Genomic DNA, 144179 nt, shown 5'->3' on the forward strand with positions numbered 1-144179 from the left:
TCATTTATTTCATTAATCAATCAATTTTAAATTTTATAGAATTTATTTTCTATTTTTCTTATTTTTTTCCTCGTGGGTTCGAGGAGCCTTTATGAGGAGTTCAAAGAAGTTCCGTGGATTCAAAACAGTTATCCGCTTGAGGAAAACGGTGCTCGACCTCACATCCTCCCCTGCCTCACCAAGGCTCACCCTTGGTGGGTTAGACTCCATTGTTAGTTTTGCATCATTTAAGAAATGGTGGTGATTTATTATAGTTACATGTGACGCTGATGTAGCCATCATCTAGACTATCCAAAATGAGGGTCCCTACTCATCATGCCGCGACACCACATAAATCAATTTAAAGCACACCCAAAAACCTCTAAATACACGTTAAGTGTAAATCAATTTCTATGGTGATGCCCACCCATTGAACCGGCCTGTGTTCACATGTTAGAAGGGTTTGTATTTCATACACACACAACCTAGCCTCACAACACTCAACTCGAAAAAAATGAAAATAGCATTTTGGTCATTTCACCACCTTTTAGTAAAATATGGAAAAACTACCTTGATAAGTGGATTGGCTTGAGTTTGCACTTTGCAGGTGGCTGATAATTTTAGTAGGCTACATTCTTGGACAGGTTGGATTTCAAACATACACCACCATGTGGTCCCACAATACTCAAACTCCTACATCTTTTACTAAAATTATTAAAAGAGCGTTTTGGCCATATCACCACCTTTTACAACAAATATGGAAAAAACTGACTGTGGTGTTACTCATGACCTAAAGCTTGGATCAGCTTGCGTCACATACGATCATTATGGTAAGATATAATTGTTTAAATTAGATTTCATACACATATAACATGGACCACAAAAATAAAATAAAATAAAATAAAAAATCCCATGGACCCACAACACTTAAACTCTTGTGGAGACTTGTGTTTTTGGTACACATTCGCATGAGTCTTGTTACTGCGACTCTCTTTGTGACGAGGCACCCCTTTTATCGAAGTTACCGTGCTGTTTTGCCTAGTTCCTTAGAGAGTTGTTTCATGCTCCTTTGTATTCTCTCTACCCACTCATGTCGATTTTGGGTAACTGGGCATTCGCGCTCTTTTCTTTGAGGCATGGCATGTGACATTAAAAAAATATATAAAAAGAGCATTATGGTCATTTCACACTTTTTTACTGGATAAGTATAAAGAAATTGCTTTTCCCACCCAATGGTACGATTGGCTTGAGTTAGAAGGCTAGTAATGTATGCATGTGTGGTTTTACTAACTATTATTAATAGTTACATTGTGTGTGTGTATATATATATATATATATATATATATATATATATATGCTTGTATACATATCATATTTGTATATTGCTGTTTTCTATAAATTAATGAAAATAGGGAGAGGAAGATCATCCCTAAATTCTCTGAAATAACATGTTACACAGGTATATGATCATCATGGTAGGGTATGCATGATGGACGGCTTGGATTTCATACATGTACAACGTGACCTCACAATTCTTGACTCAGGCCACTTTTAAGGAAAGATATGGAAAGAGCACTTTGGTCATTTCACTATCTTTTAGGAAATATGTGAAAAGAGTATTTCGCTGTTGCCCACTTGATGATTTGATCAACTTGAGAGTACAGGCTTTTGATCATAACATATATATATATATATATATACACACACACACACACTCACATATTGGGCATGTTAGATATCATACGCACAACGTGGCCCCACAGTAATAGCCCACAGTAATAGACTCTGATACCTTTTAAGAAAGGTTGGTAAAGAGCATTTTGGTCATTTCACCATTTTTTAGGTAAAATATGGAAAAAGTGTTTTGATATTGGACACGAGATTATTAGATTAGCCTAAGTTTTCAGGCATTTAATAATTATGGTAGGACCCACATGCTGGATGGGTTGGATTTCATGGGCACTATGTGTGGCTCTAAAATACTTTGTTCCAACACTTCTTAAAATATGAAAAGAGCATTTTGGTTATTTCACCACTTTCTAAAGAAAATTTGGTGCTGCCCACCCAAGGAGTGGATCAGCATGAATTTCATATTAGGGTAGGTATGGTGGATGGACTGGGTTGGTACGGACAAAACATGGTTCCCCTCCAAGTCCCCATCATCTTTTAGGAGAAACAGGCAAAGCACTTTTCGCCCATTTTACTAAGAGAAGAGAATTTTTTTTTATGCCTAGCTTTATGACTAAGTGGTAGATAGATTATGTCGATCAAGAGCCCATGTGCCGTGGGTGGGTGTGTATTAAAAAAGAAAAGCACAATTTTTTACTTGTAATTATTAAAAAAATAATTGGTAAAATACGAATTCTTCAACTTAAGTTTTTCACCTCTAATGCTAGTTCGATGCAACATATATACATTTTAAGCTAACACATTGACAAAGGGTTAGACGTGATGAGGTCGATCACCATCTTCCTCGAGGGATAATTGCTCAGAATCTATAAAACTTCTCTAGAATCCTCATAGAGATTTCTCGAATCCACGAAGAAAAATTAAAAATAGAAATAAATTCTAATAAATTCTAAAATAAATTAATTGATGATGAAAAAAGAATTTACAAATTCTTTGAATAGTGATATCAAACCGAGGAAGAAGCTTTAGAATCAAACTCCAACTCAGACTCTCTAAAAAGCATGACTTACTATAAATAGTAAACTTACTATTTATAGACGATCATGATTTTGACTAGACATCATGATTTTCGGCCAAAAATACTAATTGTCCAATTTGGCCTAACCATGTTATTCTCTTAACTTTTTAAGTCATTTTCATGTTAGGCACAACTACTAAAGCTCAAAGGATCAAGAATTATGATCGAACTAAAACTCACTATAAATAGTAAAAACAAAATTAAAATGAACTTTCGACTGTCGATTAGATGGAATCTCACAAATCCAGCATGGGCAACCCAGCCTGACTAGGTTGGTTGGCTAAAGTAGCTTAATTCTTCTATCCCAAAATCATACATGGTACATCAAATAACTCACTCCGGTTTGTGAGATACGTCTGCTTTAGGGTTTTGATGGTCCTGATCACTTTCACCTTCGATCGGGCCTTCTCTAGTCCCTCTTGGCCATGACCGTGTCTGTGACCCTCTCTATATCACACATGCAAAAAATGGACCTCAATGTAGATACAACATGAAGGAAAGAAATAGTTTGGATAAATGTACATGCTAGTGTTGTGTTTTTATAAGAAAATTAAAATTTTACTTTAGAAAGAATAAATATATTATATGTGATTTTTTAAAAAAATATTTATATAGATTAGTGGTAGTGGAAGGGTTTTTGTTATGGGAAACATCTATTTAAATTTCATCAAGAATGTCATGCCAGCGATTTTTGGTGTAAGGAGCTTAAAAAACCTAAATCTTTTGACACTTGCTTCATACACACCAAACCATAGTGCAACTAGGAAGTGAAGTCGAGACATGGTGCAAGTAAGGAGTGAAGTAATTAGGTCTAGCTAAAGCATTGGTGACACATGTAGTATATGCAGGGAAATTGGGTTGTTTAGGATTTGGATGATAGTAACATGTATTGCCATGCAGTGACAACTTTTTTTCACCGGTGCTTAATTGTCCGTCTAAAAAATATAGAAATAACTACCATAAGAAAATTGTTATATCCATTCATAGTGAAATAATTGTTACTTATGAATGGGTGTGTAGATGTTTTGAAGACACACAAGTGTCTCTCTCTACCAAGAATACCATATTCTTATGGGTTTTATATATATCCTATACATAATTCAAAGATACACAAATAGTAAATGAAGTTATTCATAGCTTTGTACTTGCATCTCTAGTCCCTTATATTTATCCCCGTAAGTTTTTTTTTAAGGAATATTAGTTTTAACACTAAGAGATTTGTTTAATTAATACTTAAACGTGTAAATTTTCATATTAAATTGCAAATCTATAAGTTCACTGTATCCCGGAGATAGTTTGTCATCTCCCTTCTTTTGTACTTACTAAAATATCCAGAAAAATAACAACGAATCTATTTTGAAATATTTGACTATATTTTAAGTCAAGAATTAATTCCATAAATGCGAAATTTTCATTTCCTCCATTGTGTACTACCTACTAAGCAATAATTGACCAACTGCTTAACGGCCCATGGATGGTTAAAATAAAAATTCATGAGCATTTAATAAATAAATACCCATTAATTATGAGGTTAGGATCTTAAAATAAAGAAGATTTTTCATATTAAAACCTACCTACAGTGAGGCCCATGATTTGGACAGTTTACAATTGCTGACTTCAAAGCATGACTCCAATGCTTTGCCAACTTCCAGTTCCTCCCCTCCCTCGTTGAATGAGAATAAGGTAGTGGGACCATAATTTCAAAACCTAAAAACTTAAGTCGATGTTCAGCTGGGTCAGGTTGATTAGAAGACTTGCTTGGCTCAATATCTAATTATTATAAATTGAAAATATTAGAACTATAATGAATATTTAAAATAAGTAAATTGGGTATAAGTAATATAAAACATGGCCCGAATGAACATCAAGAGGTTTGAGCTTCAAATCCCATACTCCATTTTCTTTATTTTCAATAAAAACTCCACGGGCGAGGAGACTGGCCTGATTCATGCCGGGTTGTGTGAAGTCAACCAAGTCGATGAGCTTCTCTAAGACTCGGCCTGGTACCGAGCTTCCTAATGACTCGGGTTAAAATCTCACTAGGTTGAGTTGACTCAGCCGAGTTTGAGTCAAGTCAGCTAGTTATGGAACTATGGTGGGGGCCACCATAGTGTGTGGACGTCATTAATCCTGTCCATCAAGGTCGCTCGGACCAACCATCACGTGAACTATCATGTGAGTTGAATTGAAAGGAGATACTGTTTTCTATGATGTGGGTTAGGGGTGATTAGATAGCACTAATTCTAGTGGCATCCAATCATAATGATGGGGGGCATTTTACAAGGGGGGTTAGATGAAAGTGGGCCCCACACGGTGACTTATACACGGTAGTTGAATATGAATGGTAGAATAAAAGGTCAGCCTAAGAAGTTAGAGAGAGAGAGAGAGAGAGAGAGAGAGAGTCTTGGACGGCATTTGAGTAGCTAAAAAGCGTAGGAGATATTTTCAAAGCCATTTATTTGTCGTCCCGCCTACGGTAGGTGGGTACTAGTCCATTACTGTAATCTCTCTCTCTCTCTCTCCGTAGGCGGGTACTAGTCCATTACTGTAATCTCTCTCTCTCTCTCTCTCTCTAGGTTTGGTGGGAAAGAAGATAGATAGATGGGTTAGATAACAAACACGCGTTAGCCGCTCATCAGGTGGGACTCACCGCCGATGTGGCCTGTTCCAATGATCAAGCCTGCGGGACAGTTCTAGCCCATGGACATCCAAAAAGAAAAACGGACGGCTAAAAAGTGGTCCACATCATCATCATCATCCAACCTTATCCCAACAAGTGGAGAAAAAGTGGCCCATATCTAATATTCAAATTCAGTGGCTGTTGCTTGTCCGAGTCTGACCAACCTAGTTTTGGACCTGATGAAATACAGGGTGGGGCCCACTTGATGAGCTGCCGGGTCATGTATTCATGAATTCTGTAGTCTTTTTGTACAAACGGCCCGGACACTTCCTTGATCTCCCATTTTCTATTTCTTCTTTTACCCTCTTCTATTCATTTTTCTCAATTTTTGGATGGTAACTGCATGATAACCGCTCTGCTACTTTTTCACGATTAATGGGCCCACCATGTTGTTGTATGACATTTACTCCATCTACCAAATGAGATATTGGCTGCAAGGCTGACTCATCAACAACTCAGGTGGGCCACACCACGTGAAGAATTTGAAGATTACGCAAACCCTAATCATAGGTTTGTGTGGAGCTAATCACGGTATTTTTGTTCCATCGAGTATGTTTATTGATTGAGCCTCACTACAAAGAAGGCGACAATCCAAAAAATCAGCCTCATCCATAACTCAGTGGGCCACACCTGCCTCATGCACCGCGGTTCCTCTTGGACGAAATTTGAAAATGGATGGCTCTAATTCTACGATTTATGAACAATAGCAATTACGTGTGTTCCTCAACGTTTTAAAAACACATCGCAATAGGAATCCGTCTGCTGCTTGAAAAACTGACAAAAGAAAAATCTTAAAGATACGATTCGGATAGGATCAAAATGAAAAATCTTAAAGATACAATTCGGATAGGACTCGTGTTGCAGATTCTAGAACACAGCACGGACGTAGGTACTGCGTCTACAGGGAAAAGCTATGTGGGCCCACCATGATGTATGTATCCTATCCACGCCGTCCATCCATTTTTCCATATCATTTTAGGACATGAGCCGAAAAATGAGGCAGATCCAAAGTTCAAGTGGACCACACCATAGGAAATAGTAGGGATTGAATGTTTACGATTGAAAAACTTCCTGTGGGCCACAAGTTTTGGATCAAGCTGATATTTGTGTTTTCCCTTCATCCAGGTCTCTGTGATCTTATCAACAGCTTGAATGGAAAATAAACATAATGGTGGGCCCTAGGAAGGTTTCAACACTGGGAGTCATTATTACCACTGCCGCCTGTGGTGCGGTCCGCTTGAGCTTTGGATCCGCCTCATTTTTTTTCTAGCTCATGCCCTAAAATGATCTGGAAAAATGAATGGACAGTGGATAAAACACATACATCATGGTGGGCCCACAGAGCTTTTCCACGTATACACAGTAGTGACGTCGGTGCCGTGATCCACACTACGTAATCCAAATCCATTCGGATAGAGTGTCTGCCATGTGGACATGCATGAATGATCGACGCCTCAGTCAGCTCCACAACACATCACTGCCTACGCCTGAATGCACTAATGAACTAGCATGTGATTCAAACACTAGATCATAGCTCTTGGAATTCCAAGTTGATGCGGTGTATCGCTGCAATGGCATCCCACCATGGCATGCTTCAACTCACATACCAACACCATTCACCATATCATGCCCTGAGCACTTGCAGCTCTTGTCATGATGTTGGATGGTTACCCCACAGCATTCACAATGGCATGCAAGATGACGCAGGGGAGGACGTGAGGTCGAGCACCGTCTTCCTCAAGAGGATAACTACTCCGAATCCACGGAGCTTCTCTGGACTCCTCATAGAGACTTCTCGAATCCTTGAGGAAAGAAAGCAACAAAATAGAAATAAATTCTAATAAATTCGAAATTGATTAATCAATCCATAAAAACGAGTTCACAACCCTTTAAATAGGGGTACCAAGCAATGGGAAAGAAATCAGAATCAAACTACAACTAAAACTCTTAGAATTCGCAACTTACTATAAATAGTAAACTTACTATTTATAAAATGTCTACTAGTGCGCAAGGTTTTCAGCCAAAAATAGTAAGTGTCCTATTTGGCTTCACCAAACCGTTCTCCTAATTATTTTAAGCTCTTTTCACGTTGGGCGCAACTCCTAAAGCCCGACGAATGAAGAGTTATAATCAAACTAGAACTTACTATTTATGGTAAAAACGAAATTAAAATAGGGAAACAACCGTCGATCAAGGGGTTTTTCACAATTCCGGGCTGCGCAACCCGGCGTAGCAGGCTTGGTTGGCTAAAGTATCGTTCTACCCCAAAATCATATATTTTACATCAGATAACTCATTCCGGATTGTGAGATACGCCCAATCTAAGGTCCGACTGTCTGGATCACTTCTGTTGTCGACCGGGCCTTTTCTGATCCATCTTGGCCATGAAACTTTCCGCGACCCGCTCTACATCACAAGATTACTCATATTCATGGCACGAGTGCCCCTTGACGTGGCATGACACGACACAAGGTGCTTGCTGCATCTCAGCTACACAATACGCTACTATAGCGGTATGCATGTCTTGTATGATAAATATGGAAATAAATGAAATGACCCAACATGCTTTTTTTCACCCACAGTAACAACATTGTAGTTATTTCCTCAATCATATGGTAAAAGGATCACATACATCATACATGAACAATTCAAACATTTCATATCAACGTATTTGTTTGTTTTCATAAACAGTTCCGCTCATCCCGTATCTTATGTATATATTGTGATTTTGTGTGTTGTATGTATGTTTGTGAATGATACGCAGGGAAATTGATGCATGGCATTCATGCATACTGCAACAAGAACTTAGCCTGCTAAAAGATTGAAAGAACTTTTCAATCAAACCTCTTTCACCTCAGCTTCCTTTTCGCCTTCTGGAAATTGGGCTTGATAGGCTGGCTCAAGCTCAGCCCCTGGTCCATGGCACAGCCTGGCACAAAGGGCACTAAAGGCTTCTTCATGGGCCCACGCCCATCTCTTTTCACATTACTTACCACAACAGAAGGTGAAGATCCTTTATTTTTCTGCTCTCTTGGAGCTTCTAGTCTCTCCAAAATCCTCGACGTTTTCTCATCCAACGGCCTCTGACTGTCCGAAGCTGACGAGGCCAAGTTTTCAAACTTGGGTTTGGAAATGCAAGTAGGGGAGTAGTTTTGACTAACTTCATTGACTATCAGCTGCTCCCATTCCTCTGTAATGCAATCAGCTGTTTTATCTACATCTACTGCTGTTTGGACAGATTGTGTTTCAGCATTTACGGTAGCTTCTGTCTTTGTTGAGGTTGGTTGTGTTGATACATCTGAAGGCTGCTGTGGATTTGGGGAGTTGAATTTTAATTCTTTGGAGCGGGTCTTAGTTCTCTTTGGTGGTATTGATCTGGAAACACACAATTGATAAGATTAGATGTGTTCTGTCAAATGATGCTCACAACTCAGCTGAGTCAACTTAGTTTCATTGGAGTTACGATGCCAGGTTTGGTTCCTCAAGTTCAAAAATAGAGAACAAAAGAAAGAATAGAAAGTTGACCATTGAGTGGGGTGATTAGCAAACAGAGGAATTTTACAATGTCAATCCTAGGATGCATGGAACGCCTGGGTTTTCAGTTTGTATGAGTGGGATCCATGCTTCATTGATCCAGGACCACTTCACCACCACCACAGACTATGCCCTGAAAATCTCCTCTATAGATAATCTTAACCTTACAACTTAAGACCCTCAAATAGATAGCTAAGAGATAAGCAGCAGTGTCTGTGTTTCACATTCAGCCCAAAAAAAGGCTGAAGATACGTGGATGGTGGATTTAAATTCAAGAGATATTTAGAGCATGATCCAGCCACTTCGGAGCTGAACAAACCAGCATGCCAGATCAGTGAACCATAGACCCTACTTGTACAAACTGAAACCAAAAGCATAATGTGCATATGCTCAGCTCAAGAAGCACATAGTCACTCCAGCATACAACGAGGGTGCTTCCTATGACTCTGCCAAGAACATGGAAATTGAATGAAAATTGGCATCATTTTCGTAATGCTATAAAGAGAGATGCACTTGCTTTGCTAATGATGGCCACAATGAGTCCCTTCTTTCTGTTAGTTATTTCAGCCTTGAACTCAGGTTGACTCAGTAGCGACAAAACAGGGTCCAGTTGAATGGAAATTCGCAGAGTTGATTGAACCACTCAGCCAACTATTCATGGGATCACAAACCGAAAGAAACCCAGTATTTTAGGATTCTGGACTTAATTGTTACTTAGGCTGGACTAAACTCAGAAATCTTGACTCTGACCTAATTGATAAAAGATTTGACAACATAACTAAATAAAGTTAGGAAATCTGAGTCCAGACTCAGGTTTAGAGCTCAGTGAAACAGAGTCAACTAAACTGAGCTGGAAGTTAATTGGCTAGTATTCGGAAAGTTTTGCATTATTTTTGTGCCCAAAATTGCAAAAGCTGGTGAACCTAATCAACCTGGGCCTATCTTTTAAAGTGACTGAAACATCTCCGAACAATGTAGCTGAAACAAGGAAAAGTTGAGATGGATGAGTGGCAAGACAACGAAGGACAGAATTAGAAATGTATGCATTCGAGGGAATTTTGGAGTAGCACCACTAGGTAATAAGATTAGGGCCCGTTTGGCCGGTCAGATTGGAAGGGATTGGATGGTATTGGGAGGGATTGGAAGTTAAATCCCGGGATTGGCCGGGCGTGCCAAACAGAGTTGGTGATCCGATCCCAATCCCATGGATTTTAAGACAATCCACTGACAACACCATCATTACCTTTAAATCCCATCCAATCCACCCTAATCCGTTCAAATTTTCCTGGGACGTGTTTGGTTCGAGCTATTGGAAGGGATGGGAAGGTTCAATCCCAGGATTGGCCGGGCGTGCCAAACAGACTGGATATAGCAATCCAGGGATAGAGCAAGCCCATGGATGTCAAGACAATCCACTGACAACACCATCATTACCTAGAAATCCATGCCATCCACCCAAGTACCATTCAATCCCTTCCAATCCACCCGGCAAAACGGGCCCTTAGGGAAAGCAGACTTAGATGGTTTCATGTGCAACAAAGACGAAGAACTGCACTGGTTAGGAGTGAGTTGGTGCAAGTCGAAGGCTCTAGAAGGGCAAGGGGAAGGCTCAAAAGGACATGGATAGAGGTAGTAAGAAAAAACTTGATGAACTATGATCTAACTGAAGTTATGGCCCTTGATAGAGTGGAATGGCATAAAAGGAGTCATGTAGCCAACCCCAATTGGTTGGGAAAAGGCTATGAGGATAATGATGATGGATTAGCAAATAAAAATTTAAAACTATTTCATAGTGCTTTTGATGCAACAACTTATCCCTAGTATTAAGGAGTGTAGAATTCTCTAAAGAGAGATCCATCTGTAGCAGTCACTGGGCCCACTTTGGGTTGCACACAACCCATTGGATGAGGCCCAGTTTCTAAACTCTTGGACTGATAGATAAGCAAGCTGGATTCAGGTTTAGGTCTTGGAATTTGGAATGTTTTCTGCTAAGACCCATCAACGGCAGGTCCAGTCATGTTTATGGCTGTCACAGATGGGGCTTAGGCCTTAGTTTCAGGCAGCAGGCTGGCATAGGCCTGATTTCTGGCCTGTTCTGAGAAGTAGATGGGCCAGCTCAGCCAAACCAAGGCCCAGTACACAGCCATCACATGGAACTTGACAACTCTATCCATATGCCTACCATTATCAGAAAAGACTGCCACTACTTTCTAATGTATGTTAGGGAAGAAGCTTCAAGTGAAGTGAAAATAGGAAGTTACCCAAAATGCAGGCTCTCTTTTACAAGGCAGTTTAGCTTTGGGTGGAACCCTCTCTCATGAAGAAGAGGGTTGTAGTCTCTTAGCTCCACCTGGAAAGAAGTATGCAAAAATTCTGGTCTAGTTATTGATCACAGCTGCAGAAAGGAAAAGAAAACATTGACGTCCAATCTTTCGTAGTAGTTTTTACTAATGTTAAGAGTATACAGTCTTCAGTATACGTATGTTGCAGTATATTTGAGTGTGAGAGTACACATTCAGTTGTCATGTGGAGCACCATATCCTTAGAGGTGATGGTGTATCTTTTCTGATTTTATTTTGTTTAGGGAGGAGTTATCTCTTGTAGCCAATTATCATTATAGATAAAAGATTCTAGAGGAGAAAAGATACATCCCCTCTTATCTACAACTAATAATCATTGTACTTATTATTTAAAGACTAAACATAACCCAAGCACGGCACAGCAATACATGGTGCATGCCCTCGAATTGGACATGTGGGACAATGTCCAATGACCCAGACTGTTCATCAATTACATCTCACCTTGGTAAAAGAATCTCACTGACTAGACAATCTTAAGCATCCAATTGGTGGCTACTAAAATGGGCAGTAGGAAAGGGTATTCACAACAGTCATGCTGAACAAGATGTTGAACTAGATGGGTAGGATTTTCAGCGGTCTATCAGTTGGACCACCCAAAGAATGGTCCGGATCATGGTCAGTGTTGCCATGTGTCTAATTTGAGGACAGCACATTGGATTGGGGAATTGGTGTGCTGAACTCAGGTCAGATTTCTATTATTTATATACCAGTAATGGTCTGGGTCAACCCAGCTTGTCTTCCAAGAAAAGTGTTGATAGAGAACACCTAGAACAGATCCATCTGAATCTCCTAGATTTATGACTAGGTTCAATTAAATTTCTTATTTTTCTCAACGCAATTTTAAATAGTTGCTGCCTTTGTTTGTATGTGAGTGCAGATAAAGATAAATTAACTTCTCCGTTTCCGCTGTAGACAGTAAATTCTCAATTGGGCAGAATATATAGTATTATAGTGTGCGCGTGTGTGTAGAGAGAGAGAGAGAATATATAGTACTATTGTATTTATATTCCGGTGCCTTTTTTGAAAAGGTTTTCAATAGATTACCTCACTAATCCAAGCAATTGCCATTGGACTACCTTCCATTAGATTTTTAACGACGGCTTGGGTGGGCCGATACAAGAAAAGGAGTTAGTGACTCAGGTTGGCCCCACCATGATGTTTATGTGAAATCCACCCTAACCACTAGGTGAGTCAACCCATGTTAGGCCTAGGGCCCAATAATCAGCCCAATCCATTATTCATGTAGACCACATCATTGGAAACAGTATGCGAGGCAACACTCACCCTCCAAACTATTTCCATTGATGTGGCCCAGCTGAATCAAGGATGGGCCAATGTGGCATCTAATGGTTAGAGTGATTTCATATAATCATAATGGTGGGCCTTATAACAATCAACGTGGACATCTCTCCCAACTGTTTCCTTTGGTGCGGTCTGCCTGAATCCCGAGTCAACCTAATTTTTTGGCCGTGAGCCTAATGTGGGATTGCACTTCTAATGGACAGAGTGGATCTCATATAAACATCACGGAGGGCCCTCTAAAAAATCAAGAGTGGGCATCCCATAAAAATCCTTTTTTTAAATATATCAGTTGAAATCTCTATATATTTTTAAATAGTGGGGACATGGACACTAGCCCTTGATTTTTGACAGAGCCCAACATGATGTGTATGTGAGATCCACTCTGTTCATTAGATGTATAATCCCATGTTAGGTCCAAGGCCGGAAAAAAAAAAAAAAAAAAAAGTTGGCCTATGATTCAAGACCAAGTGGGTCATACCAAAGGAAACAATTAGAAGAGAGATGTCCACCCTTGATTTTACATGCCCGCCATGATGATTATATGAAATTTGCTCCAACCATTAGATGACACACCAAAATTTAGGTGTGAGTCCATGTGCACAATAGTTTAATAGTTTAGTGACATACATATTACATATGCAACTCTGGTAAGTATTTTAGATGCAATCCAAGCTCTCACCATGTATTTCAAACCCCATCTTTGAGGGGATTTGAAACCCCCAGTTACTTTATGGTGCTAAACAACCAGGGGGTTTGAAATCCCCTCAAATCCCCCCAAATCCATGGTGCCAAACGACCCCTTAGATTCTTAAGCACCCCTCTATAAATCTAGTTTTGTATTTATGCCCTACCTCGTCTTGTCAATCAAAACTATGTCATTTGTAAAAAAAAAAAAACACATAAACCATAGGATCTCTTCCTGCAAATGCCTCGTTTACTCATCTATAAAAAAAATAAAAATAAAATAATAAAATAATTGCAAAAATGTATAGGCTCAATGCCAACCCCTGGTGCAAGCCTATGGTAATTGGGAACTCACTTGTCTCTCCACTAGTGGTCCTCACATTGTTACGGCTCCCTCATGCACATCCTTCATCATTTTAATACATTCTCATGAAACTCCTTTCTTTCCCAACACCCACCAGATTAACTCTCTAGGACCCTATTGTAGAGAAGTGAGTCACTTGAAGAGGTGCTGAATATAAGTCGATTGCAACGGTTGAGAAACCATAATTTATCTGTTCTTATATTTTAGCAGTATTTAAGTACTTGAGTTCTTAGTTTGTTTTTAGCTATGTAGATCTATAAAGCTATATGTTATACATACATACATAAATAATACATTTTTTACGTCATTAGATATCTATAGGACAAGTCACTATTTCGGGTTTTTCAGGTTCCCCGTGTCTAACACCTAGTCTCTATACAACACTGAGAAATGTGGCCTTGATGTAGTTTCATAGGTCCTGATCATTATAATCAACTTCACAATTCTGTTTGGTTCAACTCCCATGTAGCTTCCATGATTCAAGCAATTCCCAGTAAATCCAATTCCGAGGGCTTTTAGCTTGCCATTAGTTCAATCTGTGCCATTTATTCTCTAAGTTAGTAGAGTTGATTTGTTCTATTCGTGAATTGGCTTGTTTAGGCTGCATTTGGATGTGCAAGTGCAATAAATTGTGAATATTCAGTTTTCATCAAGAGGAAATGAGGAGTAATAGTGTTTCTTAGAATTTTTATGATGAGTAGCCCACAGATTGCAGTCACCTTTCTTTCAAGTCCAACTTAAAAGTAACATAATTGCAGTATAGAGCTCAGACCATCATAGTTCTGCAAAAGGAAAGTCATTTCCACTTCTTAAACTAATAACTTCAAATCAATTAGATAGTGCCTCCAAACGCACCCTTAGTTACAAAACTGCTTAAAATCTTATAACATGTCATGTGTTCAAGTCTAGGTTTTGAATAGAGCTGTACACAAGTCGAGTTAGCTCGGTCAGCTCGCTTGACTCGACTCGGAAAAGCTCGACTCGCCTCGGCTTGAAACTGACTTCAGACCAAGTCAAGCTGGATTTTAGAGCTCGAAAAAATTTTGAGCCGAGTTCAAGCTTGCCGGTGCGCAACTTGACTCGGATCGAACCTCAACTCGAATCAGCTCAGTGACTCGGTTATTTTGATATTGACGCTGCTCACCAAGTGTTTGATGAAATGACTCAACGAAGTGTTGTTTCAGGTGCATGCATTCTCCGTGGGATCGGCTGGTGGCGAGGAAGGAATGGATACAAAACAAATCACTACAAAAATAAAAAATAAATAAAATAAAATAAAAACTTTATATTATAAAACTACCCTCATATCTTGATTTTGATGCTACCTGCCAAGTGTTTGATGAAATACCTGTAAACTGCTACTACTGTTTTGCATTTTGTGAGAAATTCTATGTGCTTGAGAAAATGTCGCACAGGCTCGAACTGGCCTGAGCTGCCAACCGAACCGAGCCGAGCCGGCCAGTCAGGCTCGAGGACCGAGCCGAGCCAAGTTCGAGTTGGGGTTAGCTACTGGCCGAGCCAAGCCGAGCTGTGCCAAGCTCGACTCAGTTCGACTCATGTACAGCTCTAGTTTTAAATGTAGTATTGGGAGGTGTATCAGACGGTCCCAAAAACGATGCTATACAAGGTGTATCAGACCGTATCGGGCTTGTTTTGGCTAAATTGTTTTTGTCCAAAATCTTGAAAATTTATTGGAAAAGCAGGGCGAAAATGTGAAACACCAGAATCTATCATTATTTTTGTTTTTAACGGGTATTCAATGGTGTATCGGATATTCTTTGATAAGAATGTTGTCGGTTAACTTGAACTACTTCAACCAAGTAGGCCCTAATTCAGCACAAATCATTAATCAAGCATTATTATGCATATTAGGGCCCTCTACATTGAAATACGATAAAAAGATGTAAAATAAAATAAAAAATAAAAAGTGAAGGTTTATCGCTCGTTCCAATTTTTTTTTCCAAAAATAGCCCATTCCACTTTGATTCGTCGAATCCCACTGTGATTATTGTTGCATGAAGTGTGAAGGGAAGGAGAAACAAGTTTGGTTGCAAGAGTGCAGAAGCATCTATTTCAACATTTTAGCCAGCATAAACAGCTAGGCAGAGGGAGCAGGAGTGCAAGTCTGAACTGCAAACCAGGAGTGGCACCTAGTTAGAAAGATCCTGCAACTAAAGTTTTGATCTCCAAAATAGGCCCAGATCTAGTCTATAATGTTTCTAAGCTTCCTCCATGCTTGAAATGAAGAAGTGAAAAAATGACAGAAAAATTAGAAATAAATGGGCAATTTATGGTTGTATCAGCTATTATTGACCTCGTATCAGCACCGAGATGGGCTATATCAGCCTGTATCAGCAGTTACAGGCTGATACAACCTATTTGTTGTAATGGACCGGTTCATCCCCGTGTGGCATTACTGGGGTGCCTGATACGATTACATACAGCTGATATGCCCATGTCATAGCCAATATTCAAAACCACCACACTCAGGGAGTTGCAAACCCATTCATCCATTTCAAAGAACATGGAGTAATTCAATGAATTTGGCACTGATGTCTTTAAGTTATGACAGGAGTTGCAAACCATAGAGTTGATCCATTCCAAAGCACATGGTGTAATTCAATGAATTTGGCACCGATGTCCTAAGTTCTTCTGACAGATATCACTTCAACAGATGTGACCGAAAAAGCAATGGAAAAACTGAAAACATATGGGAGCGAAAACTGGACAAATACACAAGCTACAAACAATGGAATCTTACCTTTGATAATGATGCTTGAATGGAGTCTTCTATCTCCTTGGGTGTCGAAGGATCCATCGATTCAATGGTATCAGGAATGGGCAAAATTTCCTCTGATGCTGCAAGCCTCTGAAAAATCCATGAAGTTGGTGAACGAACACACAAAACACATGAATGTGCACAGGCACATGTACAAAAAAAAAATCATGATGGCTTTTCATTTGGGATGAAAAGGAAAAACAAGTAAAGAGGCTTAAGGTCTACCTCAACAACATATGACAGAAGAAAAAGAAAAACCAAAAAGAAACATATAGAATGGGGATCAGCATGAAAGATGAAAAAGATTTACCCTCAGAAGCATTGGCCCCTTATCTGAAGGTTGAAGAATGTAGAAGCACTGGAAGGTTGCTTCACACATGGTTCCTGTGTTACAGTTTGACGAGCATACTAATCCCTGATCCAGAGAATGAAGTGTTTGACAAAGCCCATGGAATACTGCATTGAAAGAAAGAACATGATCAAAGAAATATGCACAGCCCAAATCAGAGATCCAAAGAGAGTAACAAACAGCCAATATGAAAGAAATATTCACAGTAAAGTTAGGAATTCAAAGCAAGGACATGCATCAACAAACTATTCATAGCCCACAACAGGAATTCAAGGTGTGTGTGCATTCAAGCTAAAGAAATCTTAAGAGCCCCAAATCCCAACTCAAAACAGTAAGGAAACATTGACGCATTTAGCAAATTCACACCCAAAATCAGGAACTTATCTGTAAGGTTTACCCACATTGAATATTCAGCTCTGACTTATCATATCCATCTGAAGCAGATTCCATCTCATGACAACTTGATGGAGTTACAACACAGGAAGTCCCCATTACGACACCTGTTTACAGTGACGAAAAGGAGGATTATAAAATAATTTAAAATTCTAAGATAGAGATGGAACAAGGCTATGATGATGATGACATTGTTCACACAGTTCAAAAGAATATGACTCACCCAAATCACGAATTTCACTTCTTGAGTCAAGCGTTTTTCTTGAGATTCCAATAAGACTGTCTAAAAGCAACAAAAGCAAGCCTGAGATTTACCTTCACTAAGAGAAACCAAGTTGGTGCGCTCCACGACATTGAAAGCAATGGGAGTCGAAACTCGTTGGAGCTTTGGACAGCTCTGGAAGGAGGGCAGGAACAGGATTGTTTGTTCTCCTACCCTCATTGCATTTTCGACCAAATCACATGCTCCAAGCTCATGGGCCGTAACCGGGCAAGAAGAAGGCCTCTTTGCCTGGTAACCAACTGGACCATCTACAGGCAAGCCATGACACCTGCATGCCTATAAAAATGCTCCTGTAAATATAATTATCTTCATGACAACCTCTCAAACATTAACTATTTTTTTTCAGGACAAGATCAAATACTTCTACTCAAATTTATTCTTTACTTCACCCAAATAAGAATACCATCCATCATGATCAGTATCTGTACTTGGAATACATGTGCCATCTCAGTCAATAGACTTTACAATTTTTACAAACAGATTTTGATCAAAAAACAAGACATTGCACGCAAGATTGAATCCCGTCTTAGTGGTTGGGAATGAACCCAACCATGGATATCATTGAGTATAACCCAGTGTTTTAAATAGTTGTAGCGTGTTGTGCAGCGTTCAACCCTCTGTAGCATATAGCATAAGTAGCGTAGCATGTAACGTAAGCTACATGATACTTTTATTTTTAAATTTTAAAAATACGAGAAATATGATAAATAGTAAATAAAAATAAAAATGCCTGAAAGATGATTCACTTTTCGAGTATAGGCAATGTTCAAACAAGTTACTAGTTATCATTTATCAAAAGCCAATTCACATATATAGACCAAATCAAATCATTATCACATGATTCACATCAACAACTTTCCAAACAAACTACTTAAATTAATAATGTCCAATTGAAACCAAAAGTCACAAGTATGAAAAGAAATTAAAATCTCACAGGTTAAGAGTATTAAGTAGAAAATACAATTATCATGAGTATTAAGTAGAAAATACAATTATCACTTATAAATAATAATAATAATAATAATAATAATAATAATAAGCATAGTGTACGCTACATATGCTACTCCTACGCTACATGCGCTACGCTTACGCTACAGGGGATTTACACTATTTGCTAACGTTGCATAACATTGTAGCTACGCTATGCTACATTATGGATGGTGCCGCTACACCACGAACACTATTCAAAACACTGTGTATAACCACACGTGCATACAAATATACATACCGGTAGATAGATATACACATAAATACATATATGTAAGGTTTTGCTAACGTCACCACCTTCATGGGTACGTTAGCAACGTCCCCAAACCTTTTAAATGGCACATAGGGTAACCTAACATCAATCTGAACCATTCATTCATTCATACAACTAGGAACAAGACATGGTGCAAGAATCATGACAATCAGATGATCATGATCTTAACCCTTCAAATGGGGCCAGTTACAACTGTTTGTTGTTTACAAGCCATAATCACGTGGTTAGAAAAATCAAATCAAAGTGGTACTTTAGAATCATAAGAAATACAAAGTGGGATCTATCTAGTAGATGTTTCAAGATTATTGGACCTACTTTGTTTCTCTAGTCAATCTTGATTGTCCATTTTCGTGCTATTAATCAGACGCGTAGGATAACCCAATTGGCATGATTTTTGCACCATGGCTTGCTCCTAGTTGTATGAATGAATGAACGGTTCAGGTCAATAATAGATCACCCCATGTGTCGTTTAAAAGATTTGGGGGGCATTGCTAACATCCCCATGAAGGTGGAAGTGTTAGCAAAACCCATATGTGTGAGTGTGTGCCCGTGCACACGCATGTTACAGGGAAGTATAAGCACTGACTAGAAAAGGGATGCAGAGGGTTCTTATTGGCCATGTGTAGCAAGGGCCAAGTGCCAACATAAGCAACTAAAACAACTGATGCCATTGGATGAAACCAATTGTACAGAGCCAACCGAAGCTTGCATCTCTCTACATCATTTAAACAAACACATTCATAGAGAATTAGCATCAGTCCACATTCAATGGGCAAAATTACATGGATTGGAGTCAACGGTTACCATTTTTGAGCTATATCATGTCTACAATGAGGTCCATCTTTTGTACAGTACAAATACTATAGAGAAGGCATGGAAAAGCAGTTCTCCGTCTTCTTTTCTGGACATAAAACGACCTTCAAATATGCATTTTATGTATGCAATTCTGCATTGCATTGCAGCACCATATTTAGGGGTTGTAGATATTGCATCATATCCCCATCGAGATCGAAGAATACAGGGCCCACCTGAAGGACCATTCACAATCTTAGGGTGATCAGGCTTTTATGTGGACTTCTGTTGCACCAATCTCCTCTTGATTATAAGATTGGACATAACTAGACAATATTTGTGGCATCTCACAAATTTGTCAATATATAATCATGGTTTTGAATGATGGTATTGGTCATTGTATTCGCCAGGCGGAAAAATGATACAATCACATATCAGTATCAGGGCTATATCAGCCTGTATCAATCAAAAAACAAAATTAAGCAAAAAAATGCAGAAATATATTAGAAAAATAGGAAAAATGAGATATTCAAGAATATATCTTTTTTGTGTTTTGACCATGTAGTCAATGATGTATTGGATCATTCTTTGGTAAGAATGTTATCCTGACGAGTTGACCTACTATAAGGTGTCGTGCTGAATTTATTTTTTTTATAAATTGTCGATATATGTCAAGAATTGATATCATATATTCCTAATATGATTAATAATCAACTAATATAATTTTTCTAAAATTATTTTTAAAACAGAAAATGCCCAAAAATTACCTCGAAAATAGAAAATTGTAGAAAATATTTTTTTTAATCAATGCATGTGCGAAATCATTAGATCCATAGTCTTCTAATACTCCTCAAGCATCATAGCAAGAATTTTTTATTTAAAAAAAAAAAAAAAGATTTTAAAACCTTTTTATAATTTTTTATAAGAAAATACATGCATAAATAAAAGAGAAATTTAAAATAATTAAAATTTAAAAAAAAAAAAAAAAAAAACACAACACAACACAAATCTTCAATAAATCAGTAGATCCATGTTCTAGTACTCCTTAAGAATCATAATAAGAATTAAAATAATAATAATAATAATAATAATAATAATAATAACTAACTTAAATTTTTTTCCCGAAATTGTTAGAAAATACCTACATAAATAATAAAAAAGAAAGAATAAAAATCCTCAAATCTTCAATAAATCAGTAGATCCATAGTCCTCTAATACTCATCAAGCATCATAACAAAAATCAGAAAAAATCTAACTTAAATTTTTTTTTCTGAAAATTTCAGAAAATACTTACATAAATCAAAAAAGTAAAAAATAAAAAAAAATTTAAAAAAATTTAAAATTAAAACCCAAATCTTCCACAAATCAGTAGATCCATAATCTTTTAATACTCCTCAAGCATCATAAAAAAAATTAGTAAAAATTTTCTAAAATTTTCAGAAAATACATGCGTAAATAAATAATTAATTTATAAAAAAAAAAAAAATACCCCAAATCCAAATCAAATCAACCAAGATCTGATCGAAATAGTTTATATTGTTGTTTCAATAGGATTCCAAATCGAAACAGCAAATATATATATTTGTTTACCCTTTTTTTATTTTTGTACAACCGGACCCAGGAGCTTCGATTCTTCAATTTGATACGAAAAAACAAGTTTTGATCTTCAAATCTGATCTAGATCTAGTCGGAAATGCCATTAAAACAATCTCTCTCTGCAAAGAAATTAAAAGAAGAGAAAAATGAAAAAAAAAAGTCTTTTTAAGTTGTATAAGATGAAACCGATACGACTATAAAATATAGGTGCCGATACAGTCCGATACGACCAATATGGACCAATATGGTACCAATTTTTCATAATGGGCTGATATGAACCCATATCGCATATCGTATCCGACCGATACAGATACGATATGGCCGTATCGGCCTATACGATACCAATATTCTAATCTATGTATACAATATCAACTTATATGCAGTTGCATGGTGAGTAGGGCTGGCATTGGATGTCCATTTACCCAATTACATGGCATATCCAACCCAAGAAAATGAGATTCAGATATGGGATCTTTTACCTAGTTACCCAACTTTTAAGCAAATCAGATACCAATATTACCATATCCGTATCTGCTTACACAATTACCCGAGGGCATTTTCATAATTTACCCAATTACTAGTATTTTTTACTAAAATGTTAAATAATCATAGTGATAGATCGGATAGAATCAACAAACATAGAAAGTGTTTGCTCATACTACATCTACAGTGAGGCCCGTCATATCAGCAGTCTAATGGGTCCCATTTTGGATGCATGAGGACCTTTTAAATCCTCCAGCCTACATGGTAAACACGTATCCTAATACAGATCATCCAAGCTCTTGGACCCATTTTGGATGGAGTCCTAAAATCACATTGATAGGGTGAATTTAACCAATCCAACTAGCAGCCACCAAATGGGCAGTTAGGGATAAATTCTGCCAGTGTAAATCAAACAAGAATTTTACAATGCTCAGGCCGAAAGCTTGTATATGGAGCTGGCAATGGATATCCATTTACCCGATTACCCATATCTGACCCGAGAAAATCAGATTCAGATAAAAGATTTTCCTGATTACCAGACTTCTAAGCAGGTCAGATATGAATATTGTCATATACAACACATTTATAGCCTTAGTGGTGAGCACGGAGGCAACAATGCTTTTGCCTTTTACAAAGGCTACCATGTGTTCACCACAACCAGCAAATACAGCTGTTTTTGGGGACTTTTCTCACTTTGAGATTAGTCCTAACAAATCAAAACAAAATGAGATTAAATGTACTGGCATCAGGCATATTCTTAACCATGCAATTATGTATTACATGCATGCTCCTAAGCATTTGAGTGAAAGACAGGCACAGAATGTGTAGTACCTGGCAGGGGCTGAAACCATCAATGATATGGGTGGCAGAAGCAAACAAGTTGCAGAAGATCTGCTTCACAGAGCCTATGAGACTGTTCTTGAAGAGAAAGAAAGCTTGCAATGGTTCCTCTATCTCATCCTTCAGCTCCTGTAGCCATCTCTTTACAAGTCCAGCCAAGACCCGTGTATCTACATGCAATTAATTTCTAACTTTTTCTTAGTAAACAGAACATAAATTGAAAATAAACTAACATTTCCTATCCATCAAGATGTGCCTATTGTCCATCACCGCTGTAATGTGGCTGCGAGGTAGGTAGGTCAGTTTCCGTACATTTGGTGTGCCCTCCCATGGACTGCCAACTGGAAATGTCCTCATTTCATGAGGATCATGGACTGTTTCCGCAAGTTACCATCCTTTCAAGGGTCATGGATCAGATGGTTGGGATTGACCAATCATGTAGATTTTCATACATTTAGGGCCCGTTTGGAACGCAAGATCAAATGTTATTGAATTGCATTAGGTGGAATTAACACCATTATTACACAATGATTATATATATGGAAATACCATGGTATTTTGATTGTCCAATCCCACATTTGGGATCATATTCTTCCTTTGGGAAATATGTTGTATGAAGTAAAACCTGCATTTGGTGGACCATGGAATTGTAATAAACAGACCAGAGTTCACAACTGATGTTGATCACCTGTATGCATATGCAACTCGATTGTCACATGTAAAAGGCGCGTGTGGATGGATGGCGTGCATAAAACACATGCATCAATGTGGGGCCACATATGTAGTGGATTTTGAAATCCACTAGAAATCCCGCCATATCTCCTGCTAAGACTGGATGATATGATAGCTGGATTAATCCAATCTTTCCCATCGTTTCCAAACGCTGCATGGAATTTACATTGGACCAAATGCAATTCCATACCACCTAATCCCATGTTCCAAACAGGCCCTTAGGCCATTCATAGTAATGCCCATAAGATGGATGATCGGATGCACCACCAATGTGTATAGTTGCCATGTGTAGGGTGGACTGATATTCTAAGAACAAGCTCTAAATAATATACATTGGCAAGGATAATTGAATGCAAAAAAATAATAATAAATAAGTAAATAAACTCATAAGCATGAAAGGACCATTTCATTTCAGCCCTTGAACAAGTACTCTACAATAAAATACCTCCATCATGTCAAAAGGAAAGCAATAAATGCAAGAAAGCCAAACAACCAGATATTCAATGAGGAATGCTTTCATATGACACCATTTCATTCTTTTTGAAAGAAAAAAAAAGTCATTGGTTAGTTAACATTATAGCGCCTTGTTTCTTCAGAACATGATCTAGGGTTGGACCCATACGTTAGGCATCCTCCATCTCTATGCACATGGCCTGCATGAATGAGATATGTACCATTCATCTGGTGGCCCTACCATGGATGGACCATACCAAAAATATAACGAAAGGACTTGAAATTTACAAAGTGATGGTTACAATAAAATCTAACCCATGGTCCACAATCAATGAGTAAAATTCCTCCAACCAGTGTATAGGATTGTCAGATGAGAGCGATTTTTGAGGTATGGACCATCCATAGCAGAGCCAGAAGATGAATGGTTCTTGTACATGTGTGCCATCTGTGTAGATAAGAGTGCTTTGCACATCAAAGAGAGCTGCAACTAATTTAGGGCTGAGTCAGGCCCATCTCAGCCTATCTCCACCCAAGCCTGACATCTGCCAGAATCATGTTGCCTGTCCAACCCATGGCATGAAATGGAGGCCCCAGCCCAGCCAAACCATCTCACTATGTTTGAGCTGGCCAGGATCCAAACTCAGCTCATACACAAAGGGTATTGACGGATTTGTTTTGTTTAAGATATCAATGATTTAAACATAGTATGTCATTTGTATGAGATCCAAGCTGCTCTGCTAGAAACCACAGAGCTTACAGTCTAGAAAACAATCACATGCATATAATTGATGTCTAGGCACGGCCGGGCTTTAAGGCCATGACAAGCAATGCCCAGAACTGGCCCCCAAATTAGTTATGGACCTGAATTTTAGGCCCAGGTCCAACTCGCAGGACTCAAGAGAGCCCAAACCCAAGTGCCCAACACTGGCGAGTTGGGCCCAGGCCATTGCAGTTGTGTCCCTAGTCAAATGGTGGCAATTCATCCACTCTACAAGTGGCATACATGGGCATCAATCCAAACAATCCCGTATTGTGGGCCCCATTATGAATGGAGCATAGCCCAAAATCATACCAACAATCCTAATTTTGCAATTGTCCATCTACCAGACATTACAAAGGCAGGCAAATGTCAGCATTCTAAATTTAATGGGCAAGATCAAATCATAACTTATGATTGTCCAATCAGTGATATTTCAAGCTATGCTCCACCATGATGGGGTCCACACTCCACAGTCTGACTAATGCATACCATATGTGCTGTAGATGAGACACCAGAACTAGTATATTTTGGAAGCCCAGCAATTATAACAGACTTACAACCATTTAAAACCATCTCTAGTTTCTAAAATAACTGTCACACAAAACAGAATAAGGTTTGCTTGGATGAATTAATAATAGGTAACTTACACCTTGTATGATTAATCATCATAAGTTCTGTTTAGCCGTGAAAGATAGACCGATGTTCATACCAGGATAATAACTTCTAAGCAAGCAGTTTTCAAGGTCGGAGATGCTGTTCATAAATTCTTTGGCATTTTCACACGTGTCATCGTTTTGGCATGCCTCCTGTTCCAAGACCACAAATTCCACTGAAACGCATTGCTCTGCTGCATCCTGTTGGGAAAAAACAGAATGTTCAAGTCAGAATTCTCAAATTCCTAGAGTAGTTGTTTTCAATCATGGAGTGTGGCGCATCCACCATACATGTAAATCAGTCCAGACATCCAATTTTTGGGACAGTTGTTGATGGAACATAGGCCGGAAATCACAAAGATTAAATGATCTTGATCAGTCAATTACTGGTCCTCAATCAATGTTTACAAAAGAAAGAGGACAGATATCTAAGTATATTGGGCAAAATCAGATTTGTAGGATCATCCAAAAATGTGATTTTCATGCTATGCTCCCATCCAAAAATGGGGCCTATGATTTGGACAGTCTGTATCAACATACATGTATGTGGAGGAAGAGTTTCCGGCGCCAAACACAAACCATAATCTACCCCTATTGAAAAAGGCAGTTAGTCATGGGTAACTAGGAGTACCCCGACATCTAGTTTGTGGAACCTCCACCATACATGGGGCCCACCCTAGGTGATTGGAACCATTCATCCAGCGGAACCATCTTGATGGTTGACAGTGCAAGAATCCCACTGACTGCATGAGGACACTGAAAAGGTCAACAGCCCACATCAAGTGACGAAAAGCTTATTAGTTTGATGGTTATGCTCACCTGCATAGACCCACATTTCAGTCATTACACAATGTGAGCCAACCAATTGGATCCAACTGGACTGACAAACACCTATAATTGGCAAGGACGGCCTATGTAAAGTGGAGGTCATGCAGACTACAATTTTATATAGTGCTTTGTAGTACCGCGAGAGTCTCCCTCAGAGTGTCCGTATTTTGTAGTAGGCAAGAGGTGATCAGTATCACTTTCCTTAGAATATCTTTACTACCCCATGAGAACAAAGCTTTGTTGCTCAGCAGCTTTGCGAGCTTTGCATCTGCATGCAATCAAGTGTCATTATCTCATGGGATTGGTGGAAAAGCTGGAATAAAAACACTCTCTAATAGGATTGTCAATAGGCAAGGCTACCTGTCAGGCTTCCAGGCCTACCCTGGTTAAGCTTGGGCCTCGATTTTAGACCCTAAGAGCAAGGCCACCAACTCATAAAGGCTGGACCCAAGCACAGTCGATCATCGGTAAGACTCAATTTTAAGGCTAATAAATAAACCAGGCTCAAGCTGGCCCTTTCCTGGCTCCAGTCCAGTCCATTGACAGCCCTGCTCTCAATTACTTAATGAAGCGATAGAGAGTGATTTAATACCTCGAGTACTGCTTCTAGTCATTCCTGACTCACACAATTCAGGTAAGAAGCCATCTGAAGGCAAGTTGTTAACAGCATGATGGAATTCACGGAGATTGAAATTCCCTCTTGGACTGTACACAATCTTTAGCTGATGAAATTCGATTCAGAATTAGTACGACTACTCACACAAAAGAGAAATGTATGAATCTATAGCTAATGAAACTCATTCGAAAATTAGTAGACTAATCATATCATCAAGAACCGAGCTCCAAGTTTGAAGAGCATACATGCAGCAGTGAATGTTTCCAATTTGAATATTGGCTGGCCTAGTAACTTGTAAGGCCCACTTGTTAAAGTCACCTGAGATTTAGTTACAGTCTGATCCGCTTTTTCAGAAATGCAGCCATAGTTCAGTGAGACATACCATTAATCAGTGCCGTCCACTTTCAGATGAGAAATACCTCAAAAATCTCCCACATTGGAGGATCCTAAAACTTTGAACAGTGTCTTGAGAACAGACAATCAAGAAGAAAATACAGTAACAGACAGCAAAAAAGTCAAAGATTCGAAAGATAAGAGCTTTGGCTGAAAGATTTTCAGTTACATTCAATCCACGGTGAGACACAACATATCAATGGTCTGGATGACTGAACCATGGGCCCCACTTGCATTATAAACAGGTACCCTGTGCATATCGTCAGGTCAAGGATCATATAATTAATTCCTCTATAGTGAATCCTACTATGAAACACAAATCATATGAAGCTGAGCAAGAGGACAAGCATAGCATTATGTATCCCAGTGTTTTAAATAGCGGTAGCATGATGCGTAGCACTCTGCCCACTATAGCATGTAGCGTAAATACATAGCGTGTAGCATAAGCTACACGATACTTCTATTTTTTTAATTTAAAAATAGGACAAATATAATAAATAGTGAAAAAAATGAAAAAAATATATATAAAAATGCCTAAAAGATGATTCATTTTATCAATTATAAGCATGTTCAAAAAAGTTATTAGTTATCATTTATCAAAAGTCAATCCACATATATAAGCCAAATCAAATAATTATCACATCAACAACTTTCTAAGCAAACCACTTTAATTAATAATGTCTAATTGAAACCACAAGTCACAACTATGAAAAGAAATAAAAATCTCATACGTTAAAAGTATCAAGTATAATATAAGTGTCACATTCCTCAACATTAGAAACAAAGAAACCGTGAAAAAAATAATAAAAAAATAAAATAGTAAAAAAATACATTGTAGCTGTAGTGTACGCTACAGGGGATTTATGCTATTTGGGATGCTACGTAGCGCTACGGCCACGCTACGCTACGTAGTATACACTACGGATGCTATTTGAAACACCAATGTATCCTCAAGCCAAGAGATTATATAAGTGGGGCCCGTGGTTTGGTTAGCCAAAACCATTGATCTGATGGACCCACCATGGACGGGGATGGCCCAAAATTCGTCATCGAACAGAAAGGCCAAACATAAAAAGTCCTCACTAGACAATCAAAGGCCAAAGATAAGGAGTTAGTATCACCCATCTGAATATTTTTGGGGAATACCCCCTTAAAGGTTGGGCTATATGATCAAAGAGGTCTGATCACTAAAAAACGCAATCTACATGCATCCATCTAGGAGCCTCAGCAAAATCATTACAGTTTGTTGAGGTTCAGGACCAGTCCTAAAACCCTTTATTATTTTCCGAAATAAGACCCATTAGAGGACTAGAAACAGATGCCTATGCCTAATTAGATCCCTCGGAAACTTCATTGGCAGTTCACTGCCATTTTCAAAATAGTGGTGACTGATACCCTTGCATGCAGAATGCATGCATGGGATGGAGAATCACGCTGATTGAGCAATCCTAACCACCCAATCAAAGGCTACCAAATGGATGGTTAAACATAAAATAGTGATCACTCCAAACACCAATGGGAAAAATCAGACGGTTGCCATCATCCGCTCGGTCTGATTTTCCGTCAATGCTCCAGAAACAATCATTTCATCATTTTGGATAGTCTAGACCGCCATAAAACTATTCCATATGTAATGTGGATGACTCATCACCATTCTAGAATTGGTGGTGAACCGTTAGGGGTCCAACCCAGGTTTCATTTTGGTGAATTCAGTGCCACACCATTAAAATTGTCAATTCCACCCGGTGGAAGCGTAATCCGGTTTCTATCTATTGTTACCATAGCAACCAATCTTGTTTTCACCAATTTCTCAGCCCGTAAATTTCTCAGGAGATTTTCAAATTTTGAGGTTTTTCTCAAAATATTATCGGGAAAGTCTCACCAAAAATAAAAATAAAAAATATTTATCATAATTTAATAATAAATACAGAACTCAAAATATGTAACTATATAACAAGTTCCTTAAGATGTTTACTATTTTTCGAGTTAACATCACGATTTAAAAAATGTGATATTTTAAAATCTTCCGAAATTTTGAAAATATCGTGATAATATCTTTTAGTGTATTTCTCGTGATATTATCACGAGAAATTCAAAATCTCTGCTACACTTGTCACACTGGTAGTGACCAGGACAAAATTTCAGGTAGGTGGAACTATCAATTTTCGGGGGTGGAAATAACATTTCCGTTCCTATTTCAGTTCCTTAAACATCAATATCAGCTGAAAATCTGCTCCCGAAGTCCAAGCAGCTTCTTCTTCTTCTTCACATAATCATAGAATTACAGAAAATAAACCCTAAAATAGTCGATTTGGGGGTTCGAATTAAAGATAATAGCTACCTCGTCATCGGAACAAGGAGAAGAGGAAGATCTGTCTCTATGGATGTAGCATAAACCGATCCGATCTTGAAGGATATCCGTTGATCCGCGTTCTCCATTTCCCGAGATTGCGTATAGATTTGCAAGCTGCAACAAGCACTGATCGAGAGAGAGGTATCATGAATTGAAGGGAATGGGACGGAGATTTTTGGAGAAAGAGAATGAATTAGGTTTTCTTCTGTACCTGCTTTAGCTCTCGGAGTAATTGAGGCGATAAGCTTCGAAGATCGAGTAAGAAACAGAGCAGAGTCATCGTCTCTCTCTCTCTCTCTCTCTCTCTCTCTCTGCGTTTTTTTCAATTTCGTGAACAAGCGCGGGAATGCAGAGGCCGTTTATAAAATGAGCTATACGATACTCAGGCCGCGTTTGACACTTGATACGCAGGCACTCAGAAATCGTGCACGTGGCAAATGCTAACTCAAGTAGACCGAATAGATTGTGCAGCTGACTGTCACAAAGTCAAAATTCTAATACCTTATTCTTTGAAGAATTCTGACCTCTGATTTGTGGACACTTGATTGTGGAAATATGATAGTTGGCTATTTTTCTTTTTTAACCGTACAATAAATGTCCACCAATCTGATATTTAGATAATCAAATAAGATTAATTTTTAGTTCGTGATATATCTACAGTAGTTAGTATAATTTGGACGGTTTAATTTTACTACTTGTTTCCCACATCTGTAATTTCTAAGTAATATCTATGTGCCTGCACATCATCAAAACACTGGCAGAGTATCAAAGTTTGAGAAATTTGCGAGTGTACGACCCATTTATGGCCCATTTAGGAAACTACGCCCACCCCCATTTTCCTTTGCGAGAATACGCCCGAGCTGTACGGAAGGCTTGCCAAAGGTTGAAAATGCCCCCTACTTGTTCCTTCAAGCGGATATGTGGCGCTCGAAGATAAGCGCTGACACTCCTCGAACTCCGAGTTGTACGAACGGTTCAAAAGATATCAGAGTTACATGGGCCCCACAGTTACGTATTTATTATATCCACAACGTTCATCCATAGTTCGAGATCATTTCGGAGCATTATCAAAAAGAAAAATTCCTATCCAAAGATCAACTGGACCACACCACAGAGCAACGGAAAAATTGATTTTAACCGTTAAAAATTTTGTAAGGCCCACCATAACATTTATTTTCCATCCAATATATTCATAATGTCACAAAGACCTGGATGAAGAGGAAAAACAAATTTCGTAATGATCCAAAACCTCTGGAGCCCCTAAAAGGGTTTCAATGGTAGACGTTCAATCTTCCACTGCCTTTTACAGTGTGGTCCACTTGATAGCTAAATCTGTCTTATTTTTCTTCCCAAGCGTTAGTACGAGTTCGCAAAATAGATGGACGGTTTGCATATAACACATACCTCATAAAAGGACCCACAAAGACGGTGGGGATTACAACAGGAAAAAAAAGAGCCGGTATCTTTGGCTACGGATTATAACCGTAGCGGTAACCGCAGCCAATGCTTTTTCAATATGTCCTCTACTATACATCGAAGGTCTTTCGATACATATTTCGATATATCGAATGTCTTTCGATTAATCGAAAAGGTCCAAAACTGTCCAGCAACTTTGCATAAAAAATCCTGCAATTTTCGATTAATCGAAGTGTATTCGATATGTATCGAAGATATAGCTACAGATTATAGCTGTAGCCATAACTGTAGTCCGTAAAAGTCTATGCAAATTTTTTTATTTTTTTATTTTTTATTTTTTACATGAAGAACTTTATTCTACCTACAATTTTCTCTAATACATATTTATATAAATACGTATATAAAAGCATATAAAAAAAAAATTTCTTTTTTTTTTTTCATTTATTTCTCTATTCATTCAACAAGAATATCTTATAAACCAAAATTAGTTACTTGATGTACCCTATATGATTTTGGGGTAGGAGAAGATACTTTAGCCAACTAACCTAGTTATTTTCTAAGATTCCATCAGGTTGATGGTCGAAAATCCATTTCATTCACTTTGCGGTCAATTTCAATCAATTCGTGGTCATTTCCATGCATTTCACCGTCAATTCCCTCCACTTCACGGACAGTTCCATGCATTTCACGGTCATCCCAAACTATTTCGTGTTGATTCACGGTCGTTTCGAGGCATTTCGCGATCAATTCCCTTCACTTCACGATCATTTGCATGCATTTCGCGCTCAAATCGCTTCAAACCATGATCATTCTCATGCACTTCAGGGTCATCCCAAACAATTCCGCGTTGATTCATGGTCGTTTCGAGGCATTTCGAGGTCAATTCCCTTCACTTCACGGTCAGTTGCATGCAACTGACCGCTGATCATGAATTGATGCGATTTGAGCGCGAAATGCATGCAAATGACCGTGAAGTGAAGGGAATTGACCGCGAAATGTCTCGAAACGACCGTGAATCAATACGAAATTGTTTGGGACGACCGCGAAATGCATGGGAATGATCATGGTTTGAAGCGATTTGAGCGCGAAATGCATGCAACTGACTGTGAAGTGAAGGGAATTGACCGCGAAATGCCTCGAAATAACGGTGAATCAACACGGAATTGTTTGGGACGACCGTGAAATGCATGGGAATGATCATGGTTTGAAGTGATTTGACCGTAAAATGCATGCAAATGATCGTCAAGTGAAGGGAATTAACCGCGAAATGCCTCGAAACGACCGTGAATCAACACGGAATTGTTTGGGACGACCGTGAAGTGCATGAGAATGATCATGGTTTGAAGCGAATTGACCGCGAAATGCATGCAAATGACCGTGAAGTGAAGGGAATTGACCGCGAAATGCCTCGAAACGACCGTGAATCAACACGGAATTGTTTGGGATGACCGCGAAATGCATAGGAATGATCATGGTTTGAAGCGATTTGACCACGAAATGCATGCAAATGACCGTGGAGTGAAGGGAATTGACCACGAAATGCCTCGAAACGACCGTGAATCAACACGGAATTGTTTGGAATGACCGCGAAATGCATGGGAATGATCATGGTTTGAAGCAAATTGACCGCGAAATGCATGCAACTGACCGTGGAGTGAAGGGAATTGACCGCGAAATGCCTCGAAACGACCGTGAATCAACACGGAATTGTTTGGAATGACCGCGAAATGCATGGAAATGATCATGGTTTGAAGCGAATTGACCGCGAAATGCATGTAAATGACCGTGGAGTGAAGAGAATTGACCGCGAAATGCCTTGAAACGACCGTGAATCAACACGGAATTGTTTAGGATGACCGCGAAATGCATGGGAATGATCATGGTTTGAAGCGATTTGACCGCGAAATGCATGCAAATGACCGTGAAGTGAAGGGAATTGACCGCGAAATGCCTCGAAACGACCGTGAATCAACACGGAATTGTTTGGGACGACCGTGAAGTGCATGGGAATGATCATGGTTTGAAGCGAATTGACCGCGAAATGCATGCAAATGACCGTGAAGTGAAGGGAATTGACCGCGAAATGTCTCGAAACTACCGTGAATCAACACGGAATTGTTTGGGATGACCGCGAAATGCATAGGAATGATCATGGTTTGAAGCGATTTGACCACGAAATGCATGCAAATGACCGTGGAGTGAAGGGAATTGATCGCGAAATGCCTCGAAATGACTGTGAATCAACACGGAATTGTTTAGAATGACCGCGAAATGCATGGGAATGATCATGGTTTGAAGCGAATTAACCGCGAAATGCATGTAAATGACCGTGGAGTGAAGCGAATTGATCGCGAAATGCCTCGAAACGACCGTGAATCAACACGGAATTGTTTGGGACGACCGTGAAGTGCATGGGAATGATCATGGTTTGAAGCGAATTGATCGCGAAATGCATGCAACTGACCGTGGAGTGAAGGGAATTGACCGCGAAATGCCTCGAAACGACCGTGAATCAACACGAAATTGTTTGAGATGACCGCGAAATGCATGGGAATGATCATGGTTTGAAGCGATTTGACCACGAAATGCATGCAAATGACTGTGAGGTGAAGGGTATTGACCGCGAAATGCCTCGAAACGACCGTGAATCAACACGGAATTGTTTGGGACGACCGTGAAGTGCTTGGGAATGATCATGGTTTGAAGCGATTTGACCGCGAAATGCATGCAAATGATCGTGAAGTGAAGGGAATTAACCGCGAAATGCCTCGAAACGACCGTGAATCAACACGGAATTGTTTGGTACAACCGTGAAATGCATGGGAATGGTCATGGTTTGAAGCGAATTGATTGCGAAATGCATGCAAATGACCGTGAAGTGAAGCGAATTGACCGCGAAATGCCTCGAAACGACCGTGAATCAACACGGAATTGTTTGGAATGACCGCGAAATGCATGGGAATGATCATGGTTTGAAGCGAATTGATCGTGAAATGCATGTAAATGACCGTGGAGTGAAGCGAATTGTCCGTGATGCCTCAAATCGACCGTGAATCAACACGGAATTGTTTGGGCGGACGTGAAGTGCATGGGAATGATCATGGTTTGAAGCGAATTGATCGCGAAATGCATGCAATGGACGTGGAGTGAAGGGAATTGATCGAAATTGACTAAACGACCGTGAATTAACACGAAATTGTTTGGGATGACCGTGAAATGCATGGGAATGATCATGGTTTAAAGCGATTTGACCGCGAAATGCATGCAAATGACCGTGAAGTGAAGGGTATTGACCGCGAAATGCCTCGAAACGATCGTGAATCAACACGGAATTGTTTGGGATGACTGTGAACTGCATGGGAATGATCATGGTTTGAAGCGATTTGACCGCAAAATGCATGTAAATGACCGCGAAGTGAAGGGTATTGACCGCGAAATGCCTCGAAACGACCGTGAATCAACACGGAATTGTTTGGGATGACTATGAAATGCATGGGAATAATCATGGTTTGAAGCGATTTGACCGCAAAATGCATGCAAATGACCATACAACTTAAGAGACTAGAAGAAGCACACTATGAACACAACTTGGAAAACATGGAGTGTGTACCGACACGGGTGTGTACTAACAAGCTAACTTGAAAAAGTAAAACAAAAAAAATATAAAAAAAAAATACATTAGAAAAAAAATAAAAAAATTGCACTAAAAAAGCAGTTCGACGCTGGACATTTTCTGACAATTACCTCGATATATCGACATCTACTCGATTATATCGATAATACAATTTAAAAAGTATTTTGTCGCTGGACAGTGTGTGACTATTTTCGATCAATCGAATAATAGTCGATATATCGGTCGGTTGTAAGGATGACTTACTAATATTATATCGACTAGATTTCGATATAATTGACAACTTACTCTACCATTAATCGATTAGGTTTCGATTATATCGAAGAGTTTCGATATATCGTGTTTTATTCGATATATCGAAGTGTAATTTTTCTGTTTTTTTTCTAATGTATTTTTTTTATATATTTTTTTTGTTTTACTTTTTTATGTTAGCTTGTTAGTACACACCCATGTCGGTACACACTCCATGTTTTTCAAGTTGTGTTCATAGTGTGCTTCTTCTAGTCTCTTAAGTTGCATGGTCATTTGCATGCATTTCGCGGTCAATTCGCTTCAAACCATGATCATTCCCATGCATTTTGCGGTCATCCCAAACAATTCCTTGTTGATTCACGGTCGTTTCGAGGCATTTCGAGGTCAATTCCCTTCACTTCACGGCCATTTGCATGCATTTCGCGGTCAATTCGCTTCAAACCATGATCATTCCCATGCACTTCACGGTCGTCCCAAACAATTTCGTTTTGATTCACGGTCGTTTCGAGACATTTCGCGGTCAATTCCCTTCACTCCACGGTCATTTGTATGCATTTCGTGGTCAAATCGCTTCAAACCATGATCATTCCCATGCATTTCGCGGTCATCCCAAACAATTCCGTGTTGATTCACGGTCGTTTCAAGGCATTTCGCGGTCAATACCCTTCACTCCACGGTCATTTACATGCATTTTGCGGTCAATTCGCTTCAAACCATGATCATTCCCATGCATTTCGCGGTCATTCCAAACAATTTCGTGTTGATTCACGGTCGTTTCGAGGCATTTCGCGGTCAATACCCTTCACTCCACGGTCATTTACATGCATTTCATGGTCAATTCGCTTCAAACCATGATCATTCCCATGCATTTCGCGGTCATTCCAAACAATTCCGTGTTGATTCACTGTCATTTCGAGGCATTTCGCGGTTAATTCCCTTCACCTCACGATCATTTGCATGCATTTCACGCTCAAATCGCTTCAAACCATGATCATTCCTATGCACTTCACGGTCCTCCCAAACAATTCCGTGTTGATTCACGGTCGTTTCGAGGCATTTCGGGGTGAATACCCTTCACTTCACAGTCATTTGCATGCATTTCGCGGTCAATTCGCTTCAAACCATGATCATTCCCATGCATTTCGCAGTCATCCCAAACAATTCCGTGTTGATTCACGGTCGTTTCGAGGCATTTCGCGGTCAATTCCCTTCACTTCACGGTCATTTGCATGCATTTCACGGTCAATTCGCTTCAAACCATGATCATTCCCATGCACTTCATGGTCGTCCCAAACAATTCCGTGTTGATTCACGGTCGTTTCGAGGCATTTCGCGGTTAATTCCCTTCACTCCACCGTCATTTGCATGCATTTCGCGGTCAAATCGCTTCAAACCATGATCATTCCCATACATTTCACGGTCATCCCAAACAATTTCGTGTTGATTCACGGTCGTTTCGAGGCATTTCACGGTCAATTCACTTCACTCCACGGTCATTTACATGCATTTTGTGGTCAATTCGCTTCAAACCATGACCATTCTTATGCATTTCGCGGTCATTCCAAACAATTCCGTGTTGATTCACGGTCGTTTCGAGGCATTTCGCGGTCAATTCCCTTCACTCCACGGTCAGTTGCTTGCATTTTGCGGTCAATTCGCTTCAAACCATGATCATTCCCATGCATTTTCCTGTCATCCCAAACAATTCCGTGTTGATTCACGGTCGTTTCGAGGCATTTCACGGTCAATTCGCTTCACTCCACGGTCAATTGCATGCATTTCGCGGTCAATTCGCTTCAAACCATGATCATTCCCTTGCATTTCACTGTCATCCCAAACAATTCCGTGTTGATTCACTGCCGTTTCGACATTTCGCCGTCAATTCGCCTCACTTCACGGCTTTGCATGCATTTCGCGTCAATTCGCTTCAAACCATGATCACCTCATGCACTTCACGGTCGTCCCATACAATTCCCAACACAATAATTCGTGTTGATTCACGGTCGTTTCGAGGCATTTCACGGTCAATTCGCTTCACTCCACGGTCATTTGCATGCATTTTGCGGTCAATTCGCTTCAAACCATGATCATTCCCATGCATTTCACGGTCATTCCAAACAATTCCGTGTTGATTCACGGTCGTTTCGAGGCATTTCGCGGTCAATTCCCTTCACTCCACTGTCAATTGCATGCATTTCGCAGTCAATTCGCTTCAAACCATGATCATTCCCAAGCATTTCCCTATCATCCCAAACAATTCCGTGTTGATTCACGGTCGTTTCGAGGCATTTCACGGTCAATTCCCTTCACTGCACGGTCAATTGCATGCATTTCGCGGTCAAATCGCTTCAAACCATGATCATTCCCATGCACTTCACGGTCGTCCCAAACAATTCCGTGTTGATTCACGGTCGTTTCGAGGCATTTTGCAGTCAATTCGCTTCACTTCACGGTCATTTGCATGCATTTCGCGATCAATTCGCTTCAAACCATGATCATTCCCATGCATTTCACGGTCGTCCCAAACAATTCCGTGTTGATTCACGGTCGTTTCGAGGCATTTCGCGGTTAATTCCCTTCACTTGACGATCATTTGCATGCATTTTACGGTCAAATCACTTCAAACCATGATCATTCCCATGCATTTCACGGTCGTCCCAAACAATTCCGTGTTGATTCACGGTCATTTCGAGGCATTTCGCGGTCAATTCCCTTCACTTCACGGTCAGTTGCATGCATTTCGCGCTCAAATCGCTTCAAACCATGATCATTCTCATGCATTTCACGGTCGTCCCAAACAATTTCGTGTTGATTCACGGTCGTTTCGAGGCATTTCGCGGTCAATTCCCTTCACGGTCATTTGCATGCATTTCGCGCTCAAATCGCATCAATTCATGATCAGCGGTCAGTTGCATGCAACTGACCGTGAAGTGAAGGGAATTGACCGCGAAATGCCTCGAAACGACCGTGATCAACACGGAATTGTTTGGGATGACCGTGAAGTGCATGGGAATGATCATGGTTTGAAGCGATTTGAGCGCGAAATGCATGCAAATGATCGTGAAGTGAAGGGAATTGACTGCGAAATGCCTCGAAACGACCATGAATCAACACGAAATAGTTTGGGATGACCGTGAAATGCATGGAACTGTCCATGAAGTGGAGGGAATTGACGGTGAAATGCATGGAAATGACCACGAATTGATTAAAATTGACCGCAAAGTGAATGAAATGGATTTTCGACCATCGACCTGATGGAATATTAGAAAATAACTAGGTTAGTTGGCTAAAGTATCTTCTCCTACCCTAAATTCATATAGGGTACATCAAGTAACTAATTTTGGTTTATAAGATATTCTTATTGAATGAATAGAGAAATAAATGAAAAAAAGAGAGAATTTTTTTTTTTATATGCTTATATATACATATTTATATAAATATGTATTAGAGAAAATTGTAGGTAGAATAAAGTTCTACATGTAAAAAATAAAAACTAAAAAATAAAAAATAATAAAATAATAAAATAATAAAATTTGCACAGACTTTTACGGACTACAGTTATGGCTACAGCTATAATCTGTAGCTATATCTTTGATACATATCGAATACACTTCGATTAATCGAAAATTGCAGGATTTTTTATGCAAAGTTGCTGGACAGTTTTGGACCTTTTCCGATTAATCGAAAGACATTCGATATATCGAAGTATATATCGAAAGACCTTCGATGTATAGTAGAGGACATATTGAAAAAGCATTGGCTGCGGTTACCGCTACGGTTATAATCCGTAGCCAAAGATATTGGCTCTTTTTTTTTCCCTGTTATAATCCCCACCGTCTTTGTGGGTCCTTTTATGAGGTATGTGTTATATCCAAACCGTCCATCTATTTTGCGAACTCGTACTAACGCTTGTAAAGAAAAATAAGACAGATTTAGCTATCAAGTGGACCACACTGTAAAAGGCAGTGGAAGATTGAACGTCTACCATTGAAACCCTTTTAGGGGCCCCAGAAGTTCTGGATCATTACAAAATTTGTTTTTCCTCTTCATTCAGGTCTTTGTGACATTATGAATATATTGGATGGAAAATAAATGTTATGGTGGGCCCTACAAAATTTTTAACGGTTAAAATCAATTTTTCCGTTGCTCTTTGTGGTGTGGTCCAGTTGATCTTTGGATAGGATTTCTTTTTTTTTTTTGATAATGCTCCGAAATGATCTCTATCTATGGATGAACGTTGTGGATATAATAAATAAGTAACTGTAGGGCCCATGTAACTCTGATATCTTTTGAACCGTTCGTACAACTCGGAGTTCGAGGAGTGTCAGCGCTTGTCTTCGAGCGCCACATATCCGCTTGAAGGAACAAGCAGGGGCATTTTCGACCTTTGGCAAGCCTTCCGTACAGCTCGGGCGTATTTTCGCAAAGGAAAATGAGGTGGGCGTAGTGTCCTAAATGGGCCATAAATGGGTCGTACAGTCGCTAATTTCTCATCAAAGTTTTCTCCTATACAATACGTGGCCTGCGTATTGCACAGTGTGCACGTGTTTTAGATTCTGGAAGGTGAGGCCCATGGTTCTACAATCCAGACGATTGGTCTGTTGTGCCCCACCATGGATGGGCCATTCCTGAAAAGATCTCTTCAGTAGGACAATCTCAACTCTTGATTTTTCGGCCTACAGATAAACGGTTAGGAAGGGATATAGAAAAGCAATCTACATCGATCTAAAAGAACTTCTAAATTTGATGGTGGGATCATCTGGTCTAGATTAGAACCGTTGGCCCCACTTATCCGAATTGGAAAGCTGTCTATGATGCGAAAAATAGGCCTCCATTGGCTGGGTGGGACTCCCATGTTAGTTTTACACCGTTTTAAAAATGGATGTCACTGTCGTCCTTGCACGTGGCACATGTAAAGCTATCCGGACCATCCAAAATTGTGCATCCCATTGTGGATGAAGCATATATCTGAAATCATGTTGATTAAGCGATTGTAACCGTCCAATCAATGGTTATCAAATGAATGTTTAAAAGTCAAATAGTGAGTGGTCCAAATTTGAAAGGAAAATAGCAGATGTATTATCTTCTCAAAGAAACTTTTTGCTTATGGTCCATCCCAGCAATTTTGATGGCCCCGGATTGCCAAACAGCTATGCTACGTGGATTTTCCAAATGTTGTGATGTGTAAAAATATTTACTTTGGGAGAGTGGAATATTTAAGTGCACCTTGGATGAACATGAAATTTGCGTACCAAAGCAATTTCGAATTCAACCAAACAAGATAAAACCAAACGCAAACAAAACATGGGGAATTCATGAATTTTATATGAAAAATGTTTGTGGGGAAAAATCATAACCCAAAACGATAAACAATCAGCTATGAAACTATATATCATAAGACGTGAATAAACTTATCAATTCAAACAACTCTTAAATCATTTTTAAAACCCTATTTTTGTTCTAAAAGCCCTTAAGAAGGTCTTAGCATTAATTTGGAATACCCCTAATTTCAATTATACCCGATATATATAATATCACAATCAGATTTAGAAATAAATTGAGCACTCACGCAGTTCCATATGTGTTGTTGATGGAACCTTTCATTGTATTGGCAGCCATCGAAAATCAGTCAATGATACGGGAGCTACCTTCCATGGCATTAAATAACAACTCTAAAACTATTCAACGAGTAATTGGATTTTATTTTTATTTTTTATTTTCTCAATGGCATTCAGTTATTTATCAATAGCATCAACACTCTTAATCTCAATCATATTGATGACATCCGATAACAATCTCTGCCACAAATCAATCTATAATAAAATGTCTAATTATTAGTCTAGTCACTCATCAAGTGATCCTGCTTGAGTTTACCATGTCATCAAGAGTTAATTTGATCAAGCTTCCTATCCGTCTAAGTAATTGTCTACAAAATGAATACTTTGATTGATTAGTCTAACCATTGATCCGGACCATTCACACTCATGTGGGAGCCGTATATATCCACAAGCAGGTGCATGTGTCGCATTGTTACCCATGTGTGAGATCTGAGCTTTCAATAGGCAAGCTACACTGTTTGGATCTCGACCCAAAAAAACAAAATAAATAAATAAATAAATAAAATCACCATTTCACACCTAAGGTGGGCCACAATATATCAAAACAAATGAATGGCTAGTACCAAATAATAATAATAATAATAATAATAAATTGTAACCTTATGACCACTTGAAGAGTAAAATTATTTGACTTTTTGTAAACTAGTTTTTTTTAATTTGCACGCGTGCATTCCGCCAAAGCATTTGAAGAAGCTTAGTTTTAATCATCAGCAAAGCAAGTTAATTCTCATGCTAATAAATACTTGAGATGTTTCTTATTAGGGAATATTATCCAACCTGAGGTTTGAACACCCCACAAACATATGGCACACGTGTAGGACATCTGTGCCCTACACGAGGTGGGTCCCAGCATGCAGATGACATGGGTGTGAACATTGAATGGAATATTTTTTAACCTTTCCTTGCCTTAGTGCAGGGGGAGGCCTCTATTTTCGTCATAGGTCAGGCATTCATCTTATCACAGTTTAAACGTTAGCAATGGTGTTTGATAAATGACAAGCAAACTCAAGAAATATTTTGTCCATTGATATGGTATATTTTTTAACCTTTCCTTGCCTTGGTGCAGGGGGAGGCCTCGATTTTCGTCATAGGTCAGTCATTCATCTTATCACAGCTTAAACGTTAGCAATGGTGTTTGATAAATGACAAGCAAACTCAAGAAATATTTTGTCCATTGATATGGTATATTTTTTAACCTTTCCTTGCCTTAGTGCAGGGGGAGGCCTCTATTTTCGTCATAGGTCAGGCATTCATCTTATCACAGCTTAAACGTTAGCAATGGTGTTTGATAAATGACAAGCAAACTCAAGAAATATTTTGTCCATTGATATGGTATATTTTTTAACCTTTCCTTTCCTTCGTGCAGGGGGAGGCCTCTATTTTCGTCATAGGTCAGGCATTCATCTTATCACAGCTTAAACGTTAGCAATGGTGTTTGATAAATGACAAGCAAACTCAAGAAATATTTTGTCCAATTGCTATGGTAATGGGCATGAATGATCACTCAAGTGGAAGGGCTCCCAGATGCTGGGAAAGGCTCTCGCAGGAAGTTCCTATGCTAGGAAGCTAGGTGGGACCACCGTAATGTTTGCGATAAATCCACCATGTCCATCGGTTTTGCCAGCTCAATTCGAAGCTCAAGAAGGCCACGCGAGAAGGAAAAGTGAGGAAAGGAATGCCTACCATTGAAACTTAGCCTGATACAAAACTTCTGTACTTATACAAATGTTTCAACGGTGGTTGTTCAATCCCCAATGTTTCCTCTCGTGAGCAGGCAATCCGAATTTGGATTGATGGAATCTCAAAGGTAAATTTGAAAAGGACGATGACAACATCATATATTAGAAAACCATGGATAAGTGAAAAAAGTTGCTTCTTTAGCATATGTGATTTCATAAAGTTGGGAAAGGCTAATGATCAAAAAGTAAAACCTTAAAATAAAAAAATTTTAAAAAAAAAAAAAAAAAAAATTTAAAAAAAAAGTGAAAAACAGAATTATTAGGTTTTTGGGTTGAATGGGAAATCTCTCTTTTTTTTAAAAAGGAAAATCATGAAAAAGAAAACCATTTTTCACAAGTTACTTTATTATCACAATCTACAAAAGATGTGAAAAACACTCTCTCATCTTTACATTTTGAGAGCAGAAGCAATCTTCAAAAGTCTGGTACAATGGAAAGCTGACACATCGAATTAATGGCTGAATACATGAGCTAACACCAGAAACTTGTATAAGTGGACTGTTCATCATGCGGTCACCAATCGAAAATTTCATTAAAAAAATAATAAATAAAATAAAACGAATTGCATACTTCTATAAGAATTAAGAACAGAAGATAAATATGCAGACACCACGCATAACCACTCCCACATTACATGTGTGGCCCACTTGATAAGTTGGCCAGCCAGATTTTTAGGCTTCAATACATCCAAATAGGGACTGCTGGAAAATGCATCAGATAACACACAGGTGGGCCACTTGTGTTTAGTGCATCTGTACATGCACATGCATGACTGCAAACACTATTCCTCTTCTGATGTAATTCAATGCAAAGGAATAGAAATCATAAAAATTCAAAACCATATATATGGAATAAAAATTTAGTCAAAGGTGAATACACATTATTAGTCCAACCATACTTAAAACAGCAACATGCTAGTCAGGATCAACCGAACTGTCGCCTGTCCATGGTACATTTCACCAAACCAGCCCTGATGTAAATGCTCCCCTCAAAGAGTAAGTATGAGGTCCTGATGCATCAGGCAATCATGCTGTTCAGATGCATTCATTTTGCAAAAGAGGGGACCATGGTTCAGTGATCCAGACCGTTGATATGATGGACCTTAGAGTATAAAGAATATGCTGCAATGATGCAAAACTTACCCAGAACAGATTATTATATCCAGCATCTAGGACTGTTATTTCAGACCAGTGTTGTGTTCTTCCCTGACTGATTGTTTGTAGGTCACTAATCGAAGGGTTCAATCATCTAATCATAGTCTTTTTTGGCATCGCCATCCATTGTGGTTCCTTCAAATCAATGATCAGGATACCTTAATTATGGGCCCTAGGGACCATTCATGTTCCATTGCATCAGGACCCCATAGTTCCTCTCTTCACAATGATATGGGACCCATTGCTGCACTAAACTGCATCTCTTTTGTGCATAAAAATGCAGAAGCCTCTGGCAGGTTCGATCCCAACTCAATGGCCAGAAAAGCGCTGCAAATACCATGGATAATCCAAGTCCAATCAAGACAGAGAAGTCCAATCCACCTGTCAGCAACAATGCTGGGCCCAAATCCATCATACATTTTCGTTCAGTTGAGTTCACTGAATCAACAGCAGTAACTGATTCTGTATGGGTAGAAATCAATAACCCAAGCAGAAGAAAGCCGGCTTTCTGAAACCTCAAGACCCATGCTTCCTTTTCTTCTGTCCCCTTCCAACAGAGTAATAACCCGTCAAGTACCTCGAATTCACAAGCTCACGTGGGACAGCAGCCCCCGCTGACCTCAGATTCTCAACCAGCTCTCTAAACAGATTCTTGTCCTCCTCATTCACGAACACGATCGCCGTCCCTTCCTCTCCCAATCTCGAAGCCCTCCCTATCTGATGAACATACTCCTTCATCGAATTCGGCATGTCAAAGATGATGACCTGCCTTACTCTCAAGAGATCCACGCCACGCCCCAAAACGCCTGTTGCCACCATCACTGGAACCTCCCCTGTCAAAAATAGCTGCAAGCTCTCCCTCCTCTCCTTCATTGCCTTCTCCCCGTGGATCGATTGGGCCTTCAATCCGGTCATGGTCGTGATCGCCTCAGACAAAAGATCAGCCCCGAGCCTAGACCCCACGAATACGACAACGGGTGGCTTGAAATGCTGCTTGCTCGTCAGTATCTCAAAGAGCTTCTGCTTCTTCTGCTTAGATTCCACCCATATCACCACCTGCTTCACTGACTCATTTGCCCTACTCGGCTTCCCAATGGAGATGAAAACCACATCTTTAGCCATTGAATTCGCCATCTTCTCCACCTCTTGAGGAATCGTTGCAGAGAACATCAATATCTGAGGCTGAGAGAGGGCCAGGAAGATCTGCATCACCTGATCGTGGAAGCCTTTTTGAAGCATGCAGTCCACCTCATCCAAAACTAGAGTCGAAACCTCTTCCAATTCAAAATCATTTTTGGTTAGGAGATCAATGAGCCTTCCAGGGGTCCCAACAATCAATTCCACCCCCTGTTGGATACGGTACACCTGGCACGCCATTGCATCACCGCCCACGACAAGTGCGGTTTTAAAAGGCAGACCCTTCCCCAGCATCTTGGCCTGTTGCTCAACCTGCACACAAAGCTCTCTAGTCGGTGCTAGAACCATCGCCAAAGGCCTTTTGCGATCAGATGGATGCTGTAATCTTATGCTGGTACAGCGAGAAACTATAGGAATTAGAAAGGAAGCTGTTTTGCCTGACCCGGTTTCGGCAGAAACAAGCATGTTCTTGCCATTCAAAGCAACTGGGATGGCTTGCATTTGGACCGGTGTGGGTATTTCGTATCCAGAAGTTTCTAGATTTTCCTGGAGCTTCTGGGGAAGATTGCAAGATGAGAATGACAAGATAGGAGGTGGGACAGACTCTCCCTTGACTCGGATGTCAATCTTTTTCCTCAGGGATTCAATCTGGTGTATGGTTAAGCAATTCTGCTGCAAAGTATCATCGTCCCTAACATAAAAGCATTCATCACTGATGGGTAATTTTACGGATGGGGTGAGATGTACTGGTTTCCATGAGTTGGCGAGCCTGTTAAGGAGAATTTGTTTACACTCACTGCTGCAAATATCGTCATCCGTCTCATCGCAGATATACTCACCATAGCGGCCGCAGATGACACAGCGGGGCTCACTGGGGAGGGCTTCTCTCTGGTCCTGACAATTCTCCTTCACAGGACTTGCTGCCTCTGAGACCACAAATGACAAGTGAGTTATATCAGTTGAAATATTTTTATTCCCAACAGATTGCAAGCTGAAAATGCGAGATGAAATCTGTGATCAATGCTGATCAGGTCTTTTTGTTGATATTCAAGAGCAACTATATGATCCTCCAGAATGCAATGTCCTCGGGTCTCGAGTTTGTTAGGTGGGGACAATGTTTCTGTTATCTATAAGTCTAATGGCACCCACCGCAGATGGATCATGCCCCATGGCACAATCCTAGACCCTAGCAGCCTGTAAATAGATGGTTAGGAAAAAATGCAGCAATTGCCACATTCAGTATAAAAAGAGGACCGCTAGCATGCAGCAAGTGCTGCATAAAACTTCCATGCAGATCCCTCCTCAAGGTGCATGTCGCAAACATTTGGCCGATCAGTACTGTTGACCTATTGGGCTTCCATGCATATAGTCTATAGACCAAAAAATCACAGTAACTGTACAACTCCAACCATCCAGTCGTTGCAAGTTATGATGGTGAGTGGGGATAACCATGACAGTCCATGCCCAATTAAACAATAAGGTTACCTACATTCTTTCAGTATTTGACTACTGAAGTGGATAAGTTTGAAATCAATTGGATTTGCAAATGGTCTAGGAACATTTGGAAATTCTCAGCTCCCAAGGCCAATACGATAGGCTAGGCAAAATTGAAAGTGAGAGATATATTGGGGACCTTCCCGTGCATATTAGTTCTGTTATTTGGGGATGAAAAAGAAGGAAAACAGAAGCCGGCTTAATATAGGTTCCCATTTTACATTCTGCCAGAGACGCAAACCCCAACTTTTCGGGCGTGAAGTCTGCCACTTACAACTCAGCGTACATTCGAATGCACCCGCATGCTCCAAAAAAGCATACACATCAAAACATTGAAATATGACATAAAAAAAAGAAGAAACAATAATATAGATGTACTCCCATGTTCTTACCTCCATTTTCATCACCATTTGAGGCTGAAGACGGATGTTCCCACCGATAGTCCTTGTTCTCCTCCATCCACACTGACAGGTATTACAAGACTGACAAATTAAAAATGAGCCAATTGAATGGCATCAAAAGGAACACTTTAGAAGAGTTACCAAGAAGGAATACATATCATGTGGTCATTTCTACTTCTGCAAAGATTACAATGAAGAAATTAAACTAGAATGACTCCAGCTCATCAGGATAGCTGATCAGTTTGAACTCCTACTAGAGGGGAGACTCAGGATCGACCGATCAAGTCCTGATGATGTACTGTTTCAGTCTTAATGAAATGATTATAATGTAATCTAGAAGATCAGAATGCCAAGATTGCCTTAGGTTACTACACAAGTTCATTGAATGGATGATAGACTCACATAACAAGAACCAAGTTAAGATTTTCTTCTTTTCTTTTCAGATATGATCTTGGTGGCAGTTTACAAAGCATTTCCTGGTACATACATTATGCACCATCTCATATATTGCAAGATTCCTAGGGGAGAGATTCCGGCATTAGTCCGCTAGAAATTTGCCCATCATGAACATGTCAGTCTGCTAAATTGGCAGTATGGTGACTATGGTCATTCCATATCATGTGCCATATGCTGCCACCAACAATGAAGAGATGTACAATTCTCAACCCAAAAACATACATTGTATCCTCAGCTTTTCAATTTTACAAGTGAGGCCCTAGGTATAAGAGTGATCCGGACAATTGATCTGTGGATCCCCCAGTGGATATTTTTTTTTCCCTTTTTCATTGAATATGAATGAGAAATCTCCTCAATGGGTGATGTAATGCCTGATTGCTTGGTATAACAGTGATCCGGACAATTGATCTGTAGACCCCAAAGTAGATCGAAGACAAACGAGAACTCTCCTCAATGATCAATCTAATCATCCGATTGCTGTACCATCGATGGATGGTGAAGAAAAGAAACACAGAAACAGTTCAAATTCAAGTAAAAGAAAAAATGATTGAAAATCTAGAATCTTCCAGTCTGGGAGATATCTAAGGAGTAGTTCATCCATAGTAGGGCCCATCAGATAAATGGTCTAGATTACTAAACATGGGCCCACTTGCACAAACTATAAAACTGAGGATGCTATGCATATCCTCTGTTCAAGGATCATGCACTTTTCTCAAGACATGCGCCTAAGCCATTAATGCATTCTCATTTGTTCTCCCCTATTCTTGGTTTAAAGGCAATCATGCCTCTTCTAACCAATTGTCAAAACTGAAAATCCGAGGATACCGTGCAAACCTTTGTGTCATGGATCCTCTAATTGGATGCTAAAAAATCCAATTAGCTGACATGCACGTGCATGCAGGCTTAGGGTAGCTCTATAAGTATATGACCAACATACAAAAATATCTTTAGAGAAGGTTATCATCTGATACTGTAAACTTTTCACTTGGTAATAGAGGATGTTGTCTGCAACAACATGGGGGATGGTACTGCAGCATCATCAAAGTTGACTTAAATGACATTGGCCTTGAAAGCAAGAGGTGGCTTCCCTCGGAGTATACTTCAACAGTTTGATGTTGACAAGTTATTCAATGAACCAAAAGAGTAGCACGCAGATGTGTTATAAAAGAAAGACGAACTCCAACATAGATGACTGGCAGTGACGCTAAAATTTTCTGTGGTGGCACAAAAATTCAGGATCTCACACGTTTGTCAATAATGGGTTGAGTGAATGGCATTGGGATATGCATGGAATATAATGAAACAGAGCCATGTTGAGGTTCCCTATGAAATGAGGCATAGAACAAAGCCACTATGAAAAAGTTACGGGAGGTAAGGAGCTTTCAGCTCATATTGGTCAAGGATTGAAAACAGGAATTGACTCTATGAGATCTAATCTCCCATTGTTCCTCAGTAAATTATAGGTGGAGCAGTTGGCTGTTAACTTACTAGTTCTGGGTTTGAATCCGATTAGCTTGGTGTAGTAGAATGAAGCTTTACTAGGCAAATATGAGATGGAGTTTTGAGTTAGCAGCTTGCCATGCATAAACAAAAGATACGTACCAAATTTCTATCAATATATAACCCTCAAAGTATACTCAGTGGGAAGCCACCGTTTGCTTTCAAGGCCAATGTCATTTGAGTCCATTCAGATGTTACTGAAGTGACAACGCCATGTTACAACAGATAGCATCTTCTATTATCACGTGAGAAGTTTCTAGCAGCAATAAACTTCTCCAAAGGTGTTTTTGCATGTTAGTCATCTTTATAGAGATTTATTAAGCCAACAGGCATGTACAAGTCAGCTAATGTACACGTCAAACTCATATGCCAACGAGGCAAACAAGTGTAATATCCAAGCCATCCATCAGAAGAGTACCACTATGTAGATTCCTATCCCAAGAATCAGGTCAATCTACTATTTAGGTGGGCCACAATTAACTGAACTAATGTACACTTGCTAAAAAACTAACCGAAGTTTTCTAACCCATCCACTTATTTCTGATATCATGCACACCTACTGAGTAGACCACTTTTATATTTCACAATAGCATATACACAATGAGATCCACATGATGGATGGCTTGGATATTTCCCATGTATGCCAAACTAGCATATGTGGTGTTTGGCACAGGTGATGGTGTGTGCATTAGCTGAATTGTACATGCGTGTGGGCTATCTTTATAAATCTTTGTTCTATTTCGAACTAGACTAAATTGACTTCAAGTTTCCTATTGATCATGACAACCTGAGAAGAAACTTGGTTCCACCTCAAATTCAAATTAAGTGGGCACCATTCAATATTTTATTTTATTTTTTTGAGAGACAACAAGCTTATTTAAAGACCCGCCAAAAGGCAGGAAAGAATACAAAGCCAACTAAGAAGACAAAAGGAAAAAATAAGAGGCAGCCTTAGCTGCAAATACACAAGGAACCTAGTCCCTCACAAACCCTGAAACCGCCTTAAACCCCATCCACCATGGAGTTCCCGTTTCTAAAGCACCGCTCATTCCTTTCTTTCCACATGGCCCAGAAAATAGACATGATGAGGAGCCTCACGACAGCTTTAGAGGCCTTACCACTACCCCCTCCACGCCACGCCCAAAGAAGGGTCTCGACAAACTCCAGCATAACCCAGGCCATATGAGCCTGGGCACCATTCATTATGATATTATCAAAATTCAAGACGTTCATATCACAAACAGAAACTGCACGAGGATGCAGGGATTGCTGTCACATGGATGCATTTAGATTTTAATCACCCAATTACACAAGATTTAGAGTATCGTCCAAAACTGGTACATTTCATCCAGTACGTACATGTATTGTCCATGATTGAGATGGCTATACCAGCCCATATCAGCCCAATACAGAGAAAGACAGGGCTGTATCGGTGCTGAACAATATGATACCCAATGCACCGATTTTAAATCTTGCAACTACCCCAACAATACCAATTGAATGATACTTCTAGAGCCCTAAAGAAGCACACCCAAATACAGATTAATTAAACAACTGCCCAAAAGAGATGCTCCCCAGAATTCAAATTATCAATTAACGAGGAGCTGATAGCATGCAGTATGTATTGAGCACGGTTAATTAACTTGTTTCTTCTCATCCACCATACACACAGCATATGGATGTCAAGAGAGACCAACCCAAATCATGGGCCCAGTTGTGTATGAATACCAGACCAACATTGACATTGATCAGCCGATCCTAACCGTCCAATAGGACGGATAGGAATCAAAACCATCAGCGCTCCAGATTCATCAGGTGGAATTAGATGGTTACAGTTGTAGGATCAGTGTAATAGAACTCATGCTTCACGCAACTGTTGTCATAACTTGTTAAATAGTGGCAAACGCACACGTTATTATTCCCGTCCAGGAATGAATGCCCGAAATCAAAACCCTATAACGAGAACCATACCATTAGAATCCTAATTTTCTAAACCCTAGGATTTCAACCGTAATTACAAGAAATTTTGGGGGGGAAAAAGCTTTTGTGGAATGAAAACAAACGATGGGGAAAAATCGCGTACCAAAATCAAAGCTTGCAGCGGATGGATTGTGTTTTGAGAGATTTCTACGAGAAAACTGCAATCTTCCTGGCTTCTAGCGACAGGAAATAAGTAGGGTGTCAACGGGCCAGGTTAGGGCCGACACAAGCTCCGTTCACGTCCGGCCCGTATTTTAAACACAGGCCCGAGTACAGCAAAGGCGTGACGGGCCAAAATAAGTGCAACCCGAGATTTGTCTGCTTGCCTGAGTTCGATCTCGAGCCGTTGTGAGGGGCGTGGGATGGAGGTTGGACGGGGTACGGATTGGCTACTCCCCCAGACACCAGCCAATGGCTGGTGGTCGGTGCTCTGTGGGCCCCACCATGATGTATGTGTTTCATCCATGCTGTCCATCTATTTTTAAAGATCATTTTATGGTATGAGACCAAAAATTAGTTATATCCCAATCTCAAGTGAACCACATTACAGGAAAGAGTGATGATGAGCGTTGACCAATAAAAATATTTTGAGGGACATAAAAGCTTTGGATCAAGCTGATTTTTGTTTTTTCCCTTCATCTGGGCCTGTATGACCTAATAAACAGATTGGATATCAAATAAAAAGTACAATGGGCCTTGGGAGGATTTTAATGGTGGATATCTAATCACTATTGTTTTCATGTAAAGTGGACCAAATGAGATTTATATACCTATAATTTTTGGGTTCAAAACTAAAATGATCTTTAAAAATGGATGAACGGAATGGATGAAACACATACATCATGGTAGGGCCCACAGAGCACCGACCATCAGCCGCGGGGCTGGTGGCAGGGGGAGTAGCCGATCCGTTTCCGGTTGGACGTGGGTTGAATTAGAGAAAAGGATTCGTCCACTGGCGGGTCATCATGGACGCGGATATTCCTGCGTTGGAAACCTAGGTAGGGCCCACCGTGATGTTTGTGAGAAATCTATACCGTCCATCCGTTTTTGAGATCATTTTAGGCGTTAAAAATGAAAGCGAGAATGATCCAAGAGTCAACTGGACCACACTAAAGGAAAAGGCGGGTAGGGAAATTCCTACCGTTGAAAGCTCCCTGGGTCGACAGTGATGTTTACATGACATCCATACCGTTCATAATGTCATTCCTATTGGGGTGAACTTAAAACACAAATATTAGACTGATTGAAAACATCTGTGGCCGACGAATATTTGAACTGTGGACATTTAATCATCACGATTTGTCCACAATTCTCACGTTTTTGTCCACTTGAGTCGTGGATCCGACCAATTTTTGGTAAGATGAGCTCAAAAAACAGATCCCCACCTAAGTTTCCAGTGCAGGAACATACTGCGAAAGGCTTTAGCAGGAAATCCGCTTTCGGTCATCACGATGTGACTCTTATTTAAAATCCACCTGTGTTGTGTCTCCCCGTTTTAAATATCTGACACATCTGGAATTTAGATGGATCAGACGATTAGAAATAAGGTAAACGAAAATGCTGTACTTTTAAATTATTTCCTTTCATTTGGCACACCTGAATCATTTATGCATGCCTAAAATTTAATATGGTATCTAATGTTCCAAGTAGATTTCATATAATCATCATAATGGGCATCATAAAAATAAGGGTGGACGTCTCCCTTAATCATAGTGAGCCCACCAAAAGCGTAAGATCAAGTGTCACTGGGAGAAGATGTCACTCCTGATTTTTTTATAAGCACACATTAATATATATATTAAATTCATTCTTGTAATTCCACTTTAGGCCTCAGCCCAGAAAATTAAGCCAACATGTGATTCTCATGAGCCACACCAAAGGAAAAGGTTGGGAGAGATGTATATTTTTTATTTTTACAAAGCACACCGTGATAATTATATAAAACCCACTCCAACCATTAGACTTAACACTAAAATTTAGGCATTAAAATTCAGGACCATACATGATTCAAGTGACCTACCCTAAGGGAAATAGTTTGGAGGGCGAGCATTGCCTTACGTGAATCCTTACTCCTGCTCAGGTGGTAGACTCTCAGGAGTTTCAACACCCGGTCAAAGGTTTGAGCATCCATAGGTGGTGAAATCCCACTATAGTGTGAGTGTGTGGGGGGTGTGTGTGCGTGTGTTAAAATAAATAAATAAATAATAATAATAATAACAATAATAATAATAAAAAAGAGCATTGCCTTATGTACTTTTTCTTATCGTATAGTCCACTTAAATCACATATGGGCCTAATTTTTGGGGCCTATATCAAGCATGGGGTAACCCACCTGGTGATTGGGGTGGATTTGACACAAACATTATGGTGGGCCCACTGAGCCACCAATCATAGAATTATCATCCATGCAAACCCTAATGGGTTGGGTGGACTCAACTGGGCCAATAGGTTGTTGTATATGGTTTAAGCCTGGCCTGAATACAAACACGGACTTGAATTTTATCTTGAGCTTGATCCTCGGACTTGATACTCCAACCTAATTTCAGCCCGAGGCAATGTGAGCCTGAAACCCCAACAAGCCAGTACAATCCATTGATAGTCCTAGAAATAACTCAGCTTGCTCAAGGAGAGAATTTATATGATATTAGTAGCAATGCTTGTCCTTAAAAAATTTATCATTGATCACAATGCCACAACTCATTGTATTAAAATGTGAAGGATTTCCTCTATTATCCTTTAGAACTTGGCTTTAGATACAACTATCATTGGTCAAAGGAAGAGTTGTGTTCCATCAATTTCAATGCTTCATTAGCCCATAACCCATATACTAGGTTTTACGATGAACTTGTGAATATTCTCATGTGGTCATTCTATTTGAGGAAACTAATGACAAGTGGTGATGAAAAGCCTCTTGATAAGTTGGTGCTTTGCCCTACCCCACATAAGGGCCTATTTGATTTTCCAAATCCAATGTAAATGCCCTGTAAATAAGTAATGATTACTCTTTCAAACCATTTGAAAATTCACTTGTATTTCTGCCTGAAAAACGGTCCAAAATGACTGGTTTAAATTTATGGGCCCACCATGATATATATGATATATATGACGCATATGCGATGTCCATCTATTTTAGTGTAACATTTTAAGGCATGAGCCAAAAAATGAGGCAGATTCAATACTCAAGTGGCCTACACCAAAGGAAATAGTGGCCCCACAAAGTTTTTGAAGGTAAGTGTTTGATTCCCTAAATCATGTGGTGTATCCACATGGTTAAGTGGACCATATGTAAATGTTTAGGGCCTGCTTGGCCGGGCAGATTGGATGGGATTGGATGGTATTAGAGTAGATTGCACGGATTTCAAGGTAATGATAGCTGTGTCAGTGGATTGGTGCAATATCTATGGGATTGCTATGTCCCCGAATTGCTATATCGGGTCTGTTTGTAACGCCCAACCAATCCCGGGATTAAACCTTCCATTCCCTCGAACCAAACACATCCCAGGCAATTTTGAAGGGAGTATGGTGGATTGGATGGGATTTAAAGGTAACGATGGTGATGTCAATGGATTGTCTTAAGATCCATGGGATTGCTATATCCTGGGACCAGGATCCCGTGTCTGTTTGGCACACCTGGCCAATCCCGGGATCTATCTTCCAATCCCTTCCAATCCCATCCAATCTGCCCAGCCAAACAGGCCCTTAACACGGACCCATGGCTATGTCTTGACTACTTCCATTTCTTTGAGCACTTGTGATCCATTAATTATTAGAATGACTGAATTTATTAGTAAATGAATATTTAAATAGAAATCCCTTCCAATGAATGGTTTGCATCTTATACATGTTTGCTCATAAGTTATTATATTCATTACAATTTTCTCTTTTCGCTATGGTATGATATTATGTTGATATTAATTATTTTGTAAATGATATGTATCCAAAATATATTATTGCTTTTATTGATCTAGGAAACAAAATACATTATAGGTTGTGGTCTAACATAGACCCTTGATTATAGTTCATAAGGAAAAACCCTTCGTTAAAAGATAAAAACCAAGAAAAGCTAATCTATTACATGGCACAAAGTAGTTGGGATGCAAATAATTCATGTAAATCATAATTTATAGTCATTTGTCTTCCAAGTGTCCATATCATCGATCATACTAAGTTATTAGTGCTAGCTTTTGGTATTTAAGTATCTCATATATTAAGTCAGCATTGGAATACTAGCAAATGATGCGTATTATGTATCTTGAAAGGTATCAACTCCATATGGCAATGTAGCCTTGTAACGTACACAAATATGATCATTCTCATGTTCCCAAGGATCTCATGTACCAGAGATGATGAAGAAGAATATATGAAGCTACAAGTTAGCGCAAGTCAAATAGTAACATGATCCTTAGCACCTGCCACTTAGGAGTTTGTGCCTAGTGTAGAAGGTCTGTTCCTGGCATAGATATTGGAATAGGTCTACATTTGAACGGTCCTATATTTTGAATTCTAGTGCTTGAGGCTTAAGGTTCCCCCAAGAGGTGAACATAGGCATTTGAAGTCCCCTTTAAAAATATGGGAAGAAGTCCCCAAAATGGTGCATAAATTGGTATTTATATTCTATAGGGGTCTTGATTTCCCGAAAAGTTTGTTACATGGTTATAAATATGTTTCAACTTCTCACGATTGCAAGAGAAGTTGCATTTCTTAGGATCTTGGAATTAAGTAGACTAACACTTGCTTAGCAAATGGCCAAGGCACAACATTAAAGCTCTGCACTTATGCTTCGGTGAACTGGCATGAGGAGATTTGCGCCTAACACGGAGGCCTTTTTAATTGGTCCTTCAAAATTGGCACAAAGGATTGATTTTAGGCTCAAAGCATTCGGAGCTGTCCTAGATGAGCGTTAGGGATCTATTGTACGCATCTGGGCTCATTTTGTCAAATTGCAAAATCATGTCAACCATATGTTTTGCAGCACTTGGGTGCAGCTGTGACCGAGGAAGGAATTATTTGGTAAAACTTCTCTTTGAAATATGGTTTGTTGGCATTTTTTTTTTTTGAAATATGGAAGCATAAAATTTGACAATCATGTTTTTAAAATTTTAAGGATTAATTCTCATATAGGTATAAACAAATTTCTAATTCACAAAAATGGTTTAGATTATACATTAATGCAGTGAATTTTGGATATAAGAAATCAATAAATTCTTTTACAAATCAAGAAAGTCTCTCTTAAATCTATCTCCTATCAAGGAAAAGCATAAGACTCACCAATTTTATACACTGGATGTAAAGACTAGTCAAAAAGGCCCATAAATCAAATGAGTATGTATGAAGAATAAAGAAGATTAGTGCGGAAAACTCTCTTGCTTCTCAAGTGTAAATGTCATTGAGAGAGCCACCAAGGAATAAGATCTATTTATAATGAAGGGTTCTAATGTTCCAGAATAGTACCTATTATAATAGCCCACTACCCTACAAAATTCAGTATAGCTGACATTATAAATAAAATTTTTTTTATCATCCTGCCTATTTCATCACTAAGCCAAAATTGTGCATCACAAAACCAAATTAACGACGTATTTCGTCCGTCGCATTTCTGTTGTGGTTTGTCGCATCGCAAAAATTAATTGACGGATCGTATCCGTCGCAAATTTGTGACGATCTACGACAGATTTAGTCCGTCGCAAGATCGTAAAAAATCTTTCGCTCTCCCATGGAACAAAGAAATCCTCTCATCCGTGATACAAATCCATCAATCAAAAGAGAAATTATGTCCCATCAATCAAAATACAAATCCATGATACTTTTATTTTCTTCATTTCTGCAAACATTCAAATGAAACATAACACAATTGAAACAAAAGAGAAATGGTAAAGATTATAAACTTATAAGTTGCTTTTATTGATGTTGAATGAATGCTAGTACAATGGTCCTCCTAAACATTGCGTGTGTTTGGATGCTCAGTTTCACTGAATAGCGAACTAAACTAAATATATAGTAAACAGCCTAAATTGAAATGTGACAACATTGCCATGTTACCGTGAAGATGGTCTTCCAACGTGATCCTCCACAAAAAAAAAAAAAACTATTGTTTTACACCAACATCTTGATTAAAAAAGCACACATTCTTATTAGTAAAATGCAAGGGTTTTCAAAATCTACATTTGATTTACTTTTTACCATCCATTTGATTGAGTACATTGAGTGTGGCCCACCCTCACACAATGCGGTGTGGCCATTACCGTGAGGCCCAACTGGATGTATGTATTCTATATTGGGCCTGTGACATTCATGGTGGGCCTGCTGATGAGTCACTGTGGATAACCTTCCTTATTTGGTCAATGCCTGTAAATTGTAATTATGGTGTCTTTTGTGGAGTAATGGTCCAGTATGCTAAGTTTATGTAGGCCTTCCCATTCACACAGTTTTTATTTATTTATTTACAGGCACACGACACACACCCACACGTGCGGTAGTGGGATTTCACCGCCTATGGGTAACCAACTCAAGATCTCGTGTTGTAACTCTTTGGTTTGTTGAACATTGAATGGATATACCTACCTCCAGTGCCTACCAATGAGGTAAGAAGTCAACCCCCATTCACACAGTTGCATTAGCCTCGCTGGCATTCACAATGCCTGTATGCAATGCCGATTAGGTCCAGTCCGTTATCCTTCAGCGACCATTCGAAAATCACAGCAATTGGATGCACTTAGTAACATCTATTACAGGACCTGATATATGTAGATAATCCTGTCTATTTGTTTTAATGCAACTGAATGGATGATTTTGACCATTCGATCAGTGTTAAAATTTTTTAATACAGTCTATTAGGAGTGTAATGGAACTGATGGACGGCCGAGATAGGTAATGTGAACACCAACGAGTGCAAATGCAACTACGTGCATGGAAGACTCCCATGTACTTCAACGCACTGGATCATTTCTCTTTTTTGTTGAAGGTCCAGTACTGCTTTCAGTAGCCTACCCAGCTGAAGGCGACATATCTTACACGTGCAAGTTGCCTCTCACAGAGGAGCGTGAGAAAGATCCCAACTGTTGGTGATTTGGGTCCACTTTAGAAATTGATCCAAAGATAAACGGTTAACAGAATTTCACCAACGGTCAATATTAAAAATTAACTAGTGGCCTATTGGACATCTAAACCGGTGTTAATTTTTGATACGTATCATCTCCTTAGAAATCGGATTGGCTGGTGTACCTCACACCAGCTATATAGCTGCCTTATTTACGTCGGTGAGTTCCGTGGGTCGGATAATGAGGTATGTGTTATATCCAAACTCCAAGGCTTGAGATGGAGAGTAAGGCAAATATAGCTAACCATTTTTGGTGTCAGAAGTTTTGGAAGGATATGGAATTTATTTTTACTCTTCATTCGGATCTTTTTCACCTTATAAACATTGGATGAAAAATAAACATTTGGGCAGGCTTATGGATTGTTTAACAGTGAAAATCATTATCTCGGCTGCTATTTGTGGTGTGATAGAATCTTTGGATATGAATCATCTTTTTTTGGATAATGCTCTAAAATGATATCTAAAAATAGATGGTAAGTTTAGATAAATCTTTCATTATGGGGCCATGTAACTTTGATTTCCTTTGAAATGTTAGTACAACTTGGACACGTACCTACAGCGGCTATATAGCTGATGTGTGGTACACCTGCCATTCGGCTTCCATCTCTTTGGCGTGTATCACGGACGCGGATTGCGTCTTACCCCGCCGTGCCCTGAACGGGCAGTTAGGTGGGCAGGCCCACCGTGATGTATCTGTACATTCAAGCTGTTCACCCCTTTTTCTCGTATCATTTTAAGGCATAGAAACAAAAATAAGGAAGATCCAACACTCAAATGGACCGCACCACGGATGACTATTGCATATAATGCACCCAGCATTTAATGCTATGTGCATTCAATACAACCAATTTTATTATCTAGTGTGGTCCACTTGAGGGTTGGATCTGCCTCATTTTTATGTTCAGGCCTTACAATGAAATGATAAAAGAGATTGATGGCTTGGATGTATAGATACATCACGGTGGGCCCTCCCACAGAACTGCCATTCGGGGCTAGAGCCGGAGGTAGGACGCAATCTGCGTATCCCCTACAGAATGTAAGTGGATTGGCTGGTGTACCACAGGCAACCGATGCGGCTGGTGTGTTGACGTCACTAAATTGTGTGGTCCATCATCACTAAATTATGTGGTCCATCATGAGTTATGAGCCAAAAAAATAAGACATACAAAATTCAAGTGGACCAATATGATATTTTGTTTTTTTCTCTTCGTACATTTTTGTGCTACCTTGTGTGAACTTATTATGAACAGAGTGGATGGAAAGTACACGTTACCTGGAGTGTGTGTACTGACATGGGTGTGTACTAACAAGCTAACCCAAAAAAAAAAAAAAAGGTAAACGTTACGGCAGCCTTACGAATATTTTAACGGCAAAAAAATATCGTAGGTGTGGTCTACTGAGCATTGGAATTTAATTATTTTGGGATCAAGATTTAAAATTATCTATCTAAATGGATGAACGGTTTAGATATGACAAATACTTCATTTTGGGGCTGTGTAACTTGATCTCCTTTGAACTGTTCGTACAACTGGGAGCTCGAGGAGCGTCCGCGCTCGTCTTCGCACCACACGTACCCACACCAGCTAGGTTGCTGGTGGCTGGTACACCAGCTAATCCGCTTCCCAACTGAATGTCCCGGATCTGTGACACGTACGTCATGCCGCTGCACGTGCCTCTGAGCCACCGTACACCTCACGCGAGCGGGTATTCACTAAGGCCTCTAACGGCAGCCCACCGTCTCAAGCAGCTCAAGTAGGGACGCGGATTGCGTCCTACCCCTGCCTGTCTCTAGCCCCGGACGGGCAGTTCTGTGGGCGGGCCCACCGTGATATATCTGTTTATTTGAGCCGTCCATCTTTTTTACATGTCATTTTAAGGCATGAGTAAAAAAATAGGAAGGTCAAACAAATGAACCACACCTGAGATGACTCTTGCATTTAATGCAACTAGCATTTCAATCTTTATACATTTAATGCAACCAAGCTTATTATTTGGTGTGGTCCACTTGATTGTTAGACCTGCCTCATTTTTTTTATAATGCCTCAAAATATCTAAGAAAAGGGATGTACAGATTGGATAAACAAATACATAATGGTGGCCCGCCCACAGAACTGCCCATTCGGGCTAGAGACCGATGGGGGTAGGACTAGGGCTGTACACAACAGTCAAGCTAGCTCGAAAAGCACGCTCTCAAATTGTTTCGGTTTGAAAGGCCGACTCAAGGCGAGTTAAGCTTGTTTATTAAAGCTCGAGTTGAGTTCAAGCCAAGTTCGATCATGGTTTATTTCAACTCGACTCGAGCTCGACTCGGCTCGAGTAATATATATATATATATATATATATATATATATATATATATATATATATATATATATATAAAACTTGTTATTATCATTAAAATATTAGTATTTAAAAGTTTTTACTAAAAAACCTTACCAGTCCTCATTCCCTCTTTTTCTTTCTCTTACCCTACTAAGGTAAGCTCGACTCAACTCGAACCACTAGCTCGACTCGAACTCGACTTGAAAGCTTTAGCAAATAAGCCAAGCTTCAATGTTGAGTTCGAGCTCGAACTCGAGTATGGCATGAATGAGTCAAACCGAGCTTGGCCCACCTCAACTCAACTCTGCTCGATGTACAACCCTAGGTAGGACGGAGTCCGCGCCCCTCAAGTAGGGACCGGGGACATGGATTTCCTGGGAAAGCCCATGCAGGAAGTTCCTGCGCTGGGATCTTAGGCAGGGCCCACCATGATGTTTGTCAGGAATCTAATCCGTTCATCCATTTTTTGAGATCATTTTAGAGCATGACACCGAAAGTGAGCAGGATCCAAGACCTAAGTGAGCCGTATTAAAGAAAAAGGCAGTTAGGTAAATTCTTACTATTGAAACCTTTTTGGGTTCGACAGTGATGTTTATATGACATCCATACCATTAATAACGTCGTTCCTACTGGGATAAATTGAAAAAACAAATATTATCATAATTCAAAACTTCCGTGGCCCCGTGAATATTTCAACTGTGGACGTTCAATTATCACTTTATCACTTTTTCCGCCCACTTGAGCACTGGTTACGTTTCATTTTTAGCCTCATGTCTTGAAATGAACCCACAAGACGGATGGACAGGGAGGATTTCGCACAAACATCACGTCCAGGGACCGGATGTCAGCATCCATCCACGTGTCTAATTGCGTCTGCCTACGGCATGCACGTCTCGTGAGAAGCAGTGAAGAGAAGCACTGCCTGGGAATTTATCGTTTCTTTCAGCCGTTACCTCACGGCCCATGGTTTCTGTCGGATACTGAGAAAGGGACGCGAACCTGCACGCGTATTGCATACCCACTCTGTCGATACCGGGAGTGGATAAGATGCGGCGCCGTCCTCTTTCAGCCCGGTGCGGACCTCGGCCACCTTTACCTATGTATTGTATATCCATGTGGTCCTTTCGTTTTGCCCGTTATTTTGACAGAGGAGCCTAAAACAAAGCAGATTTAAATCTCAGGTAGACCACATCGCAGAAAACAGTTGTGATTGGACATCCACCGTTAAACTTCATGGGACACACCTCAATGCCCACAGTAACGTTTATTTTACATTCAACCTGTTGATAAGGTCACGTGGACCTGGATGATGGTTAAAAAGATATCAGCTTAATTCAAAACCTCTGTGGCCCACGATAAGCTATTGTTTTATACGGTGTGGTCAACCTTAGATCTATTTAATTTTTTATCTGATGATCTAAAATGATCTGGCAAAATGGATGGACTAGGTGGATATAATAAGAACATCAAGGTAGGCCTCATGGCTAGGGACACAATGTTTTGAGTGTAGCCGAGACTGCACCTAAATCTATTGTTGGTGCTGTGTGGGCCCTCCACGATGTGTTATATCCAAGGCTTCATCTATTTTTCCATTCATTTCTGGGTATGAGCTCAAAAATGAGGCAGATTCAAATTTCATGTAGACTACACCAAATGAAAACTGTGACAATTGAATACACAAATACCAGCTTCATCTAAAACTTTTATCGCCATTAAGAAGTATTTAATGCTATGTGTTCAAACACTTCACCATAAATGAGATCAAAACTATTCTTTAACTTTGATTTACCTTCGATCAAATTAAAGTATTTGTATAGTTCGATACTCATGATATGATCATACAGGCTGGACAGAGTACGGCTCAAGTTAATTTTCAGAAGCAGCCGATCGAAGGGCCGGATCAATAGATTGAATGTCTCTATAAAGCCCAATAGGCCTAGTCCATCCAATAGGCCCTAAAAAGCCCCGGTGGATAACTCAGGATGGCCTTCAACGCAGACAAAAGATGATCAATGGAACGGATCAACGAACTTGCGGCTTGTTCGATTTGATCTCGACTGCTCACTTAAAGATACAAGTCAATTAAGAGACATTTTCTTGACTCCATAGATACCCAAAACTCACGAAAACATAATTAAAAGGATCCCTGGTAACTCCCAGAGATATTCGTCGAATTTGATCAACTAATACCGAAAATGAGCATTTGGCTCGATCAAGATGAAAACAAAAACTCCGAAAAACCCGTCAAGCACCGAATGAAGGGCTAGTTGCTAGTCGTAAAAAGCATTCCGAAGAGGAAGTCTAGATGCCCTTTTCTTAGTTGACAGTCTATGCTTTTAAAGAAAATCTAAAGGCTAATAATTGTTTTTTGGCCTATTTAAGGACTACAACTATGAGCCATTAAAAGGGTAGACAAAGGCCGAGAGCTGAGAGCGGCTAGAGTTGTTGGATCATCAAGAGGTCAGTTGAAGTCCTTGCTAAGACACATTGAAGTTGCTGCGCCATCAATTCAAAGATACACACATAAGCTCCTCCTAACCCCTCGCTAACTCTGAAAGTATGAGCGCACCATCATCCTATCCAACCAAAAGCTTAAACAGCCTAATCAGAAGGAGCTTTTAAACTCAAAGAGTAGGGTTACAACCTCATACCTTTCCATAAAAAAATGTGTTTGATTTTTTCTTTTCCTTTTCACATCTCAAATTAACCTGTACTTCACTCTGTACATACCTAGAAGATCCGTAACATTCACACACAAACATTTTTACCTTTCTCTTCCGTTAATTTTATTTTGTTTATTTTGCCTACTTGAATACCCTGCAATATGGCATAATGTAGTGATATTGAGGTTTATTTGAATTCCCAAAAAACCTATAAAAAATTATAAAGTAGAGGCTGTGCATTACATATACGGAAATTATGCCTTACTTTTTTATTTTATGTACCGAGGTCGTTACTTAAAATTTATAGTGCAGATTAATCATCAGAGTCACGCGGATAAAAAAAACCTGTCACAAACAATTCTAGGGTTTCTAAATTTTAGAATATATTTAGCAAGTGGCAACTCCAGTCAAATCATCTAAATTCAATACATTTCCTATAGTATCACACGGCTAAAGCAGCAAACTCGAATTTTCACCCAAAAAACCTAAAAAAGAAAGCCAAAACAAGTAGGGAATCACAACATCTAATTGAGTGCGTTCACAATCACTTACTATTTTTGTGTGGCATGGTCTACTTGAGATTTAGATCTGCTTTAATTTTGGGCTCATGCCTTAGCAAAATAGATAAACGGTGTGAATAAAACACATACATTATGGTGGGGCTTACAAAGCACTGACTAATAGCGAGATTAGAGCTAGCCGGCTGAAATTTGGTGAGTATACAATCATGGTACCACATGGTAATCCCTTTGCATGTCTGACCTAGCTAGGTACAAGCACAACCTGGGGTAATTTGATTGCAAAGGCATGCTGTTGTCAAAAAGAATGCAGAGGCCAGAAAACCTTGAATTCAATGAAACCTTGATGTGGTAAGATTTGATTGGTCAATCATATGTGACAAAAATTGGATAAACCACTTTCAATCATGATTTTCATAGCTCATTTGTAACTACAGCACGTGGCCTAATCAATTTTCGTGAAAAATAGTACTTGACACAAAATTGAGAAAATGCTTTATATTAAGAGTTGTTTGTTAACACAGAAATTGGAAATCACTGAGTGATTTTTCATTGAATTCTTTCCATGATAGGAGTCTGGCGTAATGGTGAATGCGGAATGCGCTCCATTGTGGACTACACCATAGAAACCAATGGAAATTGAATAAAACTAATGTTGAAACTTTCTTAGAATCCAATGTAATGTTTATTTCTCATATGAGCTCTTCGTAATGTCACACGCACCTTGAAGAAAAAGGACAAATACAATGTAATGTTTATTTCCTAGAATTCAATGTAATGTTTAGTAAGATTTGATCACCCTGCCCTTTAAAAGGAATGTGGATTTTGTCCTACCTGATCTGCCTTGATTGACTCAGTCCAGGCCAGGGCTCTGTGAGACCCACTATAATATATGTATTTTATCTATGCTGTCCGTCTGTTTTATCATATGATTTTAAGGAATGAGCCTACAAAGGAAGAAGATCCAAGCTCATGTGGACCACCTCAAGCAGCAACAGTGATAATGACACCAACCTAGTATGTTTATTTGTCATCCAACCTGTTCACAAGGTTCTATATAGAGACCTGGATAAAGGGGAAAACACAAATATCACCTTGACCATAACTTGCACAGCTCCAAGCAGAAGATTTTAATGGTAGCTGTTCAATCCCTATGGTGTGGTCCACTCTAGCCTTGGATTTGCCTTATTTTTAGGCTGATACCCTAAAATGATCAGTAAAAATAAATGGACAATGTTGATCTATGAGTAAACTCCATAGCCCCCTTAGAAGTTTTCAATAGTATGTGTTCAATTCCAACTGTTTCCTGTATTATTGTGGTTTACTTAAGTGTCAAATATACTTCAATTTTGGAACATACCCTAAAATAAGCTGTTAAAATGAATCTACTGCGTGGATAAGACACATACATCAAGGTGAGAAAATAGCTACTGTAGATGATTTTGCTGCTATTCATCACATACTAAATGCGATCGGTGCAACACTGCACATGTGTCCACTCATAACGCGAGATCTAAATTATGAAATCCAGTGTAGATATATCATGAGCAAAAAATTAAGCTTATCTGGTTATTTGACTGTCAGATTGGTGTCCAGTTATTGGACGGTTAAAAATGAAATATATCTAACGGTCCATTTCCTCAAACAAATCTCTACAAACTAGCAGCCATTATTTTTCAACTAATCTGATCTTATGATTGTGAGTGGGCAATAGTGAGATGCACAATCCATTCGATTTTATTTGAATTAATTTTTGCCACGTGTAAAACTTTGACTGCCTGTGTATCAAGCGTATGTGATACGCGTATCATATTACTCCTCCTAAGTTCTAACCATTTAAAAACTTAAACGTGCATGACTATAATTCCTCTTAACCATTTAAAAATCTAAACGTCTGCAGATACATTTCAGATATATGTTGTTGGATTATCTGAACCTGGTTATATTACCTCTCAGACATGTTGGATACCAAAGCTACGCTTTACAACATTAAAATGTGAGTTTGACATTATTTAAAAATTGTGAGTTTGGCATAATTTGTAAAACCTATGACACCACTTAATGTGATTTATTATACCACTCTAATCTTGGGACACTATAGATGATATGTGTAACACCCTGGCTCCTTCGGTAGGATATTGTCCGCTTTGGCTGATACTCACTGTCCACCTTCACGGCTTTGTTCTCGCAGGCGGAAGCGGTTAGCGAACAACCCGCAAAACGCGTCGTACTCTTAAGGTCGAAGCCCCCACACATAGCCCAGATCTCCGGGCTCTCTCTTTCCAATGTGGGATGGGCACTAACAACCACCCACCCTCGAGAGACAGAGCGCCCTCGCTCTGATACCATTTGTAACACCCTGGTCCCAACAGTATGATATTATCCGCTTTGGCTGGCACTCACTGTCCACCTCACGGTTTTGTTCTCGCAGACAGAAGTGGTTAGCGAACCACCCGCAAAACAAGTCATACTATTGAAGGCCAAAGCCCCATATGTAGACCAAGATCTTGGGCTCTCCCTTTCCGATGTGGGACGGGCATTAACACGGGGGTGGGTGTTAGTGCCCGTCCCACATCGGAAAGGGAGAGCCCAAGATCTTGGTCTACATGTGGGGCTTCGGCCTTTAATAGTATGACGCGTTTTGCGGGTGGTTCGCTAACCACTTCTGTCTGCGAGAACAAAACCGTGAGGTGGACAGTGAGTGCCAGCCAAAGCAGACAGTATCTTACCAGAGGGGTTGGGGTGTTACAAATAGTATCAGAGTGAGGGCGCTTTGTCTCCCGAGGGGGGGTGGGTGTTAGTGCCCGTCCCACATCGGTAAGGAAGAGGCCAAGATCTTGGTCCTTATGTGGAGCTTCGGCCTTCAATAGTATGACGCGTTTTGCGGGTGGTTCGCTGACCGCTTCCATCTGCGAGAACAAAACCGTGAGGTGGACAGTGAGTGCCAGCCAAAGCGTACAATATCATACTGTTGAGACCGGGGTGTTACAGTATGTAACTAAAAAATCTCTGACATTTCAATGATACCACAACCTTGTAAGTATTTCTGCTATTGAAATCTAAACCGCATATTATCATCTAAACATGCATTGGATGGTCATGAGTTCAATGGTTAAGAAATTATATCATGGCGACTGTTAGATGATAAGACTTCCGCTGCATGAACATTTGATGGGACACAAGTAATTTTACTCATTTAATACAAGGTAGAAAGGTTTTTTTTTTTTCCTTCTTCTCTATAGGTTCACCGATGATAGCCGACCTTGTGTTGAAAGTAGGCTATCTTCACTGAGTCTACCATGCATCTGTGTGTTGTAGAAAAGAGTCTGACTCCATGACTTAATGATAGATAACATCTCTTTTAACATTGAGATCAGGAGATGGAGTGCACAGTGTGCATATGTTAAAGAAGAAAACAAACACACAAGGTAGAGAGGTGTGTGTGGCATGTATGTCATAAAAGAAGAAAACAAACACACACAAGGTAGAGAGAGGTGCGTTAGGCTCACATGGTACTAGCATAAAATCCAATTCGCCGATAAGTGTTGCCTCACCCATGCCTAGAACATCATGCAAATTCAACCTCCAATGCTCTTCATTAAAACAGATGTATGCACTTGAATGTGGAGAATGTAGGGGTTTTATGTCACTACGACACCATGTATAGTCCCCATGACACACACACACACACACACATATAATGATCAGCTGCCCACTAGTTTGCACGGAACTCGTGCGAACTTGTTTGAGAACTCATCATATATGATGTGACTCCAAAATTTGAACAGCTTAGTCCATGTGAAGCAGCAACCCATGAAATCCCTTGAGCCTATTTTTTACTTTGATTCAAAACTTTGGTGAGCCACGAGAAATAAAAACAGTTTCCTCCCTTGATTTGCATTTCTCTTTGCTATGGCCGGCCCACTAGAATTTTAGATCAGGGTGAAAATTTGTCCCTTGGAATTTCATGGAATTCCGCATCATATAGATAGTTCGAATTAGATGCCCATAACAAGTGTGCAAAGGTGCACACGTGCATGGGTGCACAGGTGAGCATGACACATGAGCACTTTTTTATACAAATGATATTGATATTCTATTTCATAGGCTCTTAATTAGTTTACACGTGCGCACAACCACACATGCAAGTAGAGAGAGTGTCTTGCCAGTTGTACACTGCATGGGACCTTAAATACATATGAAATGGGGCACATGGGGTCTGCCCGTTGTGATGTGTTATTAACATTTACTCCAACCATCAGAAGTGCTGCACCACATTAATGTGCCCGAAGCTCAGGCAGGTTTGTGATTTAGCTGGGACAGGCTAAGGAAAGATTCTGGGAGGGAATGCCTGCCCTTGATTTCACCATGGTCCACATGTGGTGCAAAATGGACCGAACTTTGTATTCTCCTTCAGTTAGGGTAGATGAAGAGGTTGAATTAATGGTCTAATTTCCATGCACATAGCATGATGGGTACTGCAAAGAATGTGGATCAGCGTCCCTTCCCAACTATTTCCCTTTGCAGTGGCCCACCGAAATCACATATGGGTGTAATTTTTTGGTCCTCACCTTACATATATAGGGTGACATGTTTGATGGTATGTACAAAATCAAGGGTGGATATTCCCTTCCTAACTGTTTCCAATATTGGTGGGTCGGTATAAAATCAAGGGTGGACACTCCTTCTGATGTATAGTGGGTCCCGGTTACTTTCATGTCTAAGATGGATTAGAGAAGGCTCGATCGAATGTAGAAGTCATTAAGACCGTTAAAACCTTAAAACAGTCATATATCTAGCAAACCAGAATGAGTTACTTGACTTACCATACATGATTTTAGGGTGCAATGAGCTACTTTAGCCAGCCAACCTGGCAATGCCGGGTTACCCATGCCCAATTTGAGAGATTCTATCATATCGATGGTTCAATTCCCTGTTTATTTCCGTTTTTACTATTTTTAGTAAGTTTTGATTTCACTATAACTCTTCACCCCTTAGGCTCTAGGGGTTGTATCTAACCACATAGGGCAATTACTATAAATAGAAAATTTACTATTTATAATAAATTATGAATTTTAAAAAGTTTTAGTTATAGTTTAATTCTTAAACTTCTTCCAAGTCTCGGTATCCCTGTTTAAAGGGTTGTAGATTCATTTATTAATCATTAATAAATTTATTTCTCCTTTATAGAATTATTTCTAGTTTTTATTTGTACCTGTGGATTCGAGAAGTCTATGTGAGGAGTCCAGAAAAACTTCGTAGATTCGAAATAATTATTCTTAAGGAAGATGGTGATCAACCTCATCACGTTCATCCCTGCATCACCTTCCTAACTATTTCCTCTGGTGAGACTCACTTAACCACATATTGAAATAATTTTTGGATTTGGGGCCTAAAATGAGGTGCATGGTTGGAGTACATTAAGGTCATCACCATATCATGATGGTGGGCCATACTATTATTGCTTGCATGTAAGGTCACCCACAATATAGTTAAATAAAGGAACCACATGCACACACACATGTATGCCTGTAGAGTTTTGCTAGTGTCTCCACCTTCATGGGGACTATTTAAAGGTCAGACTTCTATTATTGATGCAAACCCTTCATTTATTCAACTTATAAATCCAATATATTAATCCAGACCGTTCATAATATCCGAATGCATATTTTATGGGCTACCATTCAAACATCACACTAATTTAATTGACAAATAATAATCATTTGATTATTGAACTTTAATATGGATGGTCATGATTTTTTTTTTTTTAAACAAAAAATATCATTCAATAATTTTGTCTTTTTATTTTTTAAGACCCATCATGGACTACTTACTATCTTAAAGAATCTCTTTTGTTAGGCAATCATAACCGTTCCATCCATGGCTTAAAAAAGGATGGTAATTAGAGTAAATAGTTTCAAAAATCAAGGATAGATAGGATCATTTAATTGTGGTAATTTTACATGATAATCCATAAAATGTGTTTTGGAATGAATAAACGGTTCAGATCAATCAATTTGGATTGTCCATGTGAACGACTTCAACTAAGTAGCATTATAAAGAGAGAGAATGCATGCAGCTAGGCGCACCGACGGGGAGAGATTGCATTGGATAGGTGTAAGGGTATTTTGGTCATTTCATCATTCGTTTCACCTTTTCATCTAAACTACGTGACTACGTCCATACCCCGTGCCAAGAGAAAGTTACGAAAGCGGCTCTGAATTTGAAAACGAGAAAGAATATTATAAATATCAGAAAATATAAGGGCACGTGTATCTTCTGGCTCATCCACGCCGTTCATATATTTTTACAGCCCATTCTAGATTATGAGCCCAAAAAAGAAGAAGATCCAAAGGTGAAGTGGACCACACCAAGGGAAACAATGTGATAATAATACTCACCGTTGAAACTTCCTGAGCCTCTAAACCAAGGGAAAATGTAAATAATAGCTTGATAATAACTTCTGTATTACTAAGAAGTTCTTAATTGTGGGCGTTCAATCTCCATTATTTTCTTTAGGGTGGTCCACCTGAACTTTGACTGTATCTCACCTTTTGCTTCATTTTTTTAAATGAGTCAACAAAGTAGATATATGGATGAGATGAACCATGTACATTATGGTGGGACGCGTTGAGTAGCGAGACTCTCTACGGAAGTGACGTCACCAATTTCTGTGGGCCCCACCATGATGTATATATTGTATCCACACCGTACATCCATTTGTAGAGATCATTGTAGGGTATGAGACAAATTAATAATGAGGCAGATCTAAAGCTAGAGTAGACCCACCACAGAAACAATAGGGAGAGTAACTCTGACCGTTAAAACCTTTCCAACGTCCACCATGATGTTTATTTGAGATCAACTTCTTCATAAGTTAAAACAGATATTAAAGAAAGTAAAACACAAATATCAGCTTGATCTTCTGTGGCTCTTAGAAGTTTTTAATGGTGGGCGTCAGTCTCCCCACTGTTTCCAAAGGTGGAGTGGATCTAACTAATTATTTTGCTCATGCCTTGAAATGATCTTTTGGATGGACGGTGTGGATATAAAAAATACATCATGGTGGGGTCCATAGAACTCGGTGAGGTCACTTCAGTAGCCAGTCTCGCTACTCAACCTGTCACTGTCAGTAGCTAATCCGCGTCCATTACGGTGGGCCCCACCGAGTTACCGCTGGCGATGATGTGACCACCCAATCCGGTTCCAGCTGAGATATCCAAGTGACGAAACACAACATTGTCAGCACTACTGCATTAAATGGGGGTGATATGTGGTCTAATTAAACATAACCGTGGCCATTGGAAGGTTTCAACGGTGAATGTCATTGTCCCAATGTTTCCTATGATGTGGTCCATTTGAGCTTTGGATATCCTTTAAATTTGGGCTCACGTATTTGAAAGAGCTGGTAAAAACGGATGGATGGCTTGGATGAAACAAATACATCATGATGGCCCACCCAATCCTCCACCTCAAAACTCCCGATCTCGTACGGGCCAAAACCCAACAGAGCATTTTTTTTAAATGGTGGTAAACTACTTCCGACCTTGTTTTATTTACGCTGCTCTGAAATTCGGTGAAAAATGGAGGGTATCTTCGTCAATTAGATATCCTTTCTTTCGTAAATCCTCTCTCAGATGTTTCTGACATCTCACACCCGTCTGAGGACTCTACGAGCCGTGTCCGACTCATATATAAAAACAGACTCTGCTCTTTGGATTTTCTCCGCTCGATCTACACAAGGCTTCTGCTTCTGCTTCTACAGATTTTCTCTCGTGCGGATCGAGGTAAGGCTTTCTCAGATCTCTTTTTACATTCAAAACCACTTCAGATCGGTCTTTTTCACGCCAAGATCTGCCAATTTGGCTTTTTTATGGCGTATTCTTTCGATATCTGTAATGTTTTGTAGGTTTGGATCTTCTCCACCTTCCGATCTGCTCAATTTCGCTCCCTTTAGCACGGATTCTCGTTAGAAATCCAATCGGTTTTGATCTGATCGTTTTGTTTTGTTTTTTCTTTCTTTAATGGGTGTTGATCTAGGGAGTTTCTGAGATCAGGTGACTGATCGGATTTGATCGAGATTGCTTGCCGTAATTTTTGAAATTTCATTGGCCTGTGGAGGGTATTTCTCATGATCTTGTAAGAACAAGGATCTGATTTAATTGTTTCGTTGTTCTTTTAAAATTCTTGTAGATTTTTTTTTGAATGGCGAGAAATTCAGATTTAGGTTTCATAAATCGGTAGCTTTTGTTTCTTGATTGACTACGAAATCTGATTTATAAAAAAATATTTTTCAACTGAAAAGTATTATCTGTATTCGTTGATCTTATGCATGCATATTAGATTGAATATCTCAATTGGCAGGACTTCGTCGATCAGCTTCTGCAGTAGGTTGAGATCAGTTTCTTTCTGCATGCTTGCCTCTCCCTTTAGAATCTTGAATGTTGATTGTGGTGACTTTTGTGTTCTTTTGTGGTATGAGATGCAAGTGAGAAGGAGTAGCAAAGACACAAAAAGACTACAGCTGATTGACTTGACTTTGAAAATATGCTTTCAGCCTTATGAAAATATAACGGCCAAGTACCATAACCTTTATCTAATTCTAATGGCCATTTTAATGCTTTTCAAATTAAAGTAAAACTAAAAAAAGTAAAAAGAAGAAAGTCAAATTGCCGGTTGTAATGTTTCAGTGGTTTATTTAAGTCTTTTGTCCTGAAACTACTGTTATTTGGAAAATTGGTTTTCAATTAAAAAGCAGCTGTTATGTATACTGGTACAAAATTTATGAAATGTAATAGTATGGGGACATTTTAGTGTTTTTCTGAAGCCAAGCTTCAAATCCTCACTGAGATGTTTTGTGTTTTCTCTCTTTTCCTTGGTGCAGATTTTTAGCTGTTGACATGGCATCGGCAGCTACACCGACGGGATGGTTGAGAGGAAGAGTTAAAGCTGTTCCTTCAGGGGATTGCCTTGTGATAATGGGCAGTACAAAGGCTGACATCCCGCCTGAGAAGACTATCACCCTGTCCTCTCTTATTGCTCCTAGATTGGTGTGTGCTAAGTCTTTCTGCATCTGTGATCCTCATTAAGCATTTATATTTCTGCTTTAATTTGAATTTGTTTGCCAGCAGGACTTCTTCATGTAATGATGCATAGTTTGTTTCTACATGTTTGTAGCGGAAGTAATTGATAATGATATTTATGCAGTTTCGCAACTGCACCAGTAACTTTGTTTGACTGAGTTGCTTCTTCTTCTCTCTTCTTCTCTCTTCTTCTTCTTCTTCTTCTTTTTTGAAAATTTCACATAGGCTGCAATTCTTTGTTGTCACTTTTGTTCCATGCCATCATCAAGGCAAATTTAAAAAAGGAGGTTGTTGGTTATTTGATATATGATGTCAAGTTTACATGTTAACAGTCATTTCAACATTCCAAAAAAAGTGGCTTGTATGCTTAGTGTTAAATATTCTCATTATCTAGCAGATTACTCAATTTGATGAACTTACAACCCTATGGGTCGAGTCCATACCTAAATCGGGTGGTGCTCTATGTCTCAACCTAGAGATATTTAAGTTGACAGTTTTACTTGTCCTCTCTTAATTGTTGTTTCATGGTGTAGCATCTTGGTACAGCCAGTGACCTTATTTTTTGGAATACTGTTTCATGTGTCCCAGGCCCGTAGAGGTGGCATAGATGAACCATTTGCCTGGGATAGCAGGGAGTACTTAAGGAAACTCTGTATTGGAAAGGTTCTTTCCCTATAAACTTTTCCACCTTGATTTGGTGCCATGCTTAACAATTTCTTTTGGAGTGAAAATTTTATCTAGTTCTGATGTCATGCTCTTGATTATTGCAGGAGGTTACCTTTAAAGTAGATTACACAGTACCATCCATAGGGCGAGAATTTGGTTCTGTTTTTCTTGGTGATAAAAATGTTGCCGTGCTCGTTGTTTCTGAAGGCTGGGCAAAGGTAGCACTTCTTTCTGTGCAAGTTACGAATTAATTCTCATTTGCACCCTAAATATGTAAGGTGAAAGATTTCTTAGCACTTTTAGTTTTATTTTGAATGAATATAATTTATGCAGGTTAGGGAGCAGGGCCAACAGAAAGGAGAAGCTAGCCCTTTCTTGGTGGAATTGCAGCGTCTTGAAGATCAAGCAAAGCAACAAGGTTTAGGCCGTTGGAACAAGGCTAGTGTGCATGTTCTCACATCTGTCTGTTCTGTATATAATTTCTGCAAATTAGAAAATGGATTATAAACCCTTGCCTTGATCCAAGAGGTGATCTTTCCCCACTTTTTGTATCCCCGAAAGTAGTCATTTAGGCCTTCCCTATTAAGGGTTGCAGTGGTCCTTGTTTGGGCTGAGCTGGTTGCTGTTGATTAACTGGGCCTGAAAGTCAGGTCTGGCCCCATGCCCAGACCATGGAAGGTTTGGTTTATGATCCTAAGGTGCTGGCCTCCCCTATTGCTAGCCCTATTGCCTAGTGAAGTTCATCGTTTATCAACATTAAGAAGGTATTCTCTTAATTCGTCTACCAAGGAAGTTGAAGTTGTAGCCTTGCATGTTTGCATGGTGATGCTTCAGGGATCGATCTATTCTATAGTGAAGCATCCAAAGCATAACTTCACACTCACGTGATCTTTGTCAAAAACAAAGTTAAACTTGTATTTTCCTCAAAGATGAGGTATAAGTTCCACCTAGCCTAAAGGTTTTAGTTGACCAAAGAAAGAAAAAGAAAGGAGGAAACAACAACTACAAACATATACTCGGGATTAAGTTCTCATGTTCAATATGGTTGTTTTTTGATGCAGGCACCTGGCTCTTCAGAGTCAGCCATCAGGAATCTACCTCCTTCTGCCATTGGGGATCCTAGTAACTTAGATGCAATGGGCCTGTTAGCTGCCAACAAGAGTCGGCCTATGGAAGGCATTGTTGAACAGGTTCGAGATGGTAGTACTGTTCGAGTCTATTTGCTTCCGGACTTTCAATTTGTCCAAGTATTTGTTGCTGGTATCCAGGTAAGAACTGTGTAATTCCTGTCAAGGTCTCATCAATCTTATACCAGTTTGTTTATTTTATAATTTATACTGATTAAATCTTTACATGTTTACAATTAGGCCCCATCTATGGGAAGAAGGGCTGTGGTAGAAACAGTTGCAGAGCCTGAAATAACTTCTGAAGACACCAATGGAGAAGTTTCTAGTGAAACTCGACCGCCTCTGACATCTGCACAGAGACTTGCGGCCTCCACTGTGTCTTCTACTGAAATATCACCGGATCCATTTGGAAGAGAAGCTAAACACTTCACGGAGATTCGTGTTCTGAACAGAGATGTGAGTGGGTTGCGGTTTTGTGCATAAAATATTCTGTTGCTATTTATGTTCTCAGCTAATCTGCTTCTTGATGGAATTGGCAGGTTCGGATTGTGCTAGAGGGTGTAGACAAATTCAGCAATCTGATTGGTTCAGTATATTATGCTGACGGTGATTCATTGAAGGACCTGGCATTGGAGCTAGTAGAAAACGTATGTTATTTTATTTTTTAATGAACAAAATTGAGTATAATTGTGGCATATTTCCTTTCATAAAATTTATTGTTACCAGCAAAAAGTATAATTTTGGCATATAAAAGCATAAAGTAATCTTCTCTTCAGGATTAATGATGCCCCCTGCTATTTCCTACACTGATTTGAAGCAGATAAGTTCCATTGGTTATTTGCTGAGTTGCTAGGTTTCTGAGGTTGTAATATGTCCTGGTCAATGCTTGATCTCTGATTGATTGAGTTGTCATTAAGGTTTGTGGTATGGGGTTCAAATCCTCTTTTTTTTTTTCTATTGTTTTAGCCAAAAGGATAGAAATTTGTAATCATAAGAGTGCATTTGTCTGTGCCATTGAGTTGCAGATAGTCGTCCAATGAAGACCATAGTCTAGTTACCTCCCATGATAATGAGGGTTTAGCTCCAAATTGCAATCACATTCTTTCAACTTTCCCTTGAGAGGATTGTAACAACAATTTCAGGGTTCTTCCTTATTATGACTACTAGGAAATGACTTTACAGTTTGATCATTGATTGATGGGAAAAATTGGAGTTGGGCGATTTTCTTGTTTAAGCTGATTCTTTGCAAATCAATTCACTTTGCATCCAAATGCAACCTAAGGGTTTGTTTTATCCACAAGGAGAATTTGAGGTGACATTGAAATGACCCACTTTTTGAATTCCTTTTGCGAAGTGAATAGTGGCTATGCTATGCATTTTTATACGAGCTCGTCACATCAGAATAGGCCTAGGTCATAATTTTCATCATCATAGCCTTGTCCATTTTTTATAGGTTCCTTAGATTCTTGCTAACAATAAGTGTCCACCAATGTTCTAAAACATGGAATGGTCCCTGACCTGTCCAGCTCAGCCCAAACTGGTCCAACCAATGATATCTATGTGAATTGTGGATGAATAGAAGGAAAAAGAAGGTAACAGCAGCAAGGAAAGTTGTTGCACAAAGGATAAGATGCCTTTTTCCCAGGAGGAATGTTGCAGGTGTTGGAACTTTACTGAGTGCATCTTACATGCCATTGAAGAAAAGATTGACTTATCCAGTTGGGATTGATTAAATGCACCTGGGTTGTTGGACCATTTGACCTGGATGGTTTGAGTGGTTTCTTGCCCAAACAGGTTTTTATGATCTAATCCATTTTTGTTGGGGAGTTTTGGTCTAGACTAGTCATATCAGCTAGCATGCTCTGGGTTTTAAAACACTGAACCAGACAATTTTTCTTTGTTAGCAACATCTGTAAGGTTTGCAGGGCGACCAACCAACCTATGGGCATGGATGTGCACATATTGTCATTTTCTTAGAATGTCACATTTGATAACAAATTATGTGGCATTTACTGCTTTGGTTGCTTCACAACCATCTGAGACCCCTAGTTTGGTTTTTCTTTCGGGCTCTTATGAAGACAACATGCACATCCCCATCAGTTGTTACATCAATGTGGAGACGCTCTAATTCTATGGGCATGGCGCTGCTATCTTTCCTGTTACTGTGTCTGTGTTCAGTCATCTATATCATTTATTTGGGAGTCTGTGGGTTTAAAAACAGTGTGCCATCACTGACGCTCTGTTCACTACTACATCATCCTTGCTGGATGCTATGTGGAAGATACTGTTGCCATCTATATTTGATCATAGGTGTTCCGTGGTCCATGCAAATGTCTTGTATTTTGTTTAGCCTGATCCCGTGTTGAGTAGCATTTTTGGTAGGGTAATATGTAACTCTGTTTGAGTAGGATTAAGGTTGGGCTTGCAAAAAACCTTGTTTAGTGGTGGCTCTCGGTTGTACTTTGAAACTTCGACACAGTGAAAACTCTTCGATGTTCTTCTCTCGTGGACACAGTCACCGACATGTAAATCCTTGTTCTCGTTTGTTTTGTGCTCTTCTATTATTCCTGTGTGCCGTTGCAATCTCTTGATATAATAATAGGTTCAACACCCAAATTGTTATTCTTGTGCTTATTAGATTCAATCAGGCTCAAGCTTATGCTTTGGTTTTGACATGAGATAGTAGGGCCATAACATGCTTGGGTCTGGTGTCCCGGGGCCTGAACCTGACCCATTGACAGCCCTAGTCTCTAAAATGGGTAACATGTTGGTTGTGCCCTTTCGTAGAGATGTGCAAGTATCTGTTCAGTCCGTTGCTATACTGTCCTTTCTCCCTAGCCCATGTGGTCCATCCAATGTGCATGGAGACAAATATCTCCAACATTTTGAAAATTTAGTTATATTCTCCTTGTATTTTTAGAAAACGGCACTGACTTGATAATATCCTGATTTTTCAAATATCACCAAAGCCCCCGATAATATAATGATGATATGCCAATGTTCACCTGTTTTAATATCAAGAAAAATTTCCCGGAAATCATTTTTAATCTCTTTTTTTACTGCTTAATTTTTTCTGTTTTATTTTATCTTTTCATTTTCTGTGAGATCTCATGAAATTCCAGATAAAAAAACTCAAGTTTAGAAAAATTACGAGAAATTTTTTTCCGAAAATTTGACGGGAAATGAGACTTGTCACCATGCAATGTGTTAGTGAAAGGACACTGATTATTATTATTATTATTTTAAAAGAAAAGACTGTTTGTCTGCATGGGACTGGTGGAGATAGTTTGTACCTTATATTCTTCTATTCTACTCATTATTGGACGTAGTAGTTTCCTCATTACCTAATGCTAACATCTCTACATAATGAGAATAGCTGGGGTTAGAAATTTGTATCCAGATACTTTTTGGAATTGCTAAACCCATGCCTTATTAAATGACATGGGAAGGGTTTTAAATCAAAGGAAAGGGCATTGGTGAAGCCCCCTAGCAACTTGTCCTCAATGAGAAGAGGTTTTGTGCTAGGTCCAAGCTTTTCCATGATGTTACCCATACCATCATTTGGACCAAAAATCAGGCAGCATCTATAAAAATTTCATTTAGACCATCCATTTGTTTTGTATGATCTTGCCTATCTCAGGAGTGAATCTGCCTGATTTTTATGTAAGATGATCTAAGCAATATGGCCCATCTCATGGAAAGCTCAGATCTAGCACATTTGTGGCATGTTAACATGTGCACTAGCATGTAGATGAGCTGGGCTGTCAACACTTGTGGGCTTAGCAAAGCTCAAAGAGACCTGTTTTTTTTCAACTGCTCCACCATCCCAAGTCTTACAAACAACTTCCTCTCTCCATGTGCAATGCACGCCTTGTGTCTACTAGTAAGCTTGTAACTCAAAGTTAGGGGCCTGTCTTTTTATTCGGATGCTAGATGGAGATGCAAGTTGTCCCATCATATTGTATTTGCTTTAGTCACATGCCCTACTTAATGATATTGTTGCTGCATTCTGAGCTTTGAGGTTGAGCACTTATGTAACTACGGTAAACTTGTCTTATTACTTGAATTGCATAGTTTTCTTAATTTTCTGGTTTGATCCTTCCCACACTTTTCATAAATGCATCCACAGATAACATTTTTATTACTTGGGAGGATATAACTTTCCAGAGTGTTGGATTTCTTTTGTGTAGGGGTTGGCCAAATATGTAGAATGGAGTGCAAATATGATGGAGGACGAAGCCAAGCGGAAGTTGAAGGCTGCTGAGCTTCAAGTGAAGAAGGATCGCTTGAGAATTTGGACAAATTATGTTCCCCCAGCAACAAATTCAAAGGCAATCCATGACCAAAACTTCACAGGAAAGGTAACTGACTGTTCCAAGCAATCATTTTGACAAGAGACTTCCATGTGTGTGTGTGTGTCAATGTCTATATATATATATATGTTATGTATCTGAAATTTGGTGTGACCCCTCATCCAACTGGGATGCACACAATGATGGGCTGGATGTTTGAACCACATCTCAGTGGGCCCTATAAACAATCAGGAAAGTTTCAGTGGCTGGGCATCTAGTCTCAACTATTTTGTGGTGGCCCACCCAAGCCATGGATCGGCCTGATTTTTAGGCCAATGGCCCACCTTAGAGGGGTGCATCTAATTGATGGCGTGGATGCCCGACACACATGAAGGTGGGGGCCATAGAGTTCTACCTCATGGGAAGCTTCCACGAGGCCGACCTCATAGCATTAGTGATGGTTAGTGTTTCAAATATCGATACTATCGGCCGATATTATCGGTATCGCACCACTGCGAGACGATATACACGGGATAACCCCGGAAGATACCAACAAATCCCAAATCTAGATATCGGCCAATATTATCATCGATATCGCACGATATATCGACGATATCAGATCCGACCAATGGAAAAAAAAAAAAATTGAATTAGAAAAAAAAAAAGAAATCGAAGAGTACCTGGCTGTAGCGATGATCGGAGGTGGCCCATTCGACAGGTAAGTGCGATTTTCTTCCCATTTTCTTCATCTTCCCTCTTTCTCGGAGATTCCAGCGGGGAATCAGGCCGGATCGACCTTCTGGAAGAAGATTTGAGGAGACGAACTAGATCGGACTACGTGGATGGAGAGATTTGAGGGGACGAATTGGATCGGACTGCGTGGATGGAGAGATTTGAGGGGATGAACCCTAAAATGAAGAGGGAAAGTGAAAAGAGGGGCGGATGGGAAATCGGGTTGCGTACTGAGTTACTCAATACGCTCTTATCGTACTGAGTAAACTCTGTAGGGTCCATTGTTTGGTATATAGTTCATCCACGCCGTCCATCAGTTTTTACAGATCATTTTAGGGGTTGACCCCAAAAATAAAGTATATCAAAATCTCCAGTAGAACATACCAAAGGAAACGGTGGAAGTATTGATTTCCACCGTTGAAATATTTATAAGGCCCCCAATGATGTTTATTTGTCATCCAAACTGTTCATAATATCACAAAGACATGGATGAATGGAAAAAACAAATATCATCTTGATCTAAAACTTCTGTGGGCCCCCAAGAACTTTTCAACGGTAGACTTCAATTCAAACTTTTTCAAGTGGTGTGGTCCACTTGAGCCGTGGATATGATTACTTTTTTTGAAAAAGCCCTGAAATTATATGATAAAATGGATGGCCGGATTTGATAAAATGCATGAATGACAGTGGGCCCCACAGAGTTTACTCAGTACACAGTGTGCAATCCGCTTCGGCGGATGGAAATAGGATTGCGTACTAGTTACTCAGTACGCTTTTATCTTACTGAGTAAACTCAGTTGGGTCCACCTTGAATGTATACGGTTTATCCAATCCATCCATAAGTTTTTTCACATAATTTTATACGTTGAGCCTAGAATTAAAGCATATACAAAGCCCAAGTGAACCATACCACTGGAAATAGTGTTGAATAGTGATTTTGATCGTTGAAATCTTTCTAGTGCCCAAAGTGATATTTATTTCTCATCCACCATGTTCATAAGATGAAAAAGACTTGGATGAAGTGAAATAAAAAATAACAGCTTGATCCAAAACTTCGGTGGCCCCTAGAAATTTTCAATGGTAGACACTCATTTCACACTATTTCCTGTGGTGTGGTCTACTTGATCTTTGGATATAATTTTTTTTTTGGTATATGGAATTGAAATTAACTTTTAAAATGGATGGACGGTGTGGATCAAATAGATAAATCACAGTGGATCCCACAGAGTTTACTCAGCACGCTTAGCATACTAAGTTACTCAGTACGCAATCCGCTTCCCCGCCGATGGGGTAAATGCTTTCCACCGTTGAAACCTTTCTCCACTGATTTCTATGGTGGGGTCCACTCGAGCTCTGGATCTGACCCATTTTTTGGCTCATGCTATAAAATGATCTCTTCAAATGTATGGACGGTGTAGATAGAAAAAATACATCATGGTGGGACCCACATAACTTGGTGACGTCTTGTGCCTCCGTCACTGACGGGTATTCACGTTCGAATGCGTACTCAGTACGCTCTTATCTTACTGAGTAAACTTTGTTGGCCCACCGTGATTACACGTGGTTTATCCACTCCGTCCATCCGTTTTTATTGATCATTTCAGGCGTTGAGCCCTAAATTGAACCATATCCACAACTCAAGTGGACCACATTACAGGAAACAATGTTGAATGAATGTTGACCATTAAAAACGTTGTGGGAGCCATAAAAGCTTTGGAATCCAATCATTATTGTTTTCCTCTGGTGTGGTCCACCTTTGATTTACATCCCTATGATTTATTGTATCAACCCCTAAAATGATCCGTAGAAATGGATGAACGGAATGGATGAAACAAATACATTATGGTGAGGCCCACAAAGCACCGACCATCAGCCATGAGGCTGGTGTCAGGGGGAGTAGCCAATCCGTCTCCTCGCGCACGAGATTGACGGGTTGCGTAGGCAGACTGCCTACCGAAGTGACGCACCAAGTTTTGTGGGGCCCACCATGATGTATGTGTTGTATCTACACTGTCCATACATTTAGGTATATCATTTTAAGGCATGAGACAAAGAATGAGTCAGATCCACTGTTTTCTGGGCCGTAGAAAATTTTTATGGTGGGTGTCACTCTCTCCACTGTGTTCTATGGTGGGGTCCATTTGAGCCTTGGATTTGACTCATTCTTTGGCTCCTACCCTAAATTGATATCTTCAAATGAATGAACGGTGCGGATACAACAAATATATCATGGCGGGTTCCACAGAACTTGGTCTCGTCACTTCTGTAGGGGCTAGCTACGTCTCAGCCTGTCAGTAGCTAATCCGCCTACCACACACAACCTACAAAAGGTGAAAGCCATTGTACATAGGTGTCGTGCAAGGAATTGGTTGTGTTTTCATGCATGACTATGATATATTTATAAATATCATGCATTTCAATTTAAATATAGTTGTGTTAGTTTAGTTAAACATCGCATAACTTAGGACCCTATACAAAGGAAATTTATTATGTGCATCTTTTTTTGGAGATGTTATGATTTAAAAGTGTGTATTAAGGGCCTTTTTAACAACTCTCAAAGTTTCATTAAAAAATTCAACAATTTTCCCAATGTTTCCCCATGTTTCCCAAAAAGTACGATAAACTATGCGATACAAACGATATATCCCGTGCGATAACCGATACATATCTGTATCCCAAGGGTGCGATACATTGTGCGATACCAATATTTTGAACACTGGTGATGGTCTCCTGCAAGTTGTGCAAGCAAATGTTGGGCAATATGGGTGGGCCTGTGATGTGTATGTGAAATCCACTCCGACCATCAGGTGCTGTGACCCCATGCTAGGTCTAGTACCCAAAAAGCAGGATCATCTGTGATTCAGGTGGACTACGTGATTGGAAAGTTTAGGGGGGTATGCACCCTCCAAAATTTTCTCTTGGTGTGGCCCATGTAAATCATTGATGGGCCTAAGTTTTGTCCAGAGGAATAACTTTTCATGAGGCATCTAATAGTTAGCTTTGTCCTGAGGAATAACCTTCCATGAGGCATCTAATAGTTGGAGTGGATTCCGCATAATCATCATGTGGACCCTGTAAAAAATCAAGTATGGGTGTCTCTCCCGACTATTTCCTTTGGTGTGGCCAGCCTAAATTATGGGTCAGCTTGTTTTTGGTCCCGAGGTCTAATGTTGGATGATGCGACTGATAGTTGGAGTGGATTTTACATACACATCATGGTGGGCCCCATAAAAAATTATGGGTTGGCGTCCCCTCCCAATTGTTTCCCTTGGTGTGGCCCACCTGAATCACAGATTTGCCTGATTTTTGAGCCCGGCCTAACATAGGGTCACACACCTAATGGTTGAAGTGTATTTTAGAAACACATCATGATGGGGCCCACCAACCCTTTATTCGCATGGATGGTCTCCCCGTGGCATTGCTTGCAGGAGACCATCTCTCTCTCTCTCTCTCTCTCTCTCTCTCTATATATATATATATATATATATGTTTATTTATTTATTTCTGTCCCTTTCGTTCTTTGGTTTTTTTAAGGTAGTGGAGGTTGTTAGTGGGGACTGCATTATTGTGGCCGATGATGCCATCCCTTTCGGCAGTCCTCTAGCTGAGAGGCGAGTGAATCTCTCAAGCATCAGGTCACCCAAAATAGGCAATCCTCGCAGAGATGAAAAACCGGCTCCCTATGCTCGTGAAGCCAAGGAGTTCTTGCGCACACGTCTTATTGGCCGCCAAGTATGTACTCCAGTCTCTCAATAAATAGTCTATTCAAATTTCTTTGCAAAAAAATAAATAAATTATATTTTTGTCTTTCCAGGTAAATGTATCAATGGAATATTCTAGAAAGGTTGGCATGGCTGATGGGCCCAGTCCAGTACCTGCAGCTGGCTCCTCAGACTCTAGGGTCATGGATTTTGGATCAGTCTTCTTTGTTTCTCCATCTAAGGTTGAGGGTGATGACACAGCAACAGTTCCAACTTCTGAAGGCAGCCAACCAGCAGGAGTAAATGTTGCTGAGCTCGTTGTTGCACGTGGATTTGGCACAGTTATCCGGCACCGAGATTTTGAGGAGAGGTCAAATTATTATGATGCTTTGCTGGCTGCTGAATCTCGTGCTATCAATGGAAAGAAAGGGATCCATTCTGCCAAGGATCCTCCAGTGATGCACATAACAGACCTGCTAACGGTCAGAACCTGAACAATTTCACCTTTATATATTTTTGATAAGTTTCTTGATCCCTTTTAACCATATCTGGATTTACTGTGTTGACCAATTCCCAATGATTTTATTTCCTCAGGCATCTGCAAAGAAGGCCAAAGATTTCTTGCCTTTCTTGCAAAGGAGTAGAAGACTACCTGCTATTGTGGACTATGTCCTGAGTGGTCATAGGTTCAAATTGCTGATTCCCAAGGAAACTTGCACTATCGCCTTTTCTTTCTCTGGCGTTAGATGCCCAGGTCGTGATGAGCCTTTCTCAGACGAAGCAATTGCTTTCATGAGAAGGAAGATACTGCAGAGGGACGTAGAGGTACTGGTTCTGTTAATTTCCTCAAGTTCTTTCATTCTATGCTGTTCATTTTTTTTGGGGTTTGCATGCAGATAGAAGTAGAAACAGTTGACAGGACTGGAACTTTCTTGGGATCCTTGTGGGAATCAAGGACCAACATGGCTGTGACTCTGCTAGAAGCTGGGCTAGCAAAGCTTCAAACTTCTTTTGGCACCGATAGGATCCCAGATGCTCACCTCCTTGCACAGGCCGAGCAGTCTGCTAAAAAACAGAGACTGAAAGTAAGAAACGTTAATTCAAATGGTGCAGGACTGGTTTTTCTTCTGAAGGGTCTGCTTACAGATATTTTCTGCAGATTTGGGAGAACTATGTTGAAGGACAGGAAGTTGCAAATGGTTCATCTGTTGTCGAAAGCAAACAGAAGGAAGTACTTCAGGTGCTTTGTCACATTTGCTTTATCTGTCATCTTTCTTATTTGTTTTCTTAAATCATATAATTTATGTATCTTCCTGGGCTTTGCTTTCAGGTGGTGGTAACTGAAGTACTTGGAGGTGGCAAGTTCTACATCCAAACAGTCGGTGACCAGAAAGTGGCTGCTATTCAAAAGCAGCTAGCTTCGTTGAGCCTTCAAGAAGCCCCTGTTATTGGTGCTTTTAATCCTAAGAAGGGTGATATTGTCCTTGCGCAGTTCAGTGCAGATAATTCTTGGAACAGAGCCATGGTAAGATTGACACTCAAACATCCTTATATGCAGTTGAAAATTGGTGGTAGTCACGTTCGGTAATTATATTTCTTGGAGCGTTTATCTGCTCTGTCCCAGCAACTTGGCTAAACTCTTCTATTCTAGCCGAACCCTTTTCTGAGTAAAATTACAATCTATCTTAACTCTGTGAAGAAAATTGTTATATTAGTCTTGTTTTAAATCTTTAGAAATGCATCCACTTTTTTCGATCCACCAAATTGCCACTGCTTTAATTTTTTTTTTTTTTCATTTAATTTATTATTATTATTATTAAATCCCTTATGGAATAACTATGGCCCTTTTTATTCCTGAAAGACGTGGTCAGAAAATTGAGATTTCTTTTAATGCCTTGGGGTTTTTTTTTTTTTTTTTTTGTAAATATAATTATTGGCATGCTGGGATAAAACCCACAATATCATGATTGCAATATGGACAACTGTCCAAGTTGGGCTACAGGTTCAACTTCGCCTGGCAATTTACCACAAATTGATGCATATTTCTGGAAGTAAAACTAGCACATTTTTGTTTCCTGAAGCAATCTTTCAACCAAATATAAGTCTTGTCTGTTCTTCGGTGGACTAAACCCATATGAAATCTTTTATTACTCTACACAAGTCATAAATGACTAAGGACTTTTTATGTTATCAAATATATGGTTGATCATCACTTCGGCTGAAGAAGAATGAGCCAACATAAAGTGCTGACTTTACATGTTTAGGAAATATATTTTATACCATCAATTTTGCTTTAGGATGTGTTTGGTCACACCAAATTTCATGAACTATTGTTAAAATTTGAACCAAATTAGCCTGATTAATCACAAAATATCATGAAAATTCATGATATTTGCTGCAACCAAACTTAACACACCCTTGGGAATTTATTTATTTATTTATTATATAGGTAAGCTGGGCTTCAACACAAGACCTCAATGTTGGAACACACCCTGTCACGATTGAGCTGCGGGCTTGAACCCAACACACCCTTAGTTATTATTTGCTTTTTAATAGAATTTAGCTTCATCATTAAAAAATGCTAGAAATGTTAGATAGCTTTACCACTCACGCAAGATCTTAGATTCTTTACAGTACTATGAAAATTTCTTTGAACACCTCAATGGTATAAGTTTAATTGATTGAAGGATGAGAAGTGCTTCTCTAATAATGGGTTCGAGCATGTAGCTCAATGGTAGTCAGGGTGTGTTTCAACTTTCAACATTGAGGTCTTGGATTTGAGCGTAGCTTACAAGGAGAGAAATGCTGCTCTGATAAATGTAAATAAAATTGTCTGGTAACTGATGCTGAACCCCTGGTAAATGATGCTGAAACCTTGATCATTGACGTTTGAGTGGATTTGTAAGTTGTACAAACCTTCCACCTAGGTGCTGCTCCCACTGCATATTGTTTCGAGTTGTGCTTTCTCACTTGCTAACATTTTGGAACAGACGCTTCCCTGCTCCTCACTCAAAACTGCTGCTGCTTCCCTCAACCCCTGGTGCAACTATAGGGGATAAAGTCCAGATTCATAGAACCTATTAGTGTCCTGATGCACCAGTATGCATAATGGGGCCCATGGTTAGGTGATCTCGACTGTCGATCTTATAAGCATCCTGAAGTCTGATTAAAGATTCTTAATCGTTCAGTTAAGAGAAGAATACAACAATAGTATCAAATGCCAAGGAGTTGTTGGTTAGAACGGGTGGAAGTGTTTGTTGGGTTATCCTCTTTTGCGATGCATCCTGTAAAATAAAGAAAATCATAGACCCCACTAGATACATTAGCACCCAATAGTTCCTCTTGGTTTAATGATTGTAGTATGATTTTTTCCCTTTAATCTTTTTAATATGTTGATTATCAATTCCATTTTGCCACTCATGGTGACTAACTTCCATTCACATGTAAAAAGATTGTCAATGCGTCACGTGGACCTGTTGAATCTTCAAAGGACCAGTTTGAAGTCTTCTACATTGATTATGGGAATCAAGAATCAATTCCTTACAGTCGATTACGGCCTCTTGATCCTTCCGTTTCCTCTGCCCCGGGCCTTGCTCAACTATGTAGCCTTGCATATATAAAGGTCCCTAATCTGGAGGAGGATTTCGGCCAGGAAGCAGCAGAGTATCTGAGTGAGTGCACCATGAACAGTTCGAGAGAGTTCAGGGCTATGGTTGAAGAAAGGGATACTTCTGGTGGAAAAGTGAGAGGACAGGGCACTGGTGCGATTCTTATTGTTACTCTGGTTGACATAGAGGCTGGTTCCAGTATCAACGCTGCCATGCTACAGGTCAGATCATATGCCTCATCTCTTTACTTTGGTCCATTCATCATCTTTTTGTTTCGTCAAATGAGCAAATGGTCTTTGGATTTCTGACGAGGCTTTGGCTAGATCTAATGTTCTGAAAGTCATATGGGATCCTCAAAATGCAAGATGTTTGAGATCGTAGATCGTAAATCATAAATTTGAAGATCATAAAACTCCTTTTATTATGTTTCATAATATATAGAAAAATATAAAATAATACATTTTTAGTCCATTATGTTTCATAAAATATAGAAAAATATAAAATAATACATTTTTGGGTAAAAATGTAAAAAATAGTAAAATATGAAAAAGGTGGGATATGATTAGGACTTCTACTTTCTATCATGCCACATCACATGACATGCAAAATATCAGCATAATTTTTTTGAAGGGAATATTTTCTTTTATTTTTTTTGAAGGGCAAATCTCAAAATAATACGACAACAAATTATTGATTGTTGCTTATAAACAAATAACAACTGTGTTTTTTGGGCTTCCTACTTCCAAGTTTTGACTACCAAAACTAAAGCCCCAAATGAATAAAAGGTAAATATAGTGAACACCCAGATCCATAGTTCAACTGGCAGACTGAGTGGAGATACCTCGTTTCAACACTTGAGGTCTTGGTATCGATCCCTAGCGGGGTGGCTAACATGGAGAGTGTGTACTAACAAGCTAACCCCCCCCAAAAAAAAAAGTAAATATAGTGAAATCTCAATTTATACAAATAGTCAATCAATTTTGTTGACATCTTCATCTCTCTGCTATAACCATCATCATTGGAGTCATCCATGTATGAAGTATTATGAAATTATACAAAACTTAATAGTTCTTCTTGTAAGTGCTTAGTGCAAGCATGATAGATATTATTTAGGCTTAGACGACCCCAAATAACTTCTGAAGGAAGGAAAATAAGGAGAATAAGTAGCAATTTTACAGGCTACGATTTAGTCCACAACTGCGATCCCTGTTTATTGATGGAATCGTCAGATTAAGTCAAATTGTATGGTTGAAATCATGAAGATTTACCAATAAATCATAAGATCCAATTATTATTATTATTATTATTATTATTATTATTTTGAGAAAGGGATCTAGGCAAGATTAAAAAATTTTCCCCATGGGATTTGAATTGAATTGTAATTCAAATTGGAAATTACAAGTCAGATTTTAACAACAATGGCTACATCAATATTCCAATTTTCTTTTCTTCTTTCTGTCCCTTTTGTGTTTGTTTGTGTGTGTGTGTGTGTGTGTGTGTGTGTGTGTGTGAAGCTGGATTTTGGATTCTGTACTCCAGTTCTGCTGAGCCAAGTTGACCTGGCTGTGTTCCAAGTCAGATTCTGAGTTTTCTGAGTGCTAAATTGGGCATTTTGGTCTAAACACTGTGGCTATTCTTGGATGCACAATATTCAGTTTGATGAAGAGGACATTTCAATATTAGTGAGGTTTCCAAGTATTCATAATGCAGGAGTAGCTCTCAAATTGTGATCGGTTGCTTTCTGGACCACTAGCATAACTTCAATTTTGAGCCCAGTCCCTTTATGAATACCAAGTAAATTACAAGCATGGTTGCTGTCACTTTATTAGATTAGTAACTGCAATTCAATTTGATAGTGCATCCAAACACACCCAAAAAAGAAGTATCATGATTAATAAGATTTCAATCTCATATATCCCATGTTGCGGAATGGTACTAATAACCCAAACTCGAGCCAACAATCATTCTTGTTACTCAGTGTCTTGTTCGAGTGCTGAGTAAAGGCTACTGGTTGCGAAATTACAAGTACTTAGCTGATTTAAACCTGGAAATGGGAGGACTCCCTAGTGAAGACTGATTCTGCAGTTTGTCTTTTTCTATAATCTGCAACTTTTGATGTTTATAGGAAGGACTTGCTAGATTAGAAAGAAGGAAGAGGTGGGACACTAAGGAAAGGCAGTCAGCCCTTGATAACTTGGAAGAACACCAAGCAAAGGCGAAGCGTGAGAGGCTAAAGATGTGGCAGTATGGAGATATCCAATCTGACGAAGAGGACTCGGCTCCGCCTGCAAGGAAAGCCGGTGGTCGCCGATAAATGCAAATCTGGTATTGTAGGTTAGTTTAAGTTATAATTTAAGATAATTTTATACTTGATAGAGAAACTGAGGCTGTCAAAAAAAATGTGGGGAGAGTTAATTTTTATTTACTTCTTTTTTCGCTTTCTTCATTTTTTTCCCTTTCTTTTTGTGAAAAAACGTATAAGGAACATTTGTTGTTACTTATCTCAATAAGGGAATCCTGACAGTCTGCCTCTCTCCACTCAGAGACTGTAGAGGCCCTTAACATGCGGTGGTTTTCTTAATGGCTGTTCCAGTGCTGCTCCTACATTATTGGTGTATTTTACCTTGTTTCTTTTTTTTTTTAAAAATTTCCCCTTTGCATCATACAATATTAGCAAATTTCCTTGCGTTGTAGTTGTAGTCATTCTATCCTTACTGTTTCATAACAAGTATTTGAAATATTGTTTTCTGGTGTTGTAGCTGTAATCATTCCTGGTGATGTTGTTGGGATTTCCAAGCTAATGGTTGATAAATATACTCAAATTGGAAAAATGAACATATACTGATGATCAGTGTGTTTTTCCTAATTTAGGAAAATAAAGGGAGAGGTGGATCTCCACATGGCCTAAGTTACAGAAAACATATGATAGGATCACTAGAGAGTTAATCTGGTTTCTGTTGAAAAAGAAAAGAGTTTCAAGAGGATATATTTGACATAATTAGGGATATGTATGAGGGAGCAGCAACAAATGTGAGAACCACTAGTGGAGAGACAGGTGAGCTATCAATTACTATAGGGCTTACACCACAAGTCAGCATTGAGCCCGTATCTTTTTCAATTGGTCATGGACTAGTTAATGGGGCATTTACAACAGGAGGTCCTGAGGTGGATGTTTGCAGATGATGCAGTTTTGATTGATGAGATGAGAGGGGTAAACACAAAGCTAGACGAAAGGATGCTTTAGAATCCAACTGTTTTAAAATTAGTTGAACTAAAACAGAGTATATATGGAATGCAATTTTTAGCGGTGTTAGGTATGGAAATGAGGAACTAGTTAAGATTGACAATAAAGTACCCAAAAATGACCATTTTTGATATCTTGGGTTGACAATTAATGAGAGAGAGATTGAGAAGTATGTTTCTCATAGAATTCAAGTTGGTTGGAAGAAGTAGAGATGTGCCTTTGCGTTTTATGGGATTGCTGCGTACCAATCAAAATAAATGGGGAAAATTTATAGGATAGTTATAAGACCAGCCATGCTTTATGGGACCCAATGCAGGGAAGTTAAAGAACAGAACATTTATAGGATGAGAAATGAAGATGTTGAGATTGATGAGTGGCATTACAATGATAGGATTAGAAATGAATGCATTCAAGGGAAGAACTATGCTGGTTAGAGTGTCTGTGCTTGTGACTTGCTGACCTGTAGCTTAACTGAGGATATGAACATCATGATTTTTGCTGGGGTGTCACGTTATTCCTATCCTTCTGAACCACAGCTGAGTGATTCCTATCCTTCTGAACCACAGCTGAGTGAAGAGTGTCTAGAAAAAGTCCCCGACTTGCCTTTTTATCCTTGATTGATTGAAAATTTTCCCATGTGGTTCATATCGGGTTTGACTTTGGATCATTTACGCGGTGGGGGGAATAGGTCAGAGGCTTTGGCAATTTTCCTTATCATTCCTTGATCGAGTTACCCGAGTTGTGAGGGATTTTTTTCTACAGGCTATCTAGCGACCCTAGTGACCATGATTTAGAAGTGTATTAATAGGAAACTCCACCTGAAGGTCTACACAGTAGTCTGATTTAGGGCTGAAAGTCGGGCGGGTTGGGTTGGGTTGGTGCTCAACCCTACCCCAACCCTAACCCAACCCAACCCAACCCAACCTCGGGTTGGAAATTCTCAACCCAAGCCCAACCCAAGCGGGGCTCGGTCGGGTTGGGCGGATACGTGCTAATATTTTCATTATTACATTAGTCTATTATATTTCAATACACTTCTTATTTTTTGTACCTATGATTTTATTAATTATATATGTAGTTATTTATGGTAAAGAACTATATTTTTTCTAAACAAACGAGCTAAAATTTAGGACTACTTTAAAGGTCGTGTTATGTAGTTCACAATCTATTTGAGAGAGAAATCTGGCATATCTTGTTAGCTTGAATCATTGGAAATGGCGTGGACCAATGAGACCCGATGGCACTGGAATTTCCTATGCCTTCAACACAGATGATCCATACTCAATTACAATTTATAGCTTACATATAGATAGGGCTCGGGTTGGGTTGGGCAACCCAAGACCTCAACCCAAGCCCGACCCAACCTTGATTGGGTTGGGGTTTACATAGCCCAAGCTTGAGACCAAACCCGGTACATCCTGCCCGAGCCGAACCCAATGTCGGGTCGATCACGGGTCGGTCGGGTTGAACCCGCCCGACTTTCAGCCCTAGTATGATTTTTCAGTTTTTTGTGCTACTGGATCTTGTATTTTAATGATCCAGATCCAGATCCAGATTGTTGGGCTGATGTTTCCCATCACGCAATGGATTTCCTTGCTTTTTGTCAGCTGTTTGATTCATGCAACAAACCCATTTTTTACACACTACTTATTGGTATTAATAAATGATATGTATTAAAAAACCATACCATTAGTGATAGTTACGAATCCAAATTAAACAGTCCCAAGGAAGAAGACGAGCATGGATGATGAGTTGTTGTTGCCAACGTTGAATCCAAAACGTTTCCGTACTGTCAACAATAGCTGTTATTTGTGCTCTCTATCTGCACTTATGTGTTACTTGTGATAGATGTTGGCACTGACATTCATCGAAAATCTAGCCCTGCTAGAATATATATATATATATATATATATATATATATATATATATATATTACAGGCGCGATTCTTATTTATTTCCAAGAAAGGTTGAGACTGTTGAATCTGATCTGCCAATCTCATTGATGGTCCTATAGCATGGTCGTCGAAATGGGAACCTATTAGGTGAGACCCCCGACTAACTAGGGTCCACCTTGTATGTATTTTGTATGCACACCGTCCATATGTTTTTTTAGATCATTTCAGTGCATTATCCCAAAAATGAAGATCCAATTATCAGCTGGACCATACCATAGGAAACAGTGGTGAATGATCATGAATGAGCCACAAAAGTTTTGGATCAAGCTGATATTTGTTTTTCCCCGACATTTAGGCTTACGTGACGTTATCAGCAGATTGGATGACAAATAAATTATGCCTTAAAGTTTTTAATTACACCACTGTTTCCTATGGTATGGTCCACCTGATTATTGGATCTGCTTCATTTTTTGTTTTGGGATAGTGTCCTGAAATGATATGGAAAAAAACAGATGAATGGTGTGGATACATAATAAACACATCAACGTAGGCCCCATGATAAGGGCCTCAGGGCATTGGGTGAATTGGAGGCCTCACCTAATCGGCTCCCCTCCATAGGGGTCCACTTGTATCATGAATGATGGTTCCCATATTTACAAACTTAGTACATTGCGCTTATCTTCCGTTAAGATTACGGTGCACATATAATTCTCCATAATTTAGGGTGCGTCTGGTTGCACTAAATATCGTGATATATTATTAATTTTGCACCAAAGTTGGCTTGATTAGTTATAAAACATCATGAAATTTCATCGTTTTTGGTGCAATTAAAGGGCATTCTTTAACATGCTTTAAATGATGTGAGATGTGGGAGCCGTGCCCCTAAAAATACACCGGTCTATAGCCAGGGATGGCAAAGGATCCAACAAATTACACACGGGTTCCAAAATATGGATGAAGGAATATATATATATATAGGGAAAAGGTACTATGCGCTCGAGCTGATGGTAACGTCCCATGAGATCGAGCTGTGTGGGCCCCATCGTGATGTGTTTCAAACATCTACCCCATCAGTCAGATGCACCATTCCATCATGGGCCTAGATCTCAAAAATCAAGTCAATCCGTGACTTGTGTGGGCACACCACATACAGAAGTTGAGAGGGGCCGTGCACCATTAAAACATTCATAATCATTTTTTGGGCCCACCGAGATGTGTTTTGCAAATCCAGCCCATCCATTATGTGTGTCCCACTTGGATGAGGGTTCAGACCAAGTTTCAGATGCATGCAAATTTTAGGTAGGCCCCACCAAGTGCTTTTATATGTTTTTGGCATGTCTTCACATTTTTTTAAATGGTATGGCCCACCTGAGTTCCGTATACACGGCTGATTTTTTGGGATATCCCATAATTTAAAGGGGACCCATCAAATGCACGGTTTTGATGGTCGACACGCATCACAGTGGGCCCACACAGCTCGACCTCATGAGAGCTTATAGTGAGCTCGAGCGTATAGTACCTTTTTCCATATATATATATATATATATATGTGAAGAGAGAGAGAGAGCAGCTGTCTGCGCACAGTACCGCACGAGACGTTTTGCGCACCAACCAACACAAGTAGAAAGGGCGGGTTGGGATTAAGCCCCACCGTGATGCATTCATAAAATCCACCTCGGTCATTAGGTTCGTGATATAAATTTAGCAGTATGTGTCAAAAATTAGGTAGATTTGTGATTTAGATGGGCCACACCAAGTGAAACCATTTGGATAATGGGCATCCCCTTTACTATTTTTGCTCATATGGCCCACTGACATTATAAATGTAGCTGATATTTTATTCTGATAACTAAATTATTGTCACACATCTTATGGATGGAGCGGATTTCAAAGACACATCAAGGTTGGCCCACCCATCAATAGAAATTCTTAGGTTACAGTTTATTTGCCATCTAACCTATTGATTACGTCACAAATACCTGAATGAAGGGAAGACATGAATATTAGCTTGATCCAAAACTTACTTTGGGCCAAAGAATTTTTTAAACGGTTGACTTTCCAGCAAATTTTCTTGTGGCATGGTATACTTGAGATTGGATTTGACTCATTTTTTTAAATCATGCCACACATTCAGCTGGCAAAAAAGATGGAGGGCTTAGATTAAACACATACATCATTATTGGGTGAAAGAGTACCAACCAGATGCTAGGTGGTTCCTAGCCGTCAGTGATCCACAGCCTAGGACAATGTCCCAACCAATACGGATCAGCTAGAGGTGGGCCCACCTTGACATGTATGTAAAATCCACTCCAACCATAATAGGGCATGATGATAATTTAGGCGTATTGCTTTAACATCAGCCACATCTATAATTATAGTGGGCCACATGAGTGGAAACCGTGTAGGGGACCCTCACCATTCAAATTACTTCACTTGGTGTGATCTACATACATCGTATATAGGTGTAATGTTTGGTATCCGTACATTAACTTCCACAAGGCAGTTAATGGATTGAATGGATTTCACATAAACATCATGGCAGGTCTTGTAAAAATTCAAATGTAGGCTTCTCCCCTCCCACTGTTTTCAGTTTTGTGTCCCAGTAAATCATAAATCAGCCTGAATTTTTTTTGCATCCAATGATTCAATTGACATCACAGATTGAATGGTTGGAGTGGATCACAGGAACATATCTTGGTGAGGCTCACTTGTAGCACACTTGTCTAAGTTGGCATGACGAGTGGGAATTTGGTGCGAAGGAGACCAATACACACAGCTCTCTCTCTCTCTCTCTCTCTCTCTCTCTCTCTCTATATATATATATATATATATGTGGAAATGGTTCTATCCGGTCGACCTCATGGCGAGCTGTCTGAGCCCCACCATGATGTGTGTTGAACATTAACACCGTGCATTTGATGAGTCCCCTTTAAATTATGGGATATCCCAAAATTATTCAGCCATATATAGAACTCAAGTGAGCCATACCATCTAAAATCTTGTGAAAACATGCCTAAAATATATAAAAGCATTTGGTGGAGCCCACCTGAAATTTGGATGCGTCTGAAACTTGGTCTGACCCCTCATCCAAGTGGGACACACATAATGGATGGGCTGAATTGGTGAACCACATGTCGGTGGGCCCAACATATGGTTATGAATATCTTAATGGGAGAGTAACCCCTCTCAAATTTTGTATGTGGTGTGGCCAACACAAGTCATGGATTGACTTGATTTTTAACACAGAGGCCCATCATGGAATGGTGCATCTGACTGATGGGGTAGATGTTTGACACACGCCACGGTGGGCCACACAGCTCGACCTCATGGGACCTCATGGGAAGTTCCTGCATGGTGGGCCATACCATCTAAAATCATGTGAAGACATGCCTAAAAGCATGTAAAAGTATTTATTGGGCCCCACCTGAAATTTGAATGCATCTGAAACTTGGTTTGATCCCTCATCCAAGTGGGACACACATAATGGATGGGCTGGATTTGTGAACGACATCTCGGTGGGCCCAACAAATGATTATGAATGTTTTAATGGAGGGTAGCCCTTCTCAACTTTTGTATGTTGTGTGGCCCACACAAGTCACGGATTGACTTGATTTTTAAGGTCTAGGCCCACCATGGAATGGTGCATCTGACTGATGGTGTTGATGTTCAACACGCATCACGATGGGGCCCATACAGCTCAACCTCATGGAAAGTTCCCATGAGCTTGACGGCATAGAACCTACACACACACACGGAAAAGGTACTATGCGCACGACCTCACGATAAGCTCCCGTGAGGTCGAGTTGTGTGGGCCCCACCGTGATGCGTGTCAACCATCAACACTATGCATTTGATGGGTCCCCTCTAAATTATGGGATATCCCAAAAATCAGCCGTATATGGAACTCGGGTAGGCCATACCATCTAAAATCATGTGAAGACACCGTTAAAACATATAAAAGCACTTAGTGGGGCCGACCTGAGTTTTGAATGCTGCTGAAACTTGGTCTGAACCCTCATCCAAGTGGGACACACATAATGGATGGGTTGGATTTGCAAACCACATCTCGGTGGGCCCAAAAAAATGATTATGAATGTTTTAATGGTGCACGGCCCCTCTCCACTTTTGTATGTGGTGTGGCCCACACAAGTCACAGATTGACTTGATTTTTGAGACCTAGACCCATGATGGAATGGTGCATCTGACTGATGGGGTAGATGTTCGACACACATCACAGTGGACCCACATAGCTCGACCTCATGGGACGGACTCGTGAGATCGAGCGCATAGTACCTTTTCCCATATATATATATATATATATATATATATATATATATATATATATATATATATATATATCAGCTTGATCCAAAACTTTCGTGGCTCATTAATTGACAATCACCGGGTCCTCTTGAGAATTGAATCTGCTTCATTTTTAGGTTCATGCCCTAAAATGATTTTTAAAAAAATGGATGAACAGCATGAATATAGAATACATACTTCAAGGTGGGCCCCATGAGCCGCATCTAATCTACTTTGTCAATCTGTGGTCCATAGAGCAAATACAGATGCACAAGAACAGTCACGTTCAACTTAATATTCCTAGAGTCGGTAGGTAGGTAGGACCCTACACATACATCATGGTGGCCCCACAGTGTTTACTCAGTAGACAATCCGCTTCCTTAACAAAGAAAATAATAACAATGGTTTGGAAAAGCTTTTTTCTACAGCTTGTAATCATTTGTGTGCTAGGCTATTAACATTAGTGGAACTTTAACTACCTACAAATGTTATTCAACTGTCTTTGTTGGGTACACTGTATGACATCCGATGAGTCCCACGACGATGGGATACCCCAAAAATCAGATCTATATCATGATACAATTAGTAGGTGGGATATACCATAGAAAACATTCTACATCCACTAATAAACTTTCAAATTCACATGCTGGCCCATGTCATGGTTGGACCGGCCTTATTATTATTATTATTATTTTTTGGGGGGCATCCCACTTCCTTGGTGGGACACCCTTCTGGACGTGTTGGATTAGACCACAGTGAGACCCAAAAGGAGAGTTACAGGATAAGCTATTTCTAGAAACTTTGCAGGGGTTCAATCACCACTGTTTCCTGTGGTGTGGTCCACCTGAGATTTCGGACATTCTTCATTTTTGGGCACATGTCCTAAAACTGGCAAAACGGATAGACAGTGTAGATATAAAACACATATATCAAGGTGGCCCACAGTCATAGGCCACTCATCAGGTGTGGCCCACCGTGAACATGAACCAGCTCAAAGATCAAACTGGCCCACCCAGGGTGGGTCAGACGTGTATAGCGTTGGTAACAGCTTATATTAGTGCCCACAAGAAAAATGGGTTTTATTGGACTAAACCAACCGTGTGATAAGTGGATCTTTTCTTTTGGGAGCTGTGTGGGGCAAAAGGATGAATCTGGATTTGGTAAGCTACATGCATGGTTACATGTGAAAATAAAGCTCGTGGATATGCCATTCATGTGCCAGCATGGCACATAGGTATAAGATCTAATCCATCCATCAAGTTAGTCCATCCTTTTCCCCAAAAGTAAATATGGTCCACAGAGCATGTGGGCCTCGATATTGGAAACAAGTGGATGGATTAGAAAAGTTGAGCCAAGTTTTCATAGCCTTAATTTTGTTTCCCTAACCGTGGCCCACCTAACTAGTGGATCAATTTAATTCTTGAGCTAGATACAGTATCAATCTAGTACTTTTTGATGGATCGATTGGATCTATATATGATAGCACATACATTACGTGTGGGCTTAGCAAAGCTGTCATGGGTTATGATAAACCTTGAATCAATGGGAGAAGGACAGAAAATATCTTTAATTGGAAGAAAATTGAAGATAATGAGCTTTGCTAAGCTCTGTTGTAGGATAACCATCCATGTGGATGACTATGATAGGAACATATGTCATTAAAAACTTTGATGGGATCTATCGTGCATTATAATTTTGGACGGCCATTACTTTATAATCAATTATCCATTTGGAATAACTAATATGTTATTAGAAAGCAATCGAAGAGCTTTATATGCTGGTTGATGCCAAAGGCCATGTACAACTGAACTCTTCTTCAAAATAATATCATTTTATAGGTTAATTTTAAATTTTAAATCGAAATTTTCTATTTTAATAACATAAGTTATAAGTTTCACTATTTAAAGTATTTAAAAAAAATGTATTACATCAAGAAAGTCCATTATTTCATAAAAGTTATAAAGCCAGAGTTTAGGGTTTATACAACTGGTATGCGAAAGCCATGTATCTTAGACCAATACATGTTAACATATACATACGTTTAACAATAACATAAAATCCATATGATCTTGCCTTGATGCATTCGACGAAATGAAAGCCAAAAGTTGTACAAATTAGAGAGTGTACCTTGTACCAATGAATTAGACGATGAAGAAACTTGATGTTGATGAGCCATTGCTTTTAACGGTTTAGGTCTTCTTAACTTGGCACAATGACTAAGATCAACTAACTCTGATTTTCTCTCTCTTCAACTCTCTTTGATACGTGAATGGAGATGGGAGATCAACTGCAAATGTTGAGTTGGAAAGAGGGACTAGGAGCCTTAAATTTATAGATGATTTGGTTCTAACCCATCTAAGGAACCAAGTATTTACATGACTCTGTATCTCCTTTAATTAATCAAAATATTCAATGCCATTATAGAATTCCAAGAGTTTTTTAAACCAAAGGAATGAATTTGACGGAATGGGAAAAGTCACTCCTTAGAATGTGAAAAGACATTCTTGGAATGTGGAGAGACACCTCTCAAAATATAAAAAGGTGTGGAATATAAGAAGTTATTCTTTTTAATACAAAGGTTGTGGTCATAAATGGGTCACTCTCTCTCTCTATATATATATTACAAAATTCTCCCACTTGGCCTACATGACCACATCATAAGGACTTTTCCCTAAATGCGAATTTAATTTAATTTTTTTAATTTATAAAAAAAATATTGATTTTATAAAAATTGACTTCTCTTCAATTTAGACATTTAAAAAGATACTTTCAATGGTGCCACAATAGAAAAGACATTATACCTTGTTTAAATAAAACTATTAATGTGAATCACGGCGGTCATACATCATTTAGCTACATACTCCCTTCAATGTATTACAACACTAGTAATTCACATCTAACCCGGTGCTAAATGAGAAGACTAACAGGCTAAGCGTAAGGCCGGTTAAACATAATGGTCTAACGATTATATCTTACTTACATCCACCATAAATGTATATACGTAAGGATAAATAAGAATGCATGAAAATGTGATTTCATATAGATAGTGTCTATTACATCAAGTTAATGACCAAGGTACATTATATCCTAACTAGGCCCATTTAAGCTACATGACCCTTATAGGTATTTCGCGGTAATCCTTTGGTCATTGGATCCACAATCATCTGGTTTGTCCTTATATGTTCAATAGACACTAAATGATTTTGAACATTTTCTTTGACAAAATTATATTTAACTCTAATATGCTTTGCTTGACTAGAATGCTTGTCATTTTTTGAGTAACATACTGTTGCGGTATTATCGCAATAAATTCTTAGCGGCATCGAAATGGTGTCAACAACTTGAAGCCATGGGATGAAGTTCCACAACCATATTGCCTAGGTAGTGGCCTCAAAACACACCAAAACTCTACTTTCATCATAGAAGTAGAGACACAAGTCAGCTTAACACTTTTCCACGAAAGAGGCCTATTAGCAAGCAGAAAGACATAACCAGATGTGAACTTTTTGTTATCAATGCATCCGGCATAATCGGAGTCAGAATATCCAATCACTTCTAACTGATCAGATCCTTTATATGTGAGCATATAGTCCTTGGTTCCCTGCAAGTAACGCATGACTTTCTTTGCAGCTTTTTAGTGATCCATTCCAGGGTCATTTTGATATCTATCTAACATTCCAACAGCAAAGCTGATATCAGACCGAGTGTATGTTTGCGCATATATAAGGCTCCCTACTACAGAAGTATAAGGTATATCTTTCATCTTTGCTCGCTCTACATCATTCTTTGGGCATTGGTCCTGACTGAATTTGTCTCCTTTAATAATAGGTGCATCACCAGTTTTACAGTTCTTCATACTGTATCCTTCGAGAATCTTATCAATGTAGGATCTTTGAGATAGTCCAAGCAGTCGACGTAATCTATCTCGATATATCTCAATGCCGATTACGAAAGTAGCCGCACCCATATCTTTCATTTTGAAATTCTTGGAGAAAAAATTTTTAGTTTCACATAACATGCTTAGATTATTGCTAGCAAGCAAAATATCATACACATATAGGACTAGAAAAATAAACTTACTCCCACTGACCTTCAGATATATGCACCGATCTGCAGCGTTTTCTTTAAAACCGAAGGCAAATATTATGTAGTTAAACTTGAGATACCACTATCTAGAAGCTTGTTTAAGTCCATATATGGATTTCTTTAATTTACATACTAGTTGTTTATTACCTTGTTCATGTAATGCCCTAAAATTCGGGGGTCGAGCATAACTCAGCTCCCGAGTTTCAAAATATCACTTATGCAACATATTGAATGATGGATGTATGTTGTCTGTATGAGTGCATAAAACATGGAATAGATTAAGCCAAACTGCAAACATAATCCAGGGATAAGTGAAAAACGCAAGCGGAAGACTTAAAGAAACATATGTGTACACGTGCAAATCCCTGAAATACGTATACTCTGTCAGGTCATAATTACAAGTGTTGCTTTCAAAAATACAAGTATCAAAATGACATTATCTATTACAATTACAGAGAAAACCCAGAATCCCCTCACATCAGGACATGACTCACATAAACCCGCCTGAGAACTGCATATAAGAAAACGCGTCCTCATCATCCTCGAAATCCTGCTCTGCATCAGGGATCGCGTCATCATTTGCAGCTAAGACAGAGTCTGGTTGGTGTTGAAACACCGCCCCAGAATGTGGGAGTGAGTGATCAACTCAGTGGAACTATATAGTAAAAGTTAACATGTTATCAAATCAATCAAGCAGTAATGATAAGGCAATATAATCAAACACGTCCTAACTACTTTTGTTAATGCAAGGATGTATGTAGGAATGATGCATGCCCTCACCTACACTCCCTCAGCGTCTTCATCTTACGGTACGCATGACAAACTCCCGCAGTGCCAACAACTCCTACGCACATGCAATGCGGTGCATGGACATGATTACCAAGTTGTTATTAGTCCTTTTCATATAGCAGGATTGAGAAGCTAAGGTACCTTCCTCATATCAATTTCCAAACAGTGATCCATTCTAGGGTCAGTCCTAGACATTCTTATACGATCATATGATTTCAGGTCACTGCAAAGGGCTCGTCACCAATCAATGCATGCCGATCATACCTTAGTTACTACCCTAAGGCTCGTCGCCTCAATGCAGTAACACGGTATGCTCGAGGTCAGTACAAAGGGCTCGTCACCAATCAATGTAGGCCGACAGCTCGACCACGGTGTCCCATACTACCATACCGGCTCATGAGTCTGAGCGGATCAAGGTACAATGGTTGCGGAATTGTATTGGTAAGTTTAGTACCCTAGATTCAAACAATATCGTCCATACATGGTGAACATATATCGGACAATCGGGTTACTTGATGAACTCGACTAGCACGAGCGCACGTTGAGTTGAATGACATAGAGTGCGCAAACACTCCGTGTGGCCAAACAACTGCTGACAACCCTAATACGACTCGATTTCGTCAAACACGTCTTACGTAGCGAAAACAACTTCGGCCACGAACTCGAAGATTGTTACCGATTTCCTAGACTGTTTCATAGTCCCAAACACATTCAATTATAACAGATATTCATAATAACAATTTAAAACAGTAATGGAACAACAATTCTAATCATACAATATGGAAGCATTTGATGAATATCAACTTAGCATGAATTATACCTAAGTAGTGCTTGAAGTTAAACAACAAAGAATGTAGATTACATGTAGGAAAGCATACACATCCATAGGGTAGTTGAGAATCTCTTCTCAACGCCCATAATAGGTTAATATATTACACACTTAACTATTCAGACATTTCTACAAACACTTAGACTACATAGTCCCACATACATGACGTATGTTGGCGATAACACACATTTGGACAATTCCTTTCGCCAAGGAGTTGACACACATACCACTAGTACAAGTGCACGACAATTAATTATGGCAAACACATGTTCATATGTTATACGTATATGATACTTCCTACATATACATAGAATACACAAATCTCAATATAACACATACATAACAGGAACGCAAAATAAACATCATCGTTGGCATGTGAAATTGCATCCACAACAATAATAAACCATTACCCAACATTGAAAGCCTTGAAAACTATAACTTATACGAATATAGTCCGCACCTTAAACCAGAAAAACACGATAGATTTGATTCAAACGATAAGTCTTCGTCAGCGGCAACTAGAAAACCTAAGGCAAGAATAGAAATGAGCTACATCAACACTTAGACAAGTCTAAGCTCTAAAACAGGTTAGGGTTTGATTAACATACCCAAGAAAGAACTTAGAATCGCCGGAATAACGATTCAAAAGTGATGATTTAGGGATACAGAATAACAAGAAAGAATCTTAAGATGATTCACCAACTTCTCTCTCACTTTCTCTCTCTTTTCCTCTCTCTTTCTTAGCTAGGGTTAGAAAATTCGTATGGAAAAGAGAGTGAGGGGTTTAAGGTCTTTATATAGGCCTAAAATAGATGAAAACAGCCCCAGGGCCAAGGTATACTTAGGTTATAACCGAATCAGGCCTATTCCGATCCAACGGAACACTTTTGGTGGTCCTTTCTCCACGTGCGGTCGGACTTAAGCTCACTGACCATGGATCTTGGTCAAGCTGAGTTTTCGTACTGATCGGATTTACAGATCAACCGTGGCGGATCACTCTCAATTCAACGGTCACCGAAACTCGATCAGATCCACCGGCACTTGGACATGCCAGGGCCATCTTCCCTGATCCGAGGGTGAAATTGGGTCAGAATCCAACGGTCAGAAAGCTTAGAATTGGCGTGCAAGCGACACGACTCAGATTTCATAAATTTTATTTAATTTCTCAGCTTTCTCACACTCTTTACTCCGGACTCAAGCAAATCGACCCAGGACATCATCTGGTCTTGATTTTCAAGGTGATGGTCAAGCCCAACAAGATGACCAAAATTGTTTAAGATCGACGCTATCGGACTTTCGACGCGCGGTCCAGGTCCGATACAAAGTTTTCCAGTACTCCCAAGAGCAACTGGCTTTAGTGTTGAATCCTAGATTTCACGGTAACATAGCGTTAACGATGCTACAGGTTTTGAGTCCTGCAGATCAACTTTAAAGTAATTGGTGCAAATTTCACAAGCAATTGAGTTTAGCGCTAATTAACCCACATATAACTTCTAAGGAAAAAATAGAGGTGGTACTCGGGTCTTGACACGAAATTTTCTGGGTCATTACAGTTCAATAAAGCCCTTTGGTTGATTTATGTAGACTTCCTCATCTAGGTTCCTATTTAAAAAAGTTGTTTTCACATCCATCTGATGTAACTCGAGATCATAATGAGTTATTAGTGCCAAAATGATTCTGAGTGAATCATTTTTAGATACTGGCGAGAAGGTTTCGTGATAATCGATACCTTCTCTTTGAGTGAATCCCTTGGCAACTAATCTGTCTTTATATCGTTCAACTTTACCATTTAAGTCGCGTTTGGTTTTATATATCCATTTACAACCATTTGCCTTAAAACTTGTGGGTAATTGAACGATCGAGATCCCAAACTTTATTGTCATTCATGGATTTCAACTCATCCAATCGTACCTTTGGGCCACCAATCCATGATATCCAAATAGCAAAACCACGATTGCGATGCTATTATTCTTGAAATTATAATTCCAAAGATCAATAATTCCAATGGGATATCCGTAAATCTTTTTAGTTGGATCACTTTCGTGAATACCAAACTGTTCCAAGTTATGAATTTCTAATTAGAGTCAACAACATCTACATAAGTGGCTTAAGAGAAACCTAAGTGATTATTTGATTGTTGTGCCATTAAAGGCCCACTTAATCTGTTTTGGCCAAATATATCAATGATTTGAGCAAACTACTACATGTTAACTCATGAGCCAAAAACATACATGATGGGCCTAATAAGATGACAATCATGATATGAATAAGGCCAAAAACATAATTCCATGTGAGAATATGATGACTATCATATACATGCATATGCATATCAAGAGTGCAAAATTAAGTCATTGAATGTGAGCCCATTGATTCTTATTAACTGATGAGCTATCATATTTAAGCCATTCGAATATCCTGTCTTGTCGATTGGTGAATCCCAAACAACATGATTCTACCAACAAATTACACGATTGCATTAATCTTGAAAATTGGCTATTTATCATTATGGTTCAAGAAAATATACACTTGATATGCAAGAAGGCAATAATATGTTAAATGACAATCAAATCATTACATGGATAGCTAATAAAGATTGTTTGCCAAATACAACAGTCTGAACCTAAGCTCTGATACCACATGTTAATCTTGGACCAATACATGTTAATATCTACATATGGTTTAATAATAACGTAAAATCCATGGGATCTTGACTTGATGCATTCGACGAAATGAAAACCAAGAGTTGTACAAATTAGAGAGTGTACCTTGCACCATTGAATTAGACAATGAAGAAACTTGATGTTGATGAGCCATTGTTTTCAACGGTTTAAGTCTTCTCAACTTGGCACAACGACTAAAATCAACTAACTTTGATCTTCTCACTCATCAACTCTCTTTGATGCGTGAATGGAGATGGGAGATCAACTACAAATGTTGAGTTGGAGAGAGAGACCAGGAGCCTTGAATTTATAAATGATTTGGTTCCAATCCATCAAAGGAAGCAAGTAATTACATGACTCTTTATCTCCTCTAATTAATCAGAATATTCAATGCCATTACAGAATTCTAAGAGTTTTTTAAACTAAAGGAATAAATCTGATAGAATGGGAAAAGTCACTCCTTAGAATGTGAAAAGACATTCTTTGAATGTGGAGAGACACCTCTCAAAATATGAAAAGGTGTGGAATATGAGAAGTTCTTCTTTTTAATACAAAGGTTGTGGTCATAAATGGACCACTCTCTGTATATATTCCAACAATGTAAACTGACTCTAATCAATAATTTTCATCTCTTGCTGTTAGAGTGTTCCCTCTTCTCTTGGATTCAAGGTCTATTATTGAGAAGAAGCTAGTGATCTCTTTTTTCTATCCACGCACCCTTTACATTAAGTGCACACGCATGTGCAATAAAGTTCTTGTATACGTTCACAAAGCGCCACTATATATACATCACATAAATGTATAGGCTAACTTATCATGGAATTGGCTTGATTTTTGAGCAATTGTACATTCATGAAAAGGCATACATGATGAGTAACTCACATCTTACCGACGTGGGCGAGCCAGTCGCGCTATTCTAGCATGGTGAAGGCTGCGTTAGGTTTACTTTGTGGGCTGGGCTAGATAGGCCTCAAACTTTGCTGTCCACAAGCGTAATCAAATATGCATTTTCCTACAAAAGAATATAATACGATACACAATATTAGTCCTTACTGTTGTTGCCCGGTAGCTTTAATAAAAATTCAATATTATACCAATATCAATAAAGTCGGAATGCATCGAACCATGTTGAGAATGTAACAAATTCCTGCAGTCCTTTCATAAATATTCAACCTCATTTTTAAGGGCCATTATTTTACTTGACCAAAATATAATTTTAGGAAAGAAACAAAAGTCCAATTTAAGTGTTTGGTCTTGGGGACACCTTTAGACTAGTCTCACACACTGACAAATATCATCATGATTTCTAACGTCTTGCTATATTTTAAGAAAATATTAATTAAACAGTGTCATCACGATAACATTGTGAGATCTCAAAATCTTTGCAGTTTTTAATTTTATGTAATTTTATCTTGAATAACCGAGTATCAACATTAATTTTATGTAAGTTTATCTCTAAATAGTTGAGTATCAACACAAAATTTATTTACTTTTTAAAATAATCATTACATATATATTTAACATTTTAAAATGATTTATTAATTTAAAATACATTTTTAAAATATGAGAAATGCTCCAATGCTCTTCCATTACTATAAATTATTGTTATCATAATTGCACGGGCTTGCTTACTTGGCTAGTTCAATTGGTCAATCTTAAGTGTTTATTAAGTTCAAAACATTCAAAAACTACCATGAAAAAATTGCACTGATGAGATGACCCAATCCATCCTTTATTTGACCTAATTTTCTACAGCCATTGGTCTTCAAAGCCGTGAATGGGATGGTTACAGTTGCCAAACAAAATTGATTCTTTAAATCATAAGAAATCCATGATGAGCCCTAATAAGTATAGATGGATCAAATTATTAATATATATTACCTATTTTTGTGAAAATGACTTAATTTGGTCGTTCATATTAAAGACCATTAATCAAATGACTCAAAAATTTCAGATCAGTATGATGCTTGCATGATAGCCCATGAAATGTGCGCTAACACTAATGAACTGTCTAGATCAGTGAATTGGACTAGGTGTCCAAATGTAACTAGGAATACTAATTTGTAGTGCTTTGAGGAGTCTCTCTTTTTTAATTTCATAGTTTCAATGAGATTTTTCCATAACATTCCCAGAAAAACCTCCAAGAGAGAAATTGCTCATAACCCAGATTTGTCACTGTGAAGTCACTTTCCTTAACTCATTGTTAATAGGAGATTTATGTTAACCCGAATATAATGGAGCAAACATGACAAGTTGATTTGTTAGTCTAGACCATCTATTTAGAGGGCCCTTTATCATCGATGGCCCATTTAAAAAAGAAAAAAAATGAAAAAGAAAAAAGAGAGAGATGCCAATAAGTTGTACCATATTGTTTGGCTCATAATTTGGTTGTTGATGTGCAAGCATGTTATAGACAGTTGCAACTCAATTCGAATTGAACACCTCTGAACTAAGCGTTGAGATAGATACAGAGAACGTGCATGAGTGACTTGTATATGATTGAGACCTTAGCAACTTGGCCGTCTATTCAATCACATGTAAAAGAGATCAAATAATTTGCAAATGAAAGGATTCGTCGTTCTAATAGATTCTTTTTACCTTTCAATGAAAAGAATTTCAATATTTATGTGATTGCAATTGTAGTTTAGCAATGAAACAATAAATGAAAAAAATTAAATATAATAAGTCGAAAGTTAAAAAGTAATTTCAGCATTGATTTGTAATAATTCACTGGTTATTTGAAGTGCCAATAGTTCATATTATAGTAATAATTCACTGGTTACCTCATGCTTTACTCATGGTTTCACTGCCACATTATTATTGGGATTTTATTTTGTTTTTGAATAATTGTCTACCGTTTTTTTCAAACTCAAGTTACCCTTTCACAAAACATTGAGTTTAAAGGGTAACCTTTGAGTACAAGTTACTTACTATAATAGCTATTCAGATGGAATCATGTGTATTTGTTAAAATCTTTATAGATCTCTTACAAAGCTATCTATTCTTTTATTCATTTTTGTTATTTTCGGTAAAATAAACAAGTTATTGTTTTCATGGTGGAGTCTATTATAAATAGGGCGTATGTTAGAGAATTCCTTCTTAAAAAACTTTTTTCTTTCTTAAATTGTAATTATATTACCTCTTATTCCATCTTATTCCTCATTAGGATGCTCTCTTTTGAAGAGAAGTGTTGAAAGGGTAGAGCTCTCAATAAAGGCCTATATGAGCTTCAGGTCTTCTTAAAAAGCTCACCAAGGGCCCATGCATTTCGTACATGCAAATACCATGATATAAAGTAATGGAGGCTAGGGTTTTTAACATTCAAGCATCCTCATTTACAGTATTATATCCAAACCATCCATTAGAAAGCTAGCTACCACTATTTAAATTCCCATCTAAGAATTAGGTCGTTCTAGTAGTCAGCCACAATTAATAAACAAGTGTACGGTTAAGAAAAAGATAGCCAAAGTTTTCTAAGTCTTTCAAACTATTTCTAACATTACGGCGGGTCTATTAAATGGATCATCGTTTATCTTTGGACAGTAAACTCTTCCACGTGTGCAGGGCTTGAATGCTTGATGACCTGTCTTCAACGATACCACTGGCGGACTGGGAGCGGATTAAGTGAGACCCTGGATCCACTGAGGTGGGTGGGACCCCTGACTGTGGGGCTCATAGTGGTGTTTTTGCCTTAAATCCACACCGTCCAACCATTTTGAAAGCTCATTTTAGTGCATGATACGAAAAATGAAGGTGACTCAAATTTTATGTGGACCACACCATAGGAAACAGTTGTGATTGAATGCCCACCATTAAAAACTTCATGGATTCCACCGGAATGTTTATTTGCCATCCAACCTGTTGATAAGGTCAAAAACACCTAGATTAAGAGACCACACATATATCGTCTTGATCCAAATCTTTTGAGGCCCACAAGAAGTTTTTAATGGTCAGTCACCACTGTTTCTTTTACGTCCATCTGGTATTTAGAATTGCTTCATTTTTTGGATCATGCCCTAAAATGAGCTTTCAATACAGATGGACGGCGTGGATGTAGTCATATACATCACAGTGGGCCCCACATTCAGGGCTCCCACCCACTTCGGTGGATCCGGGGTCTCACCTAATCCGCCCCCAGGCGGACTTGTACACGCGTGGGCTCGCAAACTTTTAGTATGCAAAGTCTCGGTCGAGGATTGTAGGAATCATCCTGAGGTTTGATCAAATACATCTGATGCATTGCAATACATACGGTGGGACTTCAACCTTTGAATTTGAGTCTTTTCACAATCACCCAAATCTATTTATGCCAAGATTCTCACTTTGTATGGTGGAAAGATTGCTAATAAAAGCTCTCAATGAGATTATATCAAACCTTTGATGATTTAGTTCTTTTACTTTGATCACGAACGGTCTCCATGACCTTTCTATGATCAATGGGTTGAAATATTCATTCTGAAATATTGTTTTGGAAATCTACGATCCAGTGGTAGCCTTGCCAAATAAACGGTTTGTGTCATTGAGAAAGGCCTCAATCCAACGGCCACACCCCCGGCGTATCTTATTATGATACGATTAGTATGTATTCGAGCAAACCTGAGTAATCAAATATTCTTTATTAGAAAAAAAAAACAAAAAAAGGACGTGTACCATGCGAAGTGCATGCATGGTAGGAAGGAATGTATGTCCATCTTCGTTCCGTCCACATGGACGACTCTGATTGTCTTTTTCCCTTGTGGATCATGATTAGAAGCTTCTCTTGTGGGCCCCACCTTCGAACAAGTAAAACATGCCCACTTACGTATGTGATTTGTCCCATTTTCTTTTTGGAGGACTTGATTGGTATAGTAGTCCGCGGTGTCTGGAACTAGGTAGTTCGCGGACCTGACCACCATAGGTGGGGCCCACTATTGGTGATCTGAACCATCCAAAAATTTACTAATCGGATGCCCATTCCTCCACGTATTTATTTTTTATAAAAAAAAAATAGGTCACGGGACATTACATGCTTTACGTGATGAACGGCTCCAATCATGCAGCGTCAGTCGCACGTGCGACAAACGACCCAGGACTATTGGTCTGGTACGCCGTCACCTCTTCTGTTTCCTTGCTTTTATATCAGTCAACCAAGCCAAATTCTCAACATAAAACAGTAGAAAGTAACCAAATAAATGGTGGGCCCCACATTGGTACTTTTATTTCTATAAACGGTCGTTGGAGTAATGCCAAAGCCATAGGACCGGAATCCCTCTACTACGCAACCTAAAATATCCAAGCTTGTGGGGCCCATCATGTTGTATACGTAACATCGACTCCATCCATCAGGATCTATCCACAAAAATTCAACAAGATACAGTCTATCATATTCTCTTTTTAAAATCTCGAGATGGTATTTCGTATGTATCGTTCAAATAATGTTTCTCACTATATGGACGGACTGGATTTACATATCAAACATGGTGGACCCCACACAGCTTGGGTGTTTTACGCAGCTGCTTAAACATGTGTTGCAGACGATTCCGGTCCAAAAACAAGAACGGAGATGATTAAAAAAAATAATAAATAAAATAAATAAATAAATGAAAAAGACCATACTGCCCTTGGGTTTTATATTCCTTAAAAAGATTGAAAGAGACCTTTGGACGCCATTGTTGACATTTTCGCGGAATCTAGATAACCACGTTGGAACGTATTCCTGCTACGAGTGAGAGTGGATATCCGGTCAAACCACGTTTAGCTAGGTCTTCCAAATTCTACTGAATGTATGCCCTTTTCTTTTACAACATATATGGCAGGGTGATTCTGTCGTAACATGGCACGTGTATGCAATATCTGGCCCAGTCATTAGGTTGGGTCCACCAGAAGCTTACTCTAGCCTAAAAATCTGGGTGATCCAACCATCAGGTGGGACACTCGCATATATAAGAATGGATGGTTTGTTAAAGACTGACCTAACCATCCAGTTTTCTCCTAGACTTAGTAGCCTATCTGATTAATGGACTGGACTGATTTTTGGGCCAGGGGATGGTCATGATGAGACCCACTTGATGAATGGCTTTGATATCTCTTAGGTAGATTAGATAGGCACCTTAGCTATAAATTGCCTTGCTTTTTAATTTTGCAAATCGCTTTCGATTTGAGATCCGTACTGATGAAAAGACGGATTAAGATACATGCACTATGAGTAGTGTGGGAGGTTTTGAACAAATTAGACTCGCCCTTACATTTTGCCCAAGCAAGATGAAAAAGTTGCACAAAAGAGCCCACAAACACCAAAAAAGAACTTCGGCTTTGGGCAATCTAACAAACATTTTGGGATTTTCTTTAATAAAAAATTTTCATTGTTAGAAAGACTTAGAAGTAGCCATTATCTGGGGGCTGGAAGTAATTTACAATGTTAACACCAATTGTGAATCACCGCATATCGAATTACATGAGGGCTTCCATCTTACCTATTTCAAGCCGCTGGAAAATTGTCATTGTCTGAATGAATGTAGGAAATAGTACGAATGTGGGTTTTTTTTTTTCTCTTTATTATGTGCATGTGGGCTGGCTTATACAGATGACGTGATTGACTTGGAGTTGCTACTAGCTAATTCGATCCAAATGGGTCCTTACTCTTGCTTTGGTGGTAGACTCTCAAGAGTTTCAACACCCGATCAAGGGTTCGGGTACCCATAGGTGGTGATATTCCATTACTGTGTGCGTGTGTGGGGGGTGTGTGTGCATGTGTAAAAATAAGAAGAAGATCAAAATCTTGCAGTCAGTTGGACCATATAGAATAGATGAAGGCTATAGAATTCAAAGACTTTCTTACTTTGAAATGACTTTCGGTTTGCAATCTGGGATTCAGAATATAAGAGCCATGGATGTGCTAATGCAGTTGTCTAGTCTAATGATGAAACAACAGGCCAAGTGTTGGAATTTTATTTTATTCCTTGGTATTTTTCGCATTTGGTTTACATTTTATTTGAATTTGTCTTGAATTTAGCAAAGTTTGGAGTTTTGTCTTAGGCTAAGTTTCACTTAGAAAGATGGCTAAGGCCTGGGAAACGACTTAGGCTTGGCTAAGGCTAGTGATGGCTAGGATTGGATAATGTCTCAGGTTAGGATAAAGCTAAGGTGATGGTTAGGCTTAAATAATGGCTTGAGCTAGGTTAAAGTTAAGGTAATGGATAGGCTTGGATAATGGCTTAGGGGTTTAGGTAGTGATCTCTTAAGAGTCATCCATGCCTCATCAATAGAGTTGTACGCGAGTCGAATTGAGTCGAACTTGTCACAACTCAACTTGGCTTAGCCAGTAGCTAACCCCAGCTCAAACTTGGCTTGGCTCGGTCCTCGAGCCTGATTGGCTAGCTCGGCTTAGTTCGGTCAGTAGCTCGGGCCAGTTTAAGCCGAGTTCGAGTCTGTGTAACATTTTCTCAAACACATAAAGTGCATGCATCTTCAATTTATCACAGAATGCAAAACATTAACAACACTTTACCAGTATTTTATCAAACACTCGACGAGCAACATCAGAATCAAGATATAAGAGCAATCTTATAATGTAGTTATATATATATATATATATATATATATATAGTGATTTATATCGTATCCATTCCTTCCTTGCCACCAGCCGCTCCTGTGGAGAATGTATGCACCCGAAATAACACTTTGTTGAGTCATTTCATCAAACATTCGGTGAACAACATCAATATCAAAATAATTGAGCCATTGAGCCGATTCGATCTCAGTCGATTCGAGTTGAGGTTCGATCTGAGTCTATTCGAGTTGAGGTTCACTCCGAGTCGAGTCGGTTTCGGGCAAGCTTGAACTTGGCTCGAAATTTTTTGGAGCTCTAAAAACCATACCTTGCATTTCACCTCATATTTGTATGATCGTGCTGACAATGAAAATTCAAGCCGACCATGCTTGTTTCGCATATAGATTTTATAACTTCGGAGAAACCTTGAGAAATTGAATCTTATTTTGTTATTTTGCTGGTTGCCAACGAGAGGTTTGGAAGACCTCTTAGTGCCTCGGATATCGAGCGCTAGTTTTTAAAAGCTATTGCACCTAGGAACTATGCTTCATAGGGATTTGTTTGCATTGATTTTCAAAGATTTTTCTAGGTCATTAAAGATGAATTTAGGTTCAAGGTCTATGACCTAGTCTAATACTTTAGTTTTTTTTAAAAAACTAAGTCATTAATGTTCGTATGAGAAATGATGGTTTAATCATATAAAATGATTGATTTCAATTCATCTTTATTATTTTTACTCTATGCTTTACTATGACATTGTGTTATGTGATTCATACTTAAGATGTAAAGTTAATTGGTTCTTTTTACTCTATGAGAAGAATTCCATATTAGAAATTGGGTTTTACGTTCCATTTATAAACTTTAGATAGATGCAATGCATCAATCACAAGACTCGAATGACAACCAAGTATTAAAAATTTTTAAATAAATTTTTTGGATACCAAAAAATAAACTAGAAAAATTAATCAAAATCAAGCTGAAGCATGTATTAAATAAGTTGTTCTTAAAGCATGATTCACTCCCTCTTATGTGATTTGAGATCGTTGGCGGGTTATTGGTGAATTACTTCTAGGATACGACAAGCCTTATTTGGTCCTGCGTGTAGCAATCACGAAGGGACCACCTTAGGAACTCAACTAAGACAATCAGTCTTTTTTAGTAGACTTAGTGAGAATCTGGTCTAAAATACTCAGTGAGTTTGAGAACTCAGTATGTTATAAGCTTAACTTAGTTTTTTTTTTAAAAAAGAGATAAAAAAGAGAGAATTTTGTTAGTAGATTAGATCAGAGTATCGTAAAAAAATTCTAAATATTGGATTATTAATCCAGATGTTGTAAGCCATTGGATCCTTAATTTGAACGTTGGGTTAAAGATATGACTGTTTGGATAAGTAAATAGCCAACCATTTTCAGACCGTTGGCATTAACCGATGTAAGTTTCTATTCATTCTCGGTAATGGACGAATCAAATAATTTCCAGAAACTTATATAAGTTAGCCTTCTCACACTTCACACCTCTAAGACCGTGCTCACACCGTCTTCCGATGATTTGCATAAGGTCACGAGGAAGTGACTACTCATGACATTATGCATACATACAAAGTGTGCCACTAGCACCTCTACAACCACACAGCCACACAACCTCACTACCAACGCCCCTACCCCCACACCCACCCTTGCCCTCACCAACAAGAGTACGAGTGTGTGTGCATGCATGCATGCACACACGCAACCCAAGCTCTCTCTCTCTCTCTCTCTCACTTTATTTTCCAAGTAAGCTTTCCACAAGATAGTTTATAAATCCCAAAAATTTCTCATCTCTAAGCAACGTGGGACAGAGAAATCCACTTTTTCACACTTTTTTTTTTCAAAATGATTTTAGAGGGAAATTAATTTATTTTTATTTTTTTGAAAAATTTAAAAATCAAGTGCATTTATTGGATTTAACCAAAAGATAAAGAATTCTCAATAATAAAATCACAATAAAGATTGATATTGACACCTCTTAGGGATATTTGAGATAATGGAGTCGAGTGAGAGAGCTTAGTACATCAATCTCAATCCAATCATGTATCTTGATTCTTGTGAAAGAATAAATGTCACCACCCATGTGTCAAGTGATGGTGATAGGGAGGTGAAGCTTTAGATATGCCACTAAATGATACATTATGAATTCATAACCACAAGAGTGACCCATTCCCACAAGTAGTAAGGTCATATTGTATAAATGAATGAATGACACGTTGATCTTGCCTTGATCTTGTGCTCCAGGTATTGAGATGCTGATCACATTATTGTAAGTGATGGAGGGTTGTCTTATTGGTGTGAGTATATATATTTCTTCTATGGTAATGGTTGGTTCTGAGGCATTATTATTATTTTGATGATACTAACGTAGATGTTAAACTTAGTTATGAATAACGAGAGGCATGTTCAATCAGCTCACAATAAATTTCTGAGTTAATATGTTCATTGATTTTAGGTTGGATGGTACATGGCACACTTGTGTGTATTGCATGAGACTAGAGTCGGGATGGCATAGTCATTTGTAGGATAATGGACATGGTAATGACCATAGATTAGAATTTGTACTAGAAGATATTCGTGTTAGAGCAACATGGATTAATGTATGACACTGGATCCACTCGTGTGTGTATGTGTGTGGCATAGTCATTTGTAGGATAATGGACATGGTAATGAACATAGATTAGAATCTGTACTAGAAGATGTTCGTGTTGGAGCAACATGGATTAATGTATGACACTAGATCCACTCGTGCGCACGCGCGTGTGTGTGTGCATGTGCGTGTGTGATATTTCTCATGAAAATATATAAGATATTAAGTTACTTCAATCACTCCAACGATAATACCACTGAAATTGGCTTGTGGCTTGATGGTAGTTCCATGATGATCCAAGTATGTGAGAATCACAAGTTACTCTCTTAGTGGATCATGGAGCTCTCGAGTGAATTAGATTTGTTAGGTGAACTAGTTATGATAATAGATTAAATGCATGTTATAAATATGATAACTAGGGACTGATATTGTGCGCAACTATACCTATTTTATGGTTAAGTGTGTAGGTTAGACAGTGGAAGTTGACATTGGAGATACAATGTGAACTTTGGTAGGACCTGTATGACTCCTTAATTCTTTCTACATGTTTGTTTAAGTGATTTGACCACATATTGATTTTTAAGTAACCGGGGGATTGTTTAGAGTCGGGTCTTGGAAAATTAAAATTAAATGAGCTAAATCTATTGGCCATGTAGATGCGATATTGATGATTTCAATCATAGATCATGATGACCAAGTATCCTAGGTGGACAAATTACTATGCCTTAGTTAATATGTGGTATTACCTTAGACAAATATGAACATGGGTTAAGTAGAGTGATTCCTTAGGTTGTCCTTTAGAACTTGAGATTAGACACAATAGTCGTTAACCAAGAGAGGGTTATGGTCCATGGATCACAATATCCTGCATATCATGACCATTATAGGTTTAATGACATACTTGTGCTCATCATATTATGAAAGGTATGATTACCCTATGTGATGGGACTGATTTGGGTTAGGATAGATAGTTTCCACTATGGGGCCCAACTTAGTGTCGGTAATGCCTTCGTCCTACCTCATATGGGAGTTAAGTGTGCCATGGATAAAAAATATTATTGGACCTTTTTTGCACTTGCGTTGGTAGATTGATATCAAGTCCCTAGTCTTGAGGCCCATTATTGGAGTATGAATATACTTGATGATGCATTGAAACTTGATCAATCCTTGGGCTTGAGGATATGTAAGTGTCAGTGTTGGAACTGTGCCTTAGACTTGGGGATGTGTGGATTGAGAGATCCTAATTAATAGTACAGTAACTCTCTTTACGAGGCTATTGTGTGACTACAAAAGTTGGTGTAGCTGGGCGCTTTCATCAAGATTATCGACATACACACAATCCAACATGAGATGAACTTAGTTGGTGTAACCGGACTATTCATTAGGTGTTTGGAATCGTAGTAAGTACTTTTGAGGTTTATGATTGGTTAATCATGAATTTTCAACTGTTAACTTTTAGTTTTAATTGTTAACTTTAAAGAATGTGTGATGGATATCTTGACGCAGGGGAGGACGTGAGGTCGAGCACCGTCATTCTCAAGGGAATAATTGTTCCGAATCTATGGAACTTCTCTGGACTCATCACAGAGACTTCTCGAATCCACGAGAAAGAAAATAAGCACAATATAAAATAAATTCTATAAAATTTGAAATTAATTGATGAATAAAGTAAACAAGCTCACAACCCTTTAAATAGGGATACCAAGCAATGAGAGAGAAATCAGAAGCAAACTATAACTAAAACTTCTAGAATTCGTAACTGACTATAAATAGTAAACTTACTATTTATAAACGGTCGTGATGTCTACTAGTATGTAAGGTTTTCGGCCAAAAATAGTAAGTGTCCTATTTGGCTTCACCAAGCTATTCTCCTAATTATTTAAAGCACTTTTCACGTTGGGCGCAACTTCTAAAGCCCAATGGATGAAGAGTTATAATCAAACTAAAACTTACTATTTATAGTAAAAACGAAATTAAAATAGGAAAACGACCGTCGATTTGGGAGTATTTCGCAAATCCAGCTTGCATAACCATGTATAGCAGGGTTGGGTGGCTAAAGTAGCTCGTTCTACCCTAAAATCATATATTTTACGCTCAATAACTCATTTTGGATTGTGAGATACACCCGATTTAAGGCCTGATGGTCCGGATCACTTCTGTCGTCAACGGGACCTTTTTTGATCCATCTTGGCCATGAAACTGTCCGTGATCCACTCTACAACATATTTTTAAGTCAATCATATAGTCTAGGCTTGATGGGTTTGCTGGTCTAGAGACTTGACCTCGGTCCACCTATCTAAGTGCCCAATAGGTTCGACAATAGGAGCTTGTATTAATGACAAACTCACACTACTATATGGGTTGGGCGAAGACACAAATTTTTCATCATTTCCATTGGTAGAGATTGTTCGTGATCCTCCTCATCTAGGATGGCCATATCCATAATCATAACGATGACTATAGCTAAAAGTCTTCCTTTAACGTACTAAGTGGTCATGGTATCATAAGGATACTGAGATTCATGGCCACAACTCTCTCTTGGTTAGTGACCTTTGTGCTTGTGTGATATTTAGAATAACCCTCTCCTTTAACCTACATCATGTATGTTTTTATTTTTAGACACATCCACATGTTAACCATAGCATGGCAATTTTTCCATCTAGAACACTTAGGCATCAGGATCTCCATTTAAAATCATCAATATTACACCTACATTACTAATGGACAAGGGGACAAGGTTTACATTAATTTTTCAGGCATAACGCCAATGCCCTACATTCCATTTGTTTTGTTTTGTTTTATTCTTCCGCGAATGACACATATATAGCGGATGCCATACAAGATGAGCTGTTGGGTCTCCTTTATAAATGGCAGGCAGATACATTTGGGAGGGTGGTACTAGCCATAACATTTTTTACCTCATGTGATGAGGTATGCAAGAATACAAACGTGGGAATTATCCGTGAGATTTGGAAATCTTTTCAATGACCGAAACCATTTATACGATGGGTATCAGCATGGATGAGGAATGTAAGAAAAATAAAGGAAAACCTTTCATATTTAGCATGTTAACCCTTTGATTATACAAAGATGATGATGATTATTCATGTGATGGCAAAAGAGCCTAATTTATTTGACCTCTATCAAATGTACAAATCGAAACCTATTCTAAACGGTTTGGATCATTGGAAGTGACGCTGGATTCAAAGGATAAAGCCCCATGAGGTCAAGCTCTATGAACGCCACTGTGATATACTGTGATGGACATCCACACCGCGAATTTGGTAGGCCCCCTCAGGTCATGGGATATAACAAAAAAAGAAGGTTGTATTTGGAACTCAAGTTGGCCACACCATCTGAAATCATGCTTAAAATATCTAAAAGTACTTGGTGGGCCCACCTGAGTTTTGAAATGGCTTGAAATTTGGTGACTCCTCATTCAAGTGAGACACACACACAATGGATGAGCATAAATCACATCTCACTGGGCCTTATATATAATTAGTAAGGTTTCAATGGGATGCCTGTGTTGGACATCCACACCATCCATTTAGTGGGTGCCCCCTAAGTTATGGAATGCCTAAAAAAATCATTCTAATCTAAAACCCAAGTGTGCACGTGCCTGTGAAGTGCAAATGTTTTTACTACAATTGCGGTGTAAACGAGTTGTGTAGTCCCACCATGATTTGTTCATGAAATCCACTCCGACCATCGTGCATGTCCTACCTCTCCTAACTCTTGTTTCTCTTGTGTCCCACTTGATTGATGGATTAGCTTGAGTTTTGGGCCCATGACCAAATGAGGGATGCTGTGCATGATGGTTGGAGTGGATGTCACGATCAAATCTCGGTGGAGCCCACACAACTTGTTTGTACTATATTTGTAGTGACAATATTAGCACTAGATCATGCCCTTTTTTTATAACTGAGACTTGGGAGGGAATCAAGATTTGGGTTAGAGAAATACGTAGGCACTGATTAGAATTTACTAAAATATGTAACCCCTGCGTCCCACATTCTAAACTAAAAAAGGGTTGTCCACCACACATGGGTGATTGCACCCCTTGGGAACTGACTTTCTTGTCACCTTCGCCTCAGACCATGCTCTGCAGACTTAGAAAATAATAGTGAGAGAAAGATATTCCTTTTTGTATTTCGTAGAGGGAGAGTTATTTGATACTCTGGCAAAGTATGGGGTTCAATACACATGCATTCAAAAATTTCACTTGTGGCTTAAATTAATCAAATTTAAACCGACTAAATTGTGAAGTATACTATTGCTGATTAGGTGGAAAATCCTAACATCTGATACATGGACATTTGTTTATTGAAGTAGCACCATTGGATATTTTTATTTTAACCGTCCAATGAATTTCCATCAATTTGATGGTCAGATAATCAACTAAGTTTTGGTTCATGAAATATCTAAAATGGGACCCACAATTTGAACAGCATAGTCTCAATGTAATGTCTAATTAATATTTTAGTACCTGTGTATCATCCATCACAGTCTTTCGGAGTATCAAGGTTTTTATCTTTGTAGAGTATTTGGACTTACGCACGATTACTCAGAAGCATTCCTTCACATGTACAGTTATTGGTAGAAGAGATGGATGCCTTTCAAATATGGTGCATGGGGAACTTGACTCTTCTCGTTTCTATATACAAACATGTGAAGGTCCCGTGTGTATGCCGTACATGCACGTTGCCCCACTCCCACACGTGCCGCATGCCGCTGTGAGTAAGATGGGCCCACAGTGGTACACCATATGTTTGCGAGAAATCCATCCCGTCCATCCATATTTGCAGATCATTTTTAGACATGAAACCAAAAATTAGGCAGATCCAGAACTCAAATAGGCTACACAAGAGGAAACAGTGGAGATTGAACGACCACCGTTGAAACATTTGCAGGACCAAAGAAGTTATGTATTAGGCTTTTGTTTTCTTCTTCTTATTTTCTGTTCATCCCAGTTATATCTAGGCAGCTCATCTGTTTTGTAAACCCACCCAACAAATGAGCAATGCAGGTGTGCACTTAGAAAGCATGAAGACTTCGCACGTGGAAAAGACAAGCACGTGTGCAAGATCGGAACAGCTGTCCAGGTCATCACCAACGTGTGGATGCCGTGTATAAAATATAAGGCCAATCTGATCATCAGGTACGCCACAGAGGTACAGGAATGTTGGTCAGTGGGGATCAAGTAACGAGGGGCTCCGATCTCACGTACGTGCACCGACTGCACTTCCGAAGTACACTGGATCCAGTACACGTGGCATCCCTCCCACCAAATGGACCAGTTTAGTACGTGGGGCCACGTGTAGAGCAGCGTGGCGGATTACCAAAACTAGCAGAGGGAAATATATTTCAAAAATAATCAAGTGCACTCAAGTGTACGGAAATTTTTCCATGCACCAACTTGCATTTGGACTCGTAGAATCAGTGCCATCGACATCACGTATCTAGGCCACCCATTAGATCCAACCTCTCCATGTACTCTGCCTAGAAAAATTCATTTTGGGGTGATCCAAACTGTACATAAGGATCTAAAAAAATGGATGGAGAAGATCATTACTAGAAGATAGGTCAGCTAAAAATAATTAATTTTTTTTTAAGTTTTTCATCAAAGTAGAAGAATATCCGAATGAACTTAATTGACGGTTCAGATATGTATTTGGATGCTATATATTCCAATATGAAACTAGATGAATGGTGAGATTTCCATGGACAAGAGATCACTAGATCATTTCCTCCTTGTAGAGGGAGTAAGTACATCGTTGTCCGCTCGTGCACCGTATCGTGAGGATAAAGTTGGTCGTTTGGGTCGTCTGTTCCAAAAAGGCTTTTCTAATTTCGACGTTTTTCTCGGTTAGGCATATCGTTTCGCGAGAAATTCAGCTCAATCTTTTTACTATTCGCTTTCGGTGCCACATGCAACGCACGTGTGGATTTGCCAGGAAGGCAGCGAGTCATCGGACGGAATCTTCTACGGCTACAACACCTGTTTAACTCAGAGCGTACAACACCCAAGCTCCGTGGATCCATCGTTTTGGTTTTTATAAAATCCACTCCATGAATCAGGTAGGTACGTCGATTTTACACTGTGCTACCAGAAATTATTGTGATATACTAATCATCTGGGCCACAATAAAGGGAACAATGGATAGATTATGAAAACCGTAGGGTTGTTTGTGGGGCGTACCATGGTCTTATATTCCATCCTATCCATTCATCAGGTGAAATTCATGAGGATGAACATGATCTTCAAAACAAAAAATAAAATAAAATCAGCTTGATAAAAAACTAGGGCGTGAGTCCTGTGTGAACTTAGAGGCTTTGGAATTGATTTTACATACCTCACGGTGATGTGGCTCAAATGAGTCTTGAATCGAGCCAAGATTTGGATTATACGGTTAGAAAGAGAAGTTTCACCCGATGGACAGAGAAGATTTTGTTCACACAACATGGTGAGCCCCGAAGCTTAGGTGATTTACCCACTGTATACAACATATGTAGTAGAGAATTTACGTCCACCGTCATCCACGATAGTCGCTGTATGCAACCAGGACAGTACAGGCCATTCAGATGTGGGTCTCATCAAGGACGGCGTGTGCCTCCAATATGGGGTGCGGATTAGGTGAGTCTGGGGTAACAGTATAGTGGGTTAGTCCCTGACCATATGACCCACCTAGATAACCTCACCGTCCATTCGTTTTTGCAGCTGATTTTAGGGCACATGCAAAGATGAAGGAGATATAAATATCAGGTGGACCACGTAACAGAAACAGTGCTCATGGAACGCAACCCTTAAAATTTTATTTGCCATCCATCTATCCTGTTGATAAAAGGGCACAGACCTGGATGAAGGGAAAGTACAAATATCTGGAAACCTCTGTGGCTTACAAAAAGTTTCTGATGGTTCATCAGGGGTATTAATTTCGTTTGATGCGGTTCACTTGAGACTTGTGTCTGATTCATTTTTTGGGTCTGTACACTAAAATTAGTGGGCAGAACTCCAGGATCAAACTGATATGATCTCGCTATGTTTGGCCTAAAAAGACTGCTCTTATTTTGAAAATAATATGTTTGTTAAAGCTACCATCGAACTAACTTTTAAAAAATAAATGATACAGAGGTCATTTATTATCATTTATTTTTTAAGAGCTTATTTAGCTTAAGTAGGTGGAAATTTTTGGCTAGCATTGAGCTAATTTTGTCTTTAAAATTTTTAACTAATTCCCATACTATTCTCTTATCTTTTCTTTACAAATTTTCTCAGGTGGGCCCACGTGATGAACAACACGTATTGAAGGTGGGGCACCACAAGATGAATGGTCTACATCAAAGTGGGCCCACATAATACACAATGACATCAAAGTGGGCCCTACATAATGCACGGTTACATCAAAGCGGGCCCTACATCATGCTAGGCCACACTTTGATGTAGGACGTGCATTATATGGGGCCACTTTGATGTGGGTCATTCATCATCCAATCCTACCTTTGATGTACACCATCTATCATGTGAGTCCCACCTTTGCTATGAATTGTCCATTATATAGGGCCTACTTGATGTGGATAGTCCATCATGCGAGGCCACATTTTGATGTGGGCCATCCATTATGTGGGACCCACCTTGATGTGGACCATTCATCATATGGGGCCAACCTTCAACATGGGTCTTTCATCATGTGGGGCCTACCTTTGATGTCAACCTTTCATCGTATGGTCTCACTTTCAATATCCAGCATCCATCATGTGGGTACCACCTCTAATGTGGACTATCCATCAAGTGTGACCTGCTTGATGTGGATCATCCATTTGATGGACAATCCACATAAAATGGGTGACCCACATGATGGATGGCGGACATTGAAGGTGGGCCCACATAATGGATAGTTGACATCATAGGTGGGCCCACATGATGAACGACCCAATTGAAGGTGGGGCTCCACATAACGAATGGTCTATGTGAAGGTGGGCTCATATAATGGATGGAGTGGGCCTCACATGATGGATGACCCATATCAAAGTGTAACTCCTTATGATGGACAACCCACATCAAGTGCCCCCTCCCCCCTTTATAAACGGTCCACATCTAAGGTCTTGAATGAAGGATGACCCATATCCAAAGTGGCTCAACATGATGTTGGATCAACATGATGGATGATCAATATAGAAGATGGGCCCTATACAATGAACTATGGACATCAAAAGTAAACCCACATGATGGACAACCCACTTCAAAAGTGAGGCCCATACAATAGACACATCAAATGTAGACTCCAAGTGATGGGTAGTGGACATCGAAGGGCTCACATAAAGGACAATTATCATTGAAGGTGGGACCCACATAATGGATAAGCTACATCAACGTGGCCCAAATGTACGATTCATGTCAAAGGTTAGCCCCTAATGATGAATTGTCCACATCCAAGACGGGCCTCCCATCATGGACAACCCACTCTGAAGGTTTGGTCCATACGATGGATGGTCCACATCAAAGATGGGTCAAAATGATGGATGATTCACATCTAATGTCCAACATAATAGATGCCCAAATATCTTAAAGCATGATGATTGTAGCAACCCATTCTTTCACCATTTGGGTTGCAGTGAATCTATGGTGAGATCCATTAAAACAACCATTTAGATTTCTCTTTTAAGTAGAATTGTAATTTTTAAGAAATTACGTCAATTGCATGTAAAAAGCTTTTATTTGAATAATTTATAAAATGTTTGTATTTTAAATAAAATTTGTTTTTAATTTTGAAAAAGTGTTTTTACTAAACAAACTTATTTAAAACTAGGGGTGCACATCGAACCGGTAGAACTGTGGAACCGGACCGGAACTGACCAAACGGTCCAGCTCTAGAGTGCATCGGTTCCGATTTCGGTTCCAAAAATCAAAGAACCAATTACAACGGTTCGGTTCTGGGTTTGGGGGTATGTAGAACCGAACTGAACTATGAACCGATCCGTAGAACCGAACCGTGGATCCAAACCGCGAAACCAAACCATGGAATCGAACCTAGAACTAAACTTGGAACTGAACCTAGAACCGAACTTGGAACCGAAATAGGAACCCTTTGATTGTTTCGTATTTAACTCATGATTTATGGTTTACAATGCACTATTTGATTGTTTCCATAAATGTATTTTTGCACACCTTATACAATATCTAAACCATTCATCAAATGGATCACAACACGAATGGACATGGGCTAGATTATAAAATAAAACATGCAATTGGGCTGGATTATAAAAAGCACAGAACCGTGGAACCGATCCGGAACCGAACCGGTTTTAATGGTCCGGTTCCGGTCCCAAATATCTTAGAACCATTAGGAACGGTTCGATTCCGGTTTTACCCTAGAACCAAACTGAACCGACCCGTGTGCTAAGTTTGGAAAGCATTTAAATAACTCTGATTTGAAAAACATTTCCTATTAAAATAACTCTGATTTGAAAAGCTTTTATTAAATTAGAGTAGAGACGTTAAATGAACCTAACTTTATTTTAAATTAAAAAATATTTTTAATTAGAAAAAATTGATTTTATTAAATAAACTTATTTAAAACAAGAGTTAGAATAAAATAAGAACTTATTAAAAAAAAAAAAATTCACTCCAAAAGCTTTTATTGAACCAGAGTGGAGATATATCAAATGAGTCCTAAGTTTTCAGATGGGTGTCATTCATACTTTTGATGGACACACCCACATAAATTTGATATGTGGATGGCACATCTGATTCATGGAAGGTGGACTTCGTAAGCTTGGTGACCTTGCAAAGCAATCCAACTGGTTTAAAAAAAATTTGTACTCGGACTCGTAAGATCATCCATTGTTTTTTTTTTTTTTTTTTATTTTTAATTTTTTAATTTTTTAATTAATTTATTTTTATAACATTGTTTTTACAAGCAGGGCCCACCAGCTAGATGGAATAGCCTGATTTTCTCCTAGGTGATATGAAACTAGGGACCATCTTATACATGTTTCAGATGGCCCCGCACATATGCCAAGTTGGCATGTACAATGCATTTAGGACAAGCAAACCTCTTGTAAATTTGTAACCTAAAACCCATCGCCACTGTTTTAGTGGAAAAATGATCACATTACATTCGGGAATTGTATTTTGAATTTTCACATGCAGTGTTGTCCTCATGTCATGATTGTTGCTACCTGGTTTTTGGTAGTTGGAATGCGGTCGTAATTGAACTTGTGGCTCAATTTAAATAAAACAAATATAATCTTAAGTGCTGAGATATGCATACATGTAGTATATGACCAATATATGATGAGATAGGAGCCTATTCAACCACTCGGTCAATGTATAAATAGGATCAAGCAATTTTTATAGGGCAAAGTTTATTTTCTGATGATGGGTTACACTTTTGTCTTCCGTACGAAATGACTTTTTATTATAAATAAAGTGAAATGAGAAAGAGATTCTTATGGTTAGCTGTTAAGAACAACTACAAAATAACTTTTTTGATCCATAATTGAATCTAATGTACAACTATAGACTCAAATGACATCTAAGATTACCAGCTACTTGATTAATTCTACAGAATATAAACAAGCTGAAAGTAAAGTATTACATTAAGAATTATAATTTTTTTGACAGAAAAAGTAACGTAATTACATTACGGAATACAATTGACTGATAATTAAAAGATAATGTTTGGTTTTGATTGGGTTGATATGAGATCAGATCTTTTCGATTGATTCCTATAATATTTATAACTTTAATTTGGTTATGTAGAACATTTCTACATTTTGATGGTTGTTATAATTGTTGGACACTAATTGCCTTCTTTATTTATTCTTCTACCATCTATCTTATAACTACTTCACCGACGCTACTCTACTGATCGTTTAAACAATGACCTAGTATTGTTTAATGTGCTCTAGCTATATTACTAAGAAATTCTCTTCATACATCTCTATGGATTTTTAAAAACATAACACGGATCTAACTAGATTATCCGTAGATTTTCAAAAACATGACATGGATCCATTCGGACCATACCTAATTTACTCTGATCGGTTTTAAGGAGGAATGACGACAATAGGGATGAGCAATGATATCACTAGTACAAAACATCCAAACCGAGCTAATTGTGGGCCACACCATGAAGATTAGCTGAGTTGAAAATCAGGCTGATTCGCTCATTGGGAGGGCCACACTGTCAAAATTAAATCCACGGCCTAAACAAAAATCGAACTCAACACACAGGTATAGCATGCGCGATGAGTGAATCTCCGTGATTTTCGTCCCATTGGACCCCCTTTGCACCTTTCACAGTGCTAACATGTGATCCCGATAGATCAAGCATGATTTCTAGAGGTATGCAAACTCCACACGCCTGTGGGAGCCATTTCATCCACACGTGGAAGCAGCAGTCATAGTGTGATACATGTGAGATATGAGCTTTCCATCACGTGAGTTACACTCTTTACATCTCCTGGCAAAACAACGGGACATTTCACACCTAAGGTAGGCATGGCATATCACAACAAATCAAATGTCTAGAAAAGGAGGTTTTTAGCCATCAATTTTATTTTGGACTTTGTGGCCTACCTAAATAATATAGTTGTTTGATCTTTAGGGAATACAATCTAAGAAATATTTCCAAACTTATGGAAAGTAGAGATCTTACACTCGTTATTCATATTTGAGCATCTACTCGCGTGTGAATGTGCATGGCTCGCACACGCGCGTGGAAATAGCGAACCTCTATTTCTCATTAACGTCCATGAATACCAAGGTCTGCGGGGCCAATCGATTTCTGTCGGCCAGTCAATTTCTGTGTGACATCCGCTCCGTCCGTCAGTTTCATTAGCACATAAGCCCAAAAATAAGTGAGATCCAGAATTCAAGTGGTTCACACCACTGGAAATACAGGGACTGTAAACGTACACTGTTCAAACCTTCTGGGCGCCCATCGTGATGTTCATATGCCTTCTAACCCGTTCATATAGTGATTCCCATATGAATGAATGTAAAACACAACTATCATTCAATCCAAATGTTTCTTGCGGTGTGGCTGGCTTGTGTTTTCTTAGATCAACCCGTCTAACATGAGTTGGACACTTGGATGGATTACCATGATGTATGTCCCTATCATCCATGCTGTCCATCCGTTTTGAAAGCACATATTAGGCATGATCTGTAAAATAAAGAAGATCCAAATTCTCGGGTGGACCACACCACAGGAAGAAGTAGTAACTGACCATTAAAAACTTTTTGTGGGCTATAAAAGTTTTGGATTAAGCTGATATTTGTGTGGGCCTTTCATCCAGCATTTTTTGACCTTATCAACAGGTTGGATGGAAAAATATCCATTTCGGTTGTTTGTAAGAAGTTTTTAACCGTGGGTATTCAGTCACAGCTGTCTACTTTGATGTGGTCCAACTAAGATTTCGATATCCTCCAATTTTGGGATCACGCCCTAAAATGAGCTGTCAAAACGGATGGATGGCGTAGATGTAAGGAAAATAAATCAAAGTGGGCCCCACGGTCAGGGATCCACACACCTCGGATCCAAAGCTATTTTTCAGACATCATGGTGGGACCCACAGGAGGAAATTCGCCACGAATGTTATTATCAGACCATGTAGTCAACATGGACCAATGCACGTTTTTATTTTTAACCGTCCAATTGATGGTTCCACTGATTAACTGGCCCACAGCGACAAGTGCATGCCAACTGTACATTTCGATGATCGGAACCATCATAAGACAGAGACGACTCGATGATTACCCGTCGGTCAAAAGATTCAAAATAGCGGAAAAGTTTTCATTCTCTATCTCGTGACTCGTATATCGCGAGCGAAACAAAAAAGAGCGGAAAAAAAAAATAAAAAAAAAAATCCCACGAGACACGTAAGGCGGGCTTTCAGGTTTTGAAAATTTCGGCCTTCTTTGGCTACTCGAGCGAGACGGCGGAAGACATTTCTCAGTCAAACTGTCAACACTCTTTAAATCAATAAAATATTTTAAAACAGATGCGTCCTCCGTAAGCCACACAAGACTTTGTTACTCTGGAAGACTGTGATAGATGATACACAGCCACGTAGAGATTCCATACAACTAATTTAAATTATGGGTCTCATTTTTTTATCTATTATGAGCCATATATTACAATTATTTGATCATCTCATTGTTGGATTAGCGTACATTTTTTGAAAGGTTAAAAATGGAAGTAACCAATGGTCTTACTTCAACAAACAAGTGTCCATGAATCAGAGAATTTGAACTTTCAGTTAATATAATATTGTGAATTTAAGTTACAATGAGTATTTTCCACAACTTAGTCGGTTTAATTTGAGTTAATGTATACCGTATGTACAATTTTTTGAGTACAAGCGTATGAAGAGTCAAACTCTGCCGGAGTAACAAATAACTCCTCAGTCGGAAAAGCTACGTCGCGTCTCACGCCTCTTTTATCTCGCACAAAAACAAGACCTACTTTCCACTCTCTTGCATGGGTATTTTATACAACTATCCGAATATTCAAATGAAATACATTTGTATATGTATATTCACATACGCACACTCCTCTTATGTAATTGATCCCTCAAAAGAAAAGTGAAATAAAAAGACCACCAACATATCATAATCTCTCTCAGTTTTTTTCTCTCCTCTCCTTCAACCTAAAACCTAACATAAGCAAAAGAGCCTGATTTCTGAGATTGGATTCTCTCTCTCTCTCTCTCTCTCTCTCTCTCTCTCTCTCTCTCTCTCATAGGTTTCTTGAGATCCCTTGCATCTGGGTTCCTTGAGCTCCCCTATTCCATCTCTCTCTGTCTCTGTCTCTGCCATACCCACCCCCCCACCCCCCCTGATATACAGACATATGGGGCGATGGGCATAAAATTCTTAAGCTTTCACACCATCCCATGGTGTTTCCACGTGATGGGCAACCACATAGCCTGCATCCACCAACTTCCACCCCATCCAGCTCCTGCCCGCACCATCAAGCTCATAAAATCCGACGGCCATGTCAAAATCTATGACCGACCCATCGCCGCCTCCGAGCTCATGCTCCAATTCCCCAAACACCTCATCTGCCACTCCGATTCCTTCTTCATCGGTCAAAAGATTCCCGCCCTCTCCGCCACCGATCACCTCAAGCTCGGTCACAAGTACTTCCTCCTCCCTACCCACTTCTTCCAATCCGTTCTTTCCTTCGTCACCATCGCCTCCATCGCTTCCTCCTCCTCTCCAATCCCCCCATCGCCCTCTTCAAAGAAAGCCGACTTCATAAAGAAGGCCGCCTTATGTCGGCCTTTCGACATACACAAGACGCCATCCGGGATGCTCCAGATACGGGTTTCAGACGAATTCATATCGAAGCTGATGGAAGAAGGGAGGATAAAAGGAGAAGATGAAGAAGGTGAAGAAGAGAATTCAAGAACGAAACCAAAGGGGAGGGTTTGTACGACGCCTGAGTTGGAGAAGGATTACATCAGGTTGGTTGGGTTTAGGCGATCGAAGGAATGGAAGCCGAAGCTCGAGACAATAAGGGAGAAGAAAGAGAGGAGGAAGTTTTCGTCTTTTGGGATAAAGAGAAGGAAGAAAGGTCATCTGCCCAAAGGGAGTCAGAAGAGCCAGAAATCTGAACAGCAACAACACCTTCCTGCAAAGAAGAGCCAGAAATCTGAGCAGCAACAACAACTTCTTGCAAAGAAGAATCAGAAATCTGAGCAGCAACAACAACTTCTTGCAAAGAAGAATCAGAAATCTGAGCAGCAACAACAACTTCTTGCAAAGAAGAATCAGAAATCTGAGCAGCAACAACACCTTCTTGCAAAGAAGAGCCAGAAATCTGAGCAGCAGCAACACCTTCCTGCAAAGAGCAAAGGGAAATGGAAGAAAGTGCTTTGAAGATTTTCTCTTGTGGGTTTCATTTCAATGTCTTGTATTTTGTAAAACTGGCTTTTAGTTACACAGATATAGAAGTGATTCAAGCATCTGCCATTGAAGATGCTCTCTCTCTCTCTCTCGGTCGACCCGACCAGACTGAATCCGCTCCCCCGTGACTGGAGCGGATTAGGTGCGGCACTGATCGTGGAGCTCTCTGTGAGCATGTATTGTATATCCACGCGGTCCATCAGTTTTTCCAGATCATTTTACAGCAGGATCCCAGAAATGAAGAAGATCAAAATTTCAGGTGGACCACATCACATGAAAAGTGGTAATTGGCCATTAAATACATTTTGTGGGCTACAAATTTTTTGGATGAAGCTGATATTGTTTTTATCCTTAATCCAGCTCTGTTTGATCTTAACAACAGGTTGGATGGAAAGAAAAACATTACGGTGAGCATTAAGGTGGGCCGTAGTATGTTTTTAATGGTGGGCGTTCCATCAACGTTCTTTCCTATGGCATAGTCCACCTTAGATTTGGTTCTTGGATCTGCTTCTTTTCTGGCTCATGCCTAAAATGATCTGCAAAAACACAGAAAAAGTGTCCACGGCTTGGATATACAACATGCGTCGAGGTGGTACCACGGTCAGGGCCGTACCGTGTTAGGTACCGGGCGGCACCTAATATGCCCAAGTGTCGTATACTGCCACAGAAGCCCTGTTAGCCCGAACACAATGTATATGTTTTATTGCGCTGTGGCAGCTAAAATCTCAGGTGGACCACGGCACAGGGTATCAGATGGGATTGAATAGCATTCGGCGCCAAGCCAGGGAATTGCATTTGGTTCCATGAAATTGCATTGGTTCTATGTGAGATTTTCATGGATTTTGAAATCCATTGCTCGTGAACCTTACATGGAAGCATGCGTTTATCTATATTGTTTATCCATTTACATTATTTACACGTGACATTCTAGTTATATATGTGTATATAAGTAAACATCGTATGTTATGAATTTGGTCCGTTGATTATAATTCCCTGATCTACCAAACAAGATTTTCCTTTATTCAATATTTTTCAATAGCAAGAATTTTATTTCAAACATGAGATTAGATGGCTAAAATACTATAGTATTTTCGGACATGCAATTATTGTGTAACAATGATGTTAATCCCATCTAATACAATCCAATGCCATTTTATGCCATTTTATTCCATGGAACAAACATGCTACAAAAGTTTGGGATCAAGTTGATATTTGTGTTTTCCTTCTATCTAGATCCAGCTGACATCGTAAGTTGTAAAAAGTTTTTAATGGTGAGAGTTCAATCACCACAGACCACTTGAGATATAGATCAGTTTCATTTTTGGGGTTATTCTTAGAATTAGCTTTCAAAAGGGATGGATGGCGTCCATGTCAGACGCATACATCAAGGTGGCCCCATAGCTATGGCCCCATAGCTAGGGATCCACTGAAACCATGCTTCTTTGATCACAATCCATTCATTTTGAAAGCTGATTTTAAGGCATGATCCAGAAAATGAAGCAGGTCCAAATCTTATATGGACCACACTATAGGAGATAGTGAGGATTGGATACTCACCATTGAAAACTTCTAGGGGCCAGAATGTTTATTTGCCAACCTGTTGATTAGCTCACAAACACCTAGGTGAAGGGACCACAAAATATAGCTTGATCCATAACCTTTGTGGCCCACAATAAGCTTTTAATGATCATCGTGTGGCCTACTTGAGATTTATATCTGCTTTAGTTTTTGGATCATGCCCTAAAATGAGGTGTAAAGATGGAAGGAGGTCGGGGACATAAGGCACCCACCTAGGAGGGTTTGGGGATCCAATCAAAGCCGTGCCCAGATAAAACACCCCACACTCGACTGGTTGTGGGTGCTACTGTAAGTGGGCCACAACTGCATAAATAAGCTTTATCGGACTATCATTACATTTGAGCTGAATAATGCACTTGGTTTTTAGTGAATTTGGACGATTGAATTTAGTGGCACTCACAGTTAGATTAGTCATATTCCTAAACCTCTTCTGTTAAGTCAACTTAGCTATCTGATTAGTGGTTTGAACAATGGACCATCTGTTTACACCTTGCTTGACGCAGATTAGATCAACAAATGAGAAGAGAAACATAATCACAACAGGAGATAAAACACTTATCCTGCTAAAAGAGCCTGATGTGATCATGCATCTTCCATATGACACGTGATGCAAGGCAAGATTCTTAATGTACGTGTCAAGGTAGTTGTCAAAATACCTACCACTGTTGGATTCTCCATGGCCAGCATATGCATAATGTGAGTGTTCCAGATCAACTTAAAAGGAAAATTCTCAGGAACATTTAAAATCTTCAGTGAGATCGCAAGAAAAGATGGATTATACCACGAAAAGACATCTAAAAATAGAAGCAGGTCATTTACGATGGTATAACCTAACAAGCAATTCAAATCCTAATAGGATGTAATCATTATGTAATCGAAATAATTCATGCTTAAGTCACGAAATCTTACACACTACAACCATCTTTTAAAAGTCCATAAAAGCAGCACTAAAATAAAAAAAAAACTTTAGGCCCTTACCAACACAAATTAATTAATTTCTTCTTCAGCTCTATCATATATATTTTTAATTCTTAATGAACAATTATTAGTTTAGCTTCTTAGCAGAGTTTATTTTGCTTTTGTCCAACCATATTGTAGTAAGTACGGAGCTATTATATTAGCTTAGTTTCGTTACTTTTCAATGCATTGCTGCAATAGGCGCACATAAGAGTAGCTTAAATATTTATTACCTAATCGTCATATCCCCAAACTACTAAGCTTATACTTAGTACATTTTTTGTTATGTCCTATGGACCTTATGCCATGCCTGTCTTATGACCGTCTAGTATTTCCATGGCTGTTTTGCAAGCATAGATTGTCATATGCATTTTCTTTCTACTTATTTTATTTTTTTCTTACTAATTATATTGTTTTGACAGTCTAATCAATAAAATCAATAATTCAACTTTATTTTTAATTTATCTTTTATTTCTTTATTAAGAAACTCGATCTAACCTATCATCACTAGAAAAAAAATTCTCATAATTAAGCTAAAAAGATCACAATCAAAAGGGCTATTCTTCCTGTTAAGGGCCTCTTTGGCCAGATGGATCCCATGGGATTAGGAGTGATGGGATGGATTTTAAGGTAATGATGATGGTGTGAGTGGATTGGTTTAAGATCCATGGGATTGCTATATCTTGGGACAAGTTCACCGAGTTTGTTTGGCACGCCCGGCATATCCGGGGATTTTACCTTCCAATCCCTTCCAATCCTTTTCAATCCATCTAACCAAACACGCCCCAAGCATAATTGAACAAGATTAGGAGAGATGGGATCAATTTTTAGGTAGTGATGGTGATGTCAGTGGATTGTTTTAAGATCTATGGGTTTGTTATATCCCGGGACAAGTTCGTCGGGTCTATTTAGTTCGTTTGGCATATCCTGAAATTTTACCATCCTATCCCTCCTAATCCCATGAGATCCTTCTAGCCAAACACGCCCTGAAAGAATACCTTATCGTGCAATAGTAGCTAGGGTAAACAGTTTAGTCAATTTTTACAATTCTACCCTAACCTATCTAGTTCATACAAGCGTTTCATTCAATTTGAATTGAATGCTAAAACCGAGCCATTCCACGTGTCTGGACTGAACCTCAACACTATCTATGATAGCCGTGCCAGAAGATCCGCTGGGATTTCAAGAACATGGACATCTCTTCCTTGTTTGATGCTCTCATGGTAATCTTGATTCTGGAGCATTGCTAAGTTGACAAGTGTGTAAATAAAGCTCATGTACAGCTTCACATGTGTCAGAATGCACGATTGGCCAACGATCCAATCCATCCGTCAGGAAAGGTTGATGCCCTGGCGTAAGAATCAGGTTGATTCCCTGGTCAGATGCGCCGCAATTTCCAAAACACATGTTTTACACTCAAAAACTTGGGCTGAAGTTTTCTAACCCAACCACCATTTTCTAATATTGGGCCCACATGTTGAGTGGCCCGGATTTATTTTTGAGAAAACATATAAAAGGTAGGACCAACCTGATGGGTGGATTGGATATCGCACATATGAGCTAGGGTATCACACGTGTGGCGTGTACATGAATCGTGTGTGTATAGCAAAGCTCCCTCATTCTAGAAGTGTTGCCAATTCCACGTGCGTGTAAGGGCAGAAGAGCTAGAAGCAGATTACGTCCTCCCCCTGCCTAGACGGACTCGGTCCATTCAGGGGCTCCGTGGGGCCCACCGTAATGTATACATTTTATCCAAGCTGTCCATCCATATTTCAAGATAATTTTAGGATATGAGACAAAAAACAAGGAAGATTGAATTCTCAAGTGGACCACGCAATTGGAATTGAACGCTTACCATTAAAAATTTCTTAGGCACCACAGAAGTTTTGTATCAAAATGATATTTTTGTTTTCCTTTCTTCCATGTTATAGTGACCTTATTAACAGGTTCGATGGAAAATAAGCAACACCGTGGCCCTAGGAAGGATTCAATGGTGTGCGTCATTATCCGAACTGATTCTAATGGTGTTGTTCAATTGAACCTTAGATCGGCCTCGGTTTTTTAGGTAATGTACAAAAATGATCTGAAAAAATGGATGGACGGTGTGGATAAGCAACATACATCACTGTGGCTCCGCAGAGCCCCTACATGGACCTAGTCCATCCTGGCAGGGCAGGACGCAATCCGCGGGCGCTACCAATATGGAACACGTGCAAGATCTGACCATTCGATCAAGTGAGGTGGCCCACGTTTTTTTATTTTTTATTATTTACATCTTTTGGCCTAAAAATTATAATGCAATTTCACCCTATAGCTGGGCCACAGCATACATTGCACCCTTCAACCGGGCCACAGCATGCCAAGCAAATGAACGGCTATAAAAATTAGAAAATTCTCACCGTCTGTTTATTTGTACATTGCGGCCCACCAGAGTGTGACAGCCAGATTTTTAGGCAGAAGATTCAAGCATTACAAGATGAAACACTTAGATCTCACACAAGTAATCCATATTGGCACGTGTACTTGGTGTATGGCTGGCATGGTTTTCCGCACGCCGCTTAAATTTTATTTATCATTTTCATACTTTAATATATTTTTAGTATTTTTTAATTGCAAAAAAAAAAAAAAAAGACCAATTCCAAATGTACCTTTAATCACGGGCTGTGGATTAGAATCTTCATCAGATAGTGGAATGGTTCTGCCCACAGTAATTCCAAGTGCATCCACTGTGGAATTCAACAGACTGCGTGGTTTGGATTGACCGAACGATGGGCCCCACTTTCCATAATTGAAACCCAAAGCATACCACAGGACGTTTGGTTTGAATCCTTTGTATTTGTACATTGTACAGCTGATTCCTTCACGCCGTCATTGTTTACACCCCATCATTTATAGATACATCCACCCTCTCTACTTTGTAAACAGTCGTTTTTGTAAGATGTCTGACGTAGGAATCTAATGGTGTATTTATTAGTAACTGTGGGTGTTGATAAAGGGCAAAGCTTTATTACTATGGCGGACCACCATGGGTGATACACAGGCTATTAGAAATCACTTAGAAATCATCTTAGAAATCACGTTATACTGTACAAATTGTGGGTCCCAGTTTAGATTTGTAATGAGGAAAATATTAGGATTGTTTGATTATCTGACCATTGAATTGGTGGGCATTTACTGGACTGTTAAAAGTGATAAAGATAAGATGATCCTGTCTAACCAAATGAGTGTTCGTGATCAGCGGTTAGGATTGTTCAATCGATGTGAATTTTGGATTGTTAAGTAGAGAAGGTGGGTGCCCCAATTTGGTCGATTTAATTTAGTTAATGAATGCCACGTATTCAGCTTACAAGTGTGTGCATATCAAGCATCATAGTCAGCCAGAGCATAAAATATACTATAGCGTTGGATTGGTTGACATTCACTGCATTTGGACGATTGACCATTTTTCATTTTAGCCGCACGTTAGTTACAAACCAATCGGGGCAAGGGGGGGTAACATTTAGTACAGTTAATAAAATGCGGAGGCTAAAACCAGGGAAAAAAAAGAGAGTAGAAAATGGAGCTGACGGTTTAGACGTGTTAAATTGAGCTAATTTTATAATCTATATATGATAGTTGAGCAACTTGGGTTATAACAACCCAAATCCAACTGGCCCAATACCAACTCTGGATTAGGTGGGGTTGAGGTCAAGTTGAGCTTGAGATAAAAGTCTTGGACCCAGATCAGGTGGTGTTTGGTTAAAAATCTGGACGCCGATCAGGTAGAGTGGGGCATCGTGTTGAGTTACACCGAGTTAGGGCTGCTCCGACATAGTTTTGAAATAGACGTCGCCCGAACTTCACTTCACTTGGTATCGAGTTTAGCATGCCTGACCCATTTCGAGTCTGGGTCTGGCCTAGACTAACACAGACTGAGTCCGACTGGTTACAGGAAGGGAGTTGGGTTGAATCAACACTGAGATGGGTCGAGTTGACTTTCTTTTTTAGAGAGAGAGAGAGAGAGAGAGAGAGAGAGAGGAGAGGAGGGTGGTTGTCGGGCTTGGGAGAGGTGGAGGAGGGAGAGAGATCGGGTCGGGTGCAAGCGTGTGGCGGGTAGGTTAGATTAGCTTATATATATATATATATATATATATATATATATATATATATATATATATATATATATATATATATATATACCGACCTTCGTGAAGTCAATTGTGTGCATGCTCTTCTACAAGAGGATAACTGTTCCGAATCCACGGAACTTCTTTGGACTCCTCACAGAGACTTATCGAATCTATGAGAAAAGAAAGCAAGAAAATAAAAATAAATTCTATTAATATCGAAATTGATTAATCAATGCCTAAAAACGAGTTCACAACCATTTAAATAGGGATTCCAAGCAATGATAGAGAAATCAGAATCAAACTACGACTAAAACTCCTAGAATTTGCGACTTACTATAAATAGTAAATTTACTATTTATAAACGGTCATTATGTCTACTAGTGCACAAGGTTTTAGGCCAAAAATAGTAAGTCTCTTATTTGGCTTCACCAAGTTGTTCTCTTAATTTTTCTAAGCTCTTTTTACGTTGAGTGCCACTCCTAAAGCCTAACGAATGAAGAGTTATAATCAAACTAAAACTTACTATTTATAGTAAAAACAGAACTAAACATGGAATTCGGCCGTTGATATGATGGAATCTCACAAATTCGGCATGGGTAAGCCGGCATGGCCAGGTTGGTTGGATAAAGTAGCTCGTCCTACCCCAAAATCATATATGGTACATTGAGTAACTCATTCCGATTTGCGAGATATATCTGTTTTAAGGTTCTGATGGTCTTGATGGCTTCTGCCTTTGATCGGGCCTTCTCTGGTCCATCTTGGACATGAAAGTGTCTGTGACCCGCTCTACATCACACACACACACACACACACACACACACACAAAACCCAAACCCAAGTGAGTCGAGTTTCAAATTGAGTCGAGTTAGTATTGAGTTTGATTTTGGGTCAAGTCGAGTTAAAGGTTGACTACACTCGCCTCGATTTATTTCGGATTGGGCGAAGTCTACTTAGTTCGGATCGACTCACTCACTTGATTCAGGCTGAGTTAGGTCTGAACGAGTTAGATGAGTCCATTTTGCCAAGTCTACTCGTCTTGTTTCTAGCTCTAGAAAAGCAGGTGGTGTTGGCAACAACACTCGCAGGGGTCGTGTTTATGTGTAAGGTGTGGTGGGCCTTACATTATGTATGTTTTATATCCATGACGTTCATCCATTTTCCCCCCTCATTTTAGCGCATGCACATTTAAAAGAAGCAGATTCAAAGCTCCGGTGAACCACACCATACGAAAAAAATGGTGATTGATCGTCCACTGTTTTAAAACTTCATTTGAGCTATAAAAGTTTTGGATCCAGCTAATATTTATGTTTGCCCTTCATTTCGGTACGAGTGAACTTATCAACATATTGGATTACAAATAAATATTATAGGGGCCCCTAAAAGGGTTTCAATGGTGGGTGTCATTATTCCGAATGGTTCCTGTGGTGTGGTCCACTTAAGCTTTGGTTTGCTTCATTTTTGGGTCATTGCCCTAAAATGAGTTGAAAAAAAATGGATGGATCACATACATATTGGGCTCAATAGCTCCTAACGCGTCAACAGAACACCAATAGAGGTCGTTGTTGAGACTCGCGGACGCACACAAAGAGAAATCAAACAAAGTAATCACAATTGCATAAAAAAATCTAACAAAGAACTGTCCGAATTTATGTGAAAAAACTCTTGAAGAAAAAAATCATGGCACAAAGCGATAATGCACTGTGAATAACAAGTTACACGATATGTAACTTTACCAATCAAAGCCCCAAGAGAAATCCCGAGCCTTTTTGATCTATCCAAAATACTCTCAAACTCTTAAACAAGCATAGCCCTTACCCTAATCTCAATTATACACATAAATAAGTAAAACCGAAAAGAGAAACAAATCATGCAAAACTGCTCAAACTAAACAATTTGTCAACCTGTCGATTCGACTGGTTGAAACAAGCTGATCAATCGAGTCGACTAAAGTCTTTGACCTATCGAAAACTCCAGAGGGTTTTTGCCGAAAACCAGAATATTTTTGATATCTTTTGACATGTCCTCCAGATTGTTGATCGGTCAATAACCCCTGTTTCAACATAGATTTGAGGAATCTGATTTTCAATCCTAATCCACGTCCAAAATTTTTTAATCCATAAAAGTCGGGTTGGGCTTGGGTAAGTTGGGTTAGGCTTGGGTTGAGCCGTAGTAGACTCACGAGAGCTTCAACACCAGGTCGAGGGTACAACTACCCATAGTGGTGAAATCTCACTAACACGTGAGTGTGTAGATGGGGTGTGTGCGCGTCTGTAAGTAAATAAATTAAAAAAAGAAAACCAAAACCTAACCTTACATGCAGTACGTGCATATGATCAGTTAAGAGTGGTGACTAAAATACACGATATAAATGTTGAGTCACGGCCTGCATGAAATATATTAATAAAAATAGGCTCATGACTCCATCTGCAAAGCATAGGGCTCATGATCTGAACTACCCTTTGGCCCACATGATGAGTAGTCGGATGCTTTACCATCCATATTGTGGGCTCGATGATATGCGCGGGCCACATTAACACAATGACGCTGAAGACTCCGATCTTCACCATCCTTTAACGACTTTGAAACATTAAAAAGAAAATTTTCTAGAGCATACTTTCAACTCCAAAAAAGATTAAGATCGTGAATTCTGATTATGAGATAATAGTTGATTTATGATAGTAATAATTGTAGAAAAGCGGATCCTATGGCTAAGTGAATCAAATGGTTGATTTGATGTTCCCATGGTAAACCAGCGCTGTTTAAATGGGCCACTAGGTTAGAAGAACTTACCCATCTAATTCAGAGTCTCTTCGCATGTGAATGCATAATGTTTATTATAAGCTTTATTTTGCCTGTCTTATTTAAGTAATAACAAATGTTATTTGATGGTTAAATGTTTAATTTCATGTGTTTGTTTATTACTCTTAGGTGTTAACCTAACCCAACCCAATCTAACTTGATTGACCTGAATTGCATTAGAATTGAGTATTCAATACCTTGGGTTGGGTCAAGAGTTTGATTAGGTCTTCAAGTTACACCTCCTGTGGTTTGGTTGGGCTTGACTTGAACTATAACCTGACCCCAACCCTGTTGAACATAACCTGACCTAACCTGTGCAGGTTGCATCTTTAGTCCATATTATTATACAATGTATACTAGTTATCAATTATGACATGTGGGGTATGTGGTTTGATAATCAAAACCAATGGTTTTGTTGAATATTAGGATGGGAATGCGCAAAAAACATATTGAATTATCTATGGGATCAATCACCATCGCTACCATCATCATTTTCACCCGAATTTCATCTCTACCGTTCAGTATCATAGTTTAAAAACTCAAAACTCGAACTCCACTTCTAGCACAATTTCACTGAGTGGACTCGAAATTTCAATTAAGTTTAATTTTATTTGATTCCACTCGATAATTAGATTAAATATCAAAAGCATTATAAAGCATTATACGAGAAACATAAAATGTATAAAATAGATAGCCCAAGTGCCAATGTTTCGTTGGTAGAGACAGCCTTGCTATCCCAATATTTGCAGGTAGGAGTTCAAATCTTTTCCTCAACTATTTTCTAATAAAACTCAGCATGACCGAGTGAGTGACTCAACACAAAGTCATTGCAATGCACGTTGAGTTGTCCAGGTCAAAGTTGCCATTTGCATCTATTGACCAACTCAAACGCAAATCATGCTGGCTGAACAACATGACCGTATACATTGCTGGCCAGGACTCGGCTCGGGACCAGGACTCGGGACTCGGTTGGTTACCTGGTGCAGGTTGACCCAAGACTTGGTACGTCTGGGTCGACCAGGCAACTTAATAGAATTTTTCATTATTTTTTATATAAGAAATTAATAAATACAAAAGAAAAACAAAAAAAAATAAAAATAAAAATTTCAGCCATTAGATGCTGCTTCTTCTATCACAGTTAGTCCTACTTCAGTCAATATAATACAACAACAACAACAACAGCAAAAAAAAAAAAAAACGAAGTAAAATAAAAAAATAAATAACAACGCTAACACAACAATGGTCAAAAGATACAGAATCTTCTTCACACGAAATATAAATAGAAATAGAAAACATAAAAAACAACTGATAAATTAAGTAGAAAAGTCAGGTTCTTCTTCTTCTTCTTCTTCTTCGGAAAGAATACAAAAAGACAACAAGAAAATAAGAAAGAATTTATATATAAATTCCTATTCTGCCTCCTCCTCGCGTGCCAGATTAGCTGAACAACCCACGTCGAAAGAGAGGAAGGTAGACAAAGGGAGGATATTCCTTTGGGAAAGAAAGAAAGAGTAGCAAAATTGAAAACCTTACTTCCTTTTGCGCTATTCAAATCTTTTTCGACATGATAATGTATCAAAGTCACTCGTAGACTTGGGAAATCAAACCCAAGTTCCGTGCAACTTTGGTTCTCATGACCTAGCTAGTGATCAGGTTACAAACTAGAACCTAACATGTCGGCGGTTAACTCACCGGGTTTGCAAATCATGGTACAGACCGAATGTAGACGACAACTCGGCCATAATGTAGCCAAGTCAAGTTGAATGGGCTGAGTTTCAAGCTTTCGAACTATGTTTGGTATCGTCCTTGGGATTCCTATTTACCAGGAAAGTCATAGGGAGCTGTATTTAGTAAGTGAAAAAACCTTTATATCCGAGTCATTACAAGAAGATGAAAATTTTAATGCACTGGTTGAGTATACGATGGATGATACCCAAGCACTAGAAAATTATCAATATGGCATACAAGTGAGTGTATCATAATCCAAAATTACACTTGGATTCATCTACTAGAGATGAAGAGAAAAGTCTATCTATTTTATTTAGTTATTCTCATTATTGGATCAACAACTACTTATATATACCTATTGGATTGATGGACATTTATTTGAAGATTGAAAATAATTAAACACTTTTTAATGGTCCTATTTCAGCAAACAAGTGTCCACAGATTAGATGTTAGGATTGTTGGACCACTTTAATTATGGGATTGTGACTTAGTTACAAACGCTTCCACAATTTAGGGGGCTCACATGTACAGTTTTTTTTTGTTTTGTTTTTTTGCTTGCATATCAAGCTTCATCCGATGTATCTAGTTATTGTGGGTGACATTTCAACGACTGCACGTGAACTTTCAATAGAGCCATTTATTTCCCACCAATGTGTAAAATGTGTAGAATATTTGATCAGTGCAGAAGGTGGGCCACACCAAGATGAACCTGGTATGAAAATCATTCTTTCTACTCATCAAGTGGGATATCACGCCACAGTCACTGGGCAGCTGATAGTATGATCAATAACAGCACTAGGGTGGCCCCACCTCATTAGTTGATCGGCATGATTTTCATACCAAGAGATCATCATGGCCTGGCCCACATTTTCCACGCATTTGATATTCTGCACATGTGGCATGTTGTCAAGAAAAAAAAAAAAAGGATGTGTGTGCTGCGGTATATTATCATTTCTCTTTATGGGTAGTCTTCTTGTCACTCCTCATGTCTGGTAAAGGGTCAAGCTCTCAATGATCAATTTTAAGATCACATGCATTGAATGTGATTTTTTGTTGTATTTATCAATGTATTTATTGTCACGAAAATGTTAAGATCATTCCATTGAGGAGAATTTTAAGGCATGGTAGTCCTCCAATTGTTGGATACAATAACAACGGTCTTGATAAGTGAACCATCTGTCCCACTTTCACTTAGGTATATATGAGTCGCACCCCTTCTCTCTTTTAAAATTTTTTTTTTTATTAGAAAGAAAAGAGCTCACCACCTGAAATTTTGTTAATCAAACAAATTAGCTTTAAAAACTTTTAGGCTAGTCAGCACTGCAAAATAAACTGCTTCTCGCCTCTCATATAACCTCTACACAAAAACTCAACCCCACCATATACAGGAAAAACAAAGAATAAAAAGGCTAGGAGAACCACCATTCAAACCAAGGCAACCAGCTCCCAACAACCGGCTCTGAACCCAAAGCATCAATGAGGGGGCCTCACTTTGATCATCTCTATACCTGCATTGTCCAGTGCCACCAAACCCTGGATCTCCCATGGGAGCTCAGATGTACTTTTAAAGAACCTTTTCGTGTATCACTACTCCCCACCCTAGCCAGACCATCTGCTATGGCATTGCCTTCTCTCAGCGAGTTGGTAATCCTGAATTTTACGAAGGTACTAGTTGCACTTGCTTGAATTGAAAACCCTTGTATATGGTGCAAATCTGCCATGAAACCTATGCTATAATTCCTCTTCCCTAAAAGTACTGCAGGAATTATATGATGTGTGGCCTAAATTTCTATATAGCATTCAACGGGTTTCAATTCAAAATTTGGGCCAGATGGTTCCATAATCAAGACCTTTGTGAGTTGCGATGGGTTGCATCTTCAAATGATGAAACGTAGCCTTGGGTGCATCTTTCAATATCCTGAAATGGGTGTTCCACTTTGATATCGTTGAATTAATTCACTTTTAAGTAGATACATGTATGTGTTCCAATACATGTACATGTACTTTATGAGATACATATATTTGTTCTCATACATGCATGTTATGAAATACACGTATTTGTTCAATACATGAATGAGAAGAATGTTAAGGATTTTGAACATGCATGTATTCATAGTTAGAAATTTGTGAAAATATGCATGCCTCTTAGTTGAAAAGGCACGTTTCTTCTTTTTCGGATGCATCTATGAAATAATTTTTATTTGTTAAATGTACTTAAAAGTCTATAGATATGTATTTCTAATTCATTTTGGCCTTTTGAGCTGATTGGGAGCCAGATAAGCTTTTTGCTCTCACTTTAGGCTTAAGTCCTATTCAGCTTCTTTGTGTGTGTGTGTGTGTGTGTGTGTGTTCTATATGGTTAGATTATATTAGGTGTGGCTCTGTTTTGTAGTGCCTGCCTATAGGATGTACAACCAATTTTCCAATCAATACATATTCAGGTGGTGTGCTCCCACCATTCTTTAATTTTTATTTTTATTTTTTTTAAATCATTTTCTAATAGGAATAAATAATATATAAATAGAATATAATAATAATCATTTATAAAGAAGAAAACGTTCTCCTTTGATTCAAACATGGGGTCAGGACAAACGAGAAAGAAAAATGTCTCGGGCTCAAGTGCCTGTGGGCTAAATTCATGAGAGCCAAATACGAAGTCCCGTTCCTTTGGTCTCAAGCGCCTCAACGCCAATCTCACTCCCCGCCTTGGGCTCAGCTGAGGAAGCTCCGTCACCTCCTCCAGGTCAACTGTCATCTCTTGCTTGGTAATGGTGAGAGCAACTTCTGGGATGCAGACTGGACGGGGCTAGGCCCCCTCAGAGGCCTCCTTCAGAACAACCACCCCCCTTATCCCCTCAATCTGAAGATCAATCAGGTCATGGGTCCTGACGGACTCCTCCAGAATAAATCTTTCCCGGCCTCCCTGCCAGCCTCTGTTCGTCTTCACATCACTTCGGAAGGCATGTCCCTTCGTCAGGGTGAGGACCGGATTATATGGACTAGGGCTAGATGGGCGTGGTACCCTCTCCTACCCCCCAAAATTGCCATCTTTTCTTGGAAAATTCTTCACAAAGCAGTCCTGGTCGACATCGGCGTCAAGAATAAAGGTATTCAAATGGCTTTTGCCTGCGTTTGTTGCCAGTCCGAGGGTCGAAGCGAGGAATCCCTCGACCATCTTTTCGTCGGTAGCGAGCTGGCTTCTGCTATGTGGTCCTTTTTCTCCTCCTCGCTTGATGTTGATTGTCTCCCCAACCAATCGGCTGATGTCAGAATGTTTCAATGGTGGGCCTTGGTTACAGATTCATCCCCGTTGAGAGGGGTCTCTCCAGCCCTCATCCTCTGGTAGATCTGGCTAGCGAGGAACGAGCATCGGTTTGAAAACCGCCCTTTCAGCATTCAGCATTCCATCAACAAGGTGAGAAGTTGGCTCTCCCGCCTGTTGTCTATTTTCCCACTTCTGCCCTGTAAATCCCAGTGTGATTTTGAGCTGATTACTTCCCTCGGTCTTCCTCAGCTAATTAACCCCCTCCCCACCTTTTCGGTGGTGAAATGGATCCGTCCTCCCAGGGGCTGGGTTAAGCTGAATGTTGATGGATCGTCCAGAGGTAACACGGGGCTGTCGGGCAGTGGAGGAGTTTGTAGAAATAAGAAGAGCGAGTTCCTGTTTGCTTTCGCTATTGGTTACGGGGTGGGATCGAACTTCATGGCTAAGGTCAGGGCAGTGGTTGACAGCTTAAAGTTGTGCAAGGATCTCGGCTATTCAAACGTTGAGGTGGAGAGTGACTCCATAACTGTCGTCAATTTATTCTCCAATACAGGGAAAGCCCACTGGTTCGTCTGCTATTGTAGGCACCAACTTGACATCCTTCGGTCTGCTATTGCCACCTCGATTAAGCACATCCCTTGGCAAGCAAATGCTGTGGCAGACAGCCTGGCCCGGTGGGGTTCCTCTAACCAGCAGTATTGGCTATTCCATTCAGCCTCAGATCTCCCTTGTTCCACTCGTGGGGAACTAGTCCTGGATAGAGTAGGGTTGGGGACAATTCGTTTCTAGTAGGCTGCTTTCCGGCCTCCTGTGTTTTCCTTGTATTTGCTGGTTTTCCTCTACGATAGGTGGGCCCAGTCCTTTCTTCTGGCCCCTCCCGAATGTGTATATCCTTTGTTGTCATTGAATATATTCTGGGCCACCAGTTGGCCTTTTTAAAAAAAAAGAAAAAAAGAAAAAAAAGAAAAACGCTAAAGATTTCTCATAGTACTTTTGATCAAAATAGAAGTTATGATTCCATGAGTGGCTGCCCATGTGAGTGTGTGGAATACGTAATCCGTAGGGAGGAAGCATCTGTTAGAAATGCCAGTTATCGTGAGCCTGCCATGGATAA

The 144179-nt window shown here is 39.2% G+C and overlaps 5 protein-coding genes across 9 annotated transcripts; 3 read left to right on the forward strand and 2 right to left on the reverse strand.

The window, feature by feature from the left end:
• Positions 1 to 7962: 7962 nt before the first annotated feature.
• On the reverse strand, positions 7963 to 50116 carry LOC131246500 (uncharacterized). 4 transcript variants are annotated; one of them, XM_058246696.1, is made up of 12 exons: positions 50056 to 50116; positions 46008 to 46097; positions 26405 to 26534; positions 25950 to 26080; positions 25041 to 25185; positions 22378 to 22556; positions 17447 to 17690; positions 17140 to 17238; positions 16700 to 16845; positions 16372 to 16479; positions 11162 to 11250; positions 7963 to 8741 (listed from the first exon to the last, which is right to left on the reverse strand). In XM_058246696.1, exons 2-12 carry the CDS (start codon positions 46023 to 46025, stop codon positions 8216 to 8218), a joined length of 1815 nt encoding a protein of 604 aa, XP_058102679.1. In that variant the 5' UTR covers positions 46026 to 46097; positions 50056 to 50116; the 3' UTR covers positions 7963 to 8215. The 4 variants fall into 4 exon arrangements, with proteins under 4 accessions (XP_058102679.1, XP_058102676.1, XP_058102677.1 ...); XM_058246693.1 differs by lacking the exons at positions 46008 to 46097; positions 50056 to 50116 and adding exons at positions 29163 to 29300; positions 29386 to 29931; XM_058246695.1 differs by lacking the exons at positions 7963 to 8741; positions 11162 to 11250; positions 46008 to 46097; positions 50056 to 50116 and adding exons at positions 15580 to 15740; positions 29163 to 29300; positions 29386 to 29938.
• Positions 42649 to 50194, reverse strand: LOC131246502 (DEAD-box ATP-dependent RNA helicase 41). 2 transcript variants are annotated; one of them, XM_058246697.1, is made up of 3 exons: positions 50056 to 50194; positions 46008 to 46079; positions 42649 to 45047 (listed from the first exon to the last, which is right to left on the reverse strand). In XM_058246697.1, the coding sequence occupies exons 2-3, from the start codon at positions 46072 to 46074 to the stop codon at positions 43501 to 43503; spliced, it is 1614 nt and encodes a 537-aa protein (XP_058102680.1). In that variant the 5' UTR covers positions 46075 to 46079; positions 50056 to 50194; the 3' UTR covers positions 42649 to 43500. The 2 variants fall into 2 exon arrangements, with proteins under 2 accessions (XP_058102680.1, XP_058102681.1); XM_058246698.1 differs by having other exon boundaries at positions 46008 to 46097.
• Positions 50195 to 70178: 19984 nt separating this feature from the next.
• On the forward strand, positions 70179 to 88341 carry LOC131246503 (ribonuclease TUDOR 1-like). The gene is made up of 17 exons (XM_058246699.1): positions 70179 to 70338; positions 71436 to 71601; positions 72223 to 72297; positions 72405 to 72518; positions 72634 to 72738; positions 73362 to 73568; positions 73668 to 73883; positions 73967 to 74074; positions 77618 to 77788; positions 81986 to 82183; positions 82266 to 82634; positions 82747 to 82977; positions 83049 to 83237; positions 83312 to 83392; positions 83483 to 83677; positions 85604 to 85981; positions 87886 to 88341. The coding sequence occupies exons 2-17, from the start codon at positions 71452 to 71454 to the stop codon at positions 88072 to 88074; spliced, it is 2976 nt and encodes a 991-aa protein (XP_058102682.1). The 5' UTR covers positions 70179 to 70338; positions 71436 to 71451; the 3' UTR covers positions 88075 to 88341.
• Positions 88342 to 127630: 39289 nt separating this feature from the next.
• Positions 127631 to 128602, forward strand: LOC131247127 (uncharacterized). The gene has a single exon (XM_058247566.1). It carries the CDS (start codon positions 127631 to 127633, stop codon positions 128600 to 128602), a length of 972 nt encoding a protein of 323 aa, XP_058103549.1.
• A 13836-nt stretch (positions 128603 to 142438) lies between these two features.
• On the forward strand, positions 142439 to 143854 carry LOC131247128 (uncharacterized). Its single transcript, XM_058247567.1, has 3 exons — positions 142439 to 143065; positions 143147 to 143215; positions 143315 to 143854. The coding sequence occupies exons 1-3, from the start codon at positions 142439 to 142441 to the stop codon at positions 143852 to 143854; spliced, it is 1236 nt and encodes a 411-aa protein (XP_058103550.1).
• Positions 143855 to 144179: the final 325 nt, after the last annotated feature.

The sequence above is a fragment of the Magnolia sinica genome, chromosome 5, assembly GCF_029962835.1.
Source record: "Magnolia sinica isolate HGM2019 chromosome 5, MsV1, whole genome shotgun sequence".
In the NCBI taxonomy this organism is placed as follows: Eukaryota; Viridiplantae; Streptophyta; class Magnoliopsida; order Magnoliales; family Magnoliaceae; genus Magnolia; species Magnolia sinica.

Excerpts from the sequence above, each read along its gene's own strand:
- LOC131246500 (XM_058246693.1), bottom strand. The coding sequence starts at position 29,454 with ATGACTCTGCTCTGTTTCTTACTCGATCTTCGAAGCTTATCGCCTCAA. Across the intron at positions 26,535-29,162 it reads CTCCTTGTTCCGATGACGAG|CTAAAGATTGTGTACAGTCC; the intron begins GTAGCTATTATC and ends GAATTTCATCAG. Across the intron at positions 17,239-17,446 it reads CTTGGTTTCTCTTAGTGAAG|GTGTCGTAATGGGGACTTCC; the intron begins GTAAATCTCAGG and ends CACTGTAAACAG.
- LOC131246502 (XM_058246697.1), bottom strand. The coding sequence starts at position 46,074 with ATGGAGGAGAACAAGGACTATCGGTGGGAACATCCGTCTTCAGCCTCA. Across the intron at positions 45,048-46,007 it reads AAATGGTGATGAAAATGGAG|AGGCAGCAAGTCCTGTGAAG; the intron begins GTAAGAACATGG and ends TTGTGGTCTCAG.
- LOC131246503 (XM_058246699.1), top strand. The coding sequence starts at position 71,452 with ATGGCATCGGCAGCTACACCGACGGGATGGTTGAGAGGAAGAGTTAAA. Across the intron at positions 72,739-73,361 it reads GTTTAGGCCGTTGGAACAAG|GCACCTGGCTCTTCAGAGTC; the intron begins GCTAGTGTGCAT and ends TTTTTGATGCAG. Across the intron at positions 82,635-82,746 it reads ACATAACAGACCTGCTAACG|GCATCTGCAAAGAAGGCCAA; the intron begins GTCAGAACCTGA and ends TTATTTCCTCAG.
- LOC131247127 (XM_058247566.1), top strand. The coding sequence starts at position 127,631 with ATGGGCAACCACATAGCCTGCATCCACCAACTTCCACCCCATCCAGCT.
- LOC131247128 (XM_058247567.1), top strand. The coding sequence starts at position 142,439 with ATGAGAGCCAAATACGAAGTCCCGTTCCTTTGGTCTCAAGCGCCTCAA. Across the intron at positions 143,066-143,146 it reads TCCCCAACCAATCGGCTGAT|ATCTGGCTAGCGAGGAACGA; the intron begins GTCAGAATGTTT and ends ATCCTCTGGTAG. Across the intron at positions 143,216-143,314 it reads TTCAGCATTCCATCAACAAG|CTAATTAACCCCCTCCCCAC; the intron begins GTGAGAAGTTGG and ends GGTCTTCCTCAG.